This window comes from Lissotriton vulgaris, chromosome 6 (assembly GCF_964263255.1).
Source record: "Lissotriton vulgaris chromosome 6, aLisVul1.2, whole genome shotgun sequence".
NCBI lineage: Eukaryota > Metazoa > Chordata > Amphibia > Caudata > Salamandridae > Lissotriton > Lissotriton vulgaris.
This window is the reverse complement of record NC_141694.1, coordinates 1,379,650,073-1,379,794,251: the sequence shown is the minus strand read 5'-3', so window position 1 is coordinate 1,379,794,251 and position 144,179 is coordinate 1,379,650,073. Positions and strand designations below refer to the sequence as shown.

The following is a 144,179-nucleotide window of genomic DNA, read 5'->3' as shown; positions in this document are numbered from 1 at the left end:
ACTTGAAACACCGTAATAGAGACGTAACATTAAAGAGGTAACGGACATGACACCTTCCCACAAGTTAGGCCCTCTCAGGTCTGAATCGTGAATCAAGCTGTGGAATGCTGCTGCTCCATAGTTTAAAGCCATCATGTTCAGATCCTGGAAACTTGGCACAGATGTGGGTGATGTTCAAATCCGTGAGGCAAACCACTTGCACATTAATGGAATGAAAGTGTTTCCTGTTACTATACACCTGCTTACAGTCATGTGGTAGAACCAAGCTGATATGTGTGCCATCAATGTATCTGATTACATTGGGTATGCGACCAAGTCAACAAAAAATCTGCCTTCATATTGGCCAAATCTTCATGTTGTTGGGACTGGATATATGTGCCAAAGTGTTTCAATAGAGCTGCAAGGACCTCTGTGAGCAACATACTGAACTTTGGTTGTGACATCCAACTAGATGTGAATTTGAAATATCCTGTGGCACAGAAATGTAACGCAGCCAACACCTTCACAAGTGGCGTGATATTGTACGGATTCACAAGTCCAGGTGAAATGCCTAGCTTAAGGTGCTCAGCAAGATCCAAAATAGTCTTGCGATCCAGACGGTATTTCTGTCTCTCTTGCATGGTCTGCAGATCAGGAAATGGTCGAAAAAACATAGGCATGCGTCTCCTTTTTCTAGGGCACCTCGGTGAGAGACAGAAGCAACACGTAAAGTTGAAGGAGTAAAATAATAAACAAATGTGTTAGCTGGATGGGCAATGTCTATTTAAAGTAATTATAAGCTACATGGTGGACAACAAACTTGTCATCATAACAATACTACTTCAACATACATTTGAGATGTATCTGCCGCTTTTGACACCGTCTCTCATGATTTTATGAGAGACAGGCTTGCAAATAGTGGCATCACCAAAAAGGCACTGGCCTGGCTACCTTCTTTTTTAGAAAATAGGTGTAAAATAGTAACACTTGATAGTTACAAATCTACAGAAAAGCAGCTGTCATCAGGGGTCCCTCAGGGCTCATCCCTGAATCGCACTCTATTTAATCTTTATATGACGCTGCTGCTTACCTTGATGGACACCTTGACATCGAATCAATTTCATATGCGGATGATACACAGCTGATTCTTACCTTAGATAAAAACTCCACTGTGGCTGAAGAGAAATGTAATCACTGTCTAACTACAGTCATGGACTGGATGAAACTTAACCATCTTAAAGGTAACAGCCAAAAGATGGAAATTATGCTGTTTGAAAAATCTATTTTTTTATGCCCAAACAGTGGTGGTGACCAAATACAGCTCCTTCTCCAAACACAGTGAACACGGTGAGGAACTTAGGGATCAAATTTTATCCCACACTATCTTTCCACAAGCAAGCACTTGCTGTGGCAGGTTTGTGTTTCCATACTATAAAGATCATGAGAAAATTCCTCGATCTACTGTCTATGAGTTCTAGGAAGGCAGTCTCATTAGCGTTAATCCTGTCCTGTCTGGATTACTGCAACAGCCTGTATGCTGGAGCAAATAAGATGGTTCTGAAAAGATTACAGGTGGTCCAGAATGTGGTAGCTAGGTTAGTACTCAAGGTACCCAAAGGCTATTCTTCAGCTGCAGCGCTTAAAACCCTGCACTGGCAACCAATTCACAAAAGGATTCTTTTTAAAATTTTATTAATCATATACAAGGCCAACAGGGCAACGGGACCAAAGTGCCTAAGGTCTAGAATCAGTCCCTATAACATTCAACGCCTCTTGCGATCATTCTTGGGTACTTTTTTAGCACCCCCCCCTACCATCTGAAATTGAGAGGGGGGAAGGCAATGGCTGTCCTGGTTACCAAAGCCTTGGATACCTTGCCTCCCCAGTTGAGACTTGCAAAATCTAAACCTATGTTAAAAAAATTGCTAAAAACTTGGATCTTTGCTGCTACAGACCACACTGTGTTATCTCTCATCTGACACATATTTCATGGGTTAGTCTAATCGCTCCCAATTACAGATCTCCTAGGTCTTTTACACTAGCACCAAGATGTTCCTTGGAGTGAATGCTGCGCTTTACAAATAAACTCCTTCATTCATTCACATTACTTGGCTATCTCACTATTTACCACAAAAGCCAGACAATTATTGTTATCATATTAATCAAAATGTCTACAGTCCTAAAGAATTGATTTCATTCCTTGTGTGTGCAACTATTTTCAGCAAGGAATAGCTGACTATGTCTGACAGAGGTGAACAACACAACTGGACAGTGTATCCTAGTAAGCAATGGACATCAATTGGGTGTAATGATTGTACAACTAGTGGGTGTATGTGAATAAGATATACCAGAGGTCAAGCTACAAATTTTGCCAAATGAATTCCCAGAATTGGAAAAAAAACAAGTACATTTTAGTGAATTGCACGACCCCTAGGATGGCACAAGCCCTACATAATGATAATAACTCATAGAGACTCCTAATGTTGGTGGTCAAGACCACGAGTCTGGAGCTCACTTCCGCGGTGGTCTCTCCCATAGGCTAACATTGTGGAATGTGACCTCGGGAAGCCAATTGGTTTATGCGTATACATGCATGCATGCGTCTGCAGCGTACATGTACGTTCCGGTTTGAAATCATGCACAATTGCCTATTTACACTGCAGCTACACACACCTCCTCGCCATCAGCTGCTGTGTACCACCTCTGAGAGCAACAATGCCATGCCATACAGGTGTGAGGCCCCGTGCCTTCACTACAGATGAACTGGAAATCATGGTTGAAGAGGTCCTTCCCCTGTATGGCCAACTATACGGCTTTTCAAAGGAGCAGATGAGATTTCCAAGATGTTTGCGCTCCATGCTTCCATAACTGTTCCTGTCTCTTTCTAACAAAATGTCATTGACTAATCTGTGATGTAAATAACAAGAAAAAGACTAGGAGGTCTTTGGAATGAAGGAAAGAGACCACAATCTGTTCACCAAAACTCCTATCACAACTAACGGTGAGGGTCCATCAGTAATGAAAGAGTCCTATCAGCCCACCCATTTGGCGGAACCTCGTCATCTAGGACCTTATCAGCAGGTGTTCATATGGCCAAGCTCAGTTGTATTTGCTTGGTGCCAACAGTTCCCATGCTGAAAGAAGATGAGTCCTCACTGCGAGTGGTACTGATAGGGTGCAGTGCTCAAGAGAAAAGTGCATAATTAAAATGGCGGTCAAGGTAGAAAAAATTATTTATTAGTGTCTCCCTGGACGCCAGATTAAAAAGATGTAGCAACAGTGTGACAATATCACTGTCAAAGAAGCATCTAGAGATAGGCCAACATGTTTCTGCCGTTCATGTAACGTTTTACAGGCATTCGTCAGGGCCAAGCTGTACAAATAGGCTACTGCAACATCTAATAAATTCTCAAGGTGAAAAATTTTTTAGACAACAAAACAAACTGTTAAGCATGGTTGGGATGGTGAGTTTAATCGTGTGGCTAAGTCAGCCACCCTACCGTCTCAGGTTAAGTAACCATGTGGGGTACCATCCTTTCCTGAAATAATAAAGAAAGAAGAAACATACTGATATCGCATCCATTATACAATTGTGAATATCAACATGTGGTGAAGGTCAAAATTATAGTGGTCTCCAAACACTTCTAGTAACTGCTCATACGAGAGCCAGATAACTCATGACTATAGGAGAGTCAAAAGCCAGATAGTCTGACGAATTATATGATAAGAAAGGAATAGCAACTCACCCAACACTTTGTGGGAGTTAAGCCTCACCTCACCCGGCAACGGCTCGGATAGAGAGGCCCCGCTCTAGGAAACATACAGAGAAACACAATTTTTGGCAATGATAAATGTCGTGCTCAATGTATTTATTGTGGTGTAAAGACACACATAAAAAGCTTGGTTTTAGATCTTACTGGTTTAAAGCCCCAACTGGCCAATGGCACAAAAAAGGCAAGGAAGTCTTATGACTTGGGCATCGGATATGACGTGCCTCAAATCTATGAATATGCTAATACAAAGCTATTTGAGAATGTAATTTAATAGCTGCGAATTAATCAAGCAGATAAAACTAGCTCGGTTGTTAATCAGACTTAGTTGTTAATTAAGCTGGGGGGAGAAGAGGGGAACAAACTATCTTCTACCACCTCCGCTTTGTTACAAAAAGTTAAACAGTAGTTGTAAGAAGCAGGGAAACTTCATTCTAGTGCTCTCTTGAGCGAATGGTATAGTCATAAGGAAGTAAATAACCCTGCCTGCCTGATATTAGCACAAGGAATGAGACCAGAGCTGTCAACAGGAATTCTCTTACCTGTCCGTCGGTGCCTCGGTTTGGGTCCAGAACCGAAGGGGAGGCGCCGATGGACAGGAGGCCGGAAGTTTATATACCCACGTGAATTGGGTAATTAATTTTTAATAGTCTACACCTGCGAGATGGCAGATGCGTTTAGTACGCGCATCTGCGCCTGCTCGCTCGGCATAAAAGCAATGTTACCGTATTGCGCATGCGCGTGGATCCAAAATACGAAACCAACGCAGCTAAGCGCATGCGGTGGTGTGTAGAGAGCAGAGCGTACTCGTGCGCATGCGCGATAGGCTTCTTGATGCCTCTCTCTGTGTCTGTGTTGTAGGGAGATGGAGTGCGCCTATGCGCACATGAAACGCTGATGCCGATAGGTGCTGACAAGCTGTAGGCATTTATTTGCATCATTCCGTGATCAATTTCACTGCAAAGCAAAAACCCATGCAAAGGTGGAGATAATTAAAGGGCGTTTCCAAAGAGCTGGTAATCCCGATAATTGTGGGATGCTTATGTAGAAATCTGCAAATACTGTGGCCAAATTACAACAGTGGCTGAAGGTAAAGGACAAATTGCTAATTTATCCAGTATATCCCTCATACAGCAACAGTGATTCAGAAGGATGCAAACAACAAGACTAATGCTAACAATGGTTGGTGTGGGTTCTCTAATCCAGTATGTAGCCATTTACGGTGTGTATATATTATCACTCTGAGAGTTAGGAAATGATGCAGATGGTGATCATTTTTACAGAAAGTACAGAGTGTACCTTTCTAGAGAAACCCAACAGAGTTGACCAGTTGTCAAAGCATAACTAGATGTTGTATGCCTCTTATGTATTGAACCAAATGAAGGTGTAGAAAGGGTGTTATATGAGCTCAAACCCTATGTCAGAAGGGCTTAAAATCTTAGTCTAAAGATATCATACATGGACAAGAACAGTGATCCTATGCAGAACCTGGAAAACCTCTGTGGTTCCTATGTCAATGGACAAGTGCAGTATAGAAAACAGTGCATAAATATGCACAAATTAGACTAGATGAGAGTCATAAAGAGATCCAAGGTATGTTATCATTCAAACCCAAGACGTCCGTCTTGAGCTTGTGTATCCAACGTTGCTCTCTGAAAAATAGAAAGTGTGATACATTGGTCACATGAGGTGGAATGAATGGTCGCTCTAAAACAACCCATTTCATTTCATCAGCCTTGTGTTTATGAGTCAAGAAATGGTTCGTAAGGCGAGTAGATTGCTTATTGCACCGGATGGTGCTCTTATGCTCGCTTATACGAAGCTTAATCTTCCTGGTAGTGTGACCTATATAGATGAGATTGCAGGGACATGTTATCATGTAGATCAGTTTGTCTGAGTTACAATTAGTGTGGGAGTTTAAACGCCACGGTCTATCTGTCCCTATATCTATTGTCACAGTTTTGGAAGTTTGGGGACAGGCTGCACAACCTCCACATGGATAGTGTCCTCGTACAGGTTCGGTATTCCAGAGAGTATTTGTATCTGGCTTAGGGTGGTATCTTGGCCTCGTGTGTACGAGTTGATCTCGTATACTAGAACCACGTTTAAAGGCAAAGAGGGGACGCGGGATATTCCCCATAGCTGTGTTCAATATCTTCCAATGTTTAAGGATGATTTTTTTCACTTCATTGGAACGAGTATTGAACGTATGTACCATAGTGATACGATCAGTAGATGTTTGTTTGTTCTTGGGTTCTAAAAGAGCCTCTCTATTATTGTTAGCTGCTCTTTTGCATGCACGCCGAACTAGGTGGTTCGGGTAGTGTCTTTCACTGAGCTGGGCTGTCAAGTCTCGAGCATGCTGTTCATACAAGGACTTCGAGGAACAATTCCTCCTTACTCTTAAGAACTGTCCTACTGGCAGGTTGAGACTCGACATCAAAACTGACTAGGAGGTCAGTCTCAATATCGTATTCAATTTCTGATAATAATCTGAGAACGTCACTGGTGTCTTTCAGATAGGTGGGAGTCTCTGCGACGATTGGCTTCAGGAAAAAATCCACAAAGGTGGATAACAACACAATAGCCCCGCCCTTGTCAGCGGGTTTCACTGTTAATGTTGCATCCTTGGCCAGATCTATCAGCGCCCTCTGTTCAACTTTCGTGACATTGTGATAGGTGTGCTGCTTACGTTGATTGAGGTTGTTGATGTCATAAGTCACTGCTTGTTCGAAAGCAAAAACTAAGACGTGAACTTGAGTACTTCTATCGTAAGATACGTCTTCACTTCTTTTTCAAGACTGATCAAGAGGCAGAGTACACAGAACCCTTAGACCGTAACACTGGTCTTAGACCAAAATCTACATACACACCCATGAGTCATCAGGTTCCAGCACGTGTTCTTGCTTTCGAACAAGCAGTGACTTATGACATCAACAACCTCAATCAACGTAAGCAGCACACCTATCACAATGTCACGAAAGTTGAACAGAGGGCGCTGATAGATCTGGCCAAGGATGCAACATTAACAGTGAAACCCGCTGACAAGGGCGGGGCTATTGTGTTGTTGGACACGGAGGTATACCGTACTGAGTGTCGCAGACAGCTCAACGACACCAGAGCTTACCGACGACTTACAGAGGACCCAACAACCAGATTATCTAATGAGGTCAAAGGTCTAATTGAAGAAGCTTTGAGTGAAGGCTGGGTTACACCTTTGGAGGCTAAATTTTTAGCCACCTCGTATCCGGTAACACCTTATTTCTATTGCCTGCCTAAAATACACAAGGAAAAGAGGCCACCTCCAGGACGACCCATCATATCAGGAATCGGCTCCCTTTTAGAGCCGTTATCCACCTTTGTGGATTTTTTCCTGAAGCCGATCGTCGCAGAGACTCCCACCTATCTGAAAGACACCAGTGACGTTCTCAGATTATTATCAGAAATTGAATACGATATTGAGACTGACCTCCTAGTCAGTTTTGATGTCGAGTCTCTATACACATGCATCCCGCAGCAGGAGACACTAGACTGCGTAAGAGCACTTCTTGAATCAAGAGAACTCAACACCATCACGCCGGTTGGTTTCATTATGGAATGTGCCAGGTTGGCAATGACGGAAAACTTTTTCCAATACGAGAATGAACTCTTCCTACAGGTCTCTGGGACCTCGATGGGGAGTGTTTTTGCCCCTAGTTTGGCCAACCTCTATATGCACCAGTTCGAGCAAGATAACGTTCTCCACCAGGACAATCCTTTTCGTCATCATGTACTACATTGGAAAAGGTACATTGATGACGTTCTAGTCATATGGAGAGGCTCAAGAGAGGAATTAGAACTTTTTCACATCTGGCTGAACTCACGTAATCAATTTCTCAACTTCACGATGGATGTAAGTAATGCCCAATTACCATTCTTGGACATCTTGATCCATGCAGGAACAGGTGGCTTACATAGCGAACTGTACCGCAAGCCTATGGCGCGTAATTCTTTGTTGTCTTATCGGAGTTTCCATCCTCAGGCACTTCGAGACAACCTGCCAGTAGGACAGTTCTTAAGAGTAAGGAGGAATTGTTCCTCGAAGTCCTTGTATGAACAGCATGCTCGAGACTTGACAGCCCAGCTCAGTGAAAGACACTACCCGAACCACCTAGTTCGGCGTGCATGCAAAAGAGCAGCTAACAATAATAGAGAGGCTCTTTTAGAACCCAAGAACAAACAAACATCTACTGATCGTATCACTATGGTACATACGTTCAATACTCGTTCCAATGAAGTGAAAAAAATCATCCTTAAACATTGGAAGATATTGAACACAGCTATGGGGAATATCCCGCGTCCCCTCTTTGCCTTTAAACGTGGTTCTAGTATACGAGATCAACTCGTACACACGAGGCCAAGATACCACCCTAAGCCAGATACAAATACTCTCTGGAATACCGAACCTGTACGAGGACACTATCCATGTGGAGGTTGTGCAGCCTGTCCCCAAACTTCCAAAACTGTGACAATAGATATAGGGACAGATAGACCGTGGCGTTTAAACTCCCACACTAATTGTAACTCAGACAAACTGATCTACATGATAACATGTCCCTGCAATCTCATCTATATAGGTCACACTACCAGGAAGATTAAGCTTCGTATAAGCGAGCATAAGAGCACCATCCGGTGCAATAAGCAATCTACTCGCCTTACGAACCATTTCTTGACTCATAAACACAAGGCTGATGAAATGAAATGGGTTGTTTTAGAGCGACCATTCATTCCACCTCATGTGACCAATGTATCACACTTTCTATTTTTCAGAGAGCAACGTTGGATACACAAGCTCAAGACGGACGTCTTGGGTTTGAATGATAACATACCTTGGATCTCTTTATGACTCTCATCTAGTCTAATTTGTGCATATTTATGCACTGTTTTCTATACTGCACTTGTCCATTGACATAGGAACCACAGAGGTTTTCCAGGTTCTGCATAGGATCACTGTTCTTGTCCATGTATGATATCTTTAGACTAAGATTTTAAGCCCTTCTGACATAGGGTTTGAGCTCATATAACACCCTTTCTACACCTTCATTTGGTTCAATACATAAGAGGCATACAACATCTAGTTATGCTTTGACAACTGGTCAACTCTGTTGGGTTTCTCTAGAAAGGTACACTCTGTACTTTCTGTAAAAATGATCACCATCTGCATCATTTCCTAACTCTCAGAGTGATAATATATACACACCGTAAATGGCTACATACTGGATTAGAGAACCCACACCAACCATTGTTAGCATTAGTCTTGTTGTTTGCATCCTTTTGAATCACTGTTGCTGTATGAGGGATATACTGGATAAATTAGCAATTTGTCCTTTAACTTCAGCCACTGTTGTAATTTGGCCACAGTATTTGCAGATTTCTACATAAGCATCCCACAATTATCGGGATTACCAGCTCTTTGGAAACGGCCCTATAATTATCTCCACCTTTGCATGGGTTTTTGCTTTGCAGTGAAATTGATCACGGAATGATGCAAATAAATTCCTACAGCTTGTCAGCACCTATCGGCATCAGCGTTTCATGTGCGCATAGGCGCACTCCATCTCCCTACAACACAGACACAGAGAGAGGCATCAAGAAGCCTATCGCGCATGCCCACGAGTACGCTCTGCTCTCTACACACCACCGCATGCGCTTAGCTGCGTTGGTTTCGTATTTTGGATCCACGCGCATGCGCAATACGGTAACATTGCTTTTATGCCGAGCGAGCAGGCGCAGATGCGCGTACTAAACGCATCTGCCATCTCGCAGGTGTAGACTATTAAAAATTAATTACCCAATTCACGTGGGTATATAAACTTCCGGCCTCCTGTCCATCGGCGCCTCCCCTTCGGTTCTGGACCCAAACCGAGGCACCGACGGACAGGTAAGAGAATTCCTGTTGACAGCTCTGGTCTCATTCCTTGTGCTAATATCAGGCAGGCAGGGTTATTTACTTCCTTATGACTATACCATTCGCTCAAGAGAGCACTAGAATGAAGTTTCCCTGCTTCTTACAACTACTGTTTAACTTTTTGTAACAAAGCGGAGGTGGTAGAAGATAGTTTGTCCCCCTCTTCTCCCCCCAGCTTAATTAACAACTAAGTCTGATTAACAACCGAGCTAGTTTTATCTGCTTGATTAATTCGCAGCTATTAAATTACATTCTCAAATAGCTTTGTATTAGCATATTCATAGATTTGAGGCACGTCATATCCGATGCCCAAGTCATAAGACTTCCTTGCCTTTTTTGTGCCATTGGCCAGTTGGGGCTTTAAACCAGTAAGATCTAAAACCAAGCTTTTTATGTGTGTCTTTACACCACAATAAATACATTGAGCACGACATTTATCATTGCCAAAAATTGTGTTTCTCTGTATGTTTCCTAGAGCGGGGCCTCTCTATCCGAGCCGTTGCCGGGTGAGGTGAGGCTTAACTCCCACAAAGTGTTGGGTGAGTTGCTATTCCTTTCTTATCATATAATTCGTCAGACTATCTGGCTTTTGACTCTCCTATAGTCATGAGTTATCTGGCTCTCGTATGAGCAGTTACTAGAAGTGTTTGGAGACCACTATAATTTTGACCTTCACCACATGTTGATATTCACAATTGTATAATGGATGCGATATCAGTATGTTTCTTCTTTCTTTATTATTTCAGGAAAGGATGGTACCCCACATGGTTACTTAACCTGAGACGGTAGGGTGGCTGACTTAGCCACACGATTAAACTCACCATCCCAACCATGCTTAACAGTTTGTTTTGTTGTCTAAAAAATTTTTCACCTTGAGAATTTATTAGATGTTGCAGTAGCCTATTTGTACAGCTTGGCCCTGACGAATGCCTGTAAAACGTTACATGAACGGCAGAAACATGTTGGCCTATCTCTAGATGCTTCTTTGACAGTGATATTGTCACACTGTTGCTACATCTTTTTAATCTGGCGTCCAAGGAGACACTAATAAATAATTTTTTCTACCTTGACCGCCATTTTAATTATGCACTTTTCTCTTGAGCACTGCACCCTATCAGTACCACTCGCAGTGAGGACTCATCTTCTTTCAGCATGGGAACTGTTGGCACCAAGCAAATACAACTGAGCTTGGCCATATGAACACCTGCTGATAAGGTCCTAGATGACGAGGTTCCGCCAAATGGGTGGGCTGATAGGACTCTTTCATTACTGATGGAACCTCACCGTTAGTTGTGATAGGAGTTTTGGTCAACAGATTGTGGTCTCTTTCCTTCATTCCAAAGACCTCCTAGTCTTTTTCTTGTTATTCACGTTCTGAGTGGGGTTTTGACTAGAGAGGTCGATAAACATTATCCCCTTGACCCTCAAAATACAGTTGTTGTTTCTTAATCTGTGATGTACCCATATCCACAAGTTAGATCTTGGCATCTCTGGCAATGTCATGACTGTGATGAATGATGTATGAATGTTCCGCCCATACACACCTTCCATATGCCCATACACACCTTAGTGGAGAAGTGTGGCTCACTGGTTAGAGGAGGCAGACCTGGAAGCAGAGGTCAGCCCGGGACCAGGGTTCAATTCCCGGCTCGGCGGGTCTTGAGTCCGACAAATGTCCACGGACTCGACAATTCTCGCTCCGGTGCCTACTCGATTCATGGGTTCATACTCTGCGACTCTGGGCAATAGCTTGCTTAATCTCCACAACGGCCCCTCGTGGTGGGATGCCTGGCTTTCACCTTGTGGATACCCTGCCGGGGTATCTCACAGGGGAATACCAGGATGGGTTCCCTAAGCAAGCGCTTAGATACCGGGTCGGTGATTTGTGCTATATAAATACATGTACACTACAATGGGTCTGCTTGAACCTTCTTCCTACTCAGGAACATGCATGATCTTCAGGATGCATTTAGCAAGGTTCAACAAGTTATAATGCACAAGGCAAACTTGTGACCAAGTGTCAGCTAAACCAAATTGTGTTGCGTCAATGGTGAGAAAGCAGTCACTATGTGTGTGTTTGGTTCATTAATTATATCATTTAAACTTTTTATATACTACAGTTTCTCAGGGACATGTCAGAGCACTGCCTACACAAGTTTGTGATATTGTTATGTGAAGTAGGGGCTGACTACTCATTCTCTTCCTCTGTTGTATCCATTCAAGTCAAAGGCCATCTCAAATGACGCCATTGGTAAGCCATTGTCCGACAAAGTGCTGTCCTTGGGAGTCCATCCCCAGCGCAGCTTCCATTGCCAAAAAAGGTGGGATGACCTATGAGCGAGCTTCTACAACAGCGCACAGTTCCAACTTGGAAGGTCCTCCCCAGGTCATAGGGGTGCGCACAGACCCTGAATCCCATGATGGACTGTATCCTGGCGGTGGCCTATCCAGAGCTAGATGTGCAGTTGAGAGCCCATCAGGCGTTTGGAGGGGGTAAGTAATGTACTGCACAAAACACATACAACTTAACAACTTCTGTACGTAACAGGCGAAGTGTGAATGCTTAACATGGGTTAGTCTGCTTGGCTAATTAAACAGTAAAATATATGGCTGTCAGCATGGGTACAGGTGTCGCTGACCATTGTCATGTTTTTAGATTTTGCTCCTTCTGCCAATCTGATGTCTTGATATGTAAGCCATTGTGTTAAGCACAAAGGTGTATTATGTGCAGATACATGTCAGGCCACATCAATATCAGGGTCATATCGGTGCACAGTCAAAATATCGAATCTTTAATTTCGACTTACACTTATATTGAGTTGCTAATATCGAAGGGACAGAATATCGATGTCCAGAATATCGATGGCCAGAATATCGACCCTAAGGTAAATAATATCGAAATTACTTATATCGATAGCATATATATCGATGTAAGTAATATCGACATTACTTATATCGATGGCATATATATCGATGTAAGTAATTTCGATTTACTAATATGTGTTAGAAATTTTAGTGAAGTATTTAAATTAATTGTTATAATATGTGTTTAATATGTTTTTATAAATAAAAAATATATAAAAGTAAATAATGTTTTACTACCAGAGCGGGCTGTGGGTTTTTAGGGGAATAGGGTGGGAAGTAATTTATTTGTAATTAAATAATTATTTTTTAATGATTAATTTATTTTGCAATTAAATATTAATTGGCAATGAATTATTTTAATTGATTAACTGATTAATTAATTGATAATTTATGTATATTTTTAAGTAAATTATATGTTTTACTACTGGAGCGGGTTGTGGGTTTATAGGGGAATAGGGTGGGAAGTAATTTATTTGTAATTAAATAATTATTTTTTAATGATTAATTTATTTTGCAATTAAATATTAATTGGCAATGAATTATTTTAATTGATTAATTGATTAATTAATTGATAATTTATGTATATTTTTAAGTAAATATATGTTTTACTACTGGAGCGGGTTGTGGGTTTATAGGGGAATAGGGTGGGAAGTAATTTATTTGTAATTAAATAATTATTTTTTAATGATTAATTTATTTTGCAATTAAATATTAATTGGCAATGAATTATTTTAATTGATTAATTGAATAACTAATTGATAATTTATGTATATTTGTAACTAAATTATATGTTTTACTACTGGAGCGGGTTGTGGGTTTATAGGGGAATAGGGTGGGAAGTAATTTAATTGTAATATTAATTAATTTTGGGTAAAGGAGTATTTTTAGGGTTCAGGGTCAGTTTTGGTTTTTTGGGTAAAGGGGTATTTTTAGGGTTCAGGGTCAGTTTTCAGTTTTTGGGTAAAGGGGTATTTTTAGGGTTCAGGGTCAGTTTTCAGTTTTTGGGTAAAGGGGTATTTTTAGGGTTCAGGGTCAGTTTTCAGTTCTTGGGTAAAGGGGTATTTTTTGGGTTCAGGGTCAGTTTTCAGTTTTTGGGTAAAGGGGTATTTTTAGGGTTCAGGGTCAGTTTTCAGTTTTTGGGTAAAGGGGTATTTTTAGGGTTCAGGGTCAGTTTTCAGTTTTTGGGTAAAGGGGTATTTTTAGGGTTCCGGGTCAGTTTTCAGTTCTTGGGTAAAGGGGTATTTTTTGGGTTCAGGGTCAGTTTTCAGTTTTTGGGTAAAGGGGTACTTTTAGGGTTCAGGGTCAGTTTTGGGTTTTTGGGTAAAGGGGTATTTTTAGCGTTCAGGGTCAGTTTTCAGTTCTTGGGTAAAGGGATATTTTTAGGGTTCAGGGTCAGTTTTGGGTTTTTGGGTAAAGGGGTATTTTTAGGGTTCAGGGTCAGTTTTCAGTTCTTGGGTAAAGGGATATTTTTTAGGTTCAGGGTCAGTTTTCCCTACTGTTGCACCCACTGGAGTGGGAATAGTAATTATTGTTAAGTAGTTCAAGTTCAAGTTTATTTCACGTTTATTTGGACCGTTGGTCCACAAACAATACATATCGATAAAAAGTTCATCCAAAAAGTTAAATAAAACATTTCATTACACACAGACACCCTAAAAACATATTTTAAAAATGCTAATTATTAAAACTCGTTTAAAAGGTATAAAACTGCCTTCACTTTTTGCATATATTTCCCCATTGCCACAGCAATATCTAAGTGGGACATTTCTGTCATCAGTGTCACAGCCTGGGTCCTAGTTTTAATCTCATATTTCATAAGGATTGGTTTTAAAAATTTGATACGCAAGTCCAAAAACTTCAGACAATCAAATAAGATATGCAGCATATCACATTTGGACCCTAAAGAGCAAGTACAGCTTCCCTCCTCATTGATCATGGCCCGCTTTACCGAGTTGTTTATATAACAAGGGTTAACCCCAATTCTAGCCCTCAGAACCTCATTTCGTAATTGACGGTCCGGTAACTTATCTATGTAGGGGAAGCAATAAACATTATTCCATGCATCAATCATAAAACTGGTCGAGGTTTTACTTGCAAGATAGATTTTGTCCTGTGCATGCGATATTTCCTTTCCCGTTGACCTGAGTAACTTTTTATCAATATTAGCCACGGAGACAGTAGGGCACACATTAACTCTCATCTTCAAGCATAGCTTTGTTACTTTCCCCCTGGTCTCTCTTGCCCATTTTAGTTCGCTGTCCTGTATTTCATTTTTGCCCCATTGAGATATTTTGGTAATTGCGCCTATTTCTAGGCGTTGCCAAAAGCGCAAAAGGGCCATACCAACTTGTATACCCCATGAAGTCAGGCCTAGTTCCAGTCTTACTGCCTGAACCATTGCTGACCGAGGGAGCGTAAATAACTTTTTTAGGTTTTTGCCTTCTTCCACATCCCAGTTTTCCTTACCACTTAGGAACAACAATTCAGCACCATACAAGTATTGTGGGGGTACAATAGCAGCATAGGCTTTTAGTACTGGTTTGTCGGTCATAGCACCATAGGCTTTGTTAAACAATTTCAGACCGCTAATCGATGCAGAGGTTCTTACTTTAGATGCCTCTAAGTGGGTATTCCATTTCAAATTCTGCTGGAACCATAACCCCAAGTATCTATACTCTGATACTGATTGCACTTTTTCTGACCCAATCCACCATGAGAACTCAGTTTTCCTCCGGCCAAAGCTCAATGTTTTGGTCTTGTCCATATTTATCACAAGTTTTTTTCTTAAGCAGTAGTCATTGAAAGCATTTAATTTTCTTTGCAAGCCAACCTCGGTCTGGTCCATAATCACCAGATCGTCGGCGTAGAGTAGGCATGCTATCTGCTTGCCATTTAGTTTCGGGCTTGCCCCAGTTGTGTTCCCCAACATTGATGGTAGGTCTGCTAGGAACAAGGAGAACAATAGGGGAGCTAATACACATCCCTGACGCAGACCATTTCCAATTTCTATTTTCCCTGATAGACTACCATCTATGTCTAAAATTATCTGTGCCCAGTTTTTAGTGTGGAGCATTTGAAGCAGCCGCAGTATATCATTAGGAATTCCCTGACTAATCAGGGCCTCCCACAGCAGCTCCCGGTCCACTAGATCAAAGGCTGCACGGAAGTCAACGAAACAACAGAACAACCTACCCCGCGATTCCATTGACTTCCGTGCTATGGCCCAAAGAACAAAACAATGGTCGATAGTAGAGTGGCCGGCTTTAAACCCACCCTGTTCCGGGGGGATGGTTTGGTTTTCCTCTGCCCAATCTTTTAATAAATTTAAAATTACTTTTGCAAAGACTTATTCCCCTATATCGAGGAGGTTTATAAGCCTATAATTTTTCGGTATTGTGTGGCTACCCTTTTTATGAATAGGCCTAATAATTGCACCCTTCCAACTTTCTGGGATGATTCCCGTATCCAGGATTACCAGGAACATCTTTGCAAAGAACTCTGCCCACCATTCAGGCCTCGTTTTAATTATCACTGCTGGGAGGTTATCTGGTCCTGCGGCACGTGTAAGGTTCAAACTAGCTATAATCTCCGTTATATACCTTGGGGTAAAATGGTCCTTTATCTCATCCCTCATCCGTGGCCAACCTAAGGTTCCCGGTATTGGTTGTGTCGGCCATCTTCCATAGATTTCTTCCAGATAGCCTACCCAATCATTGTTAAGTAAGTATATATTATATATGATTTGTAAATATTATTTTTTTTATTAAATATGTATTATTATTTTTTACCATTATTAAATATATTTAAATATGTTTAAGTAATTTATAAGTATTATTTACAGTATTTTTTATGTTATTTTAAACCCCAAAAAAACCGATATATTTGACAACGATATTTTTAACATCGATATTATTTTTTCGATATTTTGGTACTTACCATGTTGTACATAGGACGTTGATATTTTTGCAATCGATATAATTACGCCGATATTTGTGTAGGTCGAAATTCTGTCTGTCGAAATTCTGTCATAGATCCGGTCATATCAACATAAATGTATTGAAAACCCAAAGAAAGACACTGCAGTCAATGCAAAACATATGATGCTGATGTTAAGCAGGACTTGCATAGTTTGAGGTATGACAGTATAGTCTCATTCTGGTGACTGGCAATTACTCATGTATGTGACATGTAAATATCATAATATGAGAATTGTTATAATACTCTGCCTTAAATCATAACTTGTATAGTGTGTCCATGTTACATCAATTATGGGTACACATGTCATGGGGTACACAACCATGATACTGTGGTGTGAATTGAACCTTGTCATGAGGTATCCCATACTACACCAGTGTTCATGAGTTCAGAATTTTCAGCAGTGCCAACATTTTCCCATTCCAAGTATGCTTTCTCAATTAGACAGGTTGTACTAGATACATTTAGCTTATGTGTAGCTTAATTTGGAGGTCATGTTGGCTCAAAAAAGTTTGGTGTAAGGGTCTGACTTGTTCAAATATTCTGTCAACATTGACACCAGAGATAACAGGTATGGTAGGAATGTGAATTGCCTGACATGTTAAATGTCATCACTAAATTGAAGGATTGAGCTCACCTTGAATTGATGAAGTGTGAGTACAGATCATGTTAGGTTTGAAATGTTATATCCGTAATGCACCAAATCGAAATAGTCGCTTTGCTATGCTCAAACTCTATTCCGTGTTAAGTAAGCATCCATGGCGCCATCTTTATTGGCACCATCTTCTTCTGAAACTAAGATCAAACTTCTGTCTCATAATGCTTGCCTCAGCAGAAAGCTGCTGGTATGCATTTGCATCTCCAAGGTTAGGCCTCACTGAAGCATGAGAAAGTTGCTTGTTAACGCACACGTTTCCCTGAGATAGAGGGTGCTCCCACTATTCCAGTTGCAAGCACAGACTGTATGATCTTGCCAAAGAGATAGTGAGTGCCTGGTCTCAGACTCTTAGCTCATCTCTCTGTCCCCATTTGTTCTTCTTTGCTCTCTGTGGAAAGTTACTTGGTGGGTGTGTCTTATGCTGATGCTCAAATGTATAATTATTTCCAGTATGCTGGAAAAAGTCAGTCCCTCATCAGCCATCATAGGAGGCTGGTCATACTGGACTTCGCTGCAGTGTATTTTGTTATTAAATCAGTTTGATTGCATTCTCTACTGGGTTATCGACTCTTCATTTCTTGGAAGTCTAGTGGAGGTCAAGAGTGACCCGGGGGACTTCCTTCAATTAGACAACTGTTTTACCAGGGCATGATGGCACAATACGATTAAGCTCACATTGCCATCTGGCTTTGAGTAGAAAGGTATTTTTTATGTGTATTCGTACAAATGAAATCAAGAATCAAGCAGTGTTATGTTGTCATGCCATGTTGCATGATATGCACAAATGTTGAACACAGACTCTCGGGCCATGAAAAACTACACATGTAAAGTATCATGACATTTATCTGCGCAAGTTGTCCCATGGATATATGCTTGCAGTCTTGTGCAGTGTTTCAAAGTTTAACTATCTGTCTGTAATGATGGTTGTGTATAATCAAGTGAACTTGCCATTTCAGCAACTACCCACGCAAGTGGAGGAGAGCGGGCCCGGAAACCTGGTGATGCAGCTTGCACAAGTGGCTCAAATCGGGATTCCGACACCAACAAACCCTGTGGACAGGAGAGCAAGAGGAGTGTCATGGGGGAAACAGATGACACATCTACATCTGTTGAGTTGGACTTCAGTGGCCACTCCCTGGTAGCCGCACCTACTATACACCCTGGTGCAGATCCACCTTTGTCCACTACCCCACATCCCATTTCCGCCATCCTGGCTTCTCCCCAAACAGTTTCCCAGGCCCGCTCCTATGGAGGGGAGCCATCTTCACACCTCCAGGCAACTCTGCCCCTGTGCCCCCAGCTTTCCTTGGTGAGGAGGCCATTGCCCTCCTGAAACAGATCTCTGTTGGGCAAACTGCGCTAAGGAATGAAATCCAGGGTATAGGTAGCCAACGTGCTCAGCTGACTTCCAACTGGGTGGCATTCATAGTGGTATGGGTGCCCTGCAGGGATCTTTTCAGGCTCCAGTAACCTCAACAACTGCAGTATTTGACCCACTCCAGCCTTCCCACCCTCATAATTTCTCTTCCCAATCCCCACTCCACATCCCTATGTCTGTACCTTTTCAGAACCTAAATACAGACATCCATGCATGCACCCAGACAGATTCTGACACCAACAAACCCTGTGGACAGGAGAGCAAGGGGAGTGTCATGGGGGAAACAGATGACACATCTACATCTGTTGAGTTGGACTTCAGTGCCACTCCCTGGTAGCCGCACCTACTATATACCCTGGTGCAGATCCACCTTTGTCCACTACCCCACATCCCATTTCCGCCATCCTGGCTGCTCCCCAAACAGTTTCCCAGGCCCGCTCCTTTGGAGGGGAGCCATCTTCACACCTCCAGGCAACTCTGCCCGTGTGCCCCCAGCTTTCCTTGGTGAGGAGGCCATTGCCCTCCTGAAACAGATCTCTGTTGGGCAAACTGCGCTAAGGAATGAAATCCAGGGTCTGGGTAGCCAACGTGCTCAGCTGACTTCCAACTGGATGGCATTCATAGTGGTATGGGTGCCCTACAGGGATCTTTTCAGGCTCCAGTAACCTCAACAACTGCAGTATTTGACCCACTCTAGCCTTCCCACCCTCATAATTTCTCTTCCCTATCCCCACTCCACATCCCTATGTCTGTACCTTTTCAGAACCTAAATACAGACATCCATGCATGCACCCAGACAAACAAATGTAGCACACTACAGCCACCCCAACCCACAGACACCCAACGAAGCACGCCCCCACACAGCCAGCCAGCCCCACCCCCGTCACCCAACCCACTAAGCCTGCACACAGCCAGCCATCACCACCTACAGTGACCCAACTCACCACCTCCACACGGCCAGAAAGCCCCACCCACAGTCACCCAACCCACCACACCTCCACACAGCCAGCCATCTCCACCCACAGTCACCCATCCAACTACAGCTCCACACAGCCACACATCCCCAACCACAGTCACCTAACCCACCACACTGCACACAACCATCCATCCCCACCCACAGTCCCCTATCCCACCACAATTTCACACACAACACATGACAACATTTCAGTTCATTCCACACCCTCTACCTCCCAACCTGATCCAACGCTTGTTTTACCTGAGGAGCCTCTGCCCAAGCACAGTTTCTCATGTGCATTGGAATTTGCCCTGTGGGAAACCTCCCTTCCAACCTGCCACCCAAGTCTGCTTTTACCATCCCCACTCCATATACCACCATGCCACCCATACCAAATCAGTCCCCCGTAAGAGGAGGAAGACCCACCCCAGGAAGAGAAAAAACCCTTCAGGGCAATGTCCACCTCTCCCAAATCACCCCTTCCCACACCTCACTCTGCCTCTTCTGAACAGTAGTCTGTTCCTCCCATGTGTGGTCCCTGAGGTACCTGGCTTGCTCATATGTTGCCCCTCCTGAGGTGTTTTTTTGTTGTTGCAGTGAACAGTAGGCAATGCTGTAGGCACAGATGCCTAACATACATGACTCTTGCAGAATGGACTTGCCTAAGACCTTGTCAAGTGTACATAGTTGTTTTTACATTTCTTAAAGCAATATTTTCACATTTCAGCGTGTGTCCTGCCACCATTTATTTTCTGACTTGTAGAGCTGAAATAATTGTTTTATGAGTTTGTCAAATGTGATGGCCTTACATCTTGATTCTTGTTCACTAATATGATCCAGACTTGATAGAGTTGTGATCAAAAAATGTTGGAAAACTACAGGAGCAAGTCAAAATTTCCAGATATAGCAAATGTACTATTCTGAGAACTTGATACTGTAACATTCCTATGTATGTCTGTGATTACATTGTTGGAGACAGGACACACGTGTGATGCTGTACATACATGCATTATGCTTTTTTGGTTGACCTAAATTCATATTGTACAAAGGCAATTCCAGATATGTATGCTGATCATATGTTCAGTTTCACCGTTAATTTGGTGTGCATGTCTGAAGATGCATTACAGATGTGTCCCCTCTGTATACTGCATGAAGACACTACATATGCACATAGTGCTTGGAAACAATAATGGGTGTTGGCGGTGGACATTTCAGCCACAGTCATTAAAAGTCCCTATGCGCAGTCAGTAGTATGACAAATTACTTTGCTATGTCATAGTTGGCATGGTTTGTTACAATGCCCACTTGCATGATGAGTCAATCAGGTTATGAAAATGGAAAAGTCTTAAACAATTTTGTCACTAATGTGGGAATTGACATTCAACGCATCACATACATACTGTGATGGTAGCGACACTATGTTGTGACATCAGTGCAACGCAAACAATCTTTTTGATTATTTTTACAGAGACACACCAGCAAACTCTAGAGGATGGTTATGGATGTTAGCTTTACAGTGGATGTCTTGCCTATTTGATCTCCTCTTATGTACATATCAGCGTGATATTTGTTGTGGAGCCACAGATTCATAGAAGGCAAAAACCTGTCTCAGATAAGTAACTTCACAGAAAATACCTGACATAAACAAGGATATTCCGATTTCTGTTGAGTAGATGGAGACATAGGAGACAATGGATGGAGGGGAGAGCAGTCTGTAGATGAAATGCTGAATATGAACTCTTCTGAAGCATCTTTATGTTTTAGAAAATGCCTGTGGCCATCTGTTTCTATGGGTCGCTTGGTGTACACTTTGTTGACACTTGCCAAGATGTCATATGAAGTGCTCACAAATGTGATTTTGGGAAATGACCAGTTGACACATTACTTTTCCATCTTTGGCATTGCTATGAGGGATTTTAATCTATATAGTGTAGTCTGTATACAAGCTATCATCATATGTATTGTTGAACACATGTTGGTCTGTGTAGCTATGAGTTGATGTTGATCCTTGATTGACCATGGACATTTCACTGTTTATTAGACTGTATAGGTATTCAATTTGATTGTGTGACATAGTCATATTTTAGCAGATGAATGAAGTGCATTGGTCTATCACTGTGATTTGGTGTACAGTATAGAACAGACAAACAGTGTGTCATGTGTAAGTAGATCATACGAACAATGTAATGGTATCATCTCACTTTGTTAATGGACTACTTAGGGGACTATATTTGTTTTGGACTGTGGAGTTACAACTGTGTTCTACATACTGGTGATCTATAGTTGGTATGTGATATTACGGTGGGGATGATTTTGCAAATATGACTTATGTGCTATGAGCATGTCCATTGTTGTTGTAGGGGTCTCTTGCCATGAAAATCTATGTGAGAGCTGATAGTGTAACTTAAGACCACCAGTGACCATGCAAGTATTAGTGGCCAAAATTGGCGCAGTTCTGTATGCCTCTTTGATGTCACTGTTGTGGAAATGTTAGGAAGATGAATATGTACATATTTCTCGCACCTGTTTCCACTGGTTTTTCAGCATGAACAACACCAGGCAGGGGAGGCAGTGAAGAAGATGTAAGTGGGTAGCTGGACTGAGTGGCTCCGGTGAAGAGACTGACAGTGGCAGAGTCACAGCTTTGGATTGAAGGGTGTGTCCTGGAGGAAACAAACTTGTCATCATCATCCTTGGTAGAGTCTTGCTCCAGTGGCAGCTCTGTGGTGGTTGTGGACACCACAGGAGCTGTGTCTCAAACACCCTTGTTCGCCACCATTTGTTCCGTCTCAACCACTCTCACTGCTGTTCCCCACAAAGTTGTCTGCATTTGCTCCCATTAGGGCATGACGTCTCATTTGTCCGAGGCACCTCTTCCAAAGCCCTGGGACCCACAGCTGCCCTGAGTGATGAGGCTGTATCACTATTGAGACAGATCTCTGCTGAATCCACTATTGGGCCATTCCAGTATAATGACAGATGCTGGAGCTCCTGGAGGGCATGAACTGTAGCATGTCTGCCCTACAGAGATCTTTTCAGGCAATGGCCTCCTCACTGATGGCAGCCTTACCCCAGCCCATCCTTCCAACCCTCAACCAGACTCTTCAACACTCCCAGTCACAGATATGGTTTAAATTTGCTCACCATGCCACCCCAGTTTAGACCCAGTGATTTCAGTCTTGATCCTGCTCCTTATGGGAACAGTCCAGCCTAAATTGCCAGGCCAGAACCTCCCTGAACCAAAACAAGCATCCTTGCACCGGTTGTGGTATATTACCCCTCATCAACCAGGCTTGATTGAACCCAGTGACACAGTGTGCATGGGACCCACGTCTGGGCATGCCCATGTCCATGCCACTTAGGGCGATACATGAAACACACAACACGTGATAGGAGGAATGCTTGCAATTTGTCTAACCACTGCTGATAACTCATGGTAGCATCCCAACCCATCATTCCACCTCAGTTTAGACCCAGCCATATGCAAATTAGTCTTGACCCAGCTCCTTATGGGAGCAGTCCAGTCCGAAAAGTCAGGCCAGGTGCTCCCTGTAGTGGAAACAAGCATCCGGGAACAGGTTTTGGGGTTTTATCCCTCATCAGCCAGACTAGCTTGAATCCAGTGACACAGTGAGCATGAGACCCATGTCTGGGCTTGCCCATTCCACTTAGGTCGATACATAAAACACACAAAGGGAGATGGGAGGAATGCTTGCAATTTGTCTAACCACTGGTGATTGCTTGGGGTAGCATCCCAACCCATTGTTCTTTTGCTCACCATGCCACCTCAGTTTAGACCCAGCCATATGCAAATCAGTCTTGACCCTGCATATGGCTGTGTCCAAACTGGAATGGCGTGGCTAGTAAAATAACGACGGATTAAATCAGATCTATGACTAGGAATGTTTGACAATGTTTAACATTTTGTCCATCATCTTTTTGTGTTACATCTTCTCTTTTTCTACAACTATTTTTTACTTTCTTTTCATCTTCCTTCCTCTTTTCCTTTTTCTCACCCCTTTCTTTTTACCTGACTCTTACCGTGGCAATACAAGCTATTTGTTACTTTGCAAGATTTACTTATTCTTTTCATTTTGCATTGTATTTTTTTACTGAAATAAGAATGTATTAACAATATAAGCCACTTTCTCATTCATAAGGCTAACAATCATCTCTGAGTAGTGTCCCGGAATGTGAGTGGTCTACATAATATATTAGGAAACAGAGTGCTAATGCATTTAGTCAGATTACAGTGCAAGATTGTTATGTTACAGGAAAATATATTAACTTGTTAAAGAAACATTGAGTATGCTACGCTTTCTGTTCTCCCTCAAATCAGAATAACAATGGGGTAATTACGCTATTTCATAAGTCACTTTCAATGTATTATTATTTTTTTTATTTGTTTATTGATTTTTCGACAAGAAAAAAAAACATAAGCCGGCACAACCCAGCCTTACAGTGCGACATCACTTATCTAATATATAAGAAGGCACACTATCCACAGTGTTTTACAAACCTTGTGTCCATTTTGCATGGGTTTTAGTACTAACTGTATCCCACTGAAGTTGTGTGTATAGTCCCATCTACACGCTATATATTCCTCATAATTTCCCTTTGCCCATATCCTTACCCATCATATAGTTGGTCACATGACCTAGGGGTGCTTTAGTTCTTTCCCCTGCTTCTTCCGCTGCAGCGGATCGCTCCAGCTGGTATGCTCACAAGGGCTCTCATATAGCCTGGCGACAGGTCATGGGTGGCATCAATTCTGCATACTCTGTCAGCTGTTCCTGGCAGCATGTAAGATCTCACATCCAGTCCTTAAACTTGGGTGCACTTTCCCTTCCCCATCTGCAGGCCACCCTGCATTTAGCCAGGAGTAAGCCTAGTGAAATGTATCGCCTGCAGGACACTACAGGTTATTTTGTATGTCCTAATAGTGTGAGGAGGGGGGGTGTTAGCTATGTGTATCCCTGTCATCTGGCTGAGAGCTTAGGTTACTGTATCCCAGTATGTCTTGATGGAAGCGTATTCCCAGGCCACGTGCAAGAAATCAGCTCCCCCTCTCCCACATCTGTCGCAGTCATTATCTCTGAGTCTATAATTTTTGGCATAGACTTACCGGAGTGTAATAGAGGAGATGGATGTACTTGCAGTGTATTATACGCAGTCTACTACTGGCCAAGATTTATCCAGTTTGTTCACAGCAAAATGCCCATTGGTCGTCGGTAAGGGAGGTATCCAGGTCTGCATCCCATTTGGACTGTGCCAAGTAAGCAGTGTGTGGGGTATCTGCCTGTGTGGCTCGATATAGCAGAGATACCACATGTTCCGGAGTGGGCGGTTGAAGTAAAGTGTGTAGTGGGGCCAAAGTGGGGGGTTGGGCTGGAAAGTCAGAGGTAGCAGACTTAACATTGTGGCGGAGCCTTACATTCATAAAGAACTCCATTGTAGTGGGTTGGCAATCTTTAAAAAATTGCTCCTGTGTGCGAAAGTCCCCCTTCATAAAGTGCGCCCCAGGTTTGAATGTCAAATAGAAGGAGCATTTGTCGACATATTCCCTCCCGTGTGACTGGAATGTCCAGTCGGCCTGGCAGTGGGAATAGTGGTGAGTGTATCGTGCCCACTTTCAGAACATTAGCTATTTCCCTCCATGCTCTAATTGTGCATTCCACTTTGGTTGGGCCTTTGCAGTTAGGGTTAGAAGGTGCACTGAAGTATGCCGAGTATGGAGTCGGCACCAATGGCCAGCGTTCTACTGCGAGGTATGGCATGTACGTGGTGGGGGCCTTCCAGTATACAGCGAAGTGTGCCTGGGCACACCAGTAGTACAGGTCCATGTCCGGTACCTCAAAACCTCCCTTGTCAAATGGTTGGGTCCGCATCTCACACCTCAGCCTGGGCTATTTTCCCTCCCCAGGTCAGCGGAATAAATTGTGATTTGAGGGCTTTGAAGAAGGATTTGCTGGGCGTTGTAGGGAATGTTGATGAAGAGAAAGAGTAGCTTTGGGAGAATGACCATTTTGATCAGCACCACCCGGGCCACCAGCGAGAGATGCATAGCTATTCATCTCTTGATGGAATCTGTCAATGTATCCAATGCCTTGCCATAATTGGCCCTCATGAGGTTTTCCCTGTCTCTAGTTATTACTATCTCCAGGTACTTTACTTCATCCTTGCACCAAGTCAGGGGGAAGTCTGGGATGTATCTCTTGACCGCATTTGTAAGGGGGAAGATTTGAGACTTACCCCAGTTGATAATGATCCCCAAATACCTTCCGAATTGCAAAAACACCTGAAATATGGGATTCAGGCTCACCTCAGGTCGCCTAGATATAGTGTAAGGTCATCGCCATATAAGGAGATTAGAATTTGCCTTTCAGGGTATTGGAGGGCGTATTCACAGTGGTGCTGCCGGAGTTTATCCGAATAAGAGAGGGGAGAGTGGGCATCCCTGCCTCGTCCCTCTTGTGATGTGAAACACATTCCATTTATGATCAGCTTGGCCTGTGGTTTAGTGTACAGCAGTAGGATCCATGCTAGGAAGGGGGGGAACCCATTCTTGTCAAGACGCTAGCCAAGTAATCCCATTCAAGGGAGTCGAAGGCTTTGGTGGCGTCCAGAAAGACAGCCACCGCAACCTGATCTGAGTCAATGTCTTGCATGAGAGCGAAGGTTGTGTGACGTTGCTCTGCCGGGTATGAAGCCCGACTGGTCTGGCTTCACCGAAGCTGCCATCAGTGGACTTATTCAGTTAGCTAGCAGTTTTTCCAGAATTTTGGTGGCACCAATTTATGAGCGAGAGCGGTCTGTAGGAGTCGCATCTGTCACCTGGTTTCCCTGGCTTCAGTATATATATAATAGGTGCTTTGCGCATTGTCTGCAGGAGTATGGCTGTCTCTCGTGCTTCCTCATATACGTGTTTTAAAATTGGGATGAGGGCATCATTATATGTTTTACGGAACTCTGCAGGTAGTCCGTCTGGGCCAGGGCCCTGACAAGACTGTAGCTGCATGATTGCCATGCAAATCTCAGCATCTTCAAAACCCGCGAGTAAAATTCTCTCTGGGTGCCGTCCAGCCATCCCAACGCTATTTCTTCAAAATATGACTCAAACTCTACCAACTCTGTCCTATGTGTTTTGTAAAGGGTATTATAAAATCCATGGAAGGTCTCTAGTATGTTCTGGGTGTCTCTTTTCACTCATCCCTCTGGGTCAATAACTTCCAATATGGTACTGGAATATGGTATCTGGTTTGCGGGTCAGCTCTGCTAGAGCCTTCCCAGGGCGTTCCCCTTCCCCATTCTGCCAGGCGCGATGGTGCTTTCCCCGAAATTTACATTCCCTCTCTGCTGTCTCTTGATATTCTGTCAGCTCTTCTCTGAGCTGTCTTTGTAGGTCAGTGCTGGGGTCAGAGTGCATTTGATTCTCCAGATGTTTAAGTTCGATCTCTAGCTTCTGGAGCGTGTTAAGGATGCTCTTCAAGATGCCTCCTCCTCTTACACTGCATATCCCCCTAATCGTCACCTTAAATGCTTTCCAAACTGTAGAGAACTGAGGCACTGTATCAATGATGTGTCGGAAGAATTCTGTTATGTCTTGCTCCAATTCCATTCAGAATGGGATATCGATCAGAGCATTTGCCGACAATCTCCAGCATTGATAAGGTGTCGTTGTGCAGGGTGGGGTGAGGGTCAACAGAATAGCTGAGTGATCAGAGTGTGTTCGTGGTACCCATGTTTTTAACCCCCTGGTAGGTAGCCAACAATCTATACGCGAGCATGAGGAGTGTGTCGAGGAGTAACATATGCCCTCTCTGCCTCTTGGATGTAAGCTTCTCCATGCATCTATCAGTCCATGTGCACTTACTATCGCTAGTAATTGGCGTTGGGAGCTTGTGTAGTGGTAGGGTTGTGGGCGTTGCCAGTCCATTTTCAGGTCAAAGGTGACATTAAAATCTCCGCCCCATACCACATGAGTGGAGCCTGGGTCTAGGATTTTCCCCCTTAGGATGTTGAAGAACCATGGGCCGTCAATATTAGGGCCATAGCAGCTTACAGTTGTTATGGACTGGGATGCCATCTGTCCCCTGATGCAATATCGCCCTTGTGGGTCTGCGATTTCCCCTATGGCTACATATGGGACAATCTTTTTAATTAGGATTACTGTTTCCCGGGTGTAGGTGGAGTATGTCGAGAAACATCTGTACGAAGTCCACCGGGCCGCAAAAGTGGTCGGGGATGTGGGGCTAATATGAGTCTCCTGGAGCATGGCGCAATGTATGTTGTATCTGTCTAGCTAGGCCAGGACATGGCAGCATTTCCTTGGGTCCCCTAGTCCCCGCACATTCCACGAGATGAAATTATAACTAGGTGGGCCTGGATGAGTCATTCAGTGTGCGCAGGTTATGTGGTGCATAGTGTGTGTTCTTCGTGTGCGCTACGTGGGTTATGTAGGAGCTTACAAGTATGCCTGTGTTTGTCATGTTTCTGTGTGTTGCCAACATCCCTCCCCTCCCTCCTCTGCCCATATCAGCAGCCCAATACTACTGTGTTGGTCTCTCCCCTATCCCCCCTGTAACATTCTAACTTGGTCCTCATAGTGATTCCCGAGCATATTGAATGAATGAATATAAGCTTTTTGTAAAGCGCAAACTTAGACCAGGGGCGTCAAGGCGCTGCGGAAAGAGGTAAGGAGACCGAGGTGCACATATGTACAAAGCTTACAGAGTTGAAAGAGTGGAAAGCCAGGCCTTCAAGGCTTTACAGAAGGGAGAATGAGATTCTAGAGCCAAGATTCAGAGAGGAAGGGAGTACCATAGCTTAGCCGCAGCCAAAGCAAATGCTCTATCCCCATCTTATCAGTTATAACTGTTCATAACAGGGAGGTCATTCTAGGGTAGTGTAAGATGGCTCTTATGTTTAACCTCGCAGTGCGAGGTGTTCAGGGCTTGGATCTGATTTCTGCATGTCTGTCTAGTCCATTATGGGATCAGGGACTAGCGGCATCAATGCTTGTGTCTCCCGAGGTCTTATGCAGTTCGTGTGTATCCTCTCTCAGTGGTTCACTGAATTTGGACTCAGTGCATACTGAGGGCAGCCTTGAAGCATCTGTGCAGTATTTTGTCTGTAGCACCAATACTTTGGAGTCTGTAGGTTATCTATTTCTTTTCATTCAGTCAGAGAGGGCAGCTGCGGACCCTGATGGGCTAGAGGTGGCATCCATCGGGGCGATCTCCAGGCAGCTGTTTTGAGGAATTCAGCCACTTGCTGTGGAGTTATGAAAATGCGCTGTTTGCCCTGGTGCGTTACCTGCTGGCGTGCCGGAAAGAGCATGGCATAATCAACATTAGCCAGATGACGCTTCTTTTTAATTGGTATGAATTTCTTTCGAGCTTCCTGGACTGTCAGGGTGAAGTCCGGATAGATCACTAGGTCTGTTCCTTCCAACAAAGATTCTGTTTTTCCCTTGCTAATCGCAACGCAGTGTCCTGGTCTCTATTATTGAGCAGTCTAGGGATTATTGGTTGTGGGTGCTCCAGGCAGTGGGCAAGCGGCGAGCGACCCTTTCCACCACCAGCCTTGTGGAGAATGACGTCTTCCCGAAAACCGTTGTGAGCAGGAGTTCTACATAATCCTCCATGCATCTCGTGTTTGTGGATTCGGGGATTCTCAGGATTCGCAGGTTGTTGTGGCGCGATCTGGATTCATGAGCTTCATTTTTGGTGGCAATAACTTCTAAAATGTGTTCCATGTTCAGTAACTGCTCTGTTTGGCCAGCGGAGGTGTCCTCTAGGTCTGTAATGTGCTGCCGCTTCTTTAACCTCTTCGGTGCGTCGGATGGCCGCCGGCGGTCTTACATCACAGAGGGTGTGTGTGGAAGACGTCTGGGGGCCGTCATGTTTGTCGTTCTTGTGTGTAATATTATCCAGTTGCGTACATATGCTCATAGAGAGCAGGAGTTCCTTAAAATCTTCACTAGAGGTTTGACTGTCTGCTCCTGGCCCGCCATTGTGTGATCTGAATCTTCTTGTGCGAGGGGGATTTGCGTGCTTCAAAATGCAGTTTCGTTTGTCTCCTGTCTGTCTTTTCCATGTTTGCTGCTACTTTGCGCGTTTCTAATGCGTATGTCTAATGTTCTGGGAGAGAGGGCAAGCAGCCGTGGGTAGCCAGGAGCGCTTCCTGCGCAATCAGCCTACAAGTATGAGCAGGTTCTGGCTCCGGATCTGTCCCTACCCTGTGGGTCAGCCAGTGGCTTCTACTGCGTTTCTTCTCATTTATCATACATTTGTGAACTCCTTGTTGCGTAGCCTGTGCCTGCTGGTCTTTTAGACCCTCTGTTAGTCTGTTTGGCTGTTAGATGTTTGGATTGTGTGGTATGATGGATCTTGGCATTCACTGCATTTCTACCAGGTAGCATGGCTCTTCTCCTGCTGGGTTCAGGCAGTCGTTCGCGGCTGGTTATATTGTTCTCACCTCACTTGGTCTTTCCATAGGAGGATTGTTGTTCGGTCTTTTTCCTGCTGCACCAGCTCGCTTTGGCTTATTGTGTGTGCCAACCCTGTGGTACCTGTGCGGTCTTTCCTAATTGTCTGTATGTGCGCGATGATCTTGGGGCGCAGTTGGTCTGAGTTTATCTGTGAGCTCACACTCTATCTGCTTCCCTCCCAGTGAGCCACTCTGTGCTTTGTCTTGTGTGTTAGCTGATGCCTTTTCCAGTCGTCTCTCTCTCTTCTCCGCCTGTTCTGATCATGCTCCTGTCAGCCGGAGGGGGGCCATATATATTATTATTGTTTTGTTTTTATCTGTTCCCTTTGTTCTGTCCCCCTTTTTTCTTCACATCTGTATGGGTCGGAAATTCGGAATGCGCTATCCCCTCCTCTTCTCAGGCTCTGCGCAGGTATGCCACCAGTGTGTCTCCATTAACAATCGTAGGTAAGGGGGGAGGTGCCTGACCCTGCCTCAGCTAGTCGCGGTCTGCTACTCACAGTTTGGCCTGCTCTCGGCTCTCTAGTTTCTTCTCTCTCCTCTTTGGTCGATCTCCGAGTCTGTTCTGCGCTCTTGGAGCGCGATCTCCGCACTACCCTTGTTTGCTGATTGTCTTAGCAGTTCTATTCCAGCCACCTACAGCCGTCCAGTCCAGATCATTGCCGCCATATTGGGTCAGTTTCTGAACTCCGATCCTCGAGCTCGATTTCTTTGTGCAGCAACTGTTCTTCACAAATCAAGTAGGCGCTCGTGTCGCAACATCTGTTTCACTGCGTGTGCCTGTTGCTGTGGTCTCTTTATCTCACCTTCTGGGTAGTATTCTGATGATTTATTAGCCCTGAACGGCAAGAGCCTCATGCATGTGCGGCCATCTTGTGCAGTGCCCTCTAGCACCCCCAGTTCACTTTCAAGTTTAATTGAAGAGGAGGGCAGGGATGAGGAGGGTTGATGACTTCTTTTTCACACCACAAACACAAGGAGATGATGGACAGAGTGCCTGAAAAGTTGAAAGTGTCAGCGTTCTGACCATCATCTCCTTGTGTATGTTTTCTTCTTCACACCAGGATCAACAATACTCGCATTTCCCTCCTTAACATTTATGGTTCCACTGGTATTGACGTACAGGTTTGGGCAGGCGTATCTCTCATTTTTTCATTCCTCTTCCGGAAGTAATCCTCTTATGGGAGGAGATTGTAATCAGATTATTGATCCTTTTACCAATAGAAAATCTTCTGCTAAATATATTCCCAGTAGAATGCAAAAAATCTTCAAAAACACTATCCAATCCAGAGGTCTGATAGACACATGAAGGATCTCTAATCCAGAGAACATAGAATTCACCTTTTATTCACCCACACATAATTCAAAATCCAGAGTTGATTATATTTTCATATCACCTAAATTACTAAATTACTTATGCTGAAATCGGCTATGTATTATTATCCGATCATTCACCTCTTTTTATTGATATAGATATTTCACTTGAATTCTCCAGATCAAACAATTGGCATTTTAATAACTATTTACTGAAAGATCCAAACTTTGTGGAAAACTTTTAAGTTGTTCTGAAGGAACATTTTCCCTCAACATTACTTCAGACCTCCCATTCTATATTATTTGGGATGCCTTTAAGGCTACGGCTAGAGGTCGCATTATTGAATACATCGCAGATATAAAGAAAAAAATCCTTGAAGGGTTCTGCATTCCTACTTTCTTCTGTTAAGCAACTTGAGCATAAATATTATACTTCTAACAACTAAACCACTCTTAAAGAGTTCATTCAAGCTAAGTGGGTCTTTAAAAAAATCCACAGAAGAGGCTTCCGGTGTTCTATTGAAGATTAACTCTAAGGTCTATGGTGGGAGTAATAGCACAGGAAAGCTTTTGACAAATTATCTGAAAGTAAATCCCAAAAATTAAAAATAGTAAACATTATAGATGACAAAGGAGTTAATCATTTAAAAGACGAATACATTTTCCAATGTTTTACTGACTTTTATCAGAATTTGCACACACCGGATTATCCTCTATTTGATATTGCCATAGAGTCTTTTTTTTATCTCTTCCTCCGTGTTCTCACCTGCCTCAAGATTACTCCTTACTCGATAAGGACATATCCTTAGGAGACCTTAAGTCTGCATTAGAAAAATTACCCAAGAATAAATCCCCCAGTCCGGATGGTTTCATGGCTTAAATCTACTTACACTGTTCACATATTTTACTTCCTTATCACCTTTCTCTATACCAATACTTTTTTCTTAACTAGAGATCTCTCCTCTTGTACTATCGACCCATTAACCCTATTAATTTGGAGTGCAGGATCCTTGCGAAAATATTAGCTCTTTGACTTAATTAAAATGATTTCATCCCAGATCTCATTTGAATGGAACAAACTGGATTTATTAAGGGCAGGCATTTCACTGACAATTCAAGAGCTTTTCTAAATATTATTCATCTGGCCTCTAAGAGGTCTACCCCCATAACCATCAACACTTTAGACATGGTGAAAGCTTAGGCTCATATTCAATAGTGTTTCATGATGCGCGCACTCAAATGGCACAGTTTTGGCCCCTGAAGTCTGCAATGTACTAGTGTACTTTGCTCCTCTTTTTGTTAATGGAACCCAATCCTCTTATTTTTCCCTCCAACGTGGTACCAGACAAGCTTGCCCATTATCTCCATTACTTTTTTATTACTCTTAGAACCCTTTTTACATACTCTATGACACTCACCGTCATTTCATGGTTTCATCCATAAATACACTGAAATTAAATTCAGGACTTCTGCGGATGATATAATTTTACGTCTCACAACCACACGCTTTTATTCCTGCCTGTACTGATCTTTCAAAAACCCACTCCAGCTTATCGGATTACAAACTAAATCTGAAGTTCTCCCATTAAATAAATTCCGACTTGAAAGAGATGTTTGCAGAAAATGGTTTTGAATGGAATTCCAATTATATTAAATGTCTAGGGATCAAATACTCCTACTCTATCAGACAAGCACTGGCGTTGCCAATAGGTTTCGCATTTGGAAAGTTGGAGCTATTGGTTTTGTAAATGACATTTTATATTTATATATCGTTATTGGCATTGTCAATAACAATATATAAATATAAAATGTCATTTACAAAACCAATAGCTCCAACTTTCCAAATGCGAAACCTATTGGCAACGCCAGTGCTTGTTAGAGGCATCAGCCTGTAGGAAATGTCCTGTTCATCCATTTTGTTTCCATCAGAGGACGCTTCCTTAGCTCCACTGTGGATGGGAGTCAAGGTGCGGAGAATTGTAGAGGGGTTACCACATACACTACTCTCGCACTTACAGGGATGAACTAGTTCCTGCTTTGTCCAGAGAGAAGGGGAGAAAGAAAGGAGATAAGATAACAGTGAGAAAGGCAGAAAGCAGACCGAAAAATAACCTTCAGGAATAAGATGGACAGACAGACAGACCATGTAGAGCGGTGGGAGAAAGAAGCATGAAGTGGTATCAAACTCGGGCTTCCTAGGTTTTCGACACCGTGGTGTTCAGCAGCACCATTGTGGAGTCTCCTACGAAACTGTCCCCCTGCACTTTTGTATATAACAAATTAAGCACCGATGCAGGGGTAGGCTAGACGTGCACGAGCCATGAAAGGCTCGCGCCAGATGCCTTACTGTGTGTCGGGAGGCCTCCTCCTTCTCGCCAAGAGCATCTTCCCAGACAGTCGTCACTTTCACTATTGGTAAGGAAAGGACACCCCAGGGTAAACAAATAAAATGAAATGACAGATTTATAAGGCACACGATTACCACATGGCATCGAGACGCTAAACAAGACATAGTGTCTTGGAAAAGGAGGCTTGTCCTGCTTCCAAAGCTGCAGGCAGAACGGGGCAGAGCAGAGATGTGACGGGGCCGATGTCTTACAGCCTCTGGCCCGCTCCTCTGTGTGGGGTGCAGGGAGCACGCGCCATTGTCTGTGCGGCTGTGTGTGTTTGCCGACGCTTGCACCGGTATGTATTTGTCAGTGTTTATGCGCCGCTGTGAGTGTCTGTGCGAATGTATTTGTGTGTGAGAGAGAGGGCATGTCCCCTCATACCGCGTTTGTCCGTGTGTGTGTGAGAGCATGTGCCGGTGCCTCCATATCACAGACTGTGTCCTAGTTTGTGTGAGCCAACATGTGCCTGTGTATTTCTTCATATCAAAGGTTGCTTGTCAGTGAGGGTGCCTGTGCACAGGGTCTCATGTAACAGTGCCCGCGCCTTTATTTCACAGGGTGTGAGACAGTGTGTTTGTTCCAGTGTGCTCGACTCTTTATGTGTCAATGGGTTTGTGCTTGTGTATGTTAGAGGGAGCCTGTGTGTGCCTGCGTTGCAGGGCATGTCGTTCTCCGTGTTTGGCCGTGCCTTGGTTTTACAGCGCGTGTGCCAGTGTGTGCCTCAGCATGTGCCAGTGTCTTCCCATCACATAGTTTGCGGTATGTTGCCATTCTCCCCGGTGTATTAATTAGAACAGACGACTCAGCTCGTTGGTGCGGGGTTGGCATCCCCCATTTATCACGCCGCTGTCTGGGGAATGGGTCGGATCAGAAATACGGGCGGCGGAGGGAGATCTGGTGTGTGGTGTGCACAAGAAGTGGCAAAGACAACAGTGGGGAATGGGTCGGATCAGAAACACGGGCGGCGGAGGGAGATCTGGTGTGTGGTGTGCACAAGAAGTGGCAAAGACAACAGCGGGGAATGGGTCGGATCAGAAATACGGGCGGCGGTCGGATCAGAAATACGGGCGGCGGAGGGAGATCTGGTGTGTGGTGTGCACAAGAAGTGGCAAAGACAACAGCGGGGAATGGGTCGGATCAGAAATACGGGCGCAGGGCTCGACAAATCTAAACAAGCTAAAACCGGGAAAGCAAGACTATTCCGCCATGCTCGGCTCGAAAAAGCAAATGGCCGGATGGGGGCGGGAGAGCCTGGTGGGGGGGCGGGAATGCGTGCGAGGGGAGAAGTGTGATAGGCAGATGGGCCGGATGGGGGCGGGAGAGCCTGGTGGCAGATGGGCCGGATGGGGGCGGGAGAGCCTGGTGGGGGGGCGGGAATGCGTGCGAGGGGAGAAGTGTGATAGGCAGATGCACGGAGGGAAGCCGGATGGGGGCGGGAGAGCCTGGTGGGGGCAGGCGGATTAGGGAGATGCTCGTGCGTGTGTGGTCATGTGACCCGCTTTTGTGGTCACATGACCTCACATGCACTGTAAAGAAACCGCAGTGGTTTGACTATTCGATCGAGCCCATGAATTTTCGCCATTCCATTCGCAAGCGAATGGTAATAGGCGAAACCTAAAAAACCATTCAGATCAATTTGGAGGATCTCCTTAAAAAAACTCTTCAAATGTCAGAGAAATGGTCCCTCCCTCTATTTATCCTGATGGAGTTGGCTAGACAAAATAAAAAATGATCATGCTCCCTGTTATTAACTTTTACCCATTCATGTTACCTGTTAGAAACCCTTTGACATTCTTTAAATCCCTTTACAGTTCCCTTAGTAAATGTTTATGGAATGGACGAAGAACACACATTTCTTTATCTTTTCTGTGCACATCTAAGGATAAGGGCAAAGTCAACTTTCCTAACTTGCAACAGTTTCATTCTTCCTTTTTAATTAAACAGGTTTTACCTCACATTCATTCATCACATGAAATTCCCTTAACGGTTTGACATCTTCTGGAAGATTCCCTTTTCAGTCTTTGGATTGTTTTCCTCAACCTCCACACTCTTTTTCATCACCTATCATTTCACAATCTATTTCTACCCTCTTTATGATCCTCACTAGATTTCTTCCTTCTTCATACATTTTCCTAGAATCATCTATATGGCACAATAAAACCTTTAAGATATCAAATCGCACTATCATCTGGAAAGATTTGGTTGCTAAAGGATTAATTCAAGTCAAACTTTTAGTTCAAGGGTCACGTCTTCTTACCTTCTCTGAACTGCACAACATATTTGGTTCTTCGTCACTTCCACTCTTAAATATGAATCATTATATTATTCACGACATATTTCGCTTATTACACAGGCTTCTCCTTCTACATCCGATCTTTCTCCAGGTTCGATTCCGATGACGGTCGGAAAACTCGGGTTTGCCGAATCCAAACCAGAGCTTTTGTTTCTGACCAATTTGGACACACTTCTGAATGACCAAGTCCGATGCTGGGGAACCGTTTGGCCTGTCTGAATCAGTTGTGAAAGGCATTCGGACAGGTCGAGCCTTTCTGGAGCCAATTTGTACAGCTCTATGGACTCGATTTCCGAGCAAGTGAGTATGATGACGGATTTAGATAGTCTTTCTGATTCGGATTGCCCAGAACAAAATAGCTGTCGGGATTGGTCTTTAGGGGCCCATGGAAAGGCCCCCCTTTCACCTGGGGCCCTCCGAATCGGGCCCATGGGTCCCCTCTTCCCAACCATGCACAGTGTGGCAGGCACCAAGGTGTGTCCGCCACAGGGTGCATGATTTTCCCCACCCAACCCTTTCTTCAATGGGAGCCTGTGTTCACTTCCAGAACACAGGCTACCATTGAAGTCAATAGGAGTCCGGCCAAATGGTATCCAGATGCATACATACATAATTGAGGCACCTACTGCCTCCTTCAGAGAAACCATGGAAGTATTGGGTCTTAAAATACTTGATACTCCAGCCACTCACGAGGCGGGACACACGATTGATTGTATTGCTACCAACTTAGACACCTTAACAATAGACCAGCTGAAACCCCAAATATGGACTGATCATGTATTAATGCCTTTTTCGATTACACCAGAGACTAATGCCAACAAAAAGAATACTTGCAAAAGCAACCAGGCCAGACACGAGGATTGGAAGGCCACCATGAAGCATCCAGAATTAATACCAATAGCCAGAGAGTGTAGAACTAAGTTACCCGGACCCCCAAACCTAAACACCTTTAGGGAATGGATGACAGAACTAAAAAATATGACCGGACAGGGAAGACGCAAGCTCAAACCCGGGAATAAGAAGAGATCTGCCCCTTGGTTTGACCTAGAGCTCAAAAATAAACAGGGGGAACTAAGACGGGCTGAACGTAGATGGCGTAAGAACTACCTCAGCACAGAACGCAGCAAATACAAAAAGACCAAGAAAGCGTATCATGCCTTAATCAAACAGGCTAAAACAAAGTATTTCACGTCAGCCATAGCAACAGCCAATTGTAAACAGAAGGCGATTTTTAATATTGTAAAAGATTTTAGTAAACCCAAATGTCTAACACAGGACATCCCCCCCTCTCAAATGCTTTGCAACTCCATCGCAGACTTTTTTGAGGAAAAGGTTAAGGGTCTGACGAAAGACTTTGAGGCTCCCAGCTTTGATCAAATATGTGAGGACGAAACTACTAGGCAGGAAGTCACCCAGCTTACAGCTTTCCGCACAATCAGCCTGGAAGAGACAAAAAAGGCCATCCTGGCAACCAAATCAGGATCACCATTTGATCCATGTCCTATAGGACTCTTACATCTTATTGCGGATATTGTCAACCCGGACATAAATGTTATCGTTAACAACTCTCTGTCCACCGCCTATGTCCCCCCCGAGTGGAAACTGGCAGCTGTAAAACCCTTACAAAAAAAACAACTTCCCGACCCCTCCACACTATCCAATCTACGTCCGATCTCATTACTTCCAGCTTTGTGTAAAATCACTGAGTCTACAGTGAACAAACAGCTGACACTTTTCTTGGAAAATAATGAAGTATGGCACCCCAATCAGGCTGGCTTTAGAACTCAGCATTCCACCGAATCGGTTCTCCTGTTCACTACGGAAACTATCCGCTCAGCTCTAGACCAAGGCAAGAAGGCCGTCCTGATACTATTAGACCTGTCGGCGGCCTTCGACACGGTCTCACATGCCATCTTAGTAGACCGGCTAATAACATCTGGCATTAAAGGTATTGCCTTAGAGTGGATAAAAAACTTCCTTAGTGACAGGAGACAAGTGGTGACTCTGGGAGAATTCCGTTCCAGCGAGAAGCCACTGTCAACGGGAGTACCTCAGGGCTCCAGTCTGAGTCCGACATTGTTTAATGTTTACACCGCACCCCTGATTCAGCTGATATCGTCCTACGGCATAGATGTAATAGCATATGCCGACGATACCCAACTGATCCTGGTCATGGACAAAGACAACCAGGCCTGGGAGGAAAAGCTTAAGTGCTGCTTAACAGCCACCTTTGAGTGGATGTGGAAAAACCACCTAAAATGTAACACAGGAAAGACCGAGATCATGCCCATAGGCTCAAATAATGATTTCATCCCCAGACTGTGGTGGCCTGAGAAGGCAGAAATTCCACCTCACACTACCTCCTCGGCTCGCAACCTTGGGGTACAGTTTGACGCCGATCTATCCTTCAAACATCAAGCGTCAAAAGTGGCAGGCACCTGTTTCGGGGTAATAAAAATGCTTAGAAAGTTCTTCGACCTGCTGCCCCTCGAAGCAAGAAAAACTGTTACGATTGCATTAGTCACCTCCCGCATTGACTACTGCAATAGCCTGTACGCCGGCACCAATAAGATGGTTACCCACAAACTCCAGATGGTGCAGCATGCAGCTGCAAGGCTGGTTCTGAAATGGCCAAGAAGATCCTCAGCAACCAAAGCCCTCAATGCACTACACTGGCTGCCTATAACTAAAAGGGTCCTCCACAAAGTTTTAACTATCACTTTTCGCGCTGTGCATAATTCAGGCCCCACTTACCTAAGAAATAAATTTGTAAAATACTGTCCAAATCGCGCACTAAGATCCTCCAATGCCAATCTTTTGACCATCCCTAGATTCAGACTCAAAACCCGCGGGGGCAAATCCCTAGCGGTGTTGGGTGCCAAAGCATGGAATGCCCTACCCCCTCTATTAAGAGCACTGGACAAGGAGTCTGAGTTCCGCAAGCAATTGAAAACCTGGATTTACAATCTTCCAGACTCAATGGCCAGAGCGCTAGTGTGATCCCGGTTATGGTCTCCTTAGCAGTAAGGCAACCTTTCCATCTGGTTGTCCTCATATTGGCGCCGAGATGCTCCTTGGAGCGATTGCTAGCGCGGTATAAATGGACTCTACATCTACATCTACATCTACAGATGCACGTAAATCGCTCGGTCGGACTCCCCCGATCCAAGTCGTACGGAAAGCATTCAGAACCGATTTGGTCGGTATGTTTTCCGAACGAGAGCAGAATCGGGCCCTTATATGTGAATCAGAATTACACCCCCCATTCTCCATACAAACCTGGAAATCCATCTTGCAAATAATACATAATACCTCTTGTAATGCCAGCACTACACAGACTTTATACTATTTGTATCAAAGATTATTTTTAACTCCTACCTCTATTTGTACATATCACTGAAATTTGTCAAACTCCTGTTTAACCTGTACTACCACACCAGGCACATACTTCTATTCATTTTTAGGTCAAGTTTAGACAGCGCTTGCGCTGCCTGGAAGATCTGTTGTATGTACTTTGTGGGATCTGGAGATCACCCTAGGACTTGTCTGCTTTCCCCTTTGATTAGGGACTTTTTTTCTATTCAACTGCATCTATTTAACTGTCTTGATAGAAAACGACCAGTAGAGGTCAGTAAAATACCAGAAATGCTTTCTGCTTGTTCAACTGCCTCTATTTAACTTTATTAATAAAAAACGACCAGCAGAGGTCAGTAAAATACCAGAAGCACTTTAGCATTCCCTAGATTCCAGACCAATTGAAACTTGTTTTCAACAAGCACTCATAGACAATAATATTTTTTTCAATTCTTGCATTTTCAGTGATATGACCAAGGAAGGGGCTGATTTTATATTGAAAACAGAGCTTTGGATAATACAATTTCCCGCTGATATTCAGTATATTTCTCCATGTGTTCCCATACCTGGTGTGTTCCATAGTTTGGTGCTTACTTTCACTCTATGTTAACGAACAGTAGATGTTTCAGCACCCAGGCTAATGTGCAGCATAGCTAAATACATATAAGGTCCTAAAGGCGAAACCGATTGCATTGCAAATGCTTGTTTTTATTGCCCTCAAATTAACTCCATCTAGAAGAGGATTTATAGAACAATTTCCACTATGTACTCCATTCATTTTCCTATTGAATTTAAATCTATTTCTTTTGGTAGTTCCTCACCTATCTGGATTGGTGCTTGCAAATTTGGTAAATTTGGTAAATTTGTGGATTTGCTTATTGCTGTTGCTTTCCAAATTATTACAACTAATTGGAAAGACATTACCAAAGTTACTTTCGCTGGATTGTGGAATTTACTCTCCCGCCATCATAGAGTTGACAGAGTATCTGCCACCTCTGCACATCAACTCCTTCAGAAGAATATTTTTTGGTAACCTCTTACAACTTACTTATCTACTCCACCTGTACGGATTCAGGATAGTCATTTTATTTTTCAGCCACATTGATATTTTCATTGTTGTTTATAACATTTAATTGTCATTAATTGTTGGTACTCTCATTTACAATGCTATTATCAATTTACAATATTGTCCTCTGTAAGCTTGGTTACTTGCACTCTTTAATTTATTATTTATTTTATTATCTTGTTTTCCCATGACTTTGTTTTCCATTTTATTGCCCTTCTCTTCCCCCTTATTATAAACATAAAATGTGGTATTATTATAGTACTCTTGCAACAACTAAAGAGTGATTACCAGTGAATTTCGAAACCAAAAACACTCGGAACAAGTGCAGAAATCAGGAAAGAAAGAAAGACAAACCTATTAGTAAAAGGAAGAACTCTATTTGTAAAAAGAACCCTCACTTAGTGCACTTAGTGAACAGAAAAGCGCTCCTGAGGCGGAAGCCGGGAGTTAGGCATTCCCCCCCTATTTTTAATCTTTTAAAATAAGCACTATTGCACTTTTGATGTGAAAAACTGTGTTGGGAAACGAACTCACGTTTTAATTGATTCCTGGCTCTTACGCTGTCTAGGACAGCCGGGCGCTTACTCTCACCTCATTGATACTCACCGGGGGCCGATTTTAGGGCCTTTTCGGTGGAATACAGCCTTGCAAAGGGCGACGACTTTGGCCGCCATTGCAGGAGAAATAGCACGGTCAGCGCTCTAGCGCTCGGGCGAATCACAGCCCGGGCGTATAAGAACAGCAGGCTGGTCAAGGATTCTTCTTGTTATTTTGCACTTAGTGAACAGAAAAGCGCTCCTGAGGCGGAAGCCGGGAGTTAGGCATTCCCCCCCTATTTTTAATCTTTTAAAATAAGCACTATTGCACTTTTGATGTGAAAAACTGTGTTGGGAAACGAACTCACGTTTTAATTGATTCCTGGCTCTTACGCTGTCTAGGACAGCCGGGCGCTTACTCTCACCTCATTGATACTCACCGGGGGCCGATTTTAGGGCCTTTTCGGTGGAATACAGCCTTGCAAAGGGCGACGACTTTGGCAGCCATTGCAGGAGAAATAGCACGGTCAGCGCTCTAGCGCTCGGGCGAATCACAGCCCGGGCGTATAAGAACAGCAGGCTGGTCAAGGATTCTTCTTGTTATTTTGCACTTAGTGAACAGAAAAGCGCTCCTGAGGCGGAAGCCGGGAGTTAGGCATTCCCCCCCTATTTTTAATCTTTTAAAATAAGCACTATTGCACTTTTGATGTGAAAAACTGTGTTGGGAAACGAACTCACGTTTTAATTGATTCCTGGCTCTTACGCTGTCTAGGACAGCCGGGCGCTTACTCTCACCTCATTGATACTCACCGGGGGCCGATTTTAGGGCCTTTTCAGTGGAATACAGCCTTGCAAAGGGCGACGACTTTGGCCGCCATTGCAGGAGAAATAGCACGGTCAGCGCTCTAGCGCTCGGGCGAATCACAGCCCGGGCGTATAAGAACAGCAGGCTGGTCAAGGATTCTTCTTGTTATTTTGCACTTAGTGAACAGAAAAGCGCTCCTGAGGCGGAAGCCGGGAGTTAGGCATTCCCCCCCTATTTTTAATCTTTTAAAATAAGCACTATTGCACTTTTGATGTGAAAAACTGTGTTGGGAAACGAACTCACGTTTTAATTGATTCCTGGCTCTTACGCTGTCTAGGACAGCCGGGCGCTTACTCTCACCTCATTGATACTCACCGGGGGCCGATTTTAGGGCCTTTTCGGTGGAATACAGCCTTGCAAAGGGCGACGACTTTGGCCGCCATTGCAGGAGAAATAGCACGGTCAGCGCTCTAGCGCTCGGGCGAATCAAAGCCCGGGCGTTACTTAATGAAGTCCGTTTTCCGTCCGCGCAGCGGGCGCGCCGATGGCGCGCCGGAGGCGCGCCAGAGGCAAGCCCGTCTGGGCCCGTCCGGGCCAGACCGGGCCTAGGGCCAGTCACTATGCCCGTGGTCCCTCCTAGACCCACAAGGTTTTCCAGGGAGGAACTTCTATCTCTACGGCTCTCTGGTGACCCCGGATGCCCTCATTGGGTCAGTTCAAGCCTCCCTTTCTGCCGATGCCCTGCCTGTCCGGTCCCCATTAGTGAGGGGACTGATGGTAAAAAGGCGGGTAAAATATTGCAGATGACACTCCTTAACTGCAGATCGCTGCCGAAGCATGCGGTCGAGATCAACCTGTTGTTAGAAGACAGCAACTTCGACCTGCTCTTCCTGACGGAGACATGGTTAACCCCTCATACAGACTTTGATATTATCTCTGCGCTACCCAGTGGTTTTAAAATTCAATATTTGAATAGGGAGAAAGGCAAGGGGGGGGGACTCACCATAATCCACCGTGAGTCTCTGACGTGCAGATTGCAGGAGGGTGGAATTTCAGAAGCTGAAAGCGCTAGCTTTAATATTCAGCTCTCACTCACTCACTCCCTGTCAGGTCTCCTCATTTATAGACCCCCGGGGAGCCTAAAACACTTCCCTGACTCCCTTCTAGAAATCACCTTATCAGCTGCCGCTCAGGCCCCGAATTTCCTGATTTTAGGCGATTTGAATTTACATTTTGACGATCCCAAGGATAACCCTGCAGTTGAACTGATTACTAACCTCAACTCCTTTGACCTGGAGCTGGCAAACAAGGAAGCCACCCACAACAAAGGCCATCTGTTGGATCCGATTTTCTCCAACATCTCCCAGCTCGCAGCCAAACCCCCGCTGCCCCTACTATGGTCAGACCATTTTCTAGTACCTTTTTCGTGGGAATTTTACAATGAAAAAACTAAGGTCTCCTGCCCCCGCACACTCCAAAGGCCATGGCCAAGGCTGTCAGTAGAGAATTTGACAACTCCTCTCGAACAATCGACTCCACCTGCAGAATCCGATGTCCTACAGGCAGACATAAATTATCAAGACTGGCTGACTAAGTCCCTAGATTCGGTTCTGCCTCTTAAACTTTGTACTAAAAAGAGCAATACTTTCAAATCCCCCTGGTTCTCGTCAGAACTAAGAGAACTCAGAAAAGATTGTAAAAGAGCGGAGCGCGCATGGCGGAAAGACTGGGCACCTATTAATAAATCTGCATATAAAGCTGCCCTAAAACTCTACAAATTAGCACGGCAAAAATCCAAAGCTGCCTTTTTTGAAGAAAAAATTTGTCTTTCCTCTAATTCTGCCAGAGAAACATTTAAAATTGTTAACCAGCTCCTTAAAGTCCCAGCCCCCACTCTGGTCCATAATGACCCAGTACTGAAATGCAATCAGTTAGCAGAATTCTTCGACACTAAAATTCGGAAAATTCTAGACAGCCTCCCTCAATCCTCGGCCACTGGACCCACCGAGACCCCTTCTCCTGACCCTGCCGGCCCTCAATTTGAGGCATTCAGTCTTATAACCAAGGAAGACTTTTGTAACATCTTCTCCTCTATAAAAAGTGGCTCTCCCTCAGACCCAGCCCCGATGCACATTCTAAAACAAACTCTGAACACCATTGCCCCTGTAGCCACCGAGCTACTCAATACGTCACTATCCTCGGGTATAGTGCCCCCGAGCTGGAAGCAGGCCAGAGTTAAAACGCTTTTGAAGAAACCGGGATTAGACACCTCCGATCTGGCCAACTTTCGCCCTATCTCTCTGCTACCTGGATTGAGCAAAGTGGCCGAAAAAGTGGTGAATAGACAGATCTCAGAGTACCTGGAGTCTAACCACCTCCTCAGTGATTCTCAGACTGGCTTTCGCCCGGGTCAGGGCACAGACACCGCCCTTTTGGCAGTGACTGAAGAGGTGAGATGCATCTTGGATTCAGGGGGATCGGTAGCTCTGATCCTCCTGGATCTAAGTGCTGCATTCGATACCGTGGATCATGCAGTCCTGGCCCAGCGTTTGGCCTTGCTGGGCATTACAGGATCAGCCCTCAAATGGTTGCAGTCCTACCTGGAGGAGAGATCATTCAGGATCTGGGAAAATGGGTCCATGTCTAAGGCCATCCCTCTCCAATGTGGGGTGCCGCAGGGCTCCTCCCTCAGCCCCACACTGTTTAATGTCTACATGGCCCCGTTAGAGAAGGTGGTAGCCCCATTCGGGATTAAATCCATTAGCTACGCAGACGACACCCAGCTTGTCGTCTCGCTGTCACAACAAGGGGGCTGCTCAACTGACCTCCCGGATTGTCTTACAGCCATTTCCTCCTGGATGTCTAGCTCGAAACTCAAGGTAAATGGAACTAAGACTGAGATCATGTTCTTAGGCAATCAATTCACCTCTCTGCCTCCTGAGATGTGGCCCGCCTGTATGGGAGATCTTCCTCCCCCCAAGCAACAAATCAAAAGCCTAGGGATCTGGTTCGAACCCCAACTAACCTTCAAGACCCATGCGCAGAAGGTGGTAGGAGGGTGCTTCGGCCTGTTACGGGCAGCCCGGAAGGTCCTCCCCCTCCTTCCGTTTCAATCCAGAAAGCTGCTAATTCAGGGTCTGATCCTGTCCAAACTGGATTATGGCAACTCCCTTGTCCTCGCTGCCCCCCGTGCCACCATTAATACTCTCCAGCGAGCCCAGAACGCCGCAGCTAGGCTGCCGATGGGGGCGCCGAGACGGGCCTCAGCCAAACCATTGCTGAAAGCCCTGCACTGGCTCCCCATCCAAGAGCGGATCATTTTTAAGTCACTCTGCATCGCCCATAAAACTCTGCAGGGCAAAGGCCCTCCGGCCTTGAGAGGACTGATCCGCCCCTATAAGTCGACCAGGGCCCTTCGCTCAGATAGAGAAAATCTGGCCATCATCCCAAGAGTGAGGAAGGCACGCACAGGAGGCCGCCGGTTCTCACTGAATGTGTCAAACAAATGGAATGCCCTTCCTAGAGAACTCCGAATGGAATCGGGTCACTTGAAATTTAGAAGAGCACTCAAAACTTTTCTCTTCCCTACCATCCCTTAATTTTGCCTTTGCTTGAGTTCATTGGGTTCAGATTATGATTAGCGCTGGGACGCTTCAGGGCAGCCATGCGCTCTATAAGTCCAAAATCAAATCAAATCAAATCAAATCAAATCACCCTAGTGGTGACATGCTTCATCATAGGGTTCCCACGCGGGAGACCGAATGTCCCCCCGTGTGCTTAAACGCCTGCAATTGCAGCGGAGCAGGTCCTTTGTGAAACAAACAGTGTGTGTTAAGTGAGGTTTGTGCTAATTTTAAAAGATCCCAGCAGTACCTTTAAATGATTTTATTCGCAGGTTAGCTGGTCACATTAAAAACAAGTGAGGACCATATAGTGATTTTTTTAGAAACCACTGTGTCCTAAAAAAAGGTCAACATGTTTCTGCTGTTAATTGCCATGTTCAGCTCAGCTTTCATCAGGACCATTGAGTGAAATCCACGGGCGGTCCGTGCTAGATAAGGCACGTCCAACCCTGAGGATATATATGTGAAAAACAAATATACAAAAAAACGTATTCAGAAGTTTCTATGACAGACTCGCGGTTTTGTACCGTCACACCGAACTCCCAGAAAATCACCAGGAGTCCACTCTGTAAAGAAATGCATATTAACTAATATCCTCGAAGAAAGGGTTAATCTAAAATATTTGTGAGCACCTTGTAAGTCTGCAAGCATCAAAACGGTATTGTATTTTGCAAGTAGTTATACACATTTTATAACCCTGAAGAAGAGGTGTGGATTTTTTGTAATAATCAACTTTACTGAGAAACATGTACACACTAGTGTAGCGGAGTAGGCACGTACTGTGGGGAATATTTTTGTAGCTTTACACAGCGCAGCAAGCATTCTTGCTGTGCTGCGTGAATGGGCAGGAATATTCCATATTTAATGTATAATGCATTCCTGTCCTTTACTTGCACGTGTGCCCTTTTGGCTGCCTAGGTGCAAAGGTGCCTGCGTTGTGAGCAGGATAGTTTTCGTGCAGGGGTGCTTTACGGCACAAAACCAGTCATATGATCCTTTTCCTCTTTCTCTGTGTGCTGCAGAATGCAGAAAATAGAAAAAGGAAAACAAGAGGAGAAATAAAGATATCTTTTTCTCGTTATGCTAGCATTTTGACGCATTCCCAGGATTACCAGTGCTGTTAAATTTGGAAATGCCCCAATATCTAGGGATGGACACATGGGATTGCCCACACTCCACCCATGGAATGCTTTCTCAGGCAGACTAATGCAACACAGCGGTTTGGGCTGTGGTGTATTACTCTAGATTTATCAAGCCATGCAGGGCCACGCAACGGGGATTGCGCGGCTTGCTAATTCCAACTTAGGTTTTGTGTTGCCCTTGCATCCTCTTGCATGGCACAAGAGCTACGCAAAACTTTCATAATTATGCCCCTGTGTCTTTAATGTATATGCTAGGGATCTTGACAATAGAAAGGCTTCAGAGACACCTTTACAATATTTTAGGTGATTTGATAATAACTCCATTCAAAGTGCTAACATCACATTCCCAAATGGAGGAGCCCAACTGAAGGTTTGATCTGAGACAGTCAAAATCCCATATTCGTTGACAATACCCAGTCAGCACGTGCCTGTTTACATATCAGATGCAGGCTAGACTCTTACTGTGTGTCAAAGTATAAAGACAATGGCATCCTTGCCTTTCTTTGAACTTCAAATCTATTTCCTCATTAGTTTTGAAATCTCCCGGTAACGCCCTAAATCACACAGTGGGATTTTAATATGTGGTCCAAAATATCATTTATTAAAATGCAAGCATCAACAATTCGGGGCAAATGAGCTTGAATTTGGTGTTTGATATGAATGAGAGGGACTGTATTGGAGCATATTTAAAATAAAAATCATGGAGCTCAGAAAGGCACCTTGCTGCACTTCGTACAGGCCCGGACTGGCTACCGGGTGTTTTGGTGTGCTGCAGAACTGGGGCTGATTTCGTTGATGGGGACCTGCGTGTGCTGAACAAAATTCGTTTTGCTTTGTTTTTTTCGAAACACACGCAGTTCCCCATCAACAAAATCAGCCCCCACCACAGTGAAATTAGCCCCCAGCTGGCGAGCACACCAAAACGCCCGGCAGCCAGTCCAGCCCTGGCTGCATAATAGAGAAAGGGCAGGATTGCACCCTATTTACCATTATAGAGCACATTTCTGTCTTTTCCCTGCGCTGGCCCAGAATGGGCTGCCAAGTATCAACACAGGCACCCTTGCATCATGGAGCAAGGGTAACTGCTTTGTAAGCAGGATTGTTTTTGTGCAGGAAGGAACAACTGCCTGCACAAAAGAAATCCCCTGAGCCATTTTCCTATATGCGTGCTGCAAAATTCAGTACATGTAGAAAGAGGTAAAAACGAGGAGGTATAGCATTTTGATGCATTCCCAACTCTACCAGCAATAGTGATTCTGGGAATGTGCCAAAATCCATGGGATGATGCGTGGGGAACACCCATGCTGCACCTATGGAACGTCTCCCTGCTGCAGAGTAATGCAACGCAGTGATTTGCGCTGCGTTAACCCATTTAGAGCGTCGAACGTTCGGCGCCCAGTGCTGAACGTTCGAATAACGGGTGGGGCCGCGTCGGCCAACGGACGTGCGCAGCACTACCAAGGTAGTGCACGCGACGACCATTGGCCGACGGCAGCGCTTAAGGGGTTAAGTTACATCAGATTTATCAAGCCACTCAGGGCCACATATGGTGACCTTGCATGCCTTGATAAATCTTATTTAGTAGTTGCATCACCCTGAAGCTCCATTGTGTGGCGTAAGGGTGACGCAACTGCTTGATAAATATACCCATGTTTTCCTTCCAAGGCCTCTCTCACTCAGCACTGTGCCACACAACAAAGAATTAACCTTATAATCTAATGCTTGATTTGAATTAGTTGGGGTACTCTATATTCTGTTGTTTTTTTATGCACATTCTTTTTTACTTTGAAATAAAAGTGTGGCGATTAACTTCCTGCACATATACATTGCATTTGCAACTAAAAGGCCGTTGCCTACTGTGCTAGTTTTCTAATGTGGCTTATTAAATAAAGAGCTCAGGATTACTCCCTGTGAATCTAAATAGATATATGCCACTTGATTTGCTTTTTTACTTTTAATGAAAATCTGAGCAAACTCTTGTCTCCAACATCATTGACCTATTTAAGACTACCTTCAGGAACATGCGTATGTGTGAATTAATTCATCAAGTGCTTTGGCATTAGGCATTGTATGTGATCGCTGCTTAATTCTAACAGCATAGCAAAGAGTTAGGAGGCTATGACTCTGGGTATAATTATAGAAAATGTGTTTCCGCCATAATTGCATGGCAGGGGCTTGCGTAAATTGGTGTTAGGGGTCTGTCGGGTGCCAGGTGTATCAATCTCCATTAGTTAGAAGCTTTGCGTCTTACTAGCTCTCATGTTGTACCCTGCAGTTTTAACCTTTGTGAAACGTTCTCGTTAGAAAATGAACCTATATGTTTATCACAACTCATGCATTACACTGTGGATTTCTAACATGGAAGCCGCGCAGTTTAGTAAGAGGTCGCTCTGCGCTTTAAACGTGCTAATAATCTCTAATAATGTCCACAGTGTGCCCTTACAGATCTCAACTTGTTCAATGCGGGTGACAAAGCCAGCGCGCATGACGAGCTGGCTTTGTCACGTAACGCAGGATTTTTGACATTCCAGCCCGCAGCGGGAAAACCCGCTAGCACGCATGCGGTTAAGGTAGCATCATCCCAGGATATGTCTCTACAAAAGCTAGACATAGATGAAAGACGATTAGCCATAGATGAAAAAAGACAACCTGACCCCAGAATGAACGTTTGGGGAAAGAAGCCAACGTTATTGAAGAAACGAAACACAATAAGAAAAAATATTGATGAAGGACAAAGGGTCACAGGAGGAGAAGGTGAAGGCTAAAAGTTAAGTTCCTGAAGAGAAATCTAGGAGAAACTGCTGGTAGTTCATAAAGAGTTGGAACATTTAATTTGGAATTTTGATGGGCTGATTTCCCCAAAGAGTTTCTGGATAGCTCTGTGCTCGGAAATGATCCGTTGGTTGCTTGGTTTACTGGCATTACGTTTAGCTCAGATTCGGATTCCCAGAAAAAGTAGAGTTTATTTTCATTATAGACCTGAAGAAAGGTGAGTGCAAAAGAAGATGAAGGGTTGTTGATAAATACACTTTGTATAATAGCAGAATAATTGGCGTCTCCATCACACTCCTAAATCCCGTCCAACCTGTGGGGACATAGGTAACCAGCAGTCTCAAGAACAGTTATGGCTGTGTGAGAAAATATGTGACGAGCTATAAAGATTTGTATTTACACGTGGCTACAAATAATATTTAAGTAATTAATATGATAAATAACCAAAGGTGTAGTACACAATGACCCTAGACTCCTTGCACGAGGCCAGATTACAAAGCTAGCAACATTGTCCAAAAAACGCCCAGGAGATGTGTCAGGATAAGGTCAGGAAAAAAGTTCTCAAACCAGTCCCCAGGAGGGATTTCATGATCCTAATTTGCAGTTTCTGTAGTATAGGATAGGGCATGGTAGGATAACGCTTGCTGGAATGTGTTTGCCAACTTAGGGGCATATTATCAAGGGGGTTTAAAAGCCAAGAAAGCGGAGATAAAATTATCTCCCTATTTCTTAGCTGTCGCTAACACCAGTTAGCTAACCCCAGTTAGCGACAGCTAGTGGGAGATAGCGACCATCTTGGGCCCCGCTTTGCATGTCAGTGATATTTATCACTAATGACATGCAAAGTGGGCGTGCCAAGATGTTAGCGACCGGAAAGAGTCGCTAACATCGCTATCTCCTATTACCAACTTTTGGAGATATTCGCGCTAAGCGCAAATATCTCCAAAAGCTAACACCTGCCCCTGAGCAGTTCTTAGCCATGTTATCCAATGGTAGGTGTATAACATGGCTAAGAGCATTAGCTCGGTAATGCATGAATATCGCTGACTTTTCAGCGATATTCATGCATTTCGGTCGACTTTTATCGCTTAGGAGATAAACCTTGACAATAGCAAGGTTCCTAAGCGATAAAAATGCCGCAGCACGGTGATAAAAATATTGCCGCTAAGCCAACATAGCGATAATTATCGCTAGTTGTTGGTAATATGCCCCTTAGTTTTATCCACTCTCTTTCTCAAATCAACTTGTTGCCTTCAGCCATTATAATGTTTACTATCTCATTGAACTGCTTAGTATGATCATAAGGCAACCACTCAACACATCGGACATTTACTAAATTTGCTACATGTAATATATTCATATAGATTTTCCCATCACTGCAGACTGATGCGTTGTTCTAGTTACCCATATGGGCTCAAATTGAAAATGGCGTGTCTGGAATTGATATAAATTGCAATTTATTGCAAGTAGTCCCTGCAGTTGAGAATCCTTAATATGACGTTTAAAAGAAAAGAACTACTGTAATGCCAATCAAGTAAAGAGTCTAAGAAATTGCTATATTGCAGTTGCTTCGACAGCCAAGCAGCAATGTGACTTAGAATATAATATGAGTATTAATTGAAAACACTGTTAAATAAATTATTTTGCCAGTGCAAAATTCAGCCTGCTGAAATGTAATGTTGTTCTTCGAGTGTCAATGACAGTTGTGTGCGCCAATAGGGAGCTTTGCTGTTTTCTTAAAATAAAAAACCTGTTAAGTTAGTGCTGGCAGAAATATGAATCTTTGTCTTGACCATGTATGTATAAACCAAGGTATTAATGTACCAAGAGCATAAATTTTTGAGTAATTAGTCCCCATTTCCCCAACACCCCTGTCCCTCTCACATTTACAACTGAAATGTACCTACATGTGCAAAAATGTCCACACCGTGGCAGGGATCGGAGAGGCCAAAGTCTCTGGCAGGGATGGTTTGTGAATAGTATGCGAGTAGCAGAGTTGGATGAGCCAATGAAAGCTCAAGCGAGGCTAGAGCAAGATGCCCTTTAGTTTTGTCCACTCTCTTTCTCAAATCAACTTGTTGCCTTCAGCCATTATAATGTTTACTATCTCTTGGATCTTAAAGCCACAAACAAGTTTCTGCTCCATACAGAGGGACCGATTTTACATTGGTTATAAAAAGCCTATTCTTGGTTTGGAGCATTTGGTCCTTGGAGCTCCAGGTCTTCTTTAGATGAATGAAGGCAGCCCTTGCTTTTCCGATTCTTGCCTTGATGTTGGCATCTCTGCTGCTCTGCTTGTCTATGACAGTGCCCAGGTAGGTGAAGGCCTCACCTTCTTGCAGTGCATTACCTGCAAGAATGACTGCAGTTGTGCTAAATGTGTTATGTTGAGGTCAAGTTGTCCTGATGGGTCTGCCACATTTTTGGTCTCCGCTTGCATCTGCAGATGGGTATGGGAGAGTAGGGCCAAGTCATCTGCAAAGTCCAGTTTGTCAAGCTGTGTCCAAGGTGTCCATTGGATCACATTTATTTTCCTTGCTGTGTATGTCTTCATGATCTAGTCTATGGCCAGAAGGAATAGAAAAGGTGGGAGCAAACAACCCTGATGGACTCCAGTCCTCACTTGGAAGGCTTCCATGAGTTGTCCTCCATGGACTATCTTGCAGGTCTTTCCCTCATAAGAGTTCCTGATGATTCTTCTAAGATTATCTGGCACTACATAGTGGCAGAGGAGTTTCCAAAGGTTCTCTTTCTCAACACTGTCGAATGCCTTTTTATAGTCGATGAGCTGATATAGGGGGATGGTCCATTTCATTGACTGCTCAAATGATGATGCACAGTGCTGCAATCTGGTTTGTTCAGAATCTTTGTGGAAACCTGCTTGCTGTTCTGGCAACTGAACATTGACTTGTTCCTTCATTCTGTTTAAGATAACTCTGTTAAACACTTTGCCTGGGGTTGATAGAAGAGCTATCCCTCTGTAATTTGTGCAGTTTCTCAGTTCACCTTTCTTGGGGCTCTTGATGAGATATCCCTCATTCCAGTCTGATGGCACCTTTTCCTCTTTACCTATCCTTCCAAACATGTGGCAGAGCATGTTTACTGATGTTTCAATGTCTGATTTCAGTACCTCCACTGGAATGTTGTCAGGTCCTGCTGATTTTGTATTTCTCAACTATTTGATGACTTCCTGAATTTCTTCCTTTAAATGGTCTGCTGCAATCAATTGGCAAGTCCTTGTCAGATGTATGTATGTCTGGTGAAGACTGCATCACAGGCTGGTTCCACAATTCTTCAAAGTGCTCCATCCATCTTCGTTCTTGGCCTTTGTTATCCATGATTGCCTTCCCAGCTTTGCCTTTAAAATATCTTTCTGGATTCAAGTATCTGCCAGAGAGTTGCCTTGTTATGTCATAGAGGTTTTTCAAGTTTCCATTATTTGCTGCTTCTTAGGCTCCTGTGACAAGACCATTGATGAATCTTTTCTTGTCTGCTCTTAAGTTTCTCTTTGCTTTCTTGTTAGTTTTGGTGTATTCTCCTTGAGATTTTGCTTTTTCTGCACTTGTTCGGCTTGTGTGAACTGCAGCCTTATTTTCCTTTCTCTCTTGGAGTTCGCAGACTTTGGGTGGAGATCCATTCTTTATACTGGTTTTTCCTAGGACCCAATACTTCCTGGTAGGTTGATGTCACTGTTTCTTTGATCTTCTCCCACTGACTTTGTATTGGGTCACTGTAATCCTCTAGTTCTTGCAGGACTTGAAACTTGCCACTGAGGGTGACTGAGTATTTGCTCCTTTTCCGTGGATCTTTGAGGAGTGTGATGTTATGTAGCTGGGTTTGGTTTGTCAGTTCCATCCATGCTTTCCTCAGCTTTAGCTTTTACCTGACAATGACAAGGTGATGGTCTGATGCCACGTCTGCTCCTTACATCGCTCTCACATCCTGCAGGGACCAACGGACCATCTTGGCAAATACATGGTTAATCTGATTCTCTGTTAAATGGTCTGGTGACACCCATGTTGCTGTGTGTATTGTTGTGTGTGGGAATACATTACCACCTATCACAAGACTGTTCAGGGCACAGAGATCTGCAAGCCTTTCACCATTCCTATTCATGTCACCAATGCCATGGTCGACTATGAGTTCTTCGTACCCAGTTTTGTTGCTTCCAATCTTGGCATTGAGGTCCCTCATCTGTATGGTGATGTCTCTCTCAAGGCATTTCACCAGGATGGCCTGACTCTGCAGTAAAACTGTTATTTTTCCTCTTCTTTGCTGTTATTTGTAGGTTCATAGCACTGGATAACATTCATATTGATCCTGATTTTCTTTGTGCAAAAGATTGCTGTGGCAATTCCTGAACCGTGGACTTCCCATCTAATCAGTTGGCTTATGGTGTTAGCATCAGGGCTACTCTCTGAGTATGTGGGGCATTCTCTACATTGTGCCCAGAATATATTAGCATTCCTCCTGGAGCCAGTCTTTTCCATCTGGATTGTGTTCAATTGGTCTCGCTGATGCCAAGAAGGGCAAGGTTGTATTTTTTCATCTCCCACTGTCACTTGGGCTATCTTGCCTGTCTCGTACATGGTCCTCATGTTCCACGTCCCAATGCTGATGGACTGGCTTTGTGGCTTCCAGGGATCTATGGCTTTCACCACAAGGTGTATTACCTCTCTGTGAATAAGATTCCTGAATCCCCAAGACTAGGATATCTCTTGATCTTTCGATTGATGGTTCTGAAGTTAGGATTTCTTTTTACATGGTGTGGTAGCTAGCCCCATGCATTACCCTACTCTTTTCACAGCTGAGCTTGGGGCCGGCTGTGGTGGAGTTAGGCATGGCTACAACTGGGCATACACCTTAAATGCATCCCATTTTTATTTTAAAGTTGTGCATTTAATTTAGCAGCTTGGCCTGCAGCTAAATCGTCTGCACACTCCAGTCATGCTCATCAAGCCATTAGCATAGGTGAAAATATATCTAGCTGAGAAAGGAATCATTGGCAATTGAAAGCACTTGCAATTGTTCTTGTTACATTAACTCCCAACCCATTATCCCCTGGGCATGGGGACACTGAAAGCTGTTGACTTTATTACCTACTGAACTACTGTGGAGAAGTGTGGCTCAGGGGTTAGAGGTGGCAGACCCAGAATCTGAGATCGGCCCTGGACCAGGGTTCAATTCCCCGCCTCGGCGGGTCTTGGGCTCAAAATAATTCATCGGACTCGATAATTCTCGCTCCGGTGCCTTCCCGACTCACGGGTTCACACTCTGCGACTCTGGGCAATAGCTTGCTTAATCTCCACAATGGCCCCTCACGGCGGGATGCCTGGCTTTCACCTTGTGGATACCCTGCCGGGGTTATCTCACAGGGGAATACCAGGACGGGTTCCCTAAGCAAGCGCCGGGAAACTCACTGCGGGTAGCTGTGCGCTATATAAGCTCAAATACATACATACATACTACTATAAATATCTTAAAATAGTACTAGTCACAAGCATTGAGTTTTCCTTAATGCTCCAAGTACAGCAGATACTAGTTGTGTACCATCTAAAGCCCGGGGGTGGGGGGTTTGACAGAAATGGAAATATTGTGGGACAACATATTGTAAAGTAAGTTTATATAGGTAAGCAAGGGTTAACTATATACAACTCCACATATATGTATCTTGATGATATATCTATCTTCAAGGTACGTAGAGGTGGAGTTAAGAATAGTAAATCTATGCCTTCCTATTTGCAATAACCTTCTCAATAGGTGCAAGGGTGCCTGCGTTACAGGCAGGATCGTTTGTGTGCAGGAAGAGACACATTTCTTCTCAAAAACAATCCTCTGAGGCTCCTATGTGTGCTGTAGAATGCAGCATAGGTATAAAGAGGAAAAAACAAGGAGAAATAAACATATCTATCCTTCTTATGCCTCACCTGGGAAGGTGTCGTTTTTTGACACATTCCCGGGCTTACTAGTGTTAGTAAATGTGTGACTGCACAAAACCCATAGTTGGATGCGCGGGAGCCCCACCCTCTATAAGTGGGATGCCTTCGCAGGGCAATGCAAGGAAGCAATTTGCCCCGCCTTGTGTTACTCTAGATTTACTAAGACTCACAGTGCCACACAGGGTGGCTTTGTGTAGCTTAGTAAATCTCACTTAAGCCTTTGTGTTTGCTTTCATCACCTAGCATGACGAAAGGGTCACGCAAGGGTTTACCCATCTAGAAGAAGGTTCCCATAACCAAGAACCACCACTGGCAATTCAGCTGTCATAGTTGGTCAAACTAACCTAAGTACAAAGTCTAAGCTCGTAACATAGAGCACAATAGGAATAAAGAGAAGAAGGAGAGGATTAAGTTCATTATTAATGGTAATTACTGAAATGGGCAAATGCTGCTCTTTGACTTTTTGGCTGAAGCCTTTGAAAAAGGAGTAAAACATTCTGTTGCAGATAAAAGTAGGAAGCTGAAAAAGAGGATATTCACAATTGGTTCACCCGCTACAAATAGTTACAAACTCATTCTATAACACTCGTAGTAGGGTAGAAAACATTTTGTGGGTGCTCCATCACTTTTCTCATCTACAATATGTATTTGCTCCAGCTCTTGATGGGGTAAATTTAGGAACATAGTATTTGGACTGGGAGACTGACTATAAAGGTTTGTGAATAATCACAAACCTACTTTTTTGTGGGTGTTTTATTATTGTTGGTACTTCCTTTCAGAAGCTCCCAATAATCACATTTGTGTGAAGGTTTACTGCCACGTCATATTACACTATGCTGATGTAATAGTATGTTGGAATAGATCACATTTAGAATGTAAATTTGCATTTTGCAAATACAAAGTATGAATTCTCACTTGAAAATGCAATTTGGCACATTAGTTAGTGGAGTTACCTTTGTGAATTGGGCCTTCAGAGAGCAGGAGTACAGCACAGAGATATAGAGAGAGATAGAAAGCTCGGATGAAGATGGAGGAAGAGGGAAGAAGAGTCAGTATATCTTTTTACGTCTGGCTAGTGCCAGTTTTAGCAGTCTGAAAGAGTGCATGTCCTAACAAAAATTAAAAAAGAGTATTCATAGAGGGAATTCAATATTGCTTAGCATCCCTACAGAAAGTAACTATTTGATTTCCCAGTAATTATTTGAGGTTGTTTTGAGAACAGAGAGGAACGATTTTTAGTTTTTACTGTAGACAGCTTTGGCTATCTACCAGAGGTCATGTGTATAACAAAGAAAGAAACATACTGAGAAGAGCTTAAGGAGAGCCTCTCTCAACCCCATGGTAACAACAGCAGCTGGAAGCATAGCAGTGACCATCTGTAATGACAGTAGATACCCTAGCAGTGACCACTGATGCAAACTCAGGCACAACTACAGCAGTGACAATAACTTTTACCACAGCAGGAACCACAGGAACTGGATCCACAGCAGCGGCCAAAATTCCTTCAACCATAGCCAATCTGACACTTGCAGCAACAATTGCAGGCAGGCCAAGGACACCACCATCAATGCATAGCATCTGCCATCACAGCAGGGACAATAGCAGCAACCACAGATTCCACCACAGAGGAGATTACAGCAGCAAATAAAGCTGCTAAAACATGGACCATTGCAGTGTCTAGAGCTGTAGGAGGCACAGTACCAACCACAGTCACAGCAGCAACAAAACCAACAACAATAGCTTCTACTACAGTAGGGACCCCAGAAGCAAAGTCTGTAGTCACAACACTATCCACCACCAGAGTAGGAACATCGGCTGCAACATTGGTGGCAAACACAGCAGGGTAAAACAGCAGTAACAATAGCTTTCATTGCAGCTGTCACCACACTAGGAACCCTAGCTGCTGTCATGACACTGATAACAGCAGTAACCACACTAGTAATAGAAAAGACAACAACTTCCACCAAGGCAGTGGCAACAGCAGCAGCAAACTAGATACAACACAATGTGTGTACACGCACTCATATTTAGTCTTCACTCTATACTAGTATGAGCTCTTCTTTAAGCATGCAGCCCTGCTATCCCCTACAGTCAAATCACCTGAATAATAAATAAGTAGTTGGATACTACCATAACTAGAATGTGTCGCAAGGGGCACAGTCAAATAAGTGCCAGGAGTTAGCTACTGTAAACTAGGGCTGGGCGTAGTTTGCGAACTAGCACTTCTCGAAGCTACGCAAAGTGCACTTCACACTACGCGAGCTACTTGAAGCACTATGCAAACTGCGCAGTAGCATGTTTACACTGTGCAAGATGCCCTTTTCTATGATTGCATAGTGCGGACAAGCATCCGGCTCTCTGCAATCATTGAAAACGGCACCTTGCACGAATGTCTGACATAATATCGACAGACAAAATATCTACATACAAAAATATCGACATCAAAAATATCGTAGTTATATCTTCATAAAGGTAAGTACAAAAATATTGGGAAAAAAATATTGTAGTACAAAAATATCAAAATTAAAAATATTCTTTTTTTAAATGTATTAATAATAATGTAAAAATAATTTAAAAATACATATTATTTTACAAATATTAAATAAAAACATTAAAACATATTTAAACAATAACTAATACATATACATTTAAAATAAATTAAAAAGTCTACATATAAATTAATATATATACTTACTCCACATATTGCAACAGTAGGAAAAGCGTTGGATAGCGTAGGGGTTTAAATTACTATTCCCACTCCAGAGGGTGCAACAGTAGGGAAAGCATTGGATAGCGTGGGGGTTAAAATTACTATTCCCACTCCAGAGGGTGCAACAGTAGGGGAAGCGTTGGATAGCGTAGGGGTAAAAATTACTATTCCCACTCCAGAGGGTGCAACAGTAGGGAAAGCGTTGGATAGCGTAGGGGTAAACATTACTATTCCTACTCCAGAGGGTGCAACAGTAGGGAAAATGTTGGATAGCGTAGGGGTAAAAAATACTATTCCCACTCCAGAGGGTGCAACAGTAGGGAAAGTGTTGGATAGCGTAGGGTTAAAAATTACTATTCCCACTCCAGAGGGTGCAACAGTAGGGAAAGGGTTGGATAGCGTAGGGGTAAAAATGACTATTCCCACTCCAGAGGGTGCAACAGTAGGGAAAACATTGGATAGCATAGGGGTTTAAATTATTATTCCCACTCCAGAGGGTGCAACAGTAGGGAAAGGGTTGGATAGCGTAGGGGTAAAAATTACTATTCCCACTCCAGAGGGTGCAACAGTAGGGAAAGCGTTGGATAGCGTAGGGGTAAAAATTACTATTCCTACTCCAGAGGGTGCAACAGTAGGGAAAATGTTGGATAGGGTAGGGGTGAAAATTACTATTCCCACTCCAGAGGGTGCAACAGTAGGGAAAGCGTTGGATAGCGTAGGGGTAAAAATTACTATTCCCACTCCAGAGGGTGCAACATTAGGGAAAACGTTGGATAGCATAGGCGTTAAAATTACTATTCCCACTCCAGAGGGTGCAACAGTAGGGAAAGCGTTGGATAGCGTAGGGGTTTAAATTACTATTCCCACTCCAGAGGGTGCAACAGTAGGGAAAGGGTTGGATAGCGTAGGGCTAAAAATTACTATTCCCACTCCAGAGGGTGCAACAGTAGGGAAAACGTCGGATAGCTTAGGGGTTTAAATTACTATTCCCACTCCAGAGGGTGCAACAGTAGGGAAAGGGTTGGATAGCGTAGGGGTAAAAATTACTATTCCCACTCCAGAGGGTGCAACAGTAGCGAAAGCGTTGGATAGCGTAGGGGTAAAAATTACTATTCCGACTCCAGAGGGTGCAACAGCAAGGAAAATGTTGGATAGTGTAGGGGTGAAAATTACTATTCCCACTCCAGAGGGTGCAACAGTAGGGAAAGTGTTGGATAGCGTAGAGGCAAACATTTCTATTCCCACTTCAGAGAGTACAACAGTAGGGAAAGCGTTGGATAGCGTAGGGGTTTAAATACTATTCCCACTCCAGAGGGTGCAACAGTAGGGAAAGCATTGGATAGCATAGGGGTAAAAAATAATATTCCCACTCCAGAGGGTGCAACAGTAGGGAAAATGTTGGATAGCGTAGGGGTAAAAATTACTATTCCCACTCCAGAGGGTGCAACAGTAGGGAAAATGTTGGATAGCGTAGGGGTAAAAATTACTATTCCCACTCCAGAGGGTGCAACAGTAGGGAAAGTGTTGGATAGCGTAGGGGTAAAATGTTCTATTCCCACTCCAGAGAGTACAACAGTAGGGAAAGCGTTGGATAGCATAGGGGTTTAAATTACTATTCCCACTCCAGAGGGTGCAACAGTAGGGAAAGCGTTGGATAGCGTAGGGGTAAAAATTACTATTCCCACTCCAGAGGGTGCAACAGTAGGGAAAGCATTGGATAGCATGGGGGTAAAAATTACTTCACACACTACTCCCCCTTTAACACACAACACAGTACACATACAAAAAAACACAATTAATATAAATATCAATTAATCAATTAATAACAATTAATATTATTATATTGATGTAATTTTAATGGAACTAATTATTACATATTAATTACCAATTAATTAACAATAAATACCAATAAAGAAATACAATCTCTTTAATTAATTACATTTAATTATATGACACCCTATTACCCTATAAAGACACAACCCACTACACATAAATAAATCATATCATTTAATCACTTAATAATTATTAATTACCAATTAATTATTAATTAACAATAACAATAAATTAAATATATTAGCACATCAACTCTAATTAGTTTAATTAAATATTTAATATTATTTTATTACTAATTAATTATTAATTAACAATAACAAAGAATTACATATATTAGCACATTAACTCTAATTATTGTAATTAACTAATTAATATTAATTATTTACCAAGAAATTATTAATTAACAGTAACAAAAAATTAAATATACTAGCAAATTAACTATAATTACTTTAATTAAATATTTAATATTATTTTATTACTAATTAATTATTAATTAACAATAACAAAAAATTACATATATTAGCACATTAACTAATTATTGTAATTACCTAATATTAATTATTTACCAATTAATTATTAATTACCAATAACAAAAAATTCAATATGTTTGCACAATAACTCTAATTAATGTAATTAACTAATTAATATTAAATATTTACCAATTAATTATTAATTAACAGTAACAAAAAATTTAATATACTAGCAAATGAACTATAATTAATTTAATGAACTAATTAATATTAATTAATTACCAATTAATTAATATTTAAAAATATTTAAAAAAATATATTAATTAATTAATTATTAAATTACTTCCCACCCTATTCCCCTATAAACCCACAACCCGCTCTGATACTAAAACGCAAAATGTAAACTAAATTACTAATTTTCGAACATACATTTAATAACATATTTGACAAACATATAAACAACATAATAAAATACATAACACTAAACATAATTTCGATATTATTAAATTTCGATATTAGTAACATACATACCATAAAAACGATATTCTGTCTGTGACCCCAGCAGCAATCACATCTGCCTTCAGAGCATGGAGAATAATAACAGCAAAAGCTGTCACAGCAGCAGTGATCAAAGTTGAATCAACTGCAGTGGCCACAATACATACCTTATGACCACTGCTACTGCCACAGCAAGGATAACAACAATAACAGGTTTTAATAGCAAGACTGGGTTAACGCCATTGGCCACAACTTTAACTATCAAGTAATAAATGGCAACAACAATGGTTGCCACAGCAGGAACTACAGCAGTAAGAATAGTTTTCACAGCAAGGATAACAACCTTAGTAACAGGGGTGAGCAAGACAGGAACAACAGCAGCGACCACAATTGTAACTATTGGATAAAAAACTATAAAGCAGTGAGTAAAATGCTTGAATTTATATATGCCATTGGTAATTGTCCTGAGATGCATTCCAGTTCATCATATTTTTGAGAATTTACTAAGGTAATACAGAGAGGGACCAACAATATGCAAATAAGCCTTGGGTCTGCTTCAATCAGAACTGTTCAGTCCAAATTGCTAAGTAAGTCTGGGCAGAGTTTGTACAGTTCCGCTCTGGTAAACTCCACGAAGTGACCAAAAAACTCCACTGCGCTACGTGGAGTTCTGCATGAGGTGTAGTGTGATTGGTCATGCCTGTTCACGCTGATTTTCAATGCTAGTTGTTTTCCTGTGCTGGAAAATCAATGTGAACAGCACCATACACAGCACAAGAGGGTGCTGCTTCTTTTCTGCTGATCGAATAGATTTTTTACTCAAGTGGCAAATTTCTCAATGCGAACGGAAGGTTCCTCAATGCGAGTGGTCGTGCCCCTTGCCATTGAGAAATCCGGCCATCCGCATTGAGAAATTTTGCCGGGATGTCTTTTTTTCTCGATAGAGCTCGTCAACTTGCCGTTGGGGAGTGCAAGTGAGGTAAAATCTCGCTGAAGGATAGATTATCCTCTCTCGCTCTCGCTAACTTGACTTTGGGGAGAGCGAGAGAGCAGAGTTTTTCAGAACTCCATGTGCTATGCCCAGGCTTATTGCTAACCCATGTGCCCTCTCTGTAGAGCACACAATTAACCTCTGACCAGTTTTGGTCTTGTTGGGCCTCATCATTAAAGTATAGTTTGAGTCCTTTAAAATTAAAAGCATAGGACAAACATCTAAGCATTCCATTGGCCCTTTGGGCATCTGACTGAGTGAAGCAATCAAACACTGACAAAAGGTATGATTAATGTAAACACAATAGTTCCAATACATTTAAAGACATTCATGTAGACATGCACACTTTGTGTGCCTCATCTCTGTGCAAACCTTGCAAACCTGTCTCAGACCTGCCATCGCAAAGCCTGTGTGTGCAATTTATTGTGACTTCCACTTGACATTTACCAAGCCTTAAATTCCCCTTTTATTACACATACCTCCACACTACATTAGGCCCTAGGTAGCCCATAGGGCAGGGAACTGTGTAAGTAAAAGGGCAGACATGTACTTTTTTGTTTTGCATCTCCTGGTAGTGAAAAATAGACACATTCATTTTTCACTACTGTGAGGCTCACTCCTCTGATAGGTTAACAACTGGGAATTCTTTAATGCACTTTTAAGCTATAATACCTGATTAGAAAGGAGTAGCTGTCTCATGTTTCATATCTTTGGAATCGTAATGATAAATCTTCATTACTGGTGAAGTTGGATTTAACATTACTATTTTAGAAATGTCTCTGCTAGAAAGTGAACCTTTCTCTGCACGTACTGCTCTGTGATGCTGCAGCCTGTCTCCAATACATGTCTGGGGTGGATGACAACTACACTTTGTGCATTCCCTCTAGACAGCCTCATACACAAGACAGTTAAGTGTGTCTGAGCACTTATCTACATTCTGATGGCTCTTTCTGAGCAGGAAGGGAGGCAGGGGCTAACACTCATATCTGAATAAGGTAGTGGTCTGACCCCACACAAATGGCTGATTCCCACCCCACAGATAGCCTGGAGCCAGGACTGAGGAAGAAAGGATGGCCGTCTTTAAACTTACCCCTACTTCAAGGGCACATATGGATGTAAGTACTGGGTCTCTGACCCCACCAAATCAGACACTTATGGACCTACAACTGGATTCTGTCAGAGGAACTGCTGTGCTGCATCAAGTAGTGAAACTTTGCAGGACTGCTGACCTGGAAGGCTTGCTTTTCTGCTGTGCTCACCTGCTGCCTCCTGCTCCCTGACCCTAATGAGTAGAGCTGGACTCTATTTGCAACTGAAGTGATCTCCATGGGCTGTTGGGTTGCCACTTGTCGCTTGAGACTCAGGGATGCCTGGGTCACTGGAAGTGGATGCAGATACTTGCACTGGTGGAATCATCCCTACCAGCTGGAAACGGTACCAGACACATTGACCCTTTTGCGGGAGTAGAATCTGCGCATCACACTTTGGGGCCCGAGCAGCACCTTCAGGACTGCAGCATTGACCTATGCATCCCCTGCCTGATGGAAGTGAACCTGCTGCATTGGCATCAATGCAGCTCAATAACCTCTGCATTGCTGCCATCACTGAAGGACGATCGACGCATCCCCTTGAGAGCTTGAAGAAACCCGGCCCATCAGCTTCACAATCAGTGCATCGCAGGTTTGACACTTGTCTTTGGAAACCAACGCTTGCCATCCAAGTCTACTGTTTACTGGGCCTGCTGGGCTGTTGTCCCTGACCTGCACTCCATCGCGATCAGCTTGAACTGTTAACGTCGCCTGGGTCCAGCGCACCCTCAAGGTGCCCCTATAGTACTCTTTGCTTCTAAGCACTAGAACTCAATTTCAACTTTTTAGAATTTTGTTGTTTTGCTCTTGATTATCTATAAAATCCTAATCTATTTTTCTAAACCTCTACTTGTGTTGCACAGTTACTTTACACATTGCCTCTTTAGATAAGCTTGACTACTCTGTGCCAAACTTTCAGAGCGTGAGGCTATCTTTTAGTATGCATCTAGCTTACCTGACCAGAGTGGTGGTTCCTGCTTGGACAAGGCACATACCTCCCCGTCCGCGCAGTGGGCGGGCGCAGCGGGCGCGCCGAAGGCGCGCTGAAGGCGTGCCAAAGGCAAGCCCGTCTGCGCCTGTCAGCGGCAGCCCGGGGCACGGGGCCACTACCCCTGCTCATTTTTCCACTAATGCTGGCCCCAAGACTCAAATCAGGTACACTAGAAGCGACCTTCTTGCCCTCCGCCCCAATGCTGATAAAAACTGCCGCCATACTATGTTAATGGATTTTACTATGCCACACTGTGTGTCCTGTGGTTACTCCATTGGGGGGGAGGAAAGATGAAGGGAGTCTGATAAATATGAACCTGATTTTGTTAAACTGCAGATCCCTCAAAAAACACAAATTAGAGATATATGATCTGATATTAGAGGGCAATCTTGATGTGCTCTTCTTAACAGAGACATGGTTAGATGAGGCCTCTACCCCTGAAACCCTGGAAGCCGTCCCCGCAGGATATAGCCTGCTCAGAATTGATAGAGAAAGGCAAATAGGGGGGGGTTGGCTATGATTTATAGAAGTGGGCTACACTGCACCCTAGAAAAGACCACATTGCCAAATTGTGAAGGTGGCTTCTTCACGATAAAAGTTAACCCCAAAAACATTATTAATGGACTCCTTTTATACCGGCCTCCAGGTAAGGCTTCACAGTTCTGTAATCTTTTGACAGAGCTGATAACTCAGTATACACTTCGGTATAAGAAATTTCTTGTATTAGGAGACCTGAATCTTCACTTTGAAAATCCTAATTGCAAGGTGGCACAGGATGTGGTAGATGCAATGAAATCTCGGTCACTTAAACAAATCAATGTGGCCACCTTCTAGATCCTATTTTTGCCAACTGGGAAGGAATTAAAACTGCCACGCCATTGCAAATTGTCTGGTCAGACCATTTCGCCATTCCGTTTGAAGTGGAAGTTGGCCCTCAGGACTGCAGTGTGATGAAAACTAGGCCTGTGAAACATAGAAACTGGAAGAAGTTTACGCCTGAAAATTTTAAATCTGCCGTACTTAAAGATCCTCCTCCCCCCAGAGACACCCTGCTTAAGGCTTGGGATGATTATGAGAAATGGGTGTCTAGGGCTCTCGATACAGTAGCACCTTGGACATCCAAACCTCCCGTCAGGAAAAATAAAAGTGCCCCCTGGTTTTCTAAGGAACTTAGGGAAGCCAAAGCCAAGTGTAAAAACACTGAACGACACTGGAGGAAAAATTATAATCCAGAGGATAAGCTGTACTATAAGAGGGAACTAAAAATCTATCATAAACTAGTCAGAGCAGCCAAAGGCAGCCAAAGGACGTATTGAATCTGCCAAAAATCCTGCTAAAGAACTCTTTTTGATTTACAAGGAGCTCACAGCCCCAACGAGACTTGAGGCCCAGGATATTTACACTAATGAAATATGCGATGACATCGCAGATTTTTTCATTAAAAAAGTGGATTCTATACATGCTACCTTCACAGGTAGCACGCCGACTAATGACCCAGCTGTGAGAAGTGTTTATGCCACAAGGGCCCATCTGACTCACTTTACAGTTCCTGAGAGGACAGACCTGCTCAACATCATTAACGGCATTCAGTCCGGCTCCCCTCTTGATGTGATTGCCCCCAATCGCTGCAAGGAAGTCATCGACTGTATGATTGAGCATATGAACACTTGATTACCCTATCTTTTCAGGAATGCCATGTGCCTGATGTATGGAAAATGGCACAAGTAATACCCCTGAAAAAAAAGCTAATATACATATTTCCCAGCTACAAAACCTCCGTCCTATCTCTCTCCTCCCCTTCTGCGGAAAGGTTGTGGAGAAGATAGTAAATAGCCAACTTATGAAATTTGTTGAGGAGAACTCTCTTCTCCATTCTGCGCAGTCAGGGTTCAGAGCAGGCCACTCTACTGAGTCGGCAGCACTATTCTCCACAGAATGATTGAGACAACTCGCAGATGAGGGGCAGACAGCAGCGTTGGTATTATTAGATCTCAGTGCAGCTTTTGACACCGTGCTGCACTCAACGCTGCTGTCTCGCCTCTCAGACCTGGAAGTAGATAGGCCAGCCCTGAAATGGATAGTATCCTTTTTAGAAAACAGAAGTTTTCAGGTACACTGCCCTCCTCACAAATCATCTCTCCACAAACTGAGACATGGGGTTCCACAGGGCTCAAGTTTGAGCCCCACGCTATTTAACCTTTATGTGGAGCCGCTAGCCCATATTGTAGAAACTTTTGATGTGGATATCGTCACATATGCTGACGATACCCAACTAATAATTAAACTCACCCACAATCAGGCAGAGGATGCCATCAATTTTTCCAACTGCATGCGTTCTGTGGCAGGGTGGATGCACAACAATTGCCTACGCCTCAATGGCGAGAAAACAGAAGTGTTGATAGTCGGTAAATCCCCCTCGGCCTGGTCGCAGGCTTGGTGGCCATCAGAATTGGGCGCGTTGCCCCACCCTGCAAACTCGGTTAAAAATTTAGGAATGTGGCTGGATGCAGAGCTTTCCTTTAAGCAACAAATAAGCAAAATTACGGTTAAATGTTTTGGAATCCTAAAAACTCTCCGTAAAGTTTTAGATCTTCTCCCCATCAGTGCCAGGAAGACACTAATCCATGCCCTGGTCACTCCACACTTGGATTACGGCAATGCTCTTTTTTTAGGACTAAGCAGAAAATGCCTACATCAATTACAGTGTGTCCAAAATGCCGGGGCCCGCCTGGTATTGAACCTTCCATGCAGGGCTTCTGGTAAAACAGCACTACGAAAACTTCATTGGCTCCCCATTGAGGAGCGCATTAAGTTCAAAGCTCTTTGCTTTGCCCATCGCATTGCCCAGGGAAAAGGGCCTAGCTATCCACGCAACCTTTTGACCATCCACCGCCCCACCAGGAACCTCAGGTCCGCTGGAGCGATGCTGATTCAGCTCCCTCGCGTACGTAAGACCAGGATGGGAGGTAGCTCCTTTCGCTTTCTTGCAAGTAAGCACTGGAACAATCTCCCGTTAGACCTACGCATGGAGCCCTCAGAAACAATATTCAGACTCAAACTTAAAACTTTCCTCTTTCCAAAGCAATAATGGTCTTTGTAGCCTTGGACCCTTACGGGCCCCTGACCTCGGCCTCTTCGGCGTACTGTAGCATTTCTTAGCGCGGGGACACACTGTCATTAGTGTAACCAGGCGCTCTATAAGTGTTTTTAATATTATTATACCTCTGCCAACCAGTAGCCCCTTTTCTAACAGCTGGTAATACCAGAATTGAGAATCGTATCCACTAGGTTACACCAGCTGTCATTTGCTCACCAAGGCATTTTCTGCTATATTGGAATATATTTGGGCCTTACATTGTATGTGTAAATTTGAAAGTGTATAATTGCTCTTGAATCTCCGCCCAGCAAGGATAAAGTGTGCAAAAAATTATTTCATTAAATTGAACAGCTTGATAACCAGTTAAAAGATCTAATCTATTTTATGAAACATTAGGAATCGTATTGGCAACACGCGCTGTGGTACTTTAAAACTAAAAAAGCCAGGCAGCAAAAAGGTAGGCAGAGGTGGCGTATTTATAGAGGTTGTCCTGGTGTAAATCAAAACTCTTCTGCAAAGGTTTAGAAAAGGATAGATACTTTATTAAGAAGGGTTACATCTGTGACTGGGAGTCAATTGAATGTTAATGGGGACACTGTTAAAGATCACAGACAAATGGCTACTCTTCATTTAATGAATATTTTATTAATGTCACCTTTAAATAAATTAGGGTTGGAGAGAATAATGATGTAATGCAAACGCCTCTTGGCACAAACTTTCAGGAGGAATGTCAGAGGTTGATTTTATTTTACCTGTCTATTTATTCTGACTTTCAATCTAGTAGCAATAAATACACATTGTTAGAGAAAAGAATAAGAAAATCTTCATGAAAATTGTGGTACGCTGTTCTCTGTATTAAAGGTATAATCAAATGTTTACATCTAAAAGGTATAATAATATGGGTGCTGCAGACAGTCCTGCAATTTAAAAAAATTCAGGAATCCACTACCCAGGGTGTGGGAGGTGCTAGTGGTGGAGCTATATAGGTAGCTGGCTTAGATGGTAGGCAACTGGGTTGGTGCCAGCATAAAATAATATAGGGGCCGAAACTATACTAACTAAATTGAATAAGATTTTTAATGAAATTGTTACCTGCTGTTGCCATTATTGTACATGAGTTACGTTTGTGAGAAGAAATTGTACTTCTAATGGACCTTTTGTATTTGATACATGTGTGTTGTGTGTGCATGCATTGTGTGCACCTAGAGAGGGATAATTGTGGTACCTGTGGTTTTTAATGCACAGTTTACACTCCTGCTGCAGGTGGTATGCCTGTATTATGTGAAACAAAAGCTTTAATCTGTGTCCTCTGTGTTTTAACTATATAGTGGGTCTTCTGTTGTGCTAAGACGGGCCTAGTATCACCTGGGACTAGCCTCCACATAGTACATTACAAGTTCCTACAGGGGGCCTATAACACATCGCTGTCACTTCACAAATTTGGTCTCAGGGAGGCCCCCGACTGTGCTAGGTGCAGCCACCTGGATGCAAATTTCCTGAATTTGGCTTGACTGTGCACCTCAGTTCATTCATTTTGGACAGAAGTCCTCATGGCACTGTCAACTATAATTGACTATGAGATGTCCAGAAAGTGCTGGGTTGAGTGTGGGAGATCCCCGTAGCCCACAGATAATATACTACCCTGGCGCTTTTACTGGAGAAGAGACTGCTGGCATGTGGTTGGGGGCGAGGGGGTTCACCTAAATGAAAGGACTGGTTGCCCTTGTTAGCTTACTGTAACTAGCAACTTGACCTATACTTCAGACCGTTCCCCTCATCGTTCAGACCTCGAGATATATGGGGGTCTCCTCACAACATTCCTCTTGAACATGACCATATAAGCGTATAACTTAAACAGCCGCTAGGATGTACCCTCGCTGACTAGGGGGGGTCAAATCCATACCAATTTTTGTTTGAGGGTGTGATCAGGTTGGACTTTCTGATCATGGTATTTCCTTCACTCTGGGAAAGGGAAAATGGCTTGTATCTTGCATCACTGTTTGTCCTATGATAAGCACTGGTTGTGATTGTTGTGTCATCTGGCTTCTCTTGTATATTTCAAAGCCAAACTTAAAAAAATATATATAGTGTCGAAGGAAGCTTGGATTGTTGCTCCTTTTTATTAATCCCATTGTGTCTGTGTGAGTGTGAGCACCCATTTTATGTTGGGGAAGTACAGTTGAACTGCTGCTAGCTTTGCTGTGCCTGTTATGTGTAAGGAAGTCTCTGCAGTGACTCCTTATTTTTTGGGGAGGAGAATTCTCACAAATACAGTAAATTAAACTGGGTTTCATAGGTGATGTTCTCTTGCCTGTGAATTGACATGCTTCTGGCCTTCGCATTGTGGAGGAAGCAGTGTCTCCTATTAAAGAGAATAAGTGGGCTGCAGCTGTCAGATTATCCATTTGAAGATTTTCTCAGGGCGTTTGCTGATTCCTCTGCTCACAAACACTTTGAATATTTTATTTTGCAGAATTAAGAATGTTTCCTAGGTGTTCTTCAAAATATGGTGATTTCCTCTATAAACTATATGGATAGTAGAACATTCTACCCAATGAGGAGAGAATGTCCTGATTAAAAACAGCCTCCTAGGGGATGCAGTGGTTTAATAACCCCTGCAGCTTAGAAGATTTGGTCACTTACAGCTCGTTCTGTGTGTGGCATTAACTACACATATTAAACATAGAAAGCAAGATCTGTGAGAAAGAATTGCAATCTGCGCTTGAATCTTCAATTGCTCTGCTAACTTGTTTTTCTTCATTTGTTAGAGACCTCGGTACAGAGTCGAATTTTCCCCTCCCTTCTTCCACAGCTCCAGTGGTCATGTGAGCTCAGAAGAGGACTGAGGGTGGCTTGCTAGTTGCCCTTATCCAAAGTCTTTGCCTTCCTCATCCCCATTCACATATCTTGGAGAGAAGCACAGGAGAAAGAGACTCAGAGGCTGTAAATCACAGCATCAGCAGGACTACACCAATGCCAGGCATCTCTCTTCTACCCCATTGGCTTATGGGGAGATCTCAACACTCCAATATTATAATATAATGAAACAGCATTTTCTGGGCCTACTTGCTTACCATTGGTTTTCTGATAGATCTTTTAGATCCGACTGAGAGATTATGGGAGCTAGCATTTGTTTTCAATCAAAATTCAATTAACAGTGCAACCCACTTGGCTACACAATGAGGATTAGGAATCCTTAGCCAAGTTCAAGAAGGTTTATTACAAATTCATAATCAAGTTCAAATTCACAATTCTTAAGGCATGCTGTAAAGATACAGAATGGTAACTGGAAGTCCCAATCGCCTGAAGAAATTGAGGTAAGCTAGTAGTAAACAAACAAGTAATTCTGTGACCGCAATACAGAATAATATCTTCAAATTCTGGTACTCAAAAAATTGTCTAAGACTCTTTCTCCTATACATTAGCAATCTAGAATTTCAAAGTCCAGAGGATGGTTAGGAACATTAGCATCTTAGAAGGTCTGCCAAGAGTCCTCTATGGGTCATGGATGAGTGTTAGCCTAAGCTACAGTTGAGCAAGAATCATCAGAGGAAGCATTGAGGTTTAAACCTCAAAATCCATTCAGGTAGTAGGGAATCCGCAAGAGAGATCTGCAGGGGCAAAATCAATGAAGGGATCTGCAAAGCATCTGTCTAAAAGTCCAAGGTGAACTGTATATTTGCAATGTGAAAGGTCCACTAGGCAACACCCCCTTGATCACACTATAAGGGGTTCATTGTCCTCGTCAAATTCCCAAGTTGCAGACTGCCACATTGATGAATTGTCCAATGCTGGACATGGGGACAACATCTCTTCCTCAGACTCACGTAGGTTGTAACATTTGTTAAACAGTCCATTCAGTTAGTGCTCTGTTTCTCCATGTACCTTTGTCAAGGTCTTCTTCTCAGGATCTTTCACGTATCTCTAGTACAATAGTTTATCTGTTCTAAACTAACAATGCATGTAAATACCTGCAAGAAATGTTACGTTAGCAGAAAGTGGAAAACAATATATTATGAAATGCAGCATGGTGAAATACAGGCCGACCCTGTTAAAACAAGTAAAGCATAAATTCAATGGTCCACATTTAAACATAAATGAATATATATTTATAATACTGGTTATTGAATTCATACTATGTATAGCATACAGTAAATCTTGAAATAAACCACTCACTGTAAGTATGACTAAGAAGTACAATTTAAATGTATAGACGTGTAACATCAGTGCCCAGATTACATAGACCTTATTGTTTCAATTAAGATGGCATCCTACATACATGAGAATGATTTTTATCACAGTTTCGACTCACTATGTGTTAATTACACATTATAACACATGTTTATCAAACGCGGGTTTCTTCTTCGGAGTAAGTCCATTCTTTACTAAACAAGGATGGTTTTGCAGTTATCAAACTTCATCAAAACATCTTAACCAGCATGGTTAGACACATACATATGAGCAGGTTCCCAAATTCTATAATAAACGCACTTGTTAAAAGTAATGTTGAGTAAAATATTTTAATTAATCATTAAATCAAGTAAGAAACATGTGCCAAGTGCACGTTCATGCCATATATCTATTTACATTTTCTGTCAACCTGTGTAAATAGTACGCAACTTTGTGCTGCACCCATAGTAAGTAGCAATTGCCACATGAACAAAGTAGAACATTAGTAAGGATTGAGGTGGAGGGCATCCACTTTCTGCCACATAGGGAAGGAGACCATCCCCTTGTGATCAACTGCCTCCTCTGTTAGCACTTAAAGGAGATATGACCTGCTTGGTTGTAGGCGTGTTTGCCACCGGTGAAAATAGCGTTGACTATTGCTGAATGCGGACACTCAGTAGACTGACAGCAGGGGCCTCAATCATTTTCCCATGTTATGTTGTGAGCATTACAGGCCTTGTGACTGATGAATATTGATCAAGTACAATGCAAATTTAATTCATCCTTTTCTCAACTAATGTGTTCAGGGGTTATATTCAGATCCAAACTTTGCTTTCTGTAGGTGAAGGTTTTGCTATATGCTTTCCCAGTTTGATTCTCGTGAGCCACAATGGCATTTAGATGCGGGTATACGTATTGAGGTAGCAGATGCCTGTAGTGATTCATTTAGATGCTCTAGGTAGTGTGGAGCTATAGATCACCATTGCAATCCTCCATTAACCCCTATTATTGTCCAGTTCCTGAGGCACTTTAAAAAACAGAAGGCACATGAAGCTTTGGTGATAACAGTATTCAAGAGCACAAGTGATTCTATTGCTATATTGTATTCCCAATCTGTAGAATCCGTGATGTCTGTTTAGTAAAATAAGGAGTCAATTTACAAAGTGCTTCACTTCAGGGAGGAGCATTGAGATCTTCACAAATGTGAATCTGTACTGTTCGTGAATGCAAGTCCTGATTCACAATGAGGACCTGTGTTCTGTTGGAGAGCTGTGCTGGCAAGTTTTGCACTGAGTTCATAATTTATAAATTCATGAACTAAAGCAATGTGTGTTCAATTTTGTATATTGGCGATCGTTGGCTCAGAAGAGTCACATGGATAGAAAAAGAGGTCTTCTCACCTCAACAGGCACATGGTCCTGCAACCCCTTGGTCTAAAGAGAGCATTTTCTTGGATAGACTTTTAAGAGCTTGGAAATGTAGCAGATATACCGTTTACTCCATATTCAGCAGTGGAAAATAAAACCAGCCACCCAAAGTTAATTAACTGTTTTAACATTCATGTAAATGTGCATTAATTGCAAACATGGGACATAATAGATTCTGTCTGCATTTCGAATTCCCTGGGGCATATCCTGAACTGCATCAGGAATCAACCACAGGAAGCAGACTGGGGAAATATCAAAAGTGTTTGTCAACCTTTCAATTCAATCATAAATCATTGAATTGATTCAGATGTCTTTTGTACATGAAACCAACCAAGTGTCGAGTGAACACTGCACTTTTTAAACATTATAGGATCAATGATATATCCCTGATTACCCCATTTAAGACCCTTAGACATCTGAGCCCATTTTATGAAGCCTTAGCATTGTTCTAGAGTCATGCAAGGTGATTCAAGTAAAACACAAAGGCTTCAGTGATTTTTGCAAAGCCACACATGGCCTGAATTGGTTTGTCTTGCGTGGCTCTGTAAAGAAATGTAACGGACGGACGATATTTGTCCTGCGTTATGTTACATTTCAACTTTGGAGGAGCTCCAAAGGTGGACCAGGGTTGTTACCATGCATGGGGTCGTTCTCATGCATCCACCCATGGATTTTGGCGTGTTCCAAGATTTACAAAGGCTTGAAAACCTGGAAATGCATAAAAATACTACACATTCTCAAGTGAGGAAGAGCAAGTAAAATATCTTTCTTTCTCCTCATGACTTCCTCTTTCCACGTGTACTGCATTTTAGGATTGTTTTTGTGCAGTTAGGTGCACTTTCTGCACAAGAACAATCCTGCTTGTAAAGCAGGCACCCTTGTACAAAGGTGCAAGGGTGCTTGCATCGGCACTAGCAAGGAAACAGTGCACCAGCCCAAGTAGAGAGCAGGAATACACCAAGGGCCCGATGTAGGTTATCCCAGATTACGGATTCTTAAATACCGAATCATACCGATTCGGTATTTAAGAACAGGCAAATGGGATGTAGGTATTTTTACCGAAAAAATTACCGAATCGGTAAGTTTCTTTAATTACCGAATCGGTAAATACCGATTCAGTAATTGCCATTCATTCCTATGGGCCTGGGGGCCCATAGGAATGAATGCCAATTACCGAATCGGTATTTACCGATTCGGTAAAAGGGGGAAACATTGAAGGGTGGCAGGGTGTCACTTTGACACCCTGTTGCACCCCTCAATTGTGTATGTCTGCAACATGGCACTGTTGGAAAAGCAAAAAAAAATGTTTTTCCAAGGTTTTCATTATTTACCACCAACTTGTAGTTGGTGGTAAATAAAGAAGCCTAAAAGGGGAAAACCACTCATTTGAGTGCTCCCTACAGAGCAAAATCAGTAATTTACCGATTCGGTATTTTAAGGAATCTGTAATTTACCGATTCCTTAAAATACCGAATCTGTAAATTACCGATTCAGTAAAATGCCCACCTGCATCTCATTTTCCAAATACCGGTCGGTAAAGGCCGAAATTACCGAATTTCAGCCGTTGCCGACCGGTATTTGCCTACCTACATTTGGCCCTAAATCTTGACAGGACCACTGCTTACTGGTAGAATATGTTTGTAAAACATTTCATTTTTCTTTTTAAACACATCCAGTTTTCCATTTAGGAAAATGGACTCAATTTACAAAAAAACATTTTTTAAGAGCGATCACAAACATGGTGGTCTGCTAACCCCATTAGACCACCCCTCCTGTGACTCCTAAGTCTGCAGTCAAGCATTGTGAGTGGCAATTCGTGACCTATCGAATTATTATTTATCAGGTGAGTCGTAATAATATCCACTATAATTCTGTATTATGTAAGCCGACCTATTAATACATAGGCTGGTTGGCAAAATACAAATACAGATGCATGCAATAAATGTTGCTGTGCAAATTGCAATCGCTTTTACCGAATGCATTTTTAGCAAATGAGGCATTACATTACTTAAACCTTATTGTCTTTCATTCCTGGACCGGTAATTCACAGATTTTAGTTAGAAACCGACTCAATGTAACTTCTTTCAGTTCATCCCCGCTTTAATAGTTCGCGGAAAACATCGACGGAGAGGGAAAGAGGTCGGAATAGACAGGCATCCAATTTGAAAAAGAGCCAAAATGTGGTCCAATTTACTTTTAAGTTCTAAATATTCCACGTACATTAACAGAAACATTCTCTTTGTATTCACAGCGGTATCTGTGTAGATAGCTCCCAGAGATTCGTCATTTATTAGGAAAATTCCGCCAACTATCAGATAGAATGACACTGATGGATCTATTTGGTTTCAGTGCCCCCTCTGCTGAAGCACAAAGCACACATGCCAATAAAGCTCACAATCACTGCAAAGTGAGGGGATCATTATTAAAGAGGACTCAGCATCCCTGGTCATTAATTATAATCCTCTGCACATATGCAGCTTGACTGCAGGACATAATCAGCTTTGTCTGCCAAGTTGGCATCACTAATACAACTAATTTGTGATGACATACCATCAAATATAGTTAAACAGCAAATCCAACCCCTCTGTTGCTCTGGGTCCGCTGTTAAAATATCTGATAACATCATTAAAAAACAGTTAACATATCCAGGGGGAGGAAATGTTTATTCTCCAATCATAGTTCAAGTGGCATTAAGATACAAAAAATGCATTTAAATCACCTAAAGCCAGCAATCCATGTCTTGAGATTTGCTCCAGAGTAAATCGGATTTTTGTGAGGATCCCGTTGACATTGATAAGATGAAACTGTCAATGTCGGTTGGTCTCCATTCAAAACATTAAAGCTATTTTTTTCTGCACCACACAGGGCAAACCGTTTTGAAAGAGTATCACTTCCTTGCCAGAGAAAAACATCTGTGTATGAAGTGGGAATTCTTCCCACAGAACATGTGATGGGGATATTTCTTCAAAATGTATATTGAATGCACCACTGGTCATGTATTATGGAAGCTTAATTGTGTGAGACTAGGGTTCATTGCATGTGATATGTTCTATAACAGTGACATGCTGTAGTTTTAATGTGCAAAACCTCTGGAGAGGTGTGCTTGCAGACTGTGGCACCCAGAAAAACATCAAAACATAAATTGATGAATAAGTTATTTTAAAGTATGCGATATCGAAAACAAAAGGGTTCACAATTTAGGCATACGGTTGTTTCCTTTCATCAGTAGTTCCTAATATTGCAAAGATGACATAGCCACACTTTAATACATATAAAATGATTGCCGTAAAACTGTACTCCACGAGTCAGTTTCTGCATGGACCTTCATGCCCAGCTAGAATTCAGTGAAAGCTGAGCACAACCTGAGAATTATGGAGCAATGCGTGTAAGGTCATAGGACACAGCATGGATGGTCATTGTGCCTGGGAAATAGGATAATGCAGATGTAAGGAAATTCAGCTTTTTACCATTCCCTCTTTTCCTTCATTTGAGCATCTCTGTTTTGGTGACAGCGGGTAGCTACCTGCTACTAAACAATGTCAGTCACCGGTCAAAGTCCTCTGTTTAAATGGATAGAAATTCTTATTTCAAAGTTGTTGTAACTCTTTCTTTGGTAAGGCAGTGATACGATAGGACCTTTGCACAGTTTCATGGAATTCAGAAATGTATTTATTTATTTACCTATTTTATATAGAGCCAAGCACTGAAAGTTATGAGAGCTAATTACAAAGAAATTAAATGCTATTTTATTTATGGTACCACTTTAGTTTACGTATAAAAAAAATAAGATATGAAAAGTCTTTTAAAACTGCACTTTGCTCTGAAACACGAACAGCATCTCTGGCCCCTTAGTTTCAGAAAACCTTACGTGTGCAATTAGTTTATCTCCCTAATGCCAGATGATCTGTTCACCTGCAATCTGCTGGAACACGAACAATCTGGTTGCAATTTCCACCTTAACAGTGATAGATTTCTCTTGAGGGCCTTACATCGTCTTCTTTGATTTACAGATTAAAGTTAATATTCTATTCTGGACACATACAATCTTGGGGCCATGCTCAGTGCCGTTGACCATCTGCTGGTGCTCATGTGATTAAAGTATTATATCAGCTGCTTTGGGCAAGTAATGGCATGTAGCTGCTATGTGCTAGCATGTTTCTATTGCTGTCAATGTTCCATCGGACTATCCCAGTCAAACCAAAGGAGGTAGGATATCTTTCATTATCACTCTATCCATTGTTCACCTTCACCATTTTCAAATAGATTGAAAGACTGAAAATGTTGCCTCTTCAAAAAGCTAAGTGGAACTAAACTACATTCTATTGCACAAAATAATAGAAAATCATTGGTAAGACTATAGGAAAGGAAACTCCGTACACAAGTTAATGTAGAGCATTCAACCGACTAGGTTCGCAGTGTTAGAGAACAAAGGTTAATGAAATAGAGTCATATTATGACTTTGGTTGTCTCAAAGCTGGCCGCCATGCCACTGCCCGCTCCAAGAACGCAAAAGTCATATTAACCCCTTCACTGCGGCGGCTATTCCGTCGCAGTGCTAAGGGGGGAGGGCGGCCGAATGGCGGGCGCATGCTGGTGACGGAACCGGTTCGTCACCAGCGTCGGTTGCGCTGTGCTCATGATGGTGCAATTAGAAAACAATGTCCTGAAAGGTAAAAGTCAATAGACAATTAATCATAGCATGCACATAGCATTACTTGGGTGGACAAGAAGAAGATAACTCATAGTTTTTGTCAAAAGGAACTTATTCAGCTTTATGTGGAGACATTCATTTCATGGTCGGATACAGTTAGAAAAACAGCACTGCATAGAATCTAATGACAACCACATTGGACTTGGTGCAACAAACGTGAATAAATAGTGCAGGTGGCGACGCAAGTGAAAGAAAACAGCGTAGTCGGCGCACTGTGCAAGCGTTGCAAGCTATGTACAGTGGGTGGCTAGAACGGCGCATGTGACATTGTGATATCACAGTGAGCAGAGTAAATTTTGGTTCAGGTCTAGAGCCACTAAGAAAAAGAGCGCCTATTAGTCAGGCTGTTGGGTCGACGGCGTTTCGATCCAGAGAAATTAGGATCATCATCAGGACTGGTTGTCTGAATTAGGAAGCGCTGTGAGAAAGGGAGCATATATTAGGGGGGCGGAGGAAAGGGAAGGGGGTGTGTCCAATTTAACACCTTCGCTGCTAAGGGTTTTCCCGTCCTGCGCTGAGAATTTGGAAAGCCCATCATGTATGACGAGTTACCCTTGTCATCCGCACAGGGCAGGTAAGCTCCATGACGAGCCCAGCTCGTCATTAGCTTCGAAGGGGTTAAGGAAAATGGAACCCTGTTTACCTTTGTAGGATCCCAGAGATTATGAGTCCTAAAGATTTAGTTGGTTGGTTGGAGATAACTAGGTGTAAGGCAGCTTGGTGAATCACCGGTAATTTGGTGTCATCGCTAATGGGCCAGGCAGTAATTCATGTCTTTTGTAGGTGGTCCCTTGCTGAAAATGAAGCAAGTAGGAAACAATGAATGTAAAAATGTCGCTTCACTGGAGAATTAGGTGGGTCCTATAACATGGGGCCATTTACATACCTCGTTGCCGAAGAAACAGTGTTCTCTGGCTTTATAGGTTGACCTTGCTCCGTTAATTAGTTGGTGGCAGGTTCTGCATTTTAGCCGTCCGAAAGTGAATGATCACACTGGCAGTCGGTAAATGCCCCCATGTTACAGGACCCACCTAATTCTCCAGTGAAGCGACATTTTTACATTCATTGTTTCCTACTTGCTTCATTTTCAGCAAGGGACCACCTACAAAAGACATGAATTACTGCCTGGCCCATTAGCGATGACACCAAATTACCGGTGATTCACCAAGCTGCCTTACACCTAGTTATCTCCAACCAACCAACTAAATCTTTAGGACTCATAATCTCTGGGATCCTACAAAGGTAATCAGTGTTCCATTTTCCTTAAATTGGACACACCCCCTTCCCTTTCCTCCGCCCCCCTAATATATGCTCCCTTTCTCCACAGCACTTCCAAATTCAGACAACCACTCCTGATGATGATCCAAATTTCTCTGGATCGAAACGCCGTCGACCCAACAGCCTGACTAATAGGCGCACTTTTTCTTAGTGGCTCTAGACCTGAACCAAAATTTACTCTGCTCACTGTGATATCACAATGTCACATGCGCCGTTCTAGCCACCCACTGTACATAGCTTGCACCGCTTGCACAGTGCGCCGACTACGCTGTTTTCTTTCACTTGCATCGCCACCTGCACTATTTATTCACGTTTGTTGCAACAAGTCCAATGTGGTTGTCATTACATTCTATGCAGTGCTGTTTTTCTAACTGTATCCGACCATGAAATGAATGTCTCCACATAAAGCTGAATAAGTTCCTTTTGACAAAAACTATGAGTTATCTCCTTCTTGTCCACCCAAGTAATGCTATGTGCATGCTATGATTAATTGTCTATTGACTTTTACCTTTCAGGACATTGTTTTCTAATTGCACCTTATCTACCCAGTCCTGACCTGGTCTATGGGTTATACTCCTGTCTTGTTTAAAAGTGCTCATGATAGAGCGGTTCCGTCATGGCCCCGCCTGCTCAATAGAACGCGCTGCGCAGGCGCGGCGGCCGGGCCATGACGGAACCACTCCGTCATCAGCACAGCGCGACAGCGGCTGATGACGGAGCGGTTCCGTCATCAGCAGGGGAGGGGTTAAGCCAGTTCTTTGGTGGTCCGATTGCAGTGGCTTTGAAAAAAGGCACCACAGTGGGAGCATCAAAGGCAGTTCCTGCAGGACATGGACTGTTAAGTCCATGCCCTACAGGATCTGGGGGTGCATGCAGACAGGAGAGCAGAATATGTTCCCCATTGCTTTAAACCCATGGCGCAGAGGCACAAGGGGGTCCAGTACGAACCCCTTTGTTTCCTCACCCCCAAACTTTTTATGGCGGTTGCACTGGCATGAAATGTGTGGTGATGAGGAAACTCGTAATATGCTTGGTGGAGCAGCTGCAGCCTCGCCAAGCATATTGTGGCCTCAAATACACCATGGCTGAGGAGGTCCCAGCGCGTCCCGACCTGGTTGTAATAGTGTGGTCAGAAGACCGGCACATTGTCACAAGTCACCAGACTCGCAATGAGGACCTTAATGTGGTTAATGGTTATTTTCTGTGAAATATATTTTTGTAAATATATCTCGATCATAGGATTCGAAAAGGGGTCCAAGTGTCCCCATGAATACCAATAGCCATATTGTTTTCAATAATATTTTTGTGCTGTATTGCATAAAGAATACAAAACATAGTAAAGCGGGGCTCTTCGCATCACCCACATATCATATACACATTAAAGTCAAGTGTTCTCAATGGGACCTTCAATGGCTTATATTACACTGTTTTATCAATGGGCTGCCAATCTTTAAGACTGGACACTTTGTAGCTATGCTCAATTGTTGCCCCTGCCTTCACACTATAACTCTCACTGAAACAGGGGACAGGAGTTACTACTGAATGAGAGCTAGTTGATTCGTCTGGGATTCCCCTCTTCAAGAAAAGGGGGTGTGATTTGGAAATGTGAGGATGATCAGTGATATTCAGGTGACAGCTTACTAGGACCTTGGTGCTTAAAGATTTCAGGTTGATGGTTTATGACATGCCTGAGTAGGTATAGAAAATTATACACACATAGACAGCCTGGTCAGTTTACAGTCTCTGTACTTCTGTATGGATTACATAAGGTGGCATAGGGAGCTGTAGAGCTAAATCGATCAGGTGTCAAGAAAGCCATTGAGTTTCATTTATTTGTATCACTTGTTTACACAGATTGTTGCTATTGGCTTAGCACATAATCAGGAGTAGCAATAGAGCTCTAGGAAGACCTCTGGCTGCAGAGTCAGTGCAGTCCATTTAGAAGTTTAGGTAGTCAAGTCACACTGTATGTATTTTGGTTCTAGGGAAAGCATACATGAAAGTGCCTCTCTAGACCATAACAATTGCTTTTAAGTCAAAATAGTGAGAGACACTTCTCCTCTGAAATAGATGTTGCAGGTTCAAATAAAAATAGGAGTGACAAGACACCCAAGATGCATAGTTCTTATTGATTATATAAACAATATTAGTCTTCTTCCACTTCTTTTTGTACTGGTTAATTTTTCACAGGATTAAGAGAAGGTGACAGAGGAATAACCCAAAATCAGTTTTTCTTGGAAAGATGCCCCTGAGTGCCATTCTTGGTTAGTGGAACACAGATACATGGCTATTTACAGTTCTCTTGATCATGCCCAAGATATTTTCTTTTCTCTTCTGAGGAAAAGAATTGAAACAGAGCCTCTGCAGGGTCATCTCAAAATGGTTTGCCTTTACTCTTCATTTTGTTTGCTGAATTTGTTTTTCTTGGCCTGCTAACCAATGTTAAAGAGTTTTTTGTTCAAGACCCAAAACATGGTTTAATTTGTTTACACCAGATTGTCATATTTAATTTACTTATAAGTCCTTTATATATTTAATAGGTGCTAACTTTTGATTAGGTTAAGGAATCTGGTTCATGTTTGGAATCCATGGTATTTTTATGAAAAATCCTCTCTAATGGTAAAGTTGGATTCTTAATAACAATTTTGAAAATGCGCCTTTTAGAAAGCTTCGGAGAAGCCTCTTCTAATGTAATATAATGTAATGATGTCTTGTAAAGTGCATGAATCACCCCACATGGGGTATCTCCACGCTGTAGACCGCTGGGGAACCCGTCCTGGCTTTCCCTGTGAGATGGTCCCTAATGGGTATCTCCAAGGTGAAACCAGGCATCCCCGGCATATGTGGGGGGCCGTTGTGGAGATGGGGCAAGCTAATGCCCAGAGTTGCCGAGTGTGATCCCTGGTTAGAGTAGGCACCGAGGCGAGAATTATCGAGTCCGCTGGCCCTGGTCCACGACCCTGCCGCGTCGGGAATTGAACCCTGGTCCCGGGCCGTCCTCTGCTTCCGGGTCTGCTGCCTCTAACCAGTGAGCCACACCACTCCACTAATGTGATAAATAGTAACTTTATTTCCAACTAAGTATTTATTTCCAACTAAGTAATTGCCACAGCGTCGGACTCCTTCATCTAGTTGAAAATCTCCATCTCCTCAACAAAAACGGGACAACCTTTGAAATCACAAGGCCTCCACTAAACAAGCATGGAATATTATCATCATTCACCCTCTCCTTGAAAGCATTTGAATAAACATTCCCGAAAGAAAGCTTGAATCATAAAACTCATATATTCCAGTCACCAGCCCTGAAGAGAGTCCTGAAATTATGATAGGGACTTGAAACGCGTCTGCGTTTAATCCCTACTGGGTCCTTCAAGTGACATATGTCTATGTTGAACATGTTTTTTTTAAATGATTCCATGCCTGCTAGATGTGTAAATGTATTCCCAGTAGGTTACAGCTGTTGTAGTCAATTGCCAAAAAATTATGAATTTATGGACACAATTGGCTGTTATGCTGTGAATTGTTTTTGACTGGTTATAATGTAGTCATTAGTTTGTTTTACGTCAACAATATTTGTTTTATGTTTCAAAAATGTATTTTGTTATTGGTTAAGCATCATATCTTTTTGACAGGATATGGCCATACAATGTGTAATGATTACAATGGTTTTCATGTACAAAGTAATTAAATTGCATCAGGCCATTCGAATAAGATAAAGGTCTTAGACTGTTTTATTCTCTAAAACATAATTTTTCAAACAGCAGGTAAGGTTACTCTTTCTTTGTTCATTTTTAGAAAGTTGGCATTTACCTGCCCTTAACCTTTTTGTGCCTGCAGCCTGTCTTGGGCCACATGACTAGGTGTAACTGACACTTAGACATTGTGAATTCTTCGCAGACAATCACACAGAGGGATCAGGTGTCCTTGAATGGGCCAACTGCTGGCAGGATGGGAAGTTGAACAGAGCACAGCCCCACTTGCAACTTAATAAGGTGTGCTCTGCCTTCACACAAAGGACCAATCACCTCCACATTGTCACTGCAGCTAGCTTGAAGCCAGGACAGGGGAGTGAGCGAATGCCATGCACTGCAAAGACACTGCCTAGAAGCTCTCCCACCTTCCAGAAGGCAAACTGGTATAGAAGTAGTACCTCAGACACTAACTTTTCAGTTCACCCTTGTACCCATTGAAAGACTCTCAGAGGACTTCCTGATGCTGTTACCTGCTGTGCACGCTGTAAGACTGCTTTACTGCACCTGTTAGAAAGGCGTTGCTGGCTGGAGCGTACCTTGAACCCTGAGAACCAGCTCTGCTGTTGAGCCCTGCATCTTCACCTGAACCCAGGACTATCAGACTGGCTTCAAGGGCTAGCTTGCTGGGCTCCTGTGGAAATCATCAAGGACACAAAAGGCTCCCACTATCTTGAACCTGCACCTGACCTAGCATGAATAAGTCCTGAACAACTAAGTGGTGTCCCACCAGTCCTGAAACCTTCGCTATGGTGCTAAAGGTGCACAGATCACCAAATCCCAAAACTGAGCACTTAGAAAATGTGTGGGCAATATGTACCTTACCAACCAGGAAGAGGCAGGGTTCAACATGCTCGCCTATCCACCTGGGGTGCATCGCCAGGCAGATTGACTTCACGGCATCGCTTGCTCCATTCTTCTCTGCAGTAGAAAATTCTGCTCTGCGGTTCTTCCCCAAAGGGGTGTCCGGCCTCATGGAATTGTTTTCACCTACAGCCTTCTGCCTCATCCGGCTGGAGATTATTGACTGCCAAAAAAGAGACCAAGGGCCAGATTTAGACCTTGGTGGAATCGGTCCAGCTGTCGTTTTTCCGTATGAATTACTGGTTGACTAGTACGCGGTCTTATCGCTGTATTTAGATGCAGGAGGCTCGATGGACAAAAGACTGTGGTAGTGGCACCTTTTCCATCAGATTTGTTCATCACGTTGATGGCGCCATAGGCAAAAGTGACTGTTGGAAGGAGTACAGTCAGTTTGTTAGTCTGGCCAAACACAATGTTTCTTTCTGCCAACATAACTGTGGCAGGGAAACCTCCATAGTTGAGTTGGCATATTGGAACAGCTATAAAGCTGAAACTTACCTTTTTTCTGTTTCAGAGTTCCTTTTTCTTCATGGAGCGATTGTACAAGTCCTGCCTTTGCTGCTGCTTCTTGACCCCCGAAGCAAATTTATACCATCATCGCCAGAATCGAAGGTAAGCTTTCAATATAATTTGTTACCTTTTGACCTATCTGTTTAAATCTCTCTTATAAGCAATAACACACCACTGTGTAATGCATATGTGTGTAATGTAGTTGTTTAACAAAAGTTTAAATTAAAACACCTGTATAATTTGATTGAAATTTTAAATTTGGTGAAAGTTGTCTTCATGATAATGGACACTTGCTCAAAAATGTAAATCAATTCAAAAATTTAAAACTTAGTACACAGGTGTGTTAACCTAATATAAAATCATAAACATATGCATTACACATTAATGAGATAATTGAAATGTAATATGATGTAGAAATTACACTTGAAAAGGTGAAATGTTTGTTTTAAAATAACTGTAAAATCAATGTTAGTTCCAAAATGTAGTCAATTAATATATTTATCAATTTAACATGTCCCCTTTCTTAGTGCATTTCCTATATTTTATGAAATGTTATTTGTGGCATTATTAATATAAGGTGCAATGCATATGTGTTTATTGTGATCAAAAATAAACACATATGTATTAAAACTTCAAAGAGAAATATGTAAAATCCATTTGTTGGTATAAGTGTCCATCATCATGATGAATGCTTGCACCAAATTTTAGATGTCCATTACATTAATTTATTGCTCATGTATGGACTGTACAAATTAGACAATTTGAAAAAACGCTGCATTTTCTGTCATAATTTTAAGTTAAAATATATAAATCACATTTTAATCATTAACAGTTCTAGGAATTAAAGAATAATAAATGAAAAATCATGTCATCCAGCAGGAATCCCAAGTTTTTGACCTTCGAAGATAGGGTTGGCTGAGCCCCAAGTAACCTCAGCCAATGTTGTGGGCCCAAGAGAGAGGAGTGCTTGCCGAGAAGCTTGAGTACGTTTTTGTTCAACCATGAGGAGATTCAAATGAAGTCCAGGTTGAGATCAAAAGATACATGATTCTTTGCAGACGACAATGCAAAGAGGATCTGCATGTCATCTGCATAAGAAAATTGGGTCAAAACATAGCTCCCCACAAAGGGCAGACATAGATGAGCTTTGTGGGACTCCAGAGGTTAATGCTTGTGATTCAGACCTGGAAGTAGATGGAAAAAAAACTGAAACATATCATCTTTTAAAAATGATACAAGCCATGCCGTTGGTGAGACGTCCAGGCCCAGGAACAACAACCTGTCTGCCAGAATGGTGTGGGGCACAGTGTCAAAAGCTGCACTAAGATCTAATAGAATAAGTGCAGCTGTTCAACCCTCTTCAAGGCATTGCTTCAAGTGCTCAGTTACATCCATTAGGGTGGACTCCGTGCTGTGTTCCATCCTCAACCCCAATTGAGAGTAGGAAAAAATGTTGAGCATTCACAAATGATGTAAGCAGAGCATTGATGTGTTTGCCAAAATTTTGGAGAAGATAGACAACAAGGAAATAGGACAAAAATTCAACAGATCCAGGTTAGCTCTTTTTTAAAAGTGGGAGTATCATGGAGGGATATATCCCTTACGTGAGGAGGAATTAAGAAGATCCATAATGTTAGTACTGAACTGGCATCCAATACTCGCTGGATGGTAAAGGATCAAGTGGGGATATTGATTTGATAGATTGTAAAATGGTCTTGAAGATCGCTATATCTAAAAGAGACTATGTCTCTATAGAAGCAGGTGCAGGATTAGCCAGATTATCATTATTATCAGCTAGAATAGGGTATAGGGTTCTGGCATATGTTCTCCAATTGTGCAATTCCTCGCCAGTTGCTCATGGATAATATTCACTTGGGAGGGTGAAGAGGTGAGCTAGATCCTCACATTGAATCTGAAAAAGGAGAACTGTGGGAGGTAAGTTACTGGAAACGGAAAGTTCCTGCATCACTTTAAACAGTGTCTTATGACAGTTATCGGCGCATAAGATCTTATCAGTGTAAAACGCTGCACAAGCCAATTTGCAGAGCCCATGACATTTTTTTAGAGCAACTTTGTAAATAGTTTTAGACTCCATGGTATAAGCCTTTCTCCATAGTCTTTCCAAGACGTTACACTGTTTCTTTTCCTGTCTGAGCGGATGGGCGCTGGATAGTGAATAGTTTAATTTACTATTCCAACTCCAGTCCCCGTGGATAGTAGGGCAGGATAGTAAATTAAAACTATTCCCTATCCTAGAGCACCCCCCAGTGCAAGTCGTTGTAATGACTTGCGTTGTAATGGTTTCGTCATAAAGGTACTTCGTTTTAAAAGTTGTGTTGTAAACGCTGTCCCCCGTCTGAGCAGGTCATTTAGCCAGGGAGCAGATGAATCACAATGCATTTATCTGTGGCAGGCAGAGTTATCTCCATGGCCTCCTTAAGCCAGAAGTGAACCAGGTTCTGATCCATATCAGCTGCTTGTTTTAAAATAGTCAGAGTGCTATTAAGCCTCTCAATCAGGATTGACACATTCAGGTTTGACCAATTTCTGGATTTAGATTGTTTAAGTTGCGCTGTTATGAGGCAGTGTGGGATACTAACCTTAAATGGTACTGCAAAGTGATAAGAGCACAGTAATGGATGGGGAGGTTCAATGAACAATTCTGTCACATTGGAAAAGACTGGATCGTAAAGATGGCTGGCTGTATGAGTAGGTGCAGAGTAACGCAGCCCAAGACTGAGGACACCCAAATCCTCTATAAAGGAAGTACTCTGGCTGCACTTGGAGTCTTTCAATGTTAATTAATTTACCCAAGTAGCATAAAGTTGTCAGATTTTATTATGAGGGTAGCCAGTAAGTCTGGAAAGAGGGGCACCAATTTCCAGCAGTCCCAAGGGGGCGATAGATAAGGACCCATGATAGGGTAAATTCATAAGCAAGTGAGATTGCAAAATGCAAAGTTTCACAGACAGGAGCAGAGAAATCTTCAACTTTGCATTGGAAATTGTTTTTATACATGATGGCAAACTCCCCATCTGTCCTATCCTGTCTCTACCTTTCCTGACTATATAGTAGTCAGGTGGGATAGTTGCAATTATGTCAGATGTGGATTCCTCATTCGGCAGGTCTCAGTGAGAAAGAAGGCATCTGGATTGTTGTTCCATAGAAAATTAAACAGATGTTGGTGTCTTGAAAAAGACCTGCATTTCATTCTAAAAAACCTAAATTCTCTAACATGAACAGAGCCGCCCAATGACTTAGAGGTACAACAATCAGTGTTAAACATTGCAATAGGCTATTAACAGCAGATTGATGTAAAACAGTGCCACCATTTCAGTCACTAGAGGTGGGACAGGCTAAGTTACAGCCAGTGCAGGTTTGAGGGCTAGTGCCTGGCTCCAAAACGTGCCAATCTGTCAGGCATGTATGTCAAAGTGCCTTTAGTTGGGCCGCAGTGAATACCTGACTCTCTGACTGTGGGGAACCAGGGTTCCTGACCCATGGGGCCGAGCAAAGATGGGCACGCCTTAGGTGAGCCTTTGGTGCATCAGCTGTGTACCCATTATGCATGTCTGACCCTCAGCCAACATAAAATATTATAGCCTTAACAACAACTAGACCACCAACAGAGAGGCGCCTAACAATAATTTAATACAGGCTACCAACACTGAACACTGCCTTGAAGTCAATGTTTAGATAATGCCCCAAGTGTTAGTTTGCCAAAGATATCAGCACATTATAAGTGCAAGTGCAACTGAAATTAAAAAAGATTAGACAAGAAATACAATTTAAAACAGAGTGCTGGCTCTAAACATGGCTGCATAATTGGTAGCAATAATACAGTCCCAAGTGTTTGTCTCCCCAAAGAGCGCTATAAGTGCAGGTACAGCTAAGGTTAAAGCAGTATTAACATCATTTTAAAAACAGGTTAAACAGTCTCAATTTATATCATCAACTGGAGCCAGATCTTGTGCCTCAAAATAGGAATCCCACAGCAATAACAACAATAGCCAAAAATTATGACAGTACCACATTTCCAACTTTCAGTGGTGTGCAACAAAACGTTCTTTCTTCTAAGATGAGACGCATCAACATCGGTTTCCACAAAACGAGGATTTTGCCAATGTGAAGGGAGATTTTTATGCTTTGGGTAACCTACCACGTGTGGTTGGAGCAACTGATGGCATACATATTGCCTTAGTTCCAACACACGCCAGGGAACAGGTCTACCGCAATTGAAAGAACTTTCCATTCATTCAATGTACAAGTTGTCTTACCAAATTTGTACCTCACAAGCGTGTGTAGGCATTTTCCACAATCAACTCATGATTCCTTTCTAATACGGAATAGCAGCATACCCCGGCAAATATCACAAATTGGACCAGAGAGGGCCTTACCAGTTGGATAATACAATCTGTCAAAATATTGTTTGATTAAATTCAAGGTTAATTGCCTAAAATCGAGTTACAATGTTTGCCTGAATGTTTTTTTTTCCATATAGGAGCCTCAACTAGTCCTCCTAACCAACAATGATTGATGGGAACATTGAGGAATCCTACAACGCCAGGGGAAGTCTGCTTCAATGAGGCTCATTAAAGTACACAGAGGCCATTGGAGCAGGTTTTTGGGCCCCTAAAGCCAGCCAGCCCCAACTCCACCTCCTTGGGGCTATTATGCTTCCAAAAGTTCATGGTTTATGCCCACAAAGTATCCTTTCCATCATATCATATGATTTCCATTGGTTGGCCACAGTGGGCTGCTCGTGATGTGTTCATACCTCACTAAAAAACCAGAAGCAATAAGTAATCCTTTCATAAATTCATCAAATTCATTTATATTATAATTTCCATCCTTTCCTTGGAAGTAAGAAAATTCCCTTTGCTCACAGTCTGTCCATTCCCAGGCGCTCTCTCTAGGTTGGCAATTTGAGCAATACATCTCTATCAAAAGTGAGTCTAATGTCCTAGAGCACAGGAAGGAAACTTCACAAAAAGTTCTCACAGCCTTTAAAAGTGACTACTCCAGCTAGATTTAGTTTTTTGAGCAAGGAAAGAAAAGTGTCTGTGGCCTACATGAAATTTGCTGAATCATTGCCATGTTATGATTAATATAAAACACACAATAATGGCATTTTAACTATTCTTAATTAAATACATCATTATTTTTCTTTTAAAAGTTACATGTGAATATTAGCCATTACTTCAAAAATCTTTTGCATGTTTATCATTTTCAAAACAAAATATTTACCTTCCATTCCAAAGTACAAGTTTTTATCACACAATATTAGAATAAACTGCAAGCTTTCATACTATTAGTCATTGCTAAATTAATCATTGTAATCATTTCTGGTGCTTTTTTATGTAGACATTGTTTAATTTTGACACATTTTAAAAGTTATCGTCAGCACATTTTCTTTGTTGATTAAGTTCAATTCCTCAAATCACGTGATCACTTGAATGAGTAAATAATATCTGTTTCTCTCTTTGTTTACGTTTCACTCTTCATGTTTTCAAACACTTCTGCATGCTTTTACGATGCAGCATGAAATGTCAAACTGCTTCATCTGTCAGGACCTGGCCCATCATGCCTAAGGGCTGATGAAGGAATCCCATGAATCGGTCGATGGTGGCCTGGGAGACAGTGAACCCAGTGGCCTTACTTTGCTGGCATATAGCACCCCTCCCACGACCCCTAGCGCCACTACCCTGTGTCATTGACCCAATGTGCCCATCCCACTGGTTCCTGGCAGAGCTAAAGTTAGTGGTGGTATATCAACAGCAGGCAGGACTGTGGGCAAACAATTGGTATGATGTTGGTTTGGACACAGGAAGTAGAGGTATCCACAGACTGAGGTGTGAAAACAGTTGAGGTAGGAGGTGTAGGTGTGGGCCGAGTTAAAATCGCTGTAGCTGTCTGACCAGACAGACCACATGGACCAGTCTGCTACTTGTCAACCGGACTTGCAGGAGCGTAGCCTTCTCTAACAGCTTAATCCAGGTCTGGAGTAGAGGTATCGTCAGTGGTAGATGGTTTTCCACAGACTCTGGCTGTTGGACGTAATATGAATTAATGTCTGTTGGACTTGGCCCTTTAACTTCTTGCCTTCCTCCTGTATTTTATACGATCCTGTTTGTGTTGGCTTTAGGACTCTGGGCACTTTACCACTGCTAATCAGTGGTAAAGTGCATATGCTCTCTGAGTAAATTATGATTCTGATTGGTTATTTTTTATATTATTATGCACCCACTTACCAGGCCAAAGCCTTCCCTTTCACTACATTTAATGCACCTGTCAGGTAGGCCCAATGTACCCCCCATTGGCAGAGTGCAGTATATATGAAAGGTAGGACGTGTACAGGTGTGCTTTTACCTGTCCTGATAGTGAAATACTGCACAATTTGTATTTTCACTATTGCAAGGACTAGTTCTCCCATAGGTTATCATTGGAGCTACCATTTACAAGTGTAACTTACAATTGGGAACAGATGGAGATTTGAGGTTTGGGCTCCCTGAGCTCAGGATTTAAAAATACATCTTTTAGTGAAGGTGGTTTTTAAATTGTCTTCCTGCCTGTAGATTCAACGTCTGGTTTAGACTGACAGGGGCTGTGTTGTGCATTCACTCTAGACAGTCACAAAAAAGGGAACTGAGGTTATCCCTGCTTATCCTGATGGCCCATCACTATGCTGAGGGCTCTTCCTGAGCCAGAGTGGTGGGAGGAACTGTGCTGTCTCCACCCCCTGTAGTGTGGCTGGACCAGGGAGGACAGTACTTGTTCTACTAAACAGGAGAAACTTTCCTTGAAGCCTGTACACTTCAAAAGCTGAAAGTAGTGTAAGTAGTGGGGCTCTGACCCCAGAACTTTAGAACACTTCTTGATCAAGAGGAGCCTGTTAAGAAGAAGGGCTCAAGAGCTGTCAAGAGGCGTACTGCCCCTTTGCTGTGTGTTGCTTTGCAGGGTTGGCCTGCAGTTGCTTCTTCTGTCTCTGTGCAGTGAAAAGGACTGGACTTTCCCTTTGCTTTGTCCTGCTTGAGAAGATTCTCCAAGGGCTTGAAGTAGAGTTTTCCTCCTGTTAAGTAGTCTCAGGGACACAAAGACTTCATCTGCAGCATCCCTGAACTCCACTGCTAGGAGTTCTGAACTGCCTTGTGGTGCCAATGTCAGGTCTGGGTCTTGGAGGTTGTTCTTGCTGCACAGACATGCTTGAAAACATCAAAATCATTGCATCGCCCTTCCAGCCCCTGTTTTTCTTGCACAGCACCAGAGTGAGGGAGAATTTCCATGTACCACCACCGTGCGGCTGATGAAACCGACACATAACTTCAATTTCATCAAATAGCAGGGCCATGCCAACATGTGGTGCAGTGGCCAGAGCGCGAGACTCCAGAGCGTGGAGCTCACTGATCTGTACTGACGGCAGCTCAGCTCAGCATCATGTGACTGAGTAATAGCTCACGTAATGTCTCCGATGGCCCCACAACCTTGAAACCCTAAGGGGTGATTAGTTTGCGCTTTACAAATACCGGATTTATTTAAAATACTAAATTAAAGACAAAAACATTTCATAACATAGCATGATACAGAGATTTAGTAATACATAACACTTAGACATATGTTAAAATGTGACAGGAAAGAGAGAATGAGCAAGATAATATTGCAATATAATTTATTTCACTTAAATGTTGGCAACACTTGTCAATCTTTAGAGAAATTATGCTGTTAACAAGACATTTGCAATATAAAAAAACATATATGCAATATGTTATTTGAGGTACAAATCACCTACAAGTAACATTATCTTATGTGAAAAGTTATGGAGATTGAAACCTGTAATGTTATATACAGCAATCAAACAAGACAACAAAATAATTCATACACATATAAATATGTTTGTATGTTTCCAAAAGATGCAAAGCACATAACAACAGATAGATGAAAATAAAAAATGACATTTAGGTTTAGTGACACATTCAAATGTGTAACGACTGTCTCCACTCCTATAGGATTTTTTGTCAAGCCTTCAGGATGTAGGATCTGCAAGACCTTCTCCTCCCAGGGAAAAAGTTGTAATGGGGAGATAAGAGACCTACCACCAGTCCTCTGTGTCTCCACGTGATGCTTGGAGTAAGCATGGGCGAATTTTGCGAATTGGCAATTCGCGAATTTGCGGATTTGCGAGTTGGCAATCCGCAAAATTTGCAAATTCGCACAAATTTGCGGATTTTTTTATTTTTGCGTGTTCGCGAGGCGCTTTGTGTGTTCATGGGTGTTCGCGAGGCGCTTTGCAATTTCGCGGGGGGGGTTTGCCTGCTTAATCACTGCCACCCTCTTGTTTTTCATGCCCATCTGCCCTCTGTACCACTTGTTTCTGTGCCCTTCTGCCCTCTGCCCCACTCATTTTTTGTCCCCTTCTGCCCTCTGTCCCAGTTTTGTGCCCTTCTGCCCTCAGCCCCACTTAGAATGGCGCCGGCAAGCTGCCAGCGCCATTCTAAAATAGCTAGAAATAGCTTCAACAGGAAGCACTAATAGATAAAGTAAAGCAGGTGCTCCAGTTGAAGGTCAAATTAAGTTACACAATCATTAATCACCCCAAGTTTGGGGTGATTAATGATTGTGTAACTGAATTTGAGCAGCACCTGCTTTACTTTATCTATTAGAGCTTCCTGTTGAAGCTAACTTTTGTGACTATTTTAGAATGGCTCTGGCAGCATGCTGGCGCCATTCTAAAAGAGTTACAAAAGTCAGCTTGAACTTTTGACCCAATCCGTCCGTTCGCGGATTTTCGTTCGCGGATTTTGCGGGAAATTCGCGAATCTCGCGGATTGCGAATTTACCGAAAATCCGCGAAATCCGCGAGCGGAACGGATTTTCCACCCATGCTTAGCTTGGAGGCAAGGGGATGCATTCTCCCCCACAGGTCATTCCACCTCTTCCTAATTTCGTCCTGTGTGCACAGGTTGTTTGCTACAGCATTCACTCTCTCAACTTTTTTGGCCCACATTTGCCTTTTTATGAGATATGGTTGTATTTTTCACCTTGGCTCCAAACCATTGTTGCTCTACTCTAATAATTTAATTCACAATAAATGCCAATTCTCCCTCTGGAAAAGGGAATTTCTGCTCCCTGCCATTATCTATAAAATACCAAAAATGTAATAAATGGGATGACCCACAAGAAATAAATGAAAGAGGAAATAAGGGCTAAGAAACAGAGATAGGCAAAAAGATGCTCCTGGCAAACGTTCAGCTTGGAAATGTTGTGGTGAAGTGGAATGCCAAAGGATCATTGTCTGAAATGGAGCATGCCTTATAGTGTGGAATGCAGGTGAACACAATTAGGCAAAATACATCAGATGTGTGATGACAGCATCCATCCAAAAGACACAGGAATAGTCTAATGTTGAATGTGTCATGCAACAGAACCACTCCATTGGCAATCCACCGCTAAAACACCGCCAGCACAACTATTAAAGCTAAATAAGCTTGCTGCAATCCCGCCACCCTGAAGGTGACAGAGTAATGTTAGCTAGCAGAGAAGTTTACTGCGTTAACTGCTGTGAGCTGTTTACGTGACGGAAAACACTCTGCTGATGCAGAATGTGATTCAGCCAGCACACATCTAAATACATTGGCCAGGGTTCCATCAACTTGTTGGAGTACTTGTAAACTCTGCCTCAGAGGGACGACAGGAGTCCCACCAAGATCTAGATCAGTCCTTAATTCAGAACTGTGAAATCTTCCCCGCAGTTTCAACCCAATGCTCCTTGATGATGGCGCTTCCTCATCGGAAACTTTCTGCAGCCTTGCCCCACTGAACTTTACATTCTCAGGACATTTTTCTCAAAATCTCTAATGAGCCCGAAGGTAAGTGCTGACTGGCCAAAACCACTTCTTGTATCCGAACCATGCTTCATCATAGTTGGCCATATTTTACGTCTTTGACCCAGTCTTGTGCGACTAAATGTCTGAGGCTAGCGTTTTGATCTTTTAGGCGCTAGTTTTTACCAAAAACTTAAAAAATTCATAACCCCAATTCTACTGATTAGATTTTTGTCATTTTGGGATCAAATAATTTATCACAATTTACTCTCTGTTTCTAAATGGATGTTAAGCACAGGTTAATTTAGTGACTTTTAGTGGTTCACCCTGCAAGGGATTGTGGCTGTTACTTAGCCACCCAACAATCCAATTTCTGACACAAAGGAAGACATTCCCAAATGTATGGTGATTGATTCCTTTCTGTAAAGTCTCGCTGGCATCACTGACACAGCATACTCAACACACATGGTTTGAGTTAACATTTCTGTTCGTAATTGATTGCTCGGATCAATCTGACTTTGCATGCCAGCATGTGTTGGAGTTATCACTCCATCATTGTAGGAATGCTGTTAACAGTTAAAAGCAAAGAGGCATGAAAGGCAGTAAAGGAATGAAAAGCATGTTCAACGTTGAGGAAGAGAAAGCAGAAGCTAGAAGTTTACTATTCAGAACTGGTGCCCGATTGGATTCAAACTTCATCCTTACTGGAAGTTGTCAATTTTGCCACCACATGATTATCTGCTGATTTTTCACAAGGTCAGAGCAAAGGGCATTGATGCTTTTACAATTCCATTCTAGAAGGTACAGCAGTTTGGGAACTAATAGGAAAAATTGTTGAACCTTCAATGAAGAAAGAAAGCTGGAATCTTTAGAGAGATAATCCAAAGTCAATGTGTCTTAAAGCATATTGAAAGGGTATTGGTGAGCCATCAAGCATCATGTACAAATCCCGAAGGCTGTTTAGCCATTGCTTAGTTTTTGAACGAGTTCCATGCTTGTTTACAACAGAAAAATCAACACTCTTTGCTATGCCTTAGGTGGTATAGGTTTGCTGGATTCCGATTAACCATGGTTCATAAGGGGTCTTGGCTCTATACTAAAATGATACAAAAATGTATTTGATATATTGGATATTTCATCACCAAATGGGGTAATGACAAGATGCGTAATTGTTAATAATGGCAATGGCCACCTTATTGGTCCGAGATCTAAAGTAAAACAACTAATGCATCACCATGAGAAGCCTCAAGGTGGAGAATCTTCAGGAGATAATCCTATTGATATTACAGAAACATTTCCAGGTCTTTATATATTTTTAGCCCCTGGCAAATGTTGTTTGGTTTCAAGATTTCTAATCAGGCATTTAACAAGGTCTTTACCCCTTTCATTATTCCACTTCAACAGAAGTGTTTATCCATCTATTCAGACCTAGATAACTGACCCCTGAGTGCACCATGCTTCTGCTGTGGAAAATCAGAAGAAATCAGTGGAGGACAAGAAACAGGTTCCCTCAGAAGGAACAAACCAGTGCTTTTACAGTAATGCATCGTTCAATCAGAGCACCTGATCTTAATCCCTGTACCAATGTAACAAAGTTGCACTCTTTTTCTCTAAAACAAGAGAGATTACTGTTTAACCAGCACAAAAAAGAAATTAAAGACAATAAAGACAATAAATCAATTAGTACAATTCTCAACTCCAAATTTGATAAAAGTGAAATAGTAGATAAAAATACGCCATTATTAAATCTAGGGGTATGTAAAATTCGTATAATTTGCTACTTTGAAATTATGCAGAGTTTCGCAAAAATATGTGAAATTATGTATAACTATGTGAAATGGAAACTTGTCATTTAGCCTTATAGTTGAGAGACGAATGCACTCTTGCGTCAATATTTGTCACAAGAATGGATTTTTTGCCAAAGAAAAGTGCAAAAAATGAAGGCACCTCAAACAGCAACTGCTAACATTTTGTTGTTATCAGTGTTCATGGTAATTGTTTACCACAAATTGGGGCTAATAATCAAAATGGCATAATGACATAATTTCTGGAATGTGGTGTAACAAACCTAATGTGAGATTCCCAACATTAGGAGATTAAATTTCACCCTGGCCTAATGAAAACGTCATAAATTGGAGCAGGGGTTCATATGATATTATTTCTGAAGAAAAGCATCATAAAGCACCATTAAGACTCAGGACCGGACTGGCCATAGCGGGCACCGGGCAATCCCCCGGTGCGCCACACGGGTGGGGGTCGGTTTAGGTTCTCTGGGGGCCGTTTTTGTTACAGGGCAGCTTTTGCAGCATAGCTGCAAATTCGGCCCTTACCAAAATTGGCTGAAAACCGGCCCCGGCAAAGAACTTGGTGGCACCTCCAACCCCCCCGAGTGGGGGGGGGTTCCTGCCGAGCACTTTGCCAGGGCTGGTTGTGGTTCCCAGTCCGGCCCGTTAAGAATAATGAAGTCATAAGAGTCCAAGGGCCTCATGTATCAAGATTTAGAATAGCGATTACCTAATTATGATTTTCAGCTAAACGTAATTAGGTAATCGCTATTCCAAATGTATGAAACTCCAAGAGTTTCATTTAGCGATTCCTAGGGGCGTGCAAATCACCCTGCCTCATTAATATTAATGAGGTAGTTCGCAACCTGCGACCACTTAGGAATCGCTAAAATCATAGGGATGGTGGCCTGCTGGGGTCAGCATACCACCATGTCCGGGATTGTTTGCAAATAAAGCAATAATTTAAAAAAAAATGCATGTTATTTTTTTTAAAGTAAAACGGGTTGCATTTTTTTTAAAAAAACAAATAGTTTCCTTTAAATTTTTTAAGAGCAGGCATTGGTCTTTGGGACCACTACCTGCTCTTAAAAACATTTTTGGTCCACCATTCCCAAAGGGGAGGGGTCCCTTTGCGACTCCTTCCTAATTGCAAATGGGTTACTTGAAGTTGGTGGTAAATTGCGAATGTTTTGTGACCACATTCACGGTCACAAAACATTCATACATACTGCTGCGATTCACGATTTTTTTGGAAGGGATGCCCTAAACATGCCCCTCCCAAATACCGAATAGCTAACCCATTTGGAGATTCGGTAACAGGTTACCAAATCGCAAAATAGGGTTTGATGCATGTAAATAGCCTTTTTTGCATTTGCAAATAGACCCGTTTGTGAAGGCAAAATTGGTTGTTACACGTGGCCCAACGTTAGTTCACGTATCTTACAGAAACCAAAACCAGATACCCAAAACGTTACTATGATCCTTCTTCCTCACAGTGTCCAAGAGGGCAACAGCATAGTCAGTTGTCTATTTGGTTAGTAAACTATTCCTGCTGCTTTTCTGGGTGACTCCAGCCACAGCTTCAAAGGAATGAAAGACCACTCTACCCCGGATTCTTCTGCGGAAAAGAGTTCCAATTTCTTCAGGTGCAGGAAAACGTCCTACTGAACACCCTTAAATTCACAGACAGCTGTCAGATGCTTCTAGGGTCCAAGCCAAAGTTGAGCTGTTGCAGGAAGGCTCAGGCATTCACTCCGGTTCCCAGTGCCACCTGGTTCCTATTTCAAGTTGCCATTCTTTAGTTTGCATCTTCTCGAGGCTACAGAAGGCCAGTTTTTCTGTTCTTTGAGAGCACTTCCAGAGCTGAACAACAATAAATGCCAGGTGCAGCCCTCAGTGCTCTTTCAGGCAAACTCTTTTGTTTTTCTCTAGTCCAGATGTGCTTTGTCGAGGTGGTAGTGGGTAGCTAATCTTATACATCCCACCAGCCAGCGGTTTTTGACATGTGTAAGCTGTCATATATTTTGATTGATGTCTTTTAGGTCACATCTCTAGTGCATTTGCTCATCTGCTTTGGTCATGTAAGTTTTATTATATTGCAATAACTGATCCATGTATTTTCTTTATTGTGTAACATGTGCATTACATAGATTGATGGTATTATTTGATAGCAGTCTTTAGTCCATGTGCATATATTTATTGGAATAGGTTTTGCTAAGGAGAAAGCATAATAGTTTTAGGCTTTAACATGAGTGTGCAGGTGAAAGCTCACCCTATTTCTCTCGCCTTACATCATATTCACAAGATTTGTAGAAATCAAAAAACCTGGATGACTCCAGACTCGCTACTTAATGACCTTATTGGTACCGTGATGTTTTTAGGGGGGATATCCTCACTATTTTTTGGTGAATAGAATTGTATAGAGTGCCTTATTCCCAGTTTATTATTAATAAATTGCTGTTTAATCCAAAATAAAGTAATCCAAATGAATCAAGCGAGAAATAAAGTAAAGATGTTTTCTTTATTTTGTTATTCTTTTTCCTTTTAACTTTTTTTCAATTGGCACAGATACAAATGCTCCAAATATAAGTCATAGAATCTCGAGATAGTATTTTTTGTATTAAAGACGACATGTGTTTCACCCCTTAAGTGGCATGCAAGTCTGGGGCTTTGTCAAGGCTGGAAGCTAGAGTGGTTCATAGAAGCCTTTATCTTTCTATTATTTGTAATTCATAATTTCTTGTTAAGGAATGATATTCTTAAAGCCAATGGACTGCACCCTTATGAAATCATTACACAAATGATTTAAATGTACTACAGTTGTGTACCTAATATATGTCTATATATGAGGCTGGTGAAAAATTAGGATATAGAGGAGTAGGGAGAGGCATTTAAAGTGGATTGTAAAAAAGGGTGATTCTGTTCATACTATTTATCTTTAGCGTTAATTAAAAAATAGTGGACATGCCTAATAATTTAATATCACCTTTCAAACGCTTATTGCAATATTCATTGGTGTACCTCCCTGATAACGATGAATTCCAAAAATCCTTAACAATTAAGGTGAATTCATCAATATGTGTGGCTCTGGAAAAGATGAATATCATTAATAAATGTGGATACAAATATCGCATTTTCCTATGTTTATATTTAACATTTAGACCTTCAGTAGCCTGTAGTTTGGGGGCACTAGATACCCCAGCTACAAGATGGCCACTGCCTTGCGAGTCTCTGCCGGCCAGGAACTATAATTCATTATTTATCCTGATATAGGAGGTGCATCTGCTGAAATGTGTATCTTGCGATTGGCCACTGACAACTTAGCCCCTTTGATGATGCCAGGGCAATGGAGGGGCCTGGATTTAGCAATGATCTTGTGTGTGGGGGGCCTAGTTGTGAGTCACAACCTTGAAATTGATGTCTCCGCTGGCTGCGCCCACAGGGCTCTCTGAAACAGGTCACCAGTGAAGAGAGGATCAGCCCCATGTGTGAGTACAGGACCCATGTGGGGACTCTGTCAAGCACAGAGCTGGGTGTGAGGTAAGGGGTGCCACGGAAAGACATGCCTGCTGACTGTGGGCCCTGGGGATGGTACTGAGTAGAGATGCATTGGTGGTGCCGGACGGCACCTTTCTCTTGCGCCTGGGTTGGTCGTTGTGATGGGGTTGATGGGCCCAAATCTCCTGTCTGTCCGTGTGAGAGGCGGGCCTGCTTATGCCCCCCACTAAGGACTTCTGGGGTGTGGCAGGGCTCTCAGGCGTTTGGGCTTTGTCATTGGACTTTCCCACACCTGTGACAGCAGAATGCGATCCCCCCAACCTGGGACCGGGACGTTGCTCTGTTCCTGCCTGCACCATTTTCTGGCCAGGGCACTGCTTGGGTATGCTCTTGCCCCCTGGTGTCCTGTGACAAAGGAGTGGTGAGACCCAGCATTTTGCATGCATCATTCCCTGATGCCCTGCACCAGTGAGATACACCACCCAGAACATGGGGAAGCACAACAATAAACAATCCGAACTATTTTTTTAGTTGAACTACTCTGCTAGCTCAGTGGAACAGGGCCCTGAAACCCACTGTGCAGACACTATGGACTGGGAGGGCTCTGGAGATGCACCAGACATTTGTTCAATGTTCCAAGAACTCAAGCACAGCTTATATACCATTGACTCACGGATCAACCTCCTCACTGACCTCTTTGATCTCCTTAAAGAAAAAGTTGATTAATCTGAAGAGAGCATTGACCAACTCAGGGATGTCGAGGACACACAGTCTTCTGCTGATGAACAGTCACTTTGGATTGAAAAAGTGCTTGAGGCAAAAATGAAGACCACAAAGCGTGGTCATGTCCCAATAATGTACACATTCTTGGCATCCCTGAACCAATGGCAATGGGATGGATGGAGACTTACTTGGGGAACATGCTGCAATTCCTGTTTGGAGATAATCGCCCCTCCATGCTTACTGTTGGGAGGGCGCATCAGTTCTTTGGCATGTGTCCGCCCCCTGGAGCGTTGGTGTGCCAAATAGAGGCTCGTTTCTTGAGTTATAGGGACAGTGACACAGAGCTGTGCCTTGCAATGGAGTGTCGGCCCCAGCTGTACCAAGGGAATACCATCTCCTTCTTCAATGACTTTATGCTGGCTGTACTGGCTGCCCGGCATAAGTTCCTAACTGTAAAAAGCTCATTGCAAAAAGATGGCATCACGTATTCCTTGCACTACCCAGCCAATTTTCAAGTCCTACACTGCAGGAAGGTATGCCATTTCTTGGATCCCAAGGCTGCCACCAGATTTATCTCAAGCATGGACTTTCCTACCACCAAACCTGCCCCTTCATCTGGCAGCGACCACCTTAGTAACAATGACTAATCTTCTGTGACCATCCGTGTTGCAACACTTGTTCTCTGTACGATAAGCCACCTGCGCGATTATATGATTCCATAGGTCCTGATGCATCTGATTAAATATCTAACCTGAAACGCTGGAGCCTGAATGATCGTCACAAGTCACAGCATTTGCTATCATATCTGTTGCGACACCATATTGTTATCTGCCTATTACAGGAGATACATTTAGCTCAATCGACCCAGGTGCACTTACGGGCTGATTGGATTGCTGAGTCACATGTATCCTACTACTCCAATTATGCACGTGGGATGGCTGGACTTATTCTTAGGGATATACCTTGGCATACTTAACAAGTGCTATGTGATTCACAGGTCAGGTTTGTCATTCTGGTCGGTGCACTGCTGGGACGTCCTCTGATGTTAGTATCGATTTACTGCCTGAATATGGATGACCGTGCTTTCTTTGTTGAGGTATGGCAATTGGCCTGCACAATGAGCACCGGGGCAGTGTTGTGGAGAGGAGATTTCAATGTAGTTTTACATGCAAGTGAGGACATATCTAGTGAATCCAGAGACCCACATCCTGGAACTGCAGCCCAGCAAACAACTCTTATGGCAGAGAATTACCTTATTGATATCTGGTGTGCCCAACACATTTCTAGCACTGAGGGCATGTTCAACCCACAGTACATGGCTTTGAATCAACTAGTGGCTGGTCACTAAACAAACAGTCACTTGGACTGCTTGGGTCACACACCTCCCCAGGACACTATCAGATCATGCCCCATCCTGTTGGAGTTTGCAACTTGGGAGCTTTTCTCGCGAGCCTTAAGTTGGAGGCTTCCCCCTAACGCCCTTTAGAATCAGGTATTCAGGGTGGAAATCAGGATGAGCATAGTAGAATACTTTGAGCAGAATAAGTAGTCCGTTGAGTCCCCTTCCACGCTTTTGAGAGAGGGTTAAGTTAGTGATAAGGGGAGCATGTATTGCTAAGCAAGCCAAGGTATTTAAGGCGCTGAGAAGAGAGCCTGTGCCTAGAATCAGACATTAGGGCTTTGGCGATCCAATTGTGTACCACTAACAACGCTACTATTCTTGTGACCATCCGGTGTAAGCTCCTGGAATAGAGTTCAGCGGTGGCTCGTGAAATGCAATATTTTGGAAGGGAGGACTGCACTCAGCAATATGGGGAAGGCAATATTGCAAGTAAGACGCTGGTTGGCCTCCTGCAGAAACCTTGGGCTAGCGGTCATGTTGTAGAGGCAGTGGATGATAAACAAACTGTTCACATGAGGGTCATTGCTATTCAGCATGTAATGACCTATTTTTATTCTATTTTACATACCACATCCCCACTGCCAGAAATGTCTGCCCTGACATCCTATCTGGACTCCGTGCAGCTGCTGTGGCTGGAGGATGGACATTGCCAGAACCTCAATGAAACTTTTCTGTGGAGGAGGTAAACCAGTCCATTGGTGGTATGCCTGGAGATAAGGCATTGGGCTTGGATGGCCTCATCGCAGCTTTCTAGAGAGAATATGCTCCTCTCCTTGCCACCCATCTCTTTGTCATGTATGAGGACTCCATGTTGTACGGCGATCTTCCACCTTCTCTTAGGAAGACACTTATTGTTACCATCCTGAAGCCTGAGAAAGATGCACAGTGCTTTGCCTCATTCAGACATCTTTCGATGAACAACCTTGATTATAAAATGCTGGCAAAGCTGGTTGCTTCCTGACTTCTTCCTCTATTACCATCTATTGGTCATCCAGACCAATCCGGCTTTCTACCTGCCCATTCAACGGATCACAATTTGGGAACTTTTTTTGCCCTACTCCACTCACTCAGTCCTTACCTTGGCATGGCGGTGGTGCTATTAGATGCCACTAACGCATTTTATTCACTTGAGTGACCCTATCTTTCCACCTTCCTGATATACCCGCCATTGCTGGTACCTTTTTGCATCTGATAAAATTGCACAGCCTGTGGATCAACTGCGGCTTAACGGGGCAGTCACTCCCTCTTTTGAGGTCACACGGGGGACGAGGCAGGGCTGTCACTATTGCCCCTATTTTTGGCAGTCCTGATAGATCCATATTGTGGCAGCATCATACGCACTGTGAGCCTTCATTCATCCCTAGGCGGATATTGGTCTCAGTGCATGCAGATGACATCATCTTGTTTGTCTGGGACCCTCAATCTAACCTAGGTCCACTCATACAAGAGATAATACATTTCAAAGGCTTTGCTGGCATTTCTTTCAACTGGTTGAGATCTATAATATTCCCGCTCGCTGATGCCATGCATGCCTTCGAGTCTGAGTTTCCCTTGATGTGGGGTGTTGACTAGAATTAAATATCTGGGGGCTCGGCTCAGTCCAATCGTGGATAACCTTTGGCATGAAATCTGTGGGCGGTTGATGACCTGGCTGGAGGGCCAAGTGTCTACATGGATGAGGTTGCTGCTGCCCATTATTGGGAGGATCGCATTGGCCCAAATGGTGATACTATGCAAATTTCAATACTTTTTCATCAATCTCCCACTTCCGCTGAGGGCTCATTTTCCTAGACGCCTCCACTCTCTCCTTGTAACTTTAGTCTGGGCTGGGAGGCAGCCTTGGGAGGTGCTAACACTTTGAGGAGGGTGGGGTCGGTGCCCCAGACATGGATTTTTACTTCTATTGTGCGCATGCACAATTTACCAACCTATGGCTGCACTCCGCTCAGTTCCAGTCACACACAGCGCCCGAACATCATCACATTGCCACCTGCCCACTACTGGCTGCTTTGTAATTCCCTCCCAAATACCCCCACGCTCAGATTGACAATGTGGCTTGTACAGGTTGGACTTGGAATAGGCTGTGCCAGAGGTCAAAAGAAAATCACTTGTATGACCTAGCGGTGTCGCTCATGAGTCATCCTGCAGAAATGGGTGCTCGCAGCTGCCTGTGACATCTGCACCTGATGACCTTGGGGGATGTTTATCTTGAGGAGAATTAATTTCTCCACGGAGAGTATCCGATGACCCTGCGTCCACACCTCTGGATGTCCTTACTTATCATTAGCTGGGGGCAGACCTGTGCACCATACATGACACCTTCCCAGCGCCCCCTCTGACCTTCCCCACATTGAAGGTGCTTCTTACCATCTCATCATCATGCAAGCTCATCCCTCGCCTCTACACTATGATGCAGGAAGCTGTTCCACTCAGTATACCTCTTGCGCGAGATGCCCGTGCAGCTCATTTTGCATCCACTGTCAGCCAAGGTCAATTGCGTTATTGTTGCTCCCAGCTCTAGGCCCTATGCCCAAATTATAGCTAGGTCTTATTCATTTTAAATAATTGCATCAGCTGTACCATACACCAGTGCAGCTACATGGGATGGGTTTACTCAAAAAGCTGCATTGTTGGCATTGTGCCTATTGCTACCTTCTTGCATTTGGCATGGGAGTGCTGTAGAGTTGTCTGCTTCTGTGCCAAAGTTTTTGATACCATTACGTTGTTCACGAACTATGAGCTTGAATGGACCCCATTGATTGCACTGCTTCCTTATGTCAAGGATCCATCTACTAAAGTACGCAAACGTATTGCTATACGGTTGTTGTTAGCTAAGCATTGGGTGGCCATCCATTGGGGCTGGTGTCCTAAGCCCCAGGTGGCCCACTGGTTAGAGGATGCAGTATATTGCCACCTATTGGGGGGCTGATACTTCTCGTCATAAGGACATCTGGGCTCTGCTAGTGGCATACCAGCTGGCAAAACTGGACTCGGACGGAAATGATGAACATGTTGCCTCTCAGGAACATACTGACTGACTTTCTTTGGTTATCATTGTCTGAGAGTTGGTGGAAGGGAACGCCTATGATTCTGGAATGATCACATCTCGCATACTGCAGTGCCTCCACTTGGATGGCCTGATGTCGGGATTTTGTTCCTGTATTGTTGTGAGCAATGCTGATTTGTGTGGCTGTTTGGTAAACTCCTGAATGGAATGTTATTTTTTCTTTGGTTGTTTTATCTCTGGAACTTTCTTTTGTTGTTCTACTTTTGGTTTGGCATTCCTGTCAATGCCAATAACAATGCCATAAAAAAAGTAGGCTGTAGTTTGGTTGTTCTGTAAGGAGTCCCCAAGGTAACAGGGCGTTGAGGTTTATATGTCAGTAAAGGGGTGAAACACCTGTTGGCTTTACTCCAACTTACCTATCTGGAGTGACTATATATTGAAGGACTTGTATATGGAGCATTGATATAAGTTTGACCATTGGGGAAAAAAAGAAAAAGAATAACGAAACAATGAAAACATCTTTACTTTATTTCGTGCAGGATTCATTTGAATTGCTTTATATTGGAATAAACAGAAATGTATTTATAATAAACTGGGAATGAGGCATTTCATACAATTCTATAATCACAAGATTTATTTTTCTTAGAGAGTATTTAATTGGTGTTCCAGCCCTCTCTGTGAGAAAGCAGGACTTTGCCATTCCAGACAGTGGAGCAGAACGGCTCTGAGCAGAGCCAGTAAAGGCCATCTGGAGATGTGTCCCATGGCATCTTTTCCAGTAGGTACATAATGTGACCTTGTCTTGCAGACCGACCTACAAATTGAACATATATAAATGAAGTACAGTTATGAAAGTGTGTATTGATCGAAATACTGATGCCTATTATGGCGATACATTTGATCCTTAAAGGTTAGGGCGGTAAAGATTCTTAAAATGCACTGCATATAATGTGTTGCTGATTTTCATAATATTTACATTCTTTGCTTACACATTCACTATCACTTTACTGATTCTGCAATTATTTTATTTCATGTATTCCTCTCTAAAATAGGCTTACAATAAAGGGCCTGATTTAGATCTTACGGGAAGGGTCAATCTGTCACAATGGTGACGGATATCACATGTGCCGAAATATTAATCCAAGAGGATATAATGAGATTTATTTTTTGTGGACAGGATATCCCTCACTGTTGTGATGGAGTAAACCATCTGCCAAGATCTAAATCAGGCACAAAGGGCCTCATTTATGAGAAGTGACGCATCGCTGCGGGAAAGCAGCGATGCGTCACTTTTCAATGCGCCCTCCTTGCGACATGATGGATCCGTCATATTTACTGTATAACGCATCATGTCGCAAGGAGTTACAGATACATTAGTATTTCTGACGTATCTGTATGGCGCAAAAGTGATGCATTGCTGGGGTGTGTCACAAAAGTGACGTAACTCCAGCAATGTGTCCTTTCACGTAGGGCAAGCCCCATGTGAAAGGGTCCGCGTCAGTCTTACGCCTGCTGTGAGGCAAGCTTATGATATTGACGCATTTGCATCTTAGAAGTGGTGCAGTGAAATCCTATAGATTTCACTGCGTCACTTCCGTGAACCTTTCTTGTGTCAGAATGCCCCCCTGCATAAATTATACCTGGCGCAGGTATAATGTGTTGCAGGAATTTACAAAGTGACGCATCTACTTAGATGCGTCACTTTGTAAATATGGTGCAACAAGGCACATTTTTTACGCTGCTGGTGCGTCACAAATAGTGGCGTCATCGGTGCTAGCCGAGACCCTGATGCTGTTCTTGTGGACCATGTCGATTCCTCCGACGACTCTGTTGGTGCAGTCTCTGCGGGTGATCTTGTAGCCGTCTGGGATGGCTATGGCGATGTCGGGTGCGGAGGAGTCGTTAAACCAGGTCTCTGTCAGGAATGCGACGTATGGGGAGGTTGTGTCGAGCAGGTCCCAGAGCTCGACGGCATGCTTGCGTGTGGAGGGGGTGTTCAGTAGTATGCATCGGAGGTGGTTGGGGATCTTTCTTGGCGGGTGGTTCGTCGGCTCTGAGGCTGACGTAGCTATAGTTCCGGCAGGTGAAAGGGCTGTGTGTCCGTTTCGGGGAGGCCTTAAAGCAGGTGTGGCTCCGTCCGGAGTTGAGAGCGTGCAGAGAGCTGGCGTCGTAGTGGCGGTGGTCGTCATGGCGGATGCCGGGGCCAGGGTTCTGGCGCTGGGTGCGGTCCAGGCGCGGCGGGCGCATACGGGTTTGCCTTAGGCACGCCTTCGGGCGCACCATCGGCACGCCCGCTGCACGGGGCCGCTGCGCAGCAGTGCAGCGGCCAGCATATATGGGGAGGTGGGAGGAAGGAGCAGCTGGGAGGCGGGAGGCGGGGCAGTGAATGGTCAGTCAGGGGGGCGGGGCCGCAGGGGACACAGTGGCGAGTGCGGTGAGGGACAACGAAGGAAACAGAGGAAAAAAGAGCACGAAAATGAGGCAAAACCGAGTGGCACAGAGGGCAGAAGGGCACAAAAAAACGAGTGGAACAGAGGGCAGAGGGGCACAAAAAAGGAGTGGAACAGAAGGCAAAAGGGGCACAAAAACAAGGGAAAAAACGAGGTCTCTGTCAGGAATGCGACGTACGGGGATGTTGTGTCGAGCAGGTCCCAAAGCTCGACGGCATGCTTGCGTGTGGAGGGGGTGTTCAGTAGTATGCATCGGAGGTGGTTGGGGATCTTTCTTGGCGGGTGGTTCGTCGGCTCTGAGGCTGACGTAGCTATAGTTCCGGCAGGTGAAAGGGCTGTGTGTCCGTTTCGGGGAGGCCTTAAAGCAGGTGTAGCTCCGTCCGGAGTTGAGAGCGTGCAGAGAGCTGGCGTCGTAGTGGCGGTGGTCGTCATGGCGGATGCCGGGGCCAGGGTTCTGGCGCTGGGTGCGGTCCGGGCGCGGCGGGCGCATACGGGTTTGCCTTAGGCACGCCTTCGGGCGCACCATCGGCACGCCCGCTGCACGGGGCCGCTGCGCAGCAGTGCAGCGGCCAGCATATATGGGGAGGTGGGAGGAAGGAGCAGCTGGGAGGCGGGAGGCGGGGCAGTGAATGGTCAGTCAGGGGGGCGGGGCCGCAGGGGACACAGTGGCGAGTGCGGTGAGGGACAACGAAGGTAACAGAGGAAAAAAGAGCACAGAAATGAGGCAAAACCGAGTGGCACAGAGGGCAGAAGGGCACAAAAAAACGAGTGGAACAGAGGGCAGAGGGGCACAAAAAAGGAGTGGAACAGAAGGCAAAAGGGGCACAAAAACAAGGGAAAAAACGAGGTCTCTGTCAGGAATGCGACGTACGGGGATGTTGTGTCGAGCAGGTCCCAAAGCTCGACGGCATGCTTGCGTGTGGAGGGGGTGTTCAGTAGTATGCATCGGAGGTGGTTGGGGATCTTTCTTGGCGGGTGGTTCGTCGGCTCGGAGGCTGATGTAGCTGTAGTTCCGGCAGGTGAAAGGGCTGTGTGTCCGTTTCGGGGAGGCCTGAAAGCAGGTGTGGCTCCGTCCGGAGTTGAGAGCGTGCAGAGAGCTGGCGTCGTAGTGGCGGTGGTCGTCATGGCGGATGCCAGGGCCAGGGTTCTGGCGCTGGGTGCGGTCCAGGCGTGGACGGGCGCATACGGGTTTGCCTTAGGCACGCCTTCGGCGCACCAGCGGCTGTAATGCCAGAAACCGGTCCCCGGGAGCTTGTTTCCTTCCCAGTGTAAGAATTGGCTTTTGTAGTTTGGTTTGCCCTGTTCCCATCATGCACTGGGACAGGAACAGACTAATTTGCATACAGCCAGGTTCTGAAACTGGGATGGTGCAGTGAGCTAAAAAACGGTGTTGGATCTAGCCCTGATCTCTTGACTGGGTGAGAGATTTCTGCTTAATTCAGAGACTCTGTCCCTCACCACCCCTTGTTGTAAATATTTTTGTCCACCCCAAGCGTGGAAGGGTATACTCAGATGTGAGTCCCTTGCTCATTGCACCATCAGGATTCAAGCAAACCGGGCCGAAGACGGCTGTAATGCCAGAAACCGGTCCCCGGGAGCTTGTTTCCTTCCCAGTGTAAGAATTGGCTTTTGTAGTTTGGTTTGCCCTGTTCCCATCATGCACTGGGACAGGAACAGACTAATTTGCATACAGCCAGGTTCTGAAACTGGGATGGTGCAGTGAGCTAAAAAACGGTGTTGGATCTAGCCCTGATCTCTTGACTGGGTGAGAGATTTCTGCTTAATTCAGAGACTCTGTCCCTCACCACCCCTTGTTGTAAATATTTTTGTCCACCCCAAGCGTGGAAGGGTATACTCAGATGTGAGTCCCTTGCTCATTGCACCATCAGGATTCAAGCAAACCGGGCCGAAGACGGCTGTAATGCCAGAAACCGGTCCCCGGGAGCTTGTTTCCTTCCCAGTGTAAGAATTGGCTTTTGTAGTTTGGTTTGCCCTGTTCCCATCATGCACTGGGACAGGAACAGACTAATTTGCATACAGCCAGGTTCTGAAACTGGGATGGTGCAGTGAGCTAAAAAACGGTGTTGGATCTAGCCCTGATCTCTTGACTGGGTGAGAGATTTCTGCTTAATTCAGAGACACTGTCCCTCACCACCCCTTGTTGTAAATATTTTTGTCCACCCCAAGCGTGGAAGGGTATACTCAGATGTGAGTCCCTTGCTCATTGCACCATCAGGATTCAAGCAAACCGGGCCGAAGACGGCTGTAATGCCAGAAACCGGTCCCCGGGAGCTTGTTTCCTTCCCAGTGTAAGAATTGGCTTTTGTAGTTTGGTTTGCCCTGTTCCCATCATGCACTGGGACAGGAACAGACTAATTTGCATACAGCCAGGTTCTGAAACTGGGATGGTGCAGTGAGCTAAAAAACGGTGTTGGATCTAGCCCTGATCTCTTGACTGGGTGAGAGATTTCTGCTTAATTCAGAGACTCTGGCCCTCACCACCCCTTGTTGTAAATATTTCGGTGCACCAGCCGCACCCCCGCTGCGCTGGGCCGCTGCGCAGCAGTGCAGCGGCCAGCATATATGGGGAGGTGGGAGGAAGGAGCAGCTGGGAGGCGGGAGGTGGGGCAGTGAATGGTCAGTCAGGGGGGCGGGGCCGCAGGGGACACAGTGGCGAGTGCGGTGAGGGACAACGAAGGTAACAGAATGAAAAAAGAGCACAGAAATGAGGCAAAACCGAGTGGCACAGAGGGCAGAAGGGCACAAAAAAACGATTGGAACAGAGGGCAGAGGGGCACAAAAAAGGAGTGGAACAGAAGGCAAAAGGGTCACAAAAACAAGGGAAAAAACGAGTGGCACAGAAAGCCAAAGGGCACAAAAAACAAGTGGAACAGAGGGCATAAGGGCACAAGAACCAAGAAACAAGAGGAACACACGGCAGAAGGGCACAAAAAATGACGGAAAAACGAGTGGCACAGAGGGCAGAAGGTCACAAAAAACAAGTGGAACAGAGGGCAGAAGGGCACAACAAAACGAGTGGAACAGAAGACAAAAGAGGCACAAAAACGAGGGAAAAACGACGGCACAGAAGGCAAAAAGGGCAAAATACAGAATACCGAAATACAGGGGCAGCTAATAACATAAGGCAAAATGGGCTGAGAGGCACGGGGGCAGCGAGGGGAACAAATGGGAAAATCGGGCAGGGACACAGGGGCAGCGAGAGGTACATAAGGAAAGACCATTCAGAAGGAGCACGGGGACAGCCAGGGGAACAGAGGGAAGAAAAAGGGGCACGGATCACGTACAGGCAGCGGGGGAAGACAGACAACAGCAGTCACAGACACAACAATGAAAATACAGGCAATACAATAAAAGCAATAAAGCAGATGATGAACAAACCTACCTACGGCCTACCACTGGCCACCAGGGATGAGGCGTAGGTGGTAGCCTGCGGGTGGTGGAGGGCAATGAACTTCCTCGGCAGCGGCAGCTGGGGCAGGAACACACAGGCAGGCTGTGCGGAGGGCAAGCGACCTACCTGGTAGGGTCAAGGGTCGGTCTCCTCAGGCCATCCTGTTCAAGAGAGGAACACACTCCCCCAAGTCTTTTGTCTGCTGCCTGGAAGGAATACGCAACATGCCACAGGAGAGCAATTAACAGTCATGTCACCTTGGAAACCTGCAAAAAGGCACATTTGGTTTTGGGGGAAAATGCCAACTTTTTTAAAGTGAAATTTTCAAAATAGTAAGTTAAAATCTGACATTACTATTAAAGAGGATTTTAAATAACAATTGAAGCAGCTGGAAAAAGAGTTTCTTTAGCTGCTCGCCAATCGCAAGTTATAGTTTGTACATTTATATAGCATAGCTTATCACCTGTGAGGTTATCAATGTGCTGGCCATGGGCATGGGGAGATTAAGTGATTTGCTCAGAATCATAGGGTGTTGCACTGACGTGAGACTCGAAGCTGGATCCCCAGCTCCCGAGTCTGCAGCTCTGGCAACTTCGCCACATCCTCTCCCCCTCTATCTTATCACTTATTAAATCCAAGAAGGTGACCCAGTGTTAGTCTTTTGGAGGTTAGCTTTGCCGCAATCAAAAATAACTTTGGGGATTTTTCACTGCCAGGAAATTAAAACATAAGTGCCCACGTCCTACTTTTAAATACCGTGCACCCTGCCCTACCATGTCCTACTCTTTAAATACCATGCATCCTGCCCTATGAGCCTTTAGGACCTACCTTAGGGGTGACAAAAATGAGTATCCGGCCTAATAAAGGATTTATTTCGACATGTAAAATGGCAGTTAAAATCTGCACACACAGGCTGCAATGGCAGTCCTGAGTAATATTTTACAGAGCTATTTTAGTGGATGGCACAATGAGTCCTGCATCCCTCATTTAGAGGCCCTGGGAACATGTAGTACCATCTACTAAAGACTTATAAGTAAATCACAGGTACCAATCAGATGCATGCATTTTTGACATATTTGAAAGGGAGAGCACAAGCACTTTACCTCTGGTTAGAAGGAGTAAAGTGTGCAGAGGATTAAAGCCATTAAAAATGAGTTCAGCAAAAGAAAAGGATAATTAAGTCAAAACTTAAGAGGAATAGTAATACCACACAAAAGATGGTAATTTCCAACAGTGACTGTATGTAGACAACTTATACAGAAACAGATGACATGTGCTATAAATCCCAATCTGAATTGTTCATAAACCTAATCAGAGGCATTTTATCCTCAAATAATAACCCAAAGTAAACATAGGATACTGACAATTTGCCATCCTTTGGTAATGGGGATACCCATTGAAGAATGTTGTACTTGGGGAGGCATAGTTGTGATGGAGCAAGGTTTCACATATTCCGAAACTTACTTGTATTCAGCCCTCTCTAAATAACTTGTAATATATTAACCAAAATGTTTTGTGTACTAATTATTTGCACTACACAACATTTTTAGCATCTAGGGGAAGCTTGCCTATGTGCTTTTACCAACGGTAACTCTAATGCAATAAAATGGCCTGCCGAACATGTGGGAAACTTTCCACGCATGCATCTGTCACATCTACGTGGCATGACGTAAACTTGTAAACTTGCAAATTTATAAAGCGCAAATTGTATCTCTCTGCTTGGTGGGAAAACTTTGCTTCTGCGCACTAGTGACAGAAATGGCTGCTTTAAATTTCACATGCTAATGCTTATGCGGCAGCTTGTACTAAACTTGTTCGTTCTGCTTAATCATTAATGCACAAGTTAAAATTAAGTAATGGGAATAGAGTAGAGATAAGTGGTATACAGTGCATTCATTTATTTTTGTATTCTAATATATTTCTTTTTGACTTTGCTACTAGCTCGTACTTTGGGCCTGATCACTGATACATCTTCCATCTTAGACGATTCTGCACATGCGTACTCTGAATTTGACTTTGTTGAACCAATGGCATTGAACTCCCACCAGCCCACTTCTTATCCACAATGTGCCTGGGAACCTGATCATCTGACCTGTAGAAAGGAAGCTACCAAATGCAATGTATTCAAATTGTGTACCAATATTGTTGGGCGGAGTAAAGACATGGGAAACAAAATTGTGGGTGGGGATTCAATCAATATGATTCGAATTGAAATTACATCATCTTAGTAGGGTGTGATGACCTCTCCTCGTCTTTCCAACCAATCACTGAGGGGGAACACATAGATTTGCAACATTTAGGGGTGGTACATTGCCCTAAAAATGGTATAACTAAGGTAGGTTTAGATAGAGAAATTGTCTGACTTGTCGGAATAGCTGGCCTGTCACTGACCCAATGCACTCAATAGGCGATCGAAAGCAGAAGTGCTAGCGGAGCACTCTGTCAGAAGAATTGATTACCCAATTGGGGTACTAATTGGCTTTCCTAAAGAGAGGGGTGTGGCACTGGCGTTGCACTTAGCTGAGGTCACCTGTCCTTATCTGCACTTGTATTATCCTGTGGGCACCTGATTAGTCGGGAGCCTGGTCCTGGTCCATATTTTGCCCCAGCCCGTGGCCATGTGCAGGTGAGTTGTGGGTTTTTTCTCCCTATGCCTGATCCACTCCTCTTTCTCCTTGTCCTGGAACCATTGGCCACACCATGCACCAGTCCATTGATCTAGTGGGTGTCCTAACAACGGGCAGCCCTCCCTCCAATAGTACTTTATGTAGATGACATTCTGCTCACACATGTGGACCTCAACCGTTCACTCCCTGCCTTCTCCACTCTCTGGGGTAACTTTACATTGATAGCAGGTTACAAGGTCAACTGGGGAAAGAGTCAAGCCCTCTCCTTCTCCATGACGGTAGCAGCAAGCCAGGGTTACCAGTTCTGCTGGACACCGACCACCTCAAGTACTTGGGGATACTGGTGAACTGAATATTGGCGCATATGATGAGGGACAACCTTGAACTCGATATAGCATACAAAAGCGACTTTGCAAAATGGACGCATCTCAACTTTTCCCTCTGGGGTCACGTACAGATGGTCAAGATGCTCACTCTCCCCAGGTTCACATATTTGCTGGAAGTGTTACCCTTACAGGTTCCAGTCACCCTCCTCTCCTCCATAGACCAGCTCATCTAGAGCTTCATATGGGGTTCTACACGCCCGCTTGTGGCAATTTCCAAGCTGATTGCGTGGTGGATAGGTCTCCCATCATGGAACACTATGATATGGCACTTCAGCTGCCGCAGTTCACTTGCCTGCATCGTTGTGTGGTGGACCCCTCCTCTGGGTACAGATAGAGTGTATTCTTTCAGTGAGCCTGTCCGAGTTTTCCCCTCTCTGTGTTTAAAGCACTCTCAGGGTGTGTTCCACCTATCCCATGATGCAGGCAATGGCTGTCACCTGGATGAGGGTTCATGGCTTTTATTCTGTGGATTACAGTTTCTACACAGAGGCCCCGCTGTGGTGAAACTCTGGTATTCAAATTGGGGACTCCATGCCGGACTGACCCATGTGGCAGCAGGTGGGCATAGAAAGGATCTCACACCTAATAGTGGACGGATCTACTAAGATGTTCCAGTTCCTCAAGGAGGAGTTTTATCTACCCCTGCATCAATATTGGTATTACCTGCAGCTGTGCCACTGCCTCCACAGCTGCCTGGTCATAACAGCGTGTGTCCTCCCCCATTGGTGCCTATTTTTAGGGGTGGGGCAGCTACCGCAGCGTGATGTCATCTAAAACCTCCTAATTCAATACAAATTTTCCATTCGGCCCAGCTGCAGGAATTGTGACAGGTCCTTCTTCAGGTAGAATATGACGAGAAGGACTGGAATGAGCTGCTTGAGTATGTTGATGAGGGGGTACAGAAAGCCAGGATGAAGTTCTGCCTCTTTAAATCGGTGAATATTTTGTACTGGTCACCTGAACCCCAGGACACCCCCCACGCCGCACGGCTCGCCAGCTGAGGCCACAGGTTTGCCCCTGACCTCGGTGCCCCCTTGCTGCTGCTCGTTTATCTTCACCACTGTTGCCCTCATTTTTCGTGCTTCTGTTTTGTAAATTGTACTTTCTTTTCCTGTTACAGTAGATATTGTGATATTCGTTAGTATTGTTCCACTGGTGTGCCCCCCGCTCCCCGCTTCCTGCTGCTGCTCCCTTGCGGCCCGCCCCCTTTCTTTCTTTCTGTACCCATTGGCCGCCCCGCTCCCGCCTTCCAGCTGATCCTCCCTCCCACTTCGCCGCATATGGCATAAGGACAGTGATAATTTGGATAAAGCACTCCTAGTTGGTAAAAGAAACCGGATTTTAAATTGCACATTCTGTAATGTTTTAAAAAGTAAACTGTAGCGCCGTTTTTATCGTGTGTCACATTGATATATAATTTGTACTTGCTTACACCAAGGGAAGTCTGCTCGATGTTGTAGCCTGCCCGCCCCGGTCCGACTCGGCAAATAGTGCCGTAGAGCGGAGGGCGAACAGGTAAGAGCGAGACCAGCACATTACTCCACTTCTGCCTCACGCTGCGGGTAGCGCTCTAGCTGTTTACGAGGAGGGGATATTTAGGCAGCGAGGAGCCGCCGGCTGACGCGGCTAGGGAAGACAGTGGCAGTGTCCTCCCGATCCGCTTGACGCCAGCTTGCATGATAAGGACAGTGATAATTTGGATAAAGCACTCCTAGTTGGTAATAGAAACCGGATTTTAAATTGCACATTCTGTAATGTTTTAAAAAGTAAACTGTAGCGCTGTTTTTATCGAGTGTCACGTTGATATATAATTTGTACTTGCTTACACCAAGGGAAGTCTGCTCGATGTTGTAGCCTGCCCGCCCCGGTCTGACTCGGCAAATAGTGCCGTAGAGCGGAGGGCGGACAAGTAAGAGCGAGACCAGCACATTACTCCACTTCCGCCTCACGCTGCAGTTAGCGCTCTAGCTGTTTACGAGGAGGGGCTATTTAGCCCTCTCGTCGCTCTGGGCGCGCAGCGGTCGCGCGCAGGGGAACGCCAGAGACAAGCCAGAGAGAAGCACGTCTTCACCCGTCCGCGACTGTACGGGGCTAGGGGCCATGGCTTTATCACTGATTAGAGCAAACGCCCCGAAGAAACCCAGGGTGAGTTACTCCTCCCAGGCTCTGATGTGTTTAAGAACTAACCCTCCAACATTCTGTGGGTTAAAAGGACACCCCCCGCCTGAGGGACCGTTTTCTTGCTGGCAATGCCATTTTCAGGCTGTAATTGAGACATGACCTAGGACTACCGACCTAATCCAACAACATATTACATATTTGCCCATTAAAACCATTATGGGTGGGAGGAACTTGTTATGTAATATTAGGTCATTGCCCAAACACTACACCGAGGTCTGGGACCTTATTTCCACACATAAACCTGAGCTGTGCTTTCTCACTGAGACATGGCTGAAACCCCGTTCCATCCCGGCTATTACTCTTGGGATTCCGGAAGGGTATAAAGTCATCAGATTGGACCGATCCAAGAAAGCCGGAGGGGGCATAGCGATCGTACATAGAGGCAACATTACTGTCTCTATTTTAGATCAATGGTGCAACTCTGCTTTCGAAATGATGGTCTTTAACCACTTGGATGCTATGATTCTTCTGGTGCTTCAATGTAATTTCCATTGAAATCAATGGAAACTCCATGACGAGTTACCCTTGTCATTAGCGCTGAAGGGGTTAAGATTGGTACGTCTGCCAAACATAGCAGGAAGGGAGCATTAGTCTATCGCCCCCCAGGCCCCATAAAAAAAGTCTCTAGTGTGCTAGTGGAGGCACTCGCTCCGTATGTTGATGCAGATAAAGAGTTTATATTGCTTGGAGATTTTAACATGTATAGCGAGATAAAAGACAGCATGGAGGTTCAATCTTTCCTGACCGATGTATCTTTGCTGGGACTGAAACAGTGTAATAGCGGGCCCACGAATCTGGCCGGTCACACTTTAGACTTGATCCTTTCCAACTTTCCGGGTATTAAGTGTTATGTGCCCAAACAGACAAATTGGACAGATCACTTTGTTCTTGAGTTCTCAATGCCAAAAATAGATATATTTTCCAATTGCCCGTCACAGATCCCGGTTCGGCGAAGGCAATGGCATAAAATATCTGAGGAATCCTTTAAAAAGGTCTATGTTGCCCCGAATATTCAAACCACTGAAGATATTGATTCTGCCCTACTTAAACATGAATCTGCCACTCGTACCGCAGTGGAGCAGATTGCCCAACTTAAAATATTTAAAAGCCGTCCTGCAAGGAAGCAGGAAGTTTGGTTTTCAGAAGAACTGCGGGCCTTAAACGTACCGCCATAAAATTTGAGAAAGGTTGGAGAAACAAGAGGATAAAATCAATTACCATATAGCAATGAACATCTACCATAAAGCCATTCGATTGGCACGTAAGAGCTATGTCACCTCACAATTAGAGATGGCAGGTAACGATCCGAAAGTGCTATTTCAAATTGTAAACACCTTTCTAAAACCAGTGGCATGTGAAAGTGCTGACATGTCGTCCCAACTTCTTTGTGACGACATCTCAAGTTTTTTCACCAATAAAATTGATGCTATCTATGAGAAGATTGAGGCATCTAATCCTTCTATAAATAGTCAGGATATTCACATGCCGGAGCAAGCAACTGCTACTAATTCGGATACATTCCTTGACTTTCCTAATATCACTCTGCCAGAGGTAGAGATGTTGATCGATAACATCAAAAGTGGGAGCCCTGCCGTTCTATTACCAGCAAGATAAATGGGAGTGGTGGGGAGAGTACTTGGCCCGGATATTCAGAGCTTGGTGAACCTCTCGTTAAAAAGAGTGGAAAAGGGCTCTAGTTAGACCTATCCGGAAAAACACCACCATCCCATGGACCAATATGTCCAACCTTAGACCCATCTCCCTGTTGCCTTTTCTGGGGAAAATCATTGAAAAGCATACGAATAAGCATTTGTCCAACTTTCTGGAACAATCGGGAAGCCTCGATCCTTCACAGTCAGGTTTCAGGCCGAAATAGAGTACTGAAACGGCCCTGCTGTCGATAACTGACGATCTCCGTATTTACCAAGACAGGGATATTTCCGTTGTCCTGGTGCTGCTGGTTTTATCAGCAGCGTTCGATACCATCTCTCATAAAATCTTGATCGAACGACTGACTGTGTATGGACTGGGTGGCAAGGCGCTGGATTGGATAAAGAGCTTTCTCTCCGACCGTACCCAATGTGTCACCATGGGTGATTTCCGGTCGGATGAGGTTAAGATCACCAAGGGGGTGCCACAGGGCTCTTGCTTGAGCCTAACTCTTTTTAACACCTACGTGGCTCCCCTGGCAGATATAACTAGAGCTTTTGGATTCTGTCCAGTGTCCTATGCTGACGATACTCAGCTGCTTTTTCCATTTAAATCCCTTACCCCGGAGGTAATACAATCTTTCTCCGAGGGGATGAAAGCAGTATACTAGTGGATGTCTTCCAACTTTCTTCAGTGTAATATTGGTAAGACTGAGGTGATGCTTTTCGGTGAGGCCAAGATACAATGGCCCCTGATTGGTGGCCATTAGAACTGGGACCAGTTCCAGAACCAAAACAAGTAATCAAGAACCTTGGGGTACGTCTAGAGCCAGAGCCGACTATGAAACAACATGGAAATGCTAAGGTGGGGTCCTGTTTCCATGTGATAGGACTCCTCCGTAGGATATTCCCGCTCCTTCCGGACTCCATTAGAAGAACTCTGGTCCAGGCTCTAGTGATCAGCCGTCTTGATTACTGTAATGGTCTTCTGGTGTCTGCAAACGAAGAGGTGCTGGACCGACTGCAGGTGGTTCAAAGCACAGCAGCCAGGCTAGTCCTCAATGCTCCCCCCAGATCTGCCTCTAAACGCCTGCTGGATAAACTTCATTGGTTATCCATCCGCCAAAGAGTGAAATTTAAGGCTTGCTGCATTGTACATAAAGGATTACATGATTTAGGACCTGCCTACTTGGCTAACAAATTTGTTCCTTATGTTCCCACACGTACACTTAGATCAAGCGAGCAGCTGCTGCTAAGGGTACCCAAGATCAGTAGGACCAGACTAGGTGGCAAAGCCTTGTCAGTGGTGGGTCCTACCTTATGGAACAGCCTTCCTCTCCAACTAAGACAGTGTTCCAACCACTTTGCGTTTAGAAAGCAACTGAAAACTTTCCTGTTTAGGTCCAATTAGTCACGCTATGGGACACTTATAGATAAGCTAACTTGTTGTTCTGGTGCTGTATTGTTATCATTGTCCCTGCCTGCGTTTCTGTTGTCTTTTAGCGTGGAGATACTCCTATGGGAGTTTATTCAAGCGCTATATAAACCAGCAAATAAATAAATAAATATGGAGCCCCCGCGTACGTGCAGTGTTCACGTGCAGCGGGCGCGCCGATTGTGCGCCGAAGGCACGTCAAAGGCAAGCCCGTCTGCGCCCATCCGTGCCTGGACCGCGCCCAGTGCCATGACCCCTGGTCCTCGACGATGCCATCACTCCTGACGAACTTACGACGCCGCTACCCTCCACGCACTCAACGCCGGCCGGAACCCCGCCTGCTACTGAGCCACACCGAAAGGCACCCACGGACCCTTCACCTGCCAGACCTGCCAATTCACCTGCGTCCGAACCTGCACCGCACTCGCCAAGCCGAGCTCCAGAAACAACCACCTCAATTGCATCTTGATCAACACCCGCTCCGTCCACAGGCACGCCGTCGAACTCTGGAATCTCCTCGACTCAACATCACCAGACGTCGACTTCCTCACAGAAACATGGATGAACGCCTCCTCAGCCCCCGACATCGCCATAGCCATCCCGGAGGGCTACAAAATCACCCGGAGGGACCGCGTCAACAAAACCGGAGGAGGCATCGCCATCGTCCACAGAAACACCATCTGCATCACAACCAACTCCGACGACACCCTCACCGCCGCCAAACACTTTCACTTCCAGATTCACACCGACCCCAAGACCACCCTCGAGGGCACCCTCATCTACAGACCCGCGGGACCACGCACACAATTCAGCGAAGCCATCGCAGACTTCGTCAGACCGCACGCCCTCACCTCCACAGACTACATCCGCCATGGGGACCTCAACTTCCACCTGGAGAACAACAAGGATTGCAACACCGCCGTCCTGCTCGACAACCTCGCCAACCTCGGACTCAAGCAACTGGTGAACACCCCCACCCACTACGCCGGCTACATGCTCGACCCCATCTTCTCCTCCAGCAAGCACATCTCCTTCAGCCACTCAACCGGACTACACTGGACAGACAACAGCTGCACTCACTTCTACTTTAGTAGAACCACGACCCACCACCACCCGCAACAGGTTCCCCGCAGAAGCTGGAGAAAGATCACCGCCGACCAGCTCACCACCGCCCTCAACCAGAACCCGCCCAACAACACAACAGACCCCAATAAAGCAGCCCGCAACCTCGCCAACCTCGGACTCAAGCAACTGGTGAACACCCCCACCCACTACGCCGGCCACATGCTCGACCCCATCTTCTCCTCCAGCAAGCACATCTCCTTCAGCCACTCAACCGGACTACACTGGACAGACCAAAGCTGCATCCACTTCTACTTTAGTAGAACCACGACCCACCACCACCCGCAACAGGTTCCCCACGGAAGCTGGAGCAAGATTACCGCCGACTAGCTCACCACCGCCCTCAACCAGAACCCGCCCAACAACACGACGGACCCTAATGAAGCAGCCCGCAACCTCACACAGTGGCTCACCAACTGCGCCGACGAACTCGCACCACTGAAGAATCCTCGCAGCAGACCCGGCAGCAGGAAAGCCTCATGGTTTACCAACGACCTCAAAAAATCCAAGAAAACCTGCTGCACCCTCTAGAAAGCCTGGCACCACGACCAGACAGCAGAACACATGACCGCCCTCAAGAACGCCCAGCTGATCCGCACCACCAAGAAGACAACATTCAAAGAACGACTGGACAACAACACCCACAACAGCAAGGAACTCTTCAGCATCGTCAAGGAGCTCTCCTACCCCAGCGCCTGCAACAGCGACATCACACCCTCGCAAGACCTCTGCGACTCACTCAACTAGTTCTTCCACCTCAAGATCGCCGACATACACAACAGCTTCAGCACACTGACCATGCACCCAACCACCGAACCAGCGCCCCCCACCACCACCCTCTGCACCAGGACCCCTATCAGCACCAAAGACACCACCCGCCTGATGAACACCATCCACTCCGGCTCCCCTACCGACCCCTGCCCACACCACATCTTCAACAAAGCCGACTCCATCATCGCACCCCAACTCCGGAACATCATCAACAGCTCCTTCGCATCTGCCACCTACCAGGAGAGCTGGAAACATGCTGAGCTGAGCGCCCTCCTGAAGAAACCCACTGCAGACCCCACGGACCTGAAGAACTTCCGCTCCATCTCGCTCCTCCCCTTTCCAGCCAAAGTCATCGAGAAGACTGTCAACAGACAACTCTCCACCTTCCTCGAGACCAACGGATCCCTCGACCCCTCACAGTCCGGTTTCCGAGCAAACCACAGCACCAAGACCGCCCTCATCGCAGCCACCGACGACATCAGGTCCCTGCTCGACAAAGGGGAGACTGCTGCCCTCATCCTCCTGGACCTCTCAGCAGCCTTCGACACCGTATGCCACCGCACCCTGATACAGCGCCTCAGCAACACCGGAATCCAAGGAGCGGCCCTAGAGTGGATCATCTCGTTCCTGGACGGAAGAACCCAGAGAGTCTGCCTCCCCACGTTCTGATCCGCGGCCACCGAAGTCATCTGCGGCGTTACGCAAGGATCCTCACTCAGCCCCACCCTCTTCAATGTTTACATGAGCCCTCTCGCAGCCATCGCACGCCAACATAACCTTAACATCATCTCCTACGCCGACGACACCCAGCTGATCCTCTCCCTCACCAACTACCCCGCCACCACCAGAGCCAGCCTCCAGGAAGGAATGAAAGACGTTGCGGAATGGATGAAGCTCAGCCGTCTGAAACTGAACTCAGACAAAACGGAAGTCCTCATCCTGGGACCATCCCCTTTAGCCGGAGACGACTCCTGGTGGCCCCCTGCCCTGGGCACCGCACCCAAGCCAACGGATCATGCACGCAACCTGGGCTTCATCCTAGACTCCTCCCTCACGATGACCAAGCAAGTCAACGCCGTCTCGTCTTCCTGCTTCAACACCCTGCGCATGCTCCGAAAGTTCTTCCGGTGGATCCCCACCGAAACCAGGAAGACGGTCACCCAGGCCCTCGTCACCAGCCGTCTGGACTACGGGAACACCCTCTAGGCTGGAACCACAGCCAAACTCCAGAAAAGACTTCAGCGCATTCAGAACGCCTCAGCACGATTCATCCTGGACATCCCTCTCCACTGCCACATCTCTGCCCACCTGAAAGACCTGCACTGGCTCCCCGTCAACAAGAGGATCATGTTCAGACTCCTCACCCACGCACACAAGGCTCTCCACGACACGGGCCAGTACCTCAACAGCTGCCTCACATTCTCCACACCCACCTGCCAGCTCCGTTCCGCCAGCCTCGCCCTCGCCTCCATCCCACGAATCCGCAAATCCACCATCGGAGGAAGATCCTTCTCCTACCTGGCAGCCAAGACATGGAACTCCCTCCCCACTCACCTACAGCTGACCCTGGACCATCTCTCCTTCAGGAAACAACTCAAGACCTGGCTGTTCAAGCAGTAGCGACCCCCCCCCACCCGCCCTCAGCGCCTTGAGACCCTTACGGGTGAGTAGCGCTCTATACAAATTCTGTTGATTGATTGATTGACCTGCAAAGCTGGAATGAGCTGGCTTCCTCCATCACTTACTCTTCTGGTGTTGTGACATCCTCTGCTGTGACATCATGAGATGATATGTCTGCTCCACCACAGCTATCCCAGCATGAGTGCCAGTTCCTGGCCATTGCTCTGAAGTCAGCTTACATGTCTGTCCTTTGCTACTGGCACTGCCCCCACAAACCCATGCATGCAAAATGGCTAACGAAAATCTTTAAGGTGTCATCATATGAACGGCTTATATACTCTCTCAATGATAAACTAGATATCTACCTTCAGGTGTGGGCTCCATTTTGATGGGGTCTACTCTAGGCACCATTAAGGGTCTGCTGCTTGATGATGTCAGGTGTTTGCTAATTTCTACTTGATCTGGGTTACCAGGATGGTTCTCACCGCACCTGGGTCTGCTGCTCTCAGACTCCCTATTCCAAGGGTCTCCCCTGCTCTTGCTGCGCCTGTGGACTACGCAATGGCCACTGGATGGGGCGTCATCGGAGCCCTTGGTTCCTGCCATACTATCCACTTCCACTTACCCTCTCATCAGCCCCCGTTCTATACTTTTTCCCTCTCCTTCCCCCCACTGGCTGCACCCTACACTACCCCCTCTTCTTTTAAACCTCCCTCCCCTCTTTTCTCTCCCATCCCTTTACCCTCCTTATCCTCCTCATTTTTCTCCACCTTTTATTTCTCTCTCTCTTTGGCTCCCCTATCATTAGTCAATTGGACAGGGGTGCTGGGTCCTGGAGTGGGTTGTGAATACTCCAGGCCCCACCCTCAAGAGATGTTGTCCTATTATGCTTTTCTACCAAGCTCACATTTCTGTATTATCTAGCTCTTGAGAGCTTTTGTTCTATATTGTATTGTATTGTTTTGTCATCAGTTTCGACTTCCCAAAATCAAAATAAAGACTACATAAAAAGAGTAATCTTCATAGTGAAATTCTAGAAAAGAACAGAATAGTTCACTCTGCTATGCAGCAATTCAAGTGTTACAGCTATAGAGGCTTTCATCCCAGCTGCCACAGGTGTGTTAGGTTGATGGACTGATCCTTTTGACCATGTCTCTCAGTAACTTGGTATACAGGTTTATTAGTTTGAGCTGCAGAGGCAAGAATTTTCCAATGTGTTAGTCAGAGGAGTTCAGTTGCCCTAAAGGCCCATCTTAATTCAGACTATCAGTTGTTTCAGGGATGGTGTATAGGGGCACTGGAACGCTGTCTTTTTGGGGGTGAGTGGTGACCAAAAAATTAGCAACCCAATATACCCTTGAGGGTTTGGGCAAGAGATATGGTAGGGTATAGGTACCTTCAAGGAATTTTGTTACTATATAATTAAAACAAGATTTCAAACAGTACTTGGCGGCCTTGTACACATAGGGCCGATAGTGCAAAGCAACAACCGCAAATATTCAATCAATATACATAAGTCACTATAAATGATACAAATAGAGGAGAGGGAAAAGGTGTGTATGAAAAAAGATTGTATTTAATACTCAAAATAGATTTGATAAAGGGTACAGAATAAATAGCAATGTTATAGGAAGGATGTTTCAAGGATAACAATCACAAGACATCTCTCTGTAACAATTGTGCACGCTTATCTGCCTATTCACAGTTAGTCTGTTAGTTGAGCAGACAAAGCGTATGTGTCGACGTTCCTGTCTCTAATCTTGAGTTGATGAGACCATCCTCAGGACATGTAAATCATATCTTGGAACCCTGGTAAAACTTGTTGCCTTCAAAATTATATATTGATGATTAAAAAGACGATCAATAGTGCCTGCGTAATAAATATCGTAGGGAGTCTTCCGCTTTAATTTAATCCTGGTAGACTGGAGTCTTGATGTCCTCAAGGTTTTATATTGGTGATTGACAAGGTGATAAAAGTTACCTGTACAAAAGATGTCACAGGGTGTCCTCCAATTTAATTTGGTTCCTTGCATCCAAAGCTTTGCTTTGGATGCATGCTGTTACGTGGACTGTCCGAGGACTTTCTTTCCAGAGCTTCCGGCTCCTACAAGGAACCAAGTTTTTGAGCATCCTCTAATATAACATTCAACGTTACTTGAAGTTACTGTGACTGTATGGTCAAACTGGATCATAGAATTGTCTTGACTCAGACCATTTATGAAGTGACAAAGAAAGATTTAGCCAAAGATGTATAAAAATGTACCTATGTTTTGATGGTATTCATGTCTGTCATAAACAGGCAAAATACGACCTTTAAGTGCTGTAGATCCGTTGTAGATCCGATTTGACATGTGCCACGCTCATTGAGGCACTAAGGGACACATGCATCAAAGGAAATTGCATTCGCAAATGGTGCGAATCGCAAAATTCGGCCGTTTGCGAATGCAATTCCCATTTTTGGGATGCATTAACATTTTTGTAATTTTCGCAATTTAAGAAATCGCAAAATTGCGATTTCTTAAATTGTGATTGCATTTAAGGAATCTCAAATTGTGATTTCTTAAATGCAATGCATCAAACTCTAAAAATTAGCAAATTCGCAAATAAGGGGAGCAAATTACCATGAAGTTGACCTTCATGGTAATTTGCGAAAACTCTGAAAAATGCACTAAAGTGCATTTTTCAAAGTTCCATTTTACACACACACATGCCCTTGGGGCATGTGAGTGTGCAAAATGTACTTCTAAGAAGATTTCAGGGGTGCAACAGGGTGTCAGTAATCGAAATAGGACTACTATCCAAGCTGACCTGCATGCCGGGGGTGAGATAGTAGAAAACTCCAATGCAAAAGAGTCAGCCTATGGAGTTCACAAAAATAGGATAAAGAATGAATCCCACTTTGTCAAAAATATTGGCTTCCTTTCAAAAGCTTCACTGACTTTGGCTACTTTTAGGTCCTATTTTCCATCTACTCTCATCGTAGATCACCTAATCAGTATTGATGAAAAGATCCAAAGAGACTAGGAGGGGATCAGATGGATTGGAGAATCCCGAGGGCAGCCAGTTGCTTTTTCGAACCTGCCACTCCCCTACCACCATCTCTTTGTTTTCTTCCAGTCTTCAGCTGTGTACCACCAGAGCGCTTCCAGAAGCCGTAAACAGCTAACAGGCCAGCGGTCCCGCGGTTTCTCCTGGGTGAGTCTTGGTGTCCTGGAGTCTGTCTGACATCACAGTTGTCACCTACTGAGTCTACACCAACAGTTGCATGGAAGAAGCAAGATAAATTGGTAGGGGCATTGTGAGCCCTCTGCTTTACCAACTGCAGCGGGGTGAGGTATTACATTGGCCTCATTTATCTGCAATGTGGTGGATAATAGCTCATAATTAACCCTGCAAGGAAAAAAAGAAAAATGGGCTGATAGAAAAGGCAAAGAAAGATAGTTAAGTGGGTGAATTTTACACATGGGTGAAAGGATGGATTAGTGGGTGAAGGAATGATTAAATGAAAGGATGGATGGATGAATGAGTGGGTGAAAGGATGAATGGGTGAAAGGATGGATGACTGAGGTGTGAAAGGATGGGTAGGTAAAAGAATGGATGGGTCGGCAAAAGGGTGTGTGTATAAAAGGATGGATGGATGGGTGTGTGGGTGAAAGGATGGATGGATGGATGAGTGGGTAGAAGGAAGGGTGGGTGAAAGGATGGATTGATGGGCAAAAGATTCATGAATGAATGGATCAAACGCTGGGTGGATGAGTGGGTCATAGGATGGGATGGTGAAAGGATGGATGGGTGAAAAGATTGGTGAATGAATGGGCAAAAAGATGAGTGAATGAGTGGGTCAGAGGATGGGTGGATGGGTGGGTGAAATGATGGATTGATGAAGGGTGAAAGGATAGATGGATGAAAGGATGGATGGATGAATGGGTAAAAGATGAATGAATTTATAGGTTAGAGGATGAGTGGATGAGTGGGTGGGTGGATGGGTGAATGAAGGGATAGCCGAGTGAATAGACATCTGCAAAAAAGACGGATAGAAAGGTGAATAAAAGGATGGCAAAGTAAATGGAAATCAGAGAGAATGGGTGGATGAATGGATTAATGGGTGGGTTGTTGAGTAGGTATGTGGGAAAGAATGGCTGAGTATATGGAAGTCTAAGGCTGGATGGATGGTGGTTGAAAGCATGGCAGTGTAAATGAAAATCCGAGACAATGGTTTCATTGATCAGTGGGTGAAAAGATAGAAGAGTAAATGGAAATCTGAAAAAATGGATGGATGGTTTAGTGCAAGGTTGGAAGTGTAAATAAATGGAAGTCTGAGATGCAGGATGTATGAAATTGATGGAAATCTGATATGATGGATAGATGAATGGATGGGCAAATGATCAATTGATGGATGTAAGGCTTTATTGATTGATGGGTAAGTTGATGGATGGATGGATTGGCCAATAGATGGATCGTATGGTGAAACAACTGAACGATAGTTGAAATAATAAATGGATAATAGGATGTAAAGGTCAAATGGTGGATATCAGTGTGTGAATAGTAGGATTATAGCATGAATGGATAGATGCTTTGTTGGAAGAGACAAGGGACCTCTTGTAGGGAGGCTTGGGCTTTTCTTGCTTGATGCCATCAGAGCTTTGGTTCAAAGTGGGGGTATTTTATCTTTCTGGCTATACCCTTGTAAATAGGGGACAAGGCACTTCATGGCATGCACACACTAGACGGCTTCATGTTAGAGCTCCAGACTTTGGCTCCCCCATGATATGGGAGGTCCATGCCACGAGATTCACAGAAGCCAACTTGGGGTGGAGGGGCAGTGGCGGTGGAGCAAACTCGAGTCTGAAAGCAATGCAGTGAGGCCAATCCTTCCCGGATGCTGTAGCAACCACTATTGGCAGGTCATGTCCATACTGATTGCCGATGCAGCCAAGAGAACTCCCAAACGAGATACCAGTTCAAGATAAGGAAGAGGTAAATAGCTTGTCACCAGAAAACTCATGGTGTTCTGGCCTAGGTTCACCACATTTTATTATCTGTGTTTGTTATTTGCTACTTCTTGAATTTAATACTCATTTTGCTGGGGAATTCTCTGCTGCTTTGGCCTAGCTGCCAAGGGTTATGCAGAATGTCCCATTAAGTACTGTTGGCACCTAAGTATACTTTGTCTATGACATTGAGAGGGGTAACATCTATCAAATAAATATCGCAATTTATGACACTGTCCAATAGGTTTTTAGAATTATGATGGCCGGCACCCAAAATAGAACCAAATGCAAAATGTTCAATTGAGATCCCTGGAGATCATTTCTCCCTTCGGGATCCGTGTAAAGCTATTGTGGTAGTTCACGGACACTCTTTTTCTTAGAAGGTGTGGTAGTTGTCCTTGTTAACCGTGTTAATGACTGTCCAGAAATGAGTCATCTGTGGAGGACCATGATGTACAAAGTGAAGTGAGCCTGCAGCAGATCTCCTACCTTCAGTGATGCAGGTGTTACTTATATCCCTCAATACACACACACACACTACGCCTTATTAGATATCCTGCTGTCTCTAAAGATCTTGGATCATCTCTAGATATTCGTCCTAGTATATCGTCTTATATCCCTGCTCTCAGATTGGAAGCATAATCAACTATGTTGTCAATGGATTTCACCTTTTTAAGGAAAAGCAGAGTCTTATGTTACTCCCTTCATGCCTTTGCAGCTATTTGGGCAATAATTCAGGGACAGAGGTTGCCATAGGCTATGAAGTGTGGGGGGGAGGGGGGTGTATCATGCATCATCTGTATGCTGAAGGTTATTTACTTTTGAGGTTATAATAGCCAAAAAGGTTGGCTTACAAATTTCCTTTAGGGGTGTGTTGTAACTTGCACCTATGCCTAGGAGAAAACTGTTTAGTTTGCTTATTTTTGTGCTGGTTCCTCTGAATGTCTGTCGTGTATGTGGAGATGATATAAAGCAAGTTACTTGGGGAATGAGTGAAAATGTCGCTTGTTCGATTTAGTTCCAGATGGTTTGTGGTCAAATACTAAATGTGCTTCTGGTAACTCTATACGGAAACTGGGGTATGATATCATTCTGCACACTGCAATTGTACCTTTTCTGACATGGCTTTGCACGTCTTCTTTTCATTTTCTATAGTTGTTTGATTACACAAAGTGTCTTTTTTGATACGTTTCTTTACTGGATGAAGCCTGTGGATGCATTATTGGCCAGTGAAATATTGCTGATTTTCATAGTTTGAATCACCTTCTCTGGTGTGCATTTCTCTTTCTACTGACTTGACCTGCTGGTATGTGCAAAACCTGTAATTGCGGGGCATATTACCAACAACTAGCGATAATTATCGCTATGTTGGCTTAGCAGCAATATTTTTATCGCCGAGCTGCGGCGATTTTTATAGCTTAGGAACCTTGCTATTATCAAGGTTTATCTCCTAAGAGATAAAAATCGGCCGAAATGCATGAATATCGCTGAAAAGTCAGCGATATTCATGCATTACCGAGCTAATGCTCTTAGCCATGTTATCCACCTCCCATTGGATAACATGGCTAAGGACTGCTCAGGGCAAGTGTTAGCTTTTGGAGATATTCGAGCTTAGCGCGAATATCTCCAAAAGTTGGTAATAGGAGATAGCGATGTTAGCGACTGTTTTCAGTCGCTAACATCTTGGCACGCCCACTTTGCATGTCATTAGTGATAAATATCAAGATGGCCGCTATCTCCTACTAGCTGTCGCTAACTGGTGTTAGCGACAGCTAGGTAATAGGGAGATAATTTTATCTCCGCTTTATTGGCTTGCATTTCCCTGAAGGGCAGCTCTTCTCAGAGTAAATCACCCTTACTAGGTTCCATTGCATGGAGCACACCGTGACTGTGGTGGCATGGTGCGTTTTATTTGGGTAAAGGAGGAGAGTGTGCAAGGAGCCACCGGGCTGAGGCTGCTTTCAGCGTGATTCCAATGAAACAGGTGTTTGAGGTTTTTTTCTACACTTGACTTGTTAGCTCTATAGATATCAGTTCAAAGTCATGTATATGTGGCATTTTTGACTTACATAAGCCTTTCTCAAGCCAGTTCACAAACAAAAACATACCTAAAAATTGAAATTTTTATTGAAATGGGAGTGCTAGTGTTTTTTTAAATGTTGTTTTATTTCTAAAAGACGAGGAAGCTAGATGCTGGAGTCAAGCATATAATTTTGTCTTTTCGCTCTAAATACTCGCTCCCTATTTTTTTGGCGCACACCATTGGTTCAAGTGAGGCCACCAATTGTCCATATTAAACCCCCATTTGCTGAACTTGCGCTGCTCCAACGAATCAAGATAGGAATACCAACTGCATTTTCAGCCTCCATTTTCAAATTCAATCACATTTATATAGGGTTCTAAACTTGTTAATTTTTAATCTGGATTTTTTATGTATGCATACTTTATTAATCCGCTAATATTATTTAATTTTCTAAACAGTCAGAGACCCCCTTTAGACCCCCGTTAAGAATCACTGTTTATTCAATTTTTTGTGCTTACTGTTTGATCTTTTTTAATTGAATGTATGTTAAATGTGGTCTTTGATGACAAACTGTAATTATAAAAATGTTGCCCTCTGAGCTTCACTTAGCAAATCCAAAGTCCTCTATTTATCCATTATGGTCCTCATTACAAGTTAGTCGGGATAGATGATATATTTACCACAGGTGGTAAATACCATTATACTAGATTAAGGTATTTACAAGAGGTGGTAAACAAATCCTATTCAATCTATCTTCTAGAGTTGCAAATGAGGCATAACATGCAGAATCGGTGTTTAACCCACCGATTTCCGCAGGCATGTCCTTTATGGGTCTCCACCTGCAACCCTCCCTACCCCCTTCCCCCGATAAATTTCCGCAGGTTTGACCTCACAGCATTTATCAGGGGAAAACTGCCAGGGTGTGATCATTATCACACAACTCGTAGTCCAAAGTCCTGTGTAAACACCTTAGCACTGGGATCTGAATTCAGCCCTGATCTTCTTAAGGAGGGCCAATGTTTTTGCTGGATTAGGCACAATGGGCCTTATTTATGAAGGACTTACGCCACCGGTGCGTTACTTTTTCCCATGTTAAATGTGACGCACCGGCGGCGCAAGTCCTTCATAAATAAGGCCCAATACGTTTTTGGTATTTTTTTCCGCTTGGGAGCAAAGCGCATTTGATGCAATCATGCTGAAAAGTCACCAGCAAATGAAATGCATATGTGCATATATTTGCATTCATTGTATAAACAACAGCGTAAACAGGGTATTGGGTGGGCACCTCTCTCTTACAACATACATAAATGAATCTACATTGTTTAATGACATCTCTTAAGCAATTACCAGAGAGTTCAGGAAAACAAACCTATACGGTTGTAAAATGGTAACAGCATGCAAAAAAATCCTGCATTTTTTTGTGGTGAGATTGTGTTGAAGTTTCATACCGTAACCTTTGAAACTTTCTTGAGATACGTTGCCCTCCTCCTTCTTCGTACATAATGTGGAGCGTGTGCCTGCAAAGGACATGCTTGCCAGTTAGCCATGCAGTAATGTTCTCCAGGGCATACATAACCAGGTTGCAATGAATGAATCGCTGAACTTCAAAATCAGCTGTTGTTTGTGGTGTACAGCTGCTCCAGAAAAACCGTCGGATCAGGGGATTCAGTCCTCTCTGGGGAAAGACTGATGTCAAACCGGCCTGCTAAGAGATTCATCTCTTAGGACACCAAATGAATGTCCCCCTAGCCTCTCTGGGAGCAGGTTCAAAGTTGCATAAAAAGATTTCTAAATTAGGCCTAACATTTTTCAGAATAATACTGAAGCAATGGCAGTCCTTGCTTTTTGACTTTAATGTTCTTCAATATATTCCTACATAATGTGATAAGCAAAAAAAAAATATATATATATATATATAAATATATATTATATGTATACAGCAGATGAGTATAAAATATATATATATATACATACATATATGTATATGTACACACACATCTATATAAGTACACATTTGTGTAGCATATTACATTCATATATGTACTACATATGCAGATGAGGGCAATATGCTATTACTATCTTTGAGTCTGGGAAAGGCCATCATGATTTATGAGAACCATATTTTCATGTGTCTTTGTTTTAACCAAATATATTTAACTAAAACCAGGATGCAAGATGTTACATTTGAGCAACAAGATAACATCACACTGAACAGATTCTGTGACTGTTAGTGGTGTTGTGTCCCTGTGTAAGGTAATTCTTACGTGTAATCTGTAGGCAGTAAATCGTTTTTTCTCATGTCAGTTTTTCTCTGTTTTGGCAATAATCTCTAATGTGACCGTTGCACTGTAGTAATGTTTGAACGTGTATTTTATTTGTACAGTTGCTCGAAATAAATACACAACACATACACGCACACATAGATATACACGCACATACAAATACGTGAATTAATCTCAATATATAAATATTTATATAATATATGGGAGCTTGAATATCCCTGTATAAAACCCCGTCTCTAACTTCATTATCACAGATGACTTATGACGCACCTAGTCGCCTATAATAAGGAAATGACATAGCAGCTCAACTTTAATAACTTATTGCAGATGAGTTCTGTCATTACAATGCCTGCTTCCAGAGCCAGCAGACAGCAGTCAAGGAGAAAGGCAGGTCATGGAGCATAATTAAAGATGCAGTTCCAAAAAATGAAAACAAAAGTTAGCTTTTCCTTATTCTGCTCTGTCTATAGTGATAAGCAGTATAGAGATATTTATGGCAACATGTTTATTTTCTCCACACTTTAGATAATTATAGGAAAGAAGCAACACCTCTGTATGTAGAGTTACAGCTTTTAAAAAAAATCTGACGTGTATTAAACTGATTCTCATGCATTTTCGCAAGATATATCGGACTGCTTTGTTGTGTGTTTAATTTTGCACTAGAGACTCTAATTGTATTCTTCATGTTTAAAAATGTCCTATATTTTTCATAAGAAAGAGCACCACACTGACGATGTAATGGTTTGTGCGAAGGGTTATGGTGTGACAATGTATTATAAGGAATAAAGTACCTCCTGCCATACCGTATACGGATATCGCAAATCGCCTTGGAGTTCTATGATCTTATAAAGGAATCCAGCCTTTGGCCTCTGTCCTTCATATGGCCATGGAACTCCTCTGTGTCTTGCAATATCCTTGTAATGTAAGGCAGGGATACTTTATCTCATAGGATCTAACCACCGACTAGGCGATTTCACAAATAAGCTTGAAAAAATAAGCATAAATTAACTAAGACTCTGAAAATCAAAGTCCAGCCATTGTAATGAGTGCATGCCAATTTGTATACATTTCTCTATGCATTTTCCTTAGTTTAACCCCTTCACTGCGGTGGCTATTCCGCCGCAGTGCTAAGGGGGCGGGGCGGCCGCGCGGCGGGCACATGCTGGTGACGGGACCGCTCCGTCACCAGCCGCGGTTGAGCTGTGCTCATGACGGAGCGTTCCGTCATGGCCCCGCCCGCTCAATAGAACGCGCCGCGCAGGTGCAAAATCAGCGCCACGCAGGCGTGGCGGCCGGGCCATGACAGAACCGCTCCGTCATCAGCACAGCGCCACCGAGGCTGATGACGGAGCTGTTCCGTCATCAGCATGGATAGGGTTAAAAGAAGTTAAATTCAAGTTTTCAAATTGAGCACTAATATGTTCACTAAAACAGATCGAAGTAAATAGTACTGCCATAATATGACTCATATTAAGAAAACTGGTGAACCTTACAAGGAAAATGTGCTTTTCTGCATAGTGAAGGAATCTGACAAATGTTATAAATAAGGAGCCACTTGCAAGTCTCAATCACATTACAATGTCAACATTGATTTTTCAAGCAGCTGCACCAAAGGATCGATGTAGTGCCTTCATAAATGTATGCAATGCTTTCAGAAATGCATATATTTTAATAATTGTATTTTTAAACTAGTGCACATTTAACAGTGTTTTTTCAATTGTTTAATATGATCAGCCTGTGCATTTTTGCTGTTTTTGTGGTTGCTGCATTTCATTTCGAATTAAAAATTGCTCATTATTTCTACTGGATTGAAGTAAGCCTTGAGCTATATTCTGATAATTTAATAAGCACAAGCACAGAGTGGTTCAACTGCCAACATAACAATAAGGAGTATACCAGCATGTAGAGGACATACATAAGAATTCGCTGTCAGTATCTCCTTCCCATACAGGACAAGAAAGTGGAGAAAAGTGACATAACAGAAGATATAATGTTATACAGGAAAACCATGTCTTCAGGCCATTCTGTTCAAAAATCCAAAAGGAAACCTAAACCAAGTTCACACATAAAAGACATGTCTTGATGCCCATTCAAAAGTAAATAAGCATTATTAAAGCCAATAGAGCTCACTTTTAAAATGCAATTGCCAAGTTGTTGACCTTACTAATGCTTGTTCTCAATAGCAAAAAAAATCCACACTGGCAGGTGGCTCATCATATGCATTTATGAGAAAAAGCATCCAAAACATCTGCCAATGAATCAAGGTGTATGTGCATGTATGGGCAGCAAGTTATAAAAGTGTTTTCCAATAAAGTAAAAACATTACAAGATGGCTACCAATGCACATGAATGTGTGTGTTTGCATCATGAAATACAGTCGCCCATTTTCATCTATTTTTTAAACTTATATTTCCAGTCGAAGAAAGGCGGCCACCAATTTAGATTTTTTTCGCTGAGGTTTCTCGATTCATGTGAGCCAGAGATCTCCGGAGATAAGGTCCCCAATTGTAAACCTGGACTTGCTTTACTTGTGTCACTTAGTTCACTTGACTCGCTTGATATGGACATCCCTGTTTCAAATATATCTGAATCAGAATCTTCCTCGGAGAATGATTTCTTTTCTAGATGTAGATCTTGCCCCAATGGAAACATCTTACTTTGATCCGATTGCTCCGTTTGATTAGACATCATTGTTTTTATCATTGTGGGTGCCCTAGACCCTTCAATGCTCACACTTGGAGCTACGATCTGGTTACCGAGGTTCGGATCTCGCGTGTCATTTTCCTCTACATCGATGTTCTCTAGGTACACACCAGGGCTATCTACACAAGTTCAGCTCATATTGCTTGAGTGTTTGATCTGCAATTTTTCATTCTTTAAGGCGTTAGTCGCGCCATCCTTATGTAGGGGGCTGAAGGTATTAGAAATTCTAGGCTGAGAAGTGGTCGGGGAACCTGTATTTTTTGCGGTAGCCTTTAGATGTTTTATTGTCAGTAGCCTCTGAGCTTTCTTGGCCATTAGCTCCAATTTGGCGTTTTCCTCGATATCTCTCCCCTTCTTTTTCTCCTTCTCGAGTTCTTTTTCTTTCTCTTTCTCTTTCTCTTTCTCTTTCACTTTTCGTTTTGCTTTCTCCTTCTCCTTCTCTAGTTTTTTTCTGCATTTTTTTCAGCATTTTTATTTTTCATTCTCCCACTCTCATGAAGTTCATTTCTTTCCAAATCCTTTTCCTTTGCTTTGGACCCTCTAGTTTCAGGGCCTCTCTGTCTATCGTTAGTTATTTGTGAAACATATACCGTTTCCATTTCCACGTTTTCTGGGGGTTGATCGCTTTCCAGATTCTGAGTGTTTTCTGGATATTCCCGTCTTTCTGGCGTTTGTTCCTGGGCCTCACATGTTCTTTGCTGGGCCATAGCTTCCCTTTCCACCTTTCCACCGTTAAGTTCCGTGTTACACAGCATAGTTGCTTGCATTCCTGGTCCGACATCTCCGATATCACCGGCAGCAGCATCTCTTTTTTCTCTTCTCTCCATGTCCTGCTTTTGGCTGAGAATCTGAGCTTGTTTTTTTTTTTTAGGTACTGTGTCTGTGCCTGTAATTGCCACCAGATTTGGAGTCGTGCTGGTTTATTTTTTTTACCTTCTCTGCTCCTTTTAATATGCCAATAAATTTGCCTTCCTGGTGTTGTTTGTGGTGCTTTAATTGCTTTACTGGCTGTACAAGCACCTCCTTTATAGGTGCTGTGTTGTATACATGAACTTGAATGTGGAGAAGTGTGGCTCACCGGTTAGAGGAGGCAGACCCAGAAGCAGAGGTCGTCTCGGGACCAGGGTTCAATTCCCGACGCGGCAGGGTTTGGAGCCCAAATGTCCACGGACCTGATAATTCTCGCTTCGGTGCCTACTTGAATCAGGGGTTCACGCTCTGCAACTCTGGGCAATAGCTTGCTCAATCTCCACTACGGCCCCTGCAGTGGGATCCCTGGCTTTCACCTTGGGGGTGCCCAGCTGGGCTATCCCAGAGAGAAAAACCAGGACGGGTTCCCAAAGCAAGCGCCGAGATACCCTTTGTGGTGATACATGAGCTATATAAGAAACTACATTACCATTTTACCATTAACTTTGCCAATCTATTTTAGGGCCATAAATTATCACTGATATTCCAATATCAATACCAATCTCGGCTGTAGCTGTTGTTGATTTAAATTCACAATTCTTTTTGGTTTCTCTAAGGCTCTCCTGAGGGTCCCATCGCTCCTGCCACACCGAGCTTCTAACAATCCTTTTAAGTTGCATTCGTCGCTTTTTCCTTCCTTTTACAGCCTTTTACCGCCCCCTTCTGCTTGTTTCTTTCTGCGCTGGACCTCTAGGTCTCTACTTTACCTCAGCAATGAGAGACGCAAGCTATGCAACGCGTGTGACATTTACGGCACCCATCCCGTGTTTGCAGATGACACCCAATGGTGCCGGTAATCGAGTAAAGCGCTCCAGCAGTTGGAGGACACCCGGTAAGAGTGAAGAGTGAAAGGAGATGAGAGTTGCAAGGTGTGAATGAAAGAGCAGAGCAGAGCAGGCTAAGGGCGGGCAGTCAAGCAGACGTACAGGAGAAAGAGAGGAAAGTATGTTGTTCGTAGAATCTTCCGTAGCGTTTTTTTTCACCCTAGTCACAGCTAGGCTCTATTCTCCGCTCCCCCATACATAGCTCGGGATCCTCTAGCCTCGACCCAGTTCTTTACAGGCAGAGTATGCAGCCCACATTCCACATCCCAAAGTTCCACATACGTAATATATGAAAAAGTGCGGCTCAATCAACTCACAGTTTTTTTCCTTTATGTCAGAGCCCCCTGCTTCTGGACAAAGAACCACAGAACGACAGCTACGATCCAGCTACGATCCACGAGCGGAGAAAAAAAAAGGGGCATCTCCAATCTTATCTCCAAGTATGTGCTCCGGTACCAGGCATCAGGTCCGATCAGGTCCAATCAGATCCAAGCGACGGTTACAGCAGGATAGCAGGATAGCGATAAAGGTTGTGTCAAGTGCTTTTTTTTTTCTCAGGCCTCTATATCTTCCTTAAGGATATCATCTTGAGTGCACCAGAGCCAGAGTTAGTGCCAGAGCCAAAATCTCACATAGGCTCATATATATCCGATATCTGGGGTTTTTCTTCCGAGGGCCATGGAGAGTAAAGCAAGAAATACGATGTCTATCTCAAACACAATCTCTTTCTCATGCGGTCGAGGTTGTGGGGTTTAGAAGTTTTACGATGGAGTCTGCCCAGGCTCGCAGAGTGCTGCTGATGCGACCGCTCACTCAGACGCCATCTTGCCTCTGTCCGCACGTGGCCACCAATTTAGAATGATAAATTAAAAAACAAAATAAGTAGGCAATTTCATGGAAATTAAAAGATGCAACTGAACCGAAAGCCATGGGCAACTTCTGGCCTCTTTCCAAAGCAGTCAAATGTAAAATAGAAAGAAACAAACAGCATGAATCCAGAAGGGAAGAGGGCTTAAGAGCAACGAACAAGTGAGGGAGTGGGCATTATTAATTCTCATGCTACGTGGTGGGGATGTGAGGGGGAAGGAGAAGATGGGAAGAGAGAAAGCAAGTCATGAGCGTCTATGTGTTGCCAAGAGAAATAAAAGAGAAAACATTTTCAATTATACCCGGGGAGGGACACAAATCATCCAATCAAAGGTATGTTGAAGAAACTATGCTAAAAGGGTAGGAAATAAATAGGAATAAGGAGCGAGATAATAAATACAAAATAAGTTACTTGAACATCTCCGCCCCGCCCGCCACGTTGCGCTCTTTCAGTCTTCTTCTGGGCGCAGGCCCCCAGACTGCACTGTGGCCAATCCTGATGCTGCATGAAAGCAGCATTAGGATTGGCATGAGCACTGTCAACTTGTGCTCCCAGGCAGACTGGGAGCCTGTGTCTGTACTCTCCTGCCTCAGCAATGCAGCTGGGGCGGGATAGAGCTTCAGCACTCATGGAGGTTTGACTGGCCTAAGACGGCCAGCCAAACCACCAGTCGCACTGTAACAGTGCCCACCACTCCCCCACAAGCAGTGTCATGCCCCTGGACCCTCCTTCAAGACTCATTAGAGTCCCGGGGCAGGTCCAGGCGGATTAGAATAAAGTAATTAGAAATAGGCTTAAAATGTGTTTTATTATCGTTTTATTTGAGGGTGGTGGCAGGGGGTGGCGCTCCTCCACCCTAATGGAGGTGCCGCCGTGCATGACTAGGTGTAGGTGGCAGTTGGGCTTTGTATATTCCTCTCAGACAGCCACACACAATCGGGTGCATAGGTGTGACTGAATGGGCCATCACTGGCAGGTTGGCAGGGAGGAGATGGGTATAAGTAGATATACTTGAATAGGCTGTGTTCTGCCTCCGTACAAAGGGCCTAACTAGCCTGCATTGTCACTTCAGCCTGCTTGCAGCCAGTGCAGGGGAGGTAGGGAATCCCATGAACTTCAAAGACTTGTCTAGAGGCTTCTCCCACATTCCAGAATCAGGGCACCAGTTTATAAAAGAAGGACCCCAGACACCAACTCTTCAGTACACTTCTAGAATACTCTGCCAGGAAGAAGGACTGCTGTACTGCTGAAAGGACTTCCACTTTGCTGCACTGCTAATTTGAAGGAGCCACTGCCTTGTGGTGCTGGCTGACATGCTACCTGCTGCCCTCTTGCCTGAGGAGGAAGAACTGGACCTGCAAGCCATCTTGAACCCAGGACCCCAGAGTGACTCAAAGGAAAGTTGGCTGGCCTCCTTATCTGAGCTTCAGGGACATAACTTGCTCCTCAACAGCTCCTGGACATGTCTTTAGCAAGTTTCAGAACCCAAATGGTGCCTCTCAGGTCTTAGACACTTGGTGTGGCTTTCAAGCTCTTAAAATCAAGCTTTTGGGCTCTTAGCAACTGCGAACACAGTTTATTCTTTAAAAGTTCTTAACTATGTTCTACTGATTGTGTTTTGTTATCATTTTAGTCTTGTTTTATTAATTAAATTAAGCTCTATTTTTATAGCCGGATATGAGATCATTTTGTGTGGTGTTTTCACTGTTCTGCTCTCTACCAAGCTACCAGGGAGTTGAGCGCAGGTTAATTTGGGGTTTGCTTGTGGCTTCCCCTGACTCGGATTCTGGTTTCTGAGTTACTGGTTGGCAGAGATGTGAACCCTGATCCAGCAATTTCTAACAATTGTGATCAACGGTGAGAATACAATTTGTGTTTGTGGAGTGTCATACAGTGATTTGGTGTACGCTACCGTCCTATATCTTAGACCAATTTGAGTTTAAATTCTTACTGCTTGGCCTTCTTGTTTTCTTTTTCTACATTCATTCCTACTCTACCTGTCTGTCTGTGTATGTGGCCCCACTTGCAAGGATGGACCTTGAGCTTGCTAACCTGGAGGGCCATACTGTGGCTGAGCTCATGTCGGTTTGCAATGAGGGGGCTGTTCACCAAAAGAAGCACTAGGAAGGTGGAGCTCCAAAAGGCAATGAGGGCACAGGCAGGGGCCCACTAGACACCAACACATGACGAGGAGGGAGAGGATAATGAGAAGGACCTGAGAGAGAAGGACCAGGAAGAGGATCCTGGAATGCAGCTCACTGAGGAGGAGGGTAACCTACTCCCAGGATTGAAAGTTCCCTCCCATGCAGGGAGCAGTGTGTCTTCCAGGGGTCTGTCCACAAAGGAGTTGGAGGACTGGAGGGAAGAAAGGAAGCTCAAGTTAGATCTGGCAAAATTAAAGATGGAATAGGAAGAAAATAAATTGGCCATGGGGGCAAAGCTGACTGAGAGGGCCTTGGCAAAGAAAAAGGCTAATGTTTGAGAGGGTCTTGGCAAAGGAGAAGGCTGAGACTGAGATGGTATAGGCTGAGAAAATGCATGAGCATGAAAGCAATATAAGGAAGCAAGAGCAAAAGGCAAAGCAACCTATATGGCCCAACAATGATGGTGGTAATGTCTGTAGTGAGGTAAAGGTAGCATACCCCAGGAATTTGTGCCCAAATATGTGGTGGGAGATGATATAGACAAGTGGTTTGCTGCTTATAAAGTTGCACTCAGGGTACATAATGTCCAAAAGGAGTACTGGGGGGTAGCCTGTGGAAACACATGACCACGGTCTGGAGGGCACATTCCTGACACTAGAGGCAGAGTATCAGACCAGGTATGCCCCCATGATGGCAATCCATGTTGCTAAGTTTGGGCTGACCCGTACGATGTCCTGTCAGAAGTTCAGGGACAGCCACAAGCTCCCAAATCAGTCCTAGGTGGATTTCCTCGATTATGCTAGTAAGTCACTGAAGGGCTGGGTGAGGGGCAGCAAAGTGAATGATTTTACAGGGCTGTAAACCTTAATTTGGAGGAATCACATGGTCAATATCCGTTTTACAGAGCTGCGCCCAAACCTGGTAGATAGCAAGCTTGCTTATCCCTGGAAACATGCTGAGGAGGCAGACCTCTGGGGCAGCAACAGAGTGTCCAAAAAGGTACCTGAAAGTTACTCCAAGAAGGGGTGTTCAAGTTCTCCCCAGTATTGTGAGGGGGAGGTCAAGGGAGACACAGACAAGTCCATGGCTAAAGGGGAAGGAAAGAGTTACCATGTCCCTTCTGAGAAGAGTAGGGAAGTTCTGCTGGGCAGTGGGCAGTGGCCCAGGGTGCCCATTTCCAACCTCGCTGCTTTGAATGTTAGGACACAAGCAAGGTGACTCTGTCTGTCAAAAGAAACTACCCACTGGAGGGACCACCACAGGGGTAACCCATTTTGCCTTAGCGTAAGGTAGTCCCCAGGTGCAGGAAGTAGAACATGCCCTAATCTTCCTTAGTTGGGAGGTGAACTCAGAGGGTAGACCGGTGATTTCTGAGGGTGGGAGTCACTTCCACCGGGTCAAGGTGAATGAGTCCCTCTAATGGACACCAGAGTCAGCCAGACCATGGTAGTGGAAAGGCTGGTTTCCCCAGAGCAGTACACCAGTCAGGTGTTCAGATTAACTCAGGCCCGGGAGCAGGTCTTTGTCAGCCCCATGGCCTTGAAATCTCTGGATTGGGGAGTTGGCCTAACGGCTACTGTGGTCAACCTCAAATCTGGGTAACCAGGTTCGAGTCTCGGCAAGGACGCCAACATCCTGTGATTCTGGGCAAATCCCTTAATCTCCCTGTGCCTAATAAAAATGAATGCGTCTTCATGTAAACGCAACTGGTGCTCACATAAAGCGCACTGATACCCAACATCTTAGGGTCAAGTTCATGCTTTATAAAACACTGTAAATTTGGGGTGGGAAGGTGACCCAGAGATGGGTCATAGTTAGTCCCTAAATACCCATTGCCTGTATTCTGGGGAATGAGTTGCCACCGGTGATAGACAAGCTAGGTGGGGTGGCCTCCAAGGGTTCCCTGAAAGCTCAGATATCTGGGCATACCACTCCCAAATGGAGGGTACAGATGTCAAGATGGAGGGGCAAGAGGAGGAAGGACTCACCCTGACTCTTTTTTAGCCTCAGGGTACAGATCCTGGGCTGAGTGACTAGTCTCTAAACTGTGGGAGTAGAGTGGAAATAAGGTGCAAAGTACCCAGGGCTACCATCCCTCACTCTAAAAATCCTCAAAGGTCAGAGAACCCTGGATGGCATAGGGCCCGATGTAAATGTTACTTACCTACATCTGGCCCATAGGGCCTTGCTCTTTACACTGACAGCTGTCAGTGGCTTCTGTTGATTACTGCCATTATTTACTGAGTTTTCCTTGGGTTGGGGACAGATGTCTGGTCCAAGGGGTGGAATTGGCCACATCACTTGTTGGCCATGGCAGTACTGTCTGCCTACTTGGATTCATTTGTGAGCAAGTTAAGGTTTGGTGCTGCACAGAAGGGGTCCACAGATGAGTAGAAGGGTTCCCGCTGGGTCAGTTCAGCCACCCCAACCACCACCAGTGACATTCTCCTTGCTATCAGTGTCCCTCTCCAACTGAACAGGACTCTTGGCACAAAACTCAAGAAAGTAAACCTTCAGAGGGACTAATCTGGGTCTGTGTCTGTGTCCAACCTACGCTCCATCGCGGAAGGCCTGGACCTTTGAATTTGACCCAGTCCAGTGTGACCAGTGAGCTGCAGTTGGCACTTTATGCTTTTAAGCGCTAGATTGCAGTTTATGCTTTAAAAATTCATTATTGTGGTTCTACTGATTGGATTGTTGTCACTCTGGTCTTTTTATTTATTAAAATATGCTCTATTTTTCTGACCTGGATCATTTTGTGTGGTATTTTCACTGTTATACTGTTTGAAGTTGCACAAATACTTTACACATCGCCTCTAAGTTAAGCCTGACTGCTCTGTGCCAAGCTACCAGGTGGCAGAGCACAGGTTCATTTGGGGGTTATTTGTTCTTACTCTGACTAGGAGTGTGGTTGCTGCTTGACCAGGACTCACACCCCAGCCAACCAATAACCCAATTTCTAACACAGGCATGGAGAAAATATGACTCCATTTTATAAATAAAGGAGACTCTTTTCCAAACTGACATCTACTATTGCAGGCTTACTTCAAAAGAAGAACCTTTTTATGAAGCCAAAGTTGGCATTCCAGTAATGGTGTTTTGAGCCCTTTTTTTATATATATATTGTTTCACAGAGTAACAAATTCAGAGTAGAGCTAAAGCATACTGTCTGGACTATTGCTGCTAATAATGACAGCACATCACTGTATTTGGAGCTGAGCAATTCCCGTTATGGGGAAATTCCCGTTATGAGGCATTGTTAGCTTAATGTAGGCCCATGCAGCACCTGTAGTGTAGGGGAACTCTTCAGTAGGCCCTGCCCAGCCAGTCCTTTCCTTTATCTAAGATGCATACTTGTGCAGTGTATGTTTGTAGCCCCCTCACAAAATTGTAGATGGGAGGCAACACTCTTCTTTATTTGACCATTCCTTGCATCAATCCTAGGAAAACCCTGTTCTTTGAAAATGGTAGGCCTGTAATTTAAAAAAATCAACTCGCCAAAGGGATTATTTTGGAAGCTGATCACTAGAAAAGAATAAGCCTGGTACATAAAGGGCAATTGGAAAGATGGAATAGGAGTAACTTGAATAGTAGACTATATTAATAGGAACTTGTTTTTTTATAAACTACTGCATACCACACTTTTGCACTTAAACCATTTGAAAGACGCGTAACTACCAAATGTTATCACCCAATTTACCAAACTACATAAGAATTGAAGGCTGAGCCTTTCACTCGAGGACTCAATTTCATGTCTTCTGGAGGACAGCAATGGTACGCAAAAAATGTTCAATTCAATGAGTCATCCTGCTGAAAACACAAGTATAATTTTGTTTCCTTGTTTTTGGTGCTTTGTTTTTCTGAGAACCTGATTATTGAGTCTTTTTTTTAATATTCTTGACGAGTAATCATTTGCAAGTCTTGAGTCAATTAATTTTAGTGTTTGATTAATTAAATCATTCCTATCCACATATGAAAATCAAAGCTTAAAAATATTAGAAAATATTTTTCATTCTCCCATCATTCTCAATAAAAATAAGGCTATATAACTTTTCATAGAACATTTCTTCTAGGACAGGGTTACCTTCAGTTAAGTAAGACCGCATGGCGCCATAGTATCAATAAATACAATTAGTAAAAATAGAGGTTACTTCTATAAGCAACAGGTAAGACACCAACTTGAATAAGAACATCCTGAGGTTAATGTACAATTCAGAGTAACCGCAGTCAATAATCAGTGACAAGTCCTTGAGTTCAAGTTTCATGTTGTGAGGCTAGGGCTGGATACACTAGTTTTGCTGGAGAGCAGCTTCAAAGATGTACCATTATTATGACCACCTGTGCTTGTTCCCTGGTTTGAGACAGGGCCTGGGATTTACTGATTAAGCTTGCAATATGCAAGGTGGATAAAGAGTGTAAGGCTAATGTTTAAATCTGTGTTCTCCAGATTCAATGCCACGATGATGCCCTGCCTACAAGACCGGACTCCCAATCTGTTCCACTAAAGCCTCATTTTTGATCTGCCCAAAGACAGCATGCTGGGCAGAGGCATACAACATGCTCCAAAGCTTGACCGATTCCCCGCAACCCCTGCACAGAAACTCATCTAATGGGCACCGCCAAAGGGGTAGATGTTTCAAAAAGTGCCAGTCCCCCAGTCTAAGTGCCATGAACTGCTATTTTAAATACAGGGGTATGTGCAGGGCAGATATGATGGAAGAGAGGCCAACTGATAAGAGTTGATTCCTGCCCATGCGTGCTTGTGTTTAGCAAGGGTCACTTTGTCAGAAGAATAGGAACATATTCAGGTATGCGTCTTGATGTTTATTTTAAAAGCTGTGTATCTTGGGTTGAGGTTCCAGCAGTCATTTTCTGAAAATCGCGGTGCAGATTCATGGAAAAAACGACTGTGTGACCCACCAAGATTGCCAGAGCTGATATCTGACCATAACAGTGACTCGAGGGAACCAGCTCCAGCCTGCTTTAGCTTGTGGCACATTTTTAAATAGGCACTTGCGCTTAACATTTTATAATTTAGGAGGCCTAGTTCTAATCGAATCTGTACGGCAGATGCAGATTTTGGCAGCTGAAGGACCTTTGTATAAATCTTGGTCACATGTTGGTTTAGTGTAATACTGTCTTTACCTAGGGAAATTTCGAAGCCATACAACAGCGTGGAGCCTATTTTAGCACTCATAACTTCCAACATTGGGGCTAGGCGCGGACCTGTCAATTTTTTAGAAAGTTTTGAAAGGTTAACTTGAAGGGCCATGGCTTTCATGGCCATTTCGCTGAAATGTTTGACAAAAGTAGCCCTAGAGTTGATGTTGATCCCTAGGTATTTATATTATTTTCCTACAGAAAGTTCAGAGTTATTATATGACCAACTACCATCTCCGTGATGCTTCCTGCCGAATAAGACCACTTGAGTTTTCTTTAGGCTTACCTTCAGGTTGTTCATGGCGGTATAGCTATATAATTTATTTAGCAGTCGTTGCAGCCCAACTCGCGTAAGGCTGAAGAGGACAAGGTCATCGGCATACAGATGATTGCTTAGCTGAACTCCGCCAATCTTGGGGGATGACTATTTATTGCGTATTGCTCCGCTAAGAGGTCGGCAATAAACAGATTAAAAAGCAGTGGAGTTAGCACACATTCCTGTTTGACTTACCTTGCCATGGTGATTTTTCGAGATAGGTGTGATCCAGTACAAAGCTTGACTTGTATACTGTTGTTGGTGTGTAATTGGACTCTTACGTCCAAGAGTTTAACCGGGATTCCCCATTTTGTTAGCTTGGCCCAAAGTGCTTCCCTTGGAACCCAGTCAAAGGCAGCTTTGAAATTAATAAAA

At 43.9% G+C, this 144,179-nt stretch overlaps 1 pseudogene; it reads right to left on the bottom strand.

Moving 5' to 3' along the window:
* Positions 1 to 51,430: 51,430 nt before the first annotated feature.
* LOC147708894 (uncharacterized) lies at positions 51,431 to 134,350 on the bottom strand (annotated as a pseudogene).
* Between the last annotated feature and the right edge of the window lie 9,829 nt (positions 134,351 to 144,179).